Raw genomic sequence first — 144,179 nt, 5'->3', positions numbered from 1 at the left:
CGTCCAGTAAGGAGAGATATGACGTAGGCGATACGAGCTGTGCCCCTGGAGTAAGTGTTGGGCTGGAGAGAAAACACAATATCACACTGGGTGAGGAACGAGCGGCATTCAGTGGGCTCCCCAGAGTAACACGGCGGGTTATTAATTCTGGGCTCCGGAGACTCGGAAGCCCTGGAAGTGGCCGGTGGATCGGGGCGGAGATGGTGAATCTGTTTCGAGAGGTCGGAGACTTGGGTGGCCAGGGTCTCAACGGCATGTCGAGCAGCAGACAATTCCTGTTCGTGTCTGCCTAGCATCGCTCCCTGGATATCGACGGCTGAGTGGAGAGGATCCGAAGTCGCTGGGTCCATTCTTGGTCAGATTCTTCTGTTATGCAGGATGAGTGAGGACCCAAAAGCGGTTTAACAGAAACAGAGTATTTTAATGTCCAAACACAGGGAAGACATAGATCCTCTTCAGATGTATCGATTGACAAAATAGACAACCCGCAGAGAGGGCGACAAATAAATCATAAAGTCCTCTGATCTTTACAGGAGAGTCCCCTTCTAGCAGCAGAGGAGAATAGCAGGGTTAGCGGCAACAGACTGCTGGTCTCTCCGGGTAGGCGCGCATTGTAGAGGACAGAGGTACCTGATCACACGTAGCATCTGATGAAGAGGCAGATTACGACTGGACGGTACAAGGGTGAAGCAAACGAGAATCTGACAAAGACAGAAGCAGAAACAGAGAGAGAAATAGAGACCTAATCAGAGGGAAAAAGGGAACAGGTGGGAGAGGGTAAACGAGGTAGTTAGAGGAGATGAGGAACAGCTGGGGGAAGGAAAGGAAGAGAAGGTAACCTAATACGACCAGCAGGGGGAAACGAAGTGAAGAGAAAGAACAGGAACAAGACATAACATGACAATACATGACACCTATATCGAATCTTCCATTCCTAGAAAGGGCTGTTGCGCAGCAACTCACTGCCTTCCTGAAGACAAACAACATATACAAAATGCTTCAGTCTGGTTTTAGACCCCATCATAGCATTGAGACTGCACTTGTGAAGGTGGTAAATGACCTTTTAATGGCATCAGACCGAGGCTCTGCATCTGTCCTCGTGCTCCTAGACCTTAGTGCTGCTTTTGATACCATCGATCACCACATTCTTTTGGAGAGATTGGAAAACTTCTTGCCTGGTTTAGATCTTATCTGTTGGAAAGATATCAGTTTGTGAATGGCTTGTCCTCTGACAAATCAACTGTAAATTTCTGTCTTCCTCAAGGTTCCGTTTTAGGACCACTATTGTATTATTATTATTATTATTATAAAATATAACGTTTAACTTTCACTGTTATGCGGATGACACACAGCTGTACATTTCAATGAAACATGGTGAAGCCCCAAAATTGCCCTCACTAGAAGCCTGTGTTTCAGACATAAGGAAGTGGATGGCTGCAAACGTTCTACTTTTAAACTCGGACAAAACAGAGATGATTGTTCTAGGTCCCAAGATACAAAGAGATCTTCTGTTGAATCTGACAATTAATCTTAATGGTTGTACAGTCGTCTCAAATAAAACTGTAAAAGACCTCGGCGTTACTCTGGACCCTGATCTCTCTTTTGACGAACATATCAAGACTGTTTCAAGGACAGCTTTTTTCCATCTACGTAACATTGCAAAAATCAGAAACTTTCTGTCCAAAAATGATGCAGAAAAATTAATCCATGCTTTTGTTACTTCTAGGTTAGACTACTGCAATGCTCTACTTTCCGGCTACCCAGATAAAGCACTAAATAAACTTCAGTTAGTGCTAAATACGGCTGCTAGAATCCTGACTAGAACCAAAAAATGTGATCATATTACTCCAGTGCTAGCCTCCCTACACTGGCTTCCTGTCAAGGCAAGGCCTGATGTCAAGCTTTTACTGCTAACCTACAAAGCATTACATGGTCTTGCTCCTACCTATCTCTCTGATTTGGTCCTGCCATACATACCTACACGTACTCTACGGTCACAACACGCAGGCCTCCTAATTGTCCCTCGAATTTCTAAGCAAACAGCTGGAGGCGGGCTTTCTCCTATAGAGCTCCATTTTTATGGAATGGTCTGCCTACCCATGTGAGAGACGCAAACTCGGTCTCAACCTTTAAGTCTTTACTGAAGACTCATCTCATCAGTGGGTCATTTGATTGAGTGTAGTCTGGCCCAGGAGTGTGAAGGTGAACGGAAAGCCTCTGGAGCAACGAACCGCCCTTGCGGTCTCTGCCTGGCCGGTTCCCCTCTCTCCACTGGGATTCTTTGCCTTAAACCCTATTACAGGGACTGAGTCACTGGCTTTACCGGTGCTCTTTCATGCCTTCCCTAGGAGGGGTGCGTCACTTGAGTGGGTTGAGTCTCTGACGTGATCTTCCTGTCTGGGTTGACGCCCCCCTTGGGTTGTGCTGTGGCGGAGATCTTTGTGGGCTATACTCGGCCTTGTCTCAGTAAGTTGGTAAGTTGGTGGTTGAAGATATCCCTATAGTGGTGTGGGGGCTGTGATTTGGCAAAGTGGGTGGGGTTATATCCTTTCTGTTTGGCCCTGTCCGGGGTTATTATCGGATGTGGCCACAGTGTCTCCTGACCCCTCCTGTCTCAGCCTCCAGTATTTATGCTGCAGTAGTTTATGTGTCAGGGGGCTAGGGTCAGTTTGTTATATCTGGAGTACTTCTCCTGTCTTATCCGGTGTCCTGTGTGAATTTAAGTATGCTCTCCCTAATTCTCTCTTTCTTTCTCTCTTTCGGAGGACCTGAGCCCTAGGACCATGCCTCAGGACTACCTGGCATGATGACTCTTTGCTGTCCCCAGTCCATCTGGCCGTGCTGCTGCTCCAGTTTCAACTGTTCTGCCTGCGGCTATGGAATCCTGACCTGTTCACCGGACGTGCTACCAGTCCCAGACCTATTATTTGACCATGCTGGTCATTTATGAACATTTGAACATCTTGGCCATGTTCTGTTACAGCCAGAAGAGGACTAGCCACCCCTCATAGCCTAGTTCCACTCTAGGTTTCTTCCTAGGTTTTTGCCTTTCTAGGTAGTTTTTCCTAGCCAACGTTCTTCAACATTGCTTGCTGTTTGGGGTTTTAGGCTGGGTTTCTGTACAGCATTTTGAGATATCAGCTGATGTACGAAGGGCTATATCAATACATTTGATTTGATCAACTCTACAGTGGAAAGTCTACACATCAGAGTTATTGGATTCACATGGAATTGTTGTTTAATTTAATTGTTTGAATATTAAATTATTTTTGATGGGATGAAATGTGACTTTAGCTTCTAAAATGTAAGATTTGTGTTTGCATAAGATAGGGCTCTGCTCAATCAGTGGCCCGCCCCTGTGAAGGGACTCCTGTTCCGAGAACGAAAGGACGATGTCAGAATGGTTCAGATAATAACTACAGAACGAAGCCAACATCAGCGTGAGCTTTGGTTGTGAATGGTATGAACTTTGAACTCTTATTCACTACAGAAGTGATACCCCCTAGCCGCTGCAAACGAGGGTTAGGAAGGAACAGACAGAGTATCCCGTCTACCACACAAAGACGTTACTACAACGTATTCAATTTACCAGCAGAGACATTCTTCAAAGGACAAAGGACTCGGTTGGTTAACACGGCCTTCCGTCTACCACCAACCTACCGAAGTGTAGCTCAGAGTAAATATTTATTGCATTTTCCTTTTCCAAATGGGCGGTAATTTTGAATGCATAAGATACTGTATTTACGATAGCACAGCTTCGCCCTTTGTTCCTCAGTATTCCCGCTCTTTCATTCTTTTGTGTAACCAGCTGTCATATCCGTTCCGCCCGCAAGGGACATTTTTCTTTATGACGTAATTTGTAATCAAGTTATGATTTAAATATGTGTATGTGTAATTCTGTGTGATTAGTTAGGTATTTAGTAAATAAATAATTAAACCCAATTTTGTATTGCTGATTCAACTTGTTAGCCAGGGTTTGTGCAGATAACTAAGAATTTACAACTTTCAGATGAGACTGAATTAAGAGGACGATTAATAGACTGCTATTGATGTAACACATTACTAGGTCTTTAAGAGTTTATTTGGAAGATAACAGCTCTATAAATATTATTTTGTGGTGCCCAACTCTCTAGTTAATTACATTTACATGATTAGCTCAATGAGGTAATATTAATTACGGAGAAATTATTTTATAGAATAGCATGTCATATCACTAAATCCGGCATAGCCAATGACACGACATTTAGGTTGGAGTCATTAAAACTTGTTTTTCAACCACTCCACAAACTTCTTTTTAACAAACTATAGTTTTGGCAAGTCGGTTAGGACATCTACTTTTTGCAATTGTTTACAGAGATTATTTCACTTACAATTCACTGTATCACAATTCCAGTGGGTCAGAAGTTTACATACACTAAGTTGACTGTACCTTTAAACAGCTTGGAAAATTCCAGAAAATTATGTCATGGCTTTAGAAGCTTCTGATAGGCTAATTGACATAATTTGAGTCAATTGGAGGTGTACCTGTGGATGTATTACAAGGCCTACCTTCAAACTCAGTGCCTCTTTGCTTGACATCATGGGAAAATCAAAAGATATCAGCCAAGACCTTAGAAAAAAAATTGTAGACCTCCACAAGTCTGGTTAATTATTTAGAACAATTTCCAAATGCCTGAAGGTACCATGTTCATCTGTACAAACAATAGTAAGTATAAACACCATGGGACCGCACAACAGTCATACCACTCAGGAATGAGACACGTTGTGTCTCCTAGAGATGAACGTACTTTGGTGCGAAAAGTGCAAATCAATCCCAGAACAACAGCAAAGGACCTTGTGAAGATGCTGGAGGAAACAGGTACAAAAGCATCTATATCCACAGTAAAATGAGTTCTATATTGACATAACCTTAAAGGCTGCTCAGTAAGGAAGAAGCCATTGCTCCAAAACTGCCATAAAAAAAGCCAGACTACGGTTTGCAACTGCACATGGGGACAAAGATCATACTTTTTGGAGAAATGTCCTCTGGTCTGATGAAACAATAATAGAACTGTTTGGCCATAATGACCATCGTTATGTTTGGAGGAAAAAGGGGGAGGCTTGCAAGCCGAAGAACACCATCCCAACCATGAAGCACGGGGGTGGCAGCATCATGTTGTGGGGGTGCTTTGCTGCAGGAGGGACTGGTGCACTTCACAAAATAGATGGCGTCATGAGGAAGTAAAATTATGTGGATATATTGAAGCAACATCTCAAGACACCAGTCAGGAAGTTAAAGCTTGGTCACAAATGAGTCTTCCAAATGGACAATGACCCCAAGCATACTTCCAAAGCTGTGGAAAAATGGCTTAAGGACAACAAAGGCAAGGTATTGGAGTGGTTATCACAAAGCCCTGACCTCAATCCTATAGAAAATGTGTGGGCAGAACTGAAAAAGCGTGGGTGAGCAAGGAGGCCTACAAACCTGACTCAGTTACACCAGCTTTGTCAGCAGGAATGGGCCAAAATTCACCCAACTTATTGTGGGAAGCTTGTAGAAGACTACCCGAAACGTTTGACCCAAGTTAAACAATGTAAAGGCAATGCTACCAAATGCTAATTGAGTGTATGTAAACTTCTGACCCACTGGGAATGTGATGAAAGAAATAAAAGCTGAAATAAATAATTCTCTCTACTATGATTCTGACATTTCACATTCTTAAAATAAAGTGGTGATCCTAACTGGCCTAAGACAGTGGATTTGTACTAGGATTAAATGTCAGGAATTGTGAAAAACTGAGTTTAAATGTAGTTGGCTAAGGTGTAGGTAAACTTCCGACTTCAACTGTATACTGTAGAATACTATAGTAAATACTACAGCATTATCCACACAAAAAACACTGTAGTAAATACTACAGTAATATATACAAAAACACTAATGTCCACAAACACCACGCTTTTTAAACTATAATAAAATCTGCAGTATTTAGTTTTCATATGCCCTACCCAATCTCCTCCCCCAAATCACAGTTTGTTCCACCCATAAGTGAGAAACCTACATGCCAAGTACACACCATTTATTGTGTTCCCTACAGGTTATAGAAAAGAGTAGATCTGAACTATCCATTCAGACCCCAGTCCTACCTACAGGTTATGGAAAATGTGCTCTTTTAGTATTTCTACAGAAGGTTTCCCGAAGGAGAAAGCCTCCACTTCTATGTCAAGGATTAGAAAACAAAAACACTATAGTAAATACTACAGTAATGTCTGCAAAAACACTACAGTAAATACTACAGTATACTACAGTGCTCAAAAACACTACAGTAAATACTACAGTAAACTACAGTCCTCAAAAAACACTACAGTAAACACTACAGTATAGTACAGTCTGCAAAAACACTACACTAATTACTATAGTATATACTACAGTTATTTTACTACATTATTTATAATATAGTTAACTGTAAATACTGCATTATATACTACAGAGGGGTTGGGTGCTATGTGTTAGTTTTAAGCATTTTTTTAGGGACCCCTGAAAACTCGAAATTCTCCTAGACCCCCTGGTTGAGAATCACTATAATCAATTACTGATAGATATTAACTTCATTTCCCATTAGCCCGGCAATTATTTTCCTCAATTTCCGCGTCACGTGGCTCTGAAAGTAAACATATTTTGCTCTTCTGCGTTATTGTAGGACCAGACAAGTTTGAACAGTTAACAGACAATAGTATTTAGAAGTGTGTGAGTATTTTGAGTCACTGTCAAGGGTGTTTAGATTGTAGCCATTTATTTTTAGTGAAGTTATAACTCAGCTCTCTAGCTCAATTTTTACACAGCCAACGCAACGCGGAAAGAACATACAGGTAGTAATGTTATAAAGTGAAGTTTCTAGCTAGCTAATTAAGTTAATGTGGTAACTAATGTTAACTACTTAATTTCTTCGTATGAATTTCTTGCTCTTCTATCAAAAGTATTCGGCTTCCTCCATGTGCATAGAAAAAGCTAACAAATATTTGTATGGTTAACGTGCTAGTTTCCCGGCCAACGCCTTTCTCCCTTCCTTTTTTCTCATGCTCGTCGTCGCACACATTTCGTTTGAAAATGTGTCGTAGTTGACAGAATTCTGCGTCAAGCGCTTGACAGACACAGCAATACATTTTTGTAGAATTAGGGATGACATTCTTTCTTTTTACTGAACACCTTCGTTTTTTCCATTTGGTCGGCTTGTCAAAAGCCAGGTAGATTATAAGAGACATTTTCATAGGTTTTACCTGCTGGGATCAAAATGGGTTGCACACTAAGTGCCGAAGATAAAGCTGCCATGGAGAGGAGTAAAAATATTGATCGGAATCTGAGAGAAGCTGGCGAAAAGGCATCAAGTGAAGTCAAACTGTTGCTTCTAGGTGAGTGTTCATATGTGACTGACATTTGCAGCTAGTATATCAATTATATGAGATCTGAAGAGGGTGTCTGTCTAACTGATCGAATTACTGTTACGGCTCATGACTAGCTTTCGAAAACTCTTCTGTATTTAGGGTTTGAGGTTACATTCGGCCACATTTGGCTCCGTGTGAACTACAATTCCGACCCTATATTTTTTAACATGTTGAAAAGTCAATCATCGGTTTTCGAGACTTACGCTTTACCCCTTATCGTTCATATCAGCGAGAAATACTCTTTTTTTTATGTATAAAAAAGACTCCTCTTGCACACATTTGTTTGAGCTAATTATCGCAGGTTGCCACCTATGGCTTTCATAAACAAGAGATGTAACATGGAGATATAGCCGTGTGGGAACACATTGTTTTAAACTTTTTTTTCCTGTTTTGAAAATGATTTCTCGCTAATTAAAAAAAATATGCTCCTTATGTTTCCAAAAACATACTGCAAGTGTTAATGTTTAGAGCAAGCGTCTCGCTAATTTAAAAAATATGCTCCTTATGTTTCCAAAAACATACCGCAAGTGTTAATGTTTAGAGCAAGCGTCTGGGCTCTTAACAAAACACCCCCAGTCAGAAGATACTATGGTCAATAGGCGCTAAAGCAGTCATGAGCCTACCCTGTTCATAGATGCTACCTGGCAATGGTTATGGTGGATCCTACTTTACTCAAATGAAAGCTGTCGTTACAATTCAGTTTTCCACAGACTGCATTAAAAAAAAACACTTTAGCGTTCATGCTTATGATGTAGCCTGATGTTTCCCCTAGATTCTCAGGGCAGGTGCAAAGACCCCAAAACAGTAGGGGGTTGTAGAACTGTCACAGATGGAATCAGCTGGTTCTGAGCTCTGACTGTGCATGTTTGTTGTTGTATCTCTACACATTTAGTAGAGCTAAGGATTTGAAACTTCTCCTGGTCTTATGTCTGCTTTCTTTGCCTTTAAACATTCCACTTCAAGGTGCTGGAGAGTCTGGGAAAAGCACAATTGTAAAGCAGATGAAGTGAGTACATGTTTCAACCATTTTGTGCACACCCAAAAGAAAATAAGAAACTAGCATTCTGTTTACACCTTTTGACCGATTTAAGAACCCATGTGAAGTGCTGTATCAGCTATGAGCCTTTGCGATATGATGTTATCTATGTCACGAGGCCTAGATTAGATGTTGACCGCAAGCACCAGTAAGATGCGCGTGTTAACCTTCTCTTCCTGCCCCCAGAATTATCCATGAGGACGGGTACACACAGGAGGAGTGCAGCCAGTACAGAGTGGTGGTTTACAGCAACACCATCCAGTCCATCATCGCCATCATCAGAGCTATGGGCAGGCTGGGCATAGACTTTGGGGACACAGCACGATCAGTGAGTCAGCTTGAAGATTATTTTACATTCCAGTGCTCTTAATTAGTTTAGTAGATTATGTTAGACTAATTTACTATTGTTTCCTTGTAAAATGCCATAGTAAGTGTTTCTATTTTTGTTGTTATGACTACAAGGAAGTACATATTTCACAAGAACAGTGTACAGAATGATCTACTGGCTGCAGTGACATTTTGTTCCAAATTGTATTCATCACATGCTTCGTAAAAAAAATCAGGCGTGGACTAACACTGAAATGCTTACTTATACAGGCCCTTCCAAACAATGCAGAGAGAAACAATAGAAAGGAAAACACGTAATAATATATACACAGTGAGTAATGGCTATATAAAATGAGTACCAGTACCGAGTCGATATGCAGGGGTACGAGGTAATCGAAGTAGGTGTGTGTGTGTGTGTGTGTGTGTGTGTATGTACTAGGCATATAATGACAGATGGTAAACAGTAGCAGCAGTGTATGTGATGAGTCAAAAAAATGAGTACAAAAAAGGCTCAATGCCGATTGCCGGCGTAGGTATTTGGCTAACTATTTAGCAGTCTTATGGCTTTGGGGTAGAAGCTTGTCAGGATCCTGTTTGTTCTAAACTTGGGGCATTGGTACCGCTTACCATGCGGTAGCAGAGGACAACAGTCTAGGAACAACATGTATGGTCAGCATGTGAAGTAAGTCACTTGAAACCTGACTGCACCGAACATGTTGATTTGGGAGTAGGGTTGGGCAGTTTACAGTATCCCGGTGTATTTTGAAATATCATCAGTAAAAAAAATGTATATACATTTGAATATTAGTACTTTGTTAAATAAATACCTTCTGTCAACTTGTGTACTAGGTAATGAATAAAGCAGACCGTGTTAATCATTTTGCCTGCTAGATTATTTTTCATTTTTAAGCTTACTGGTACTAGTTTCACAATACATATGTTTGAGCCAGTCACATGTGTTTGTTTACAAAGAAACACAACTAGCAAAATGGGCGCTTCACAAGGGTACTGTCACTCTGGTAGTGCAACTTAAGTGAGGTGATCAAGTTGCAATTGTATGAAATTCACTACTGTTGTTTCCCAGCTATATATCGTATAACTTTTAAGTTAACTATCAAATTGTGCCAAATAAATTCTCCCCAGTTGGGTTTAGCTAAGTGGCTAATGTTAGCTTGCAAGCTCAAGATTCTTGGTAGCTGCAGCAGAGACAATCCCCTCCTGGATTAAGATCCCTGCTGTTTAATATTTATTTTGTGCGTGCTGCAAAATGTTTTGAGAGGCTTTGAGATACTGGGTTTTCTTGGTAGTAAATGTTTCCATGAGCTTGTTAGCATTTACCAAGCATCAACTATGGGGATTCCTTAGTACTTGTTAGCATTCTGGTAAATTATGATTTTTGTGGGGGGGATAGCGCCCCCTGTGTGCACTACCAGTAATACCATATATCCCAGGACAGCGCAGGCACAGTATGGAAAACTGGATTCCGCCCAACCCTATTTGGGATTGACTTTTTTCTATTGTCATACTGTGTTTCCATGATAGACGAGAGTTGTTGTTTCCTGATGGTAACTGTGGTTTTATTTGTTTTGCTGTGTCTCCAGGATGATGCCCGCCAGCTTTTTGCCTTGGCCAGCTCTGCAGAGGAAGGGGTCATGACCCCTGAACTGGCTGGGGTCATCAAGAGGTTATGGCAGGACGGAGGGGTCCAGATCTGCTTTGGCAGGTCTAGAGAATACCAGCTTAACGACTCTGCCTCATAGTAAGAGCATTACAAATCTCTGCTCTAACACAACTTGAATCAAATATTATAACGACTAGAGAATCATTGACTGATTGTAGGAATATTGGTTATCCTCAAACATGAGAAGCGAGACTGTAATCCAAATGACTGTAATTCATCCAATGTTAGGGAAAGCCTGATGATCTGAAAATAATATTTGAGTTCTAGAAAATCATTGTAAATAGGTACAAGTTCGTCACATTTCTCCCTAAGTTCTTATGTCTTATGTGACATGTTAATCAGGAGGCTGCGGCCTGGACTAATTTCGTATACATTGAAAAAAATGTATGTTTTCCACTGCCTCTGTTGGGAGCTTGCTTTTCAATTTTTTTTACTGTACTATCAACAGGCTACAGATTGAGTATTTATTAGATTCCCCATTAGCTGCTGACAAGGCAGCAGCTAATCTTCCTGGGGTCCAAACAGGAATTAAACAATAGCCTACATCATAAATAAAATAGTACATCAAACTAGACATTGCATTATACATACATACATCAAATTTACATTATAAAATGTACAATACAACAATACACTATTACAAGGAATACCTAGGATAGGATAAGTAATCCCTCCCACCCCCCCAACCCCCCCTTTTAAGATTTAGATGCACTATTGTAAAGTGACTGTTCCACTGGATGTCATAAGGTGAATGCACCAATTTGTAAGTCGCTCTGGATAAGAGTGTCTGCTAAATTACTTAAATGTAAATGTAACAATGTGTGGGTGTGTGAAGAGTAAGGCTGGCACAATGACCGTATTATGGATGAAGACCGTAATGAAAAAATAAACGCCAGAACTGTTTAACACTTGAATCGCTGGTGTTAGAATCGAGGCTAACGAGCAGTCATTACAGTGTAATAAATGCATTTAATATACAGTGCATTCCAAAAGTACCCCTGGACTTTTTCCAAATTTTGTTACGTTACGGCCTTATTCTAAGAAAGCCGTTCGGCATGTACTTGGTGTCCACGTCAAACCAAAACTTAATTCCAAACTTGTCTGGTATACTCGCAATGTATTGCGCAAAGCAACAAGCCTTTGTTGTGAACAATTGTTAATCAACAGGGATCTTCTCTCCTGGTTTGCAATGTATTGCGCAAAGCAACAAGCCTTTGTTGTGAACAATTGTTAATCAACAGGGATCTTCTCTCCTGGTTTGCAATGCTGTTCTGTACAAACGTCAGATACCATGGCAAATTTGTCTGTTTTCAGATTTCTCGTTTCTGTGTCATCAAAACGGAGGTAACGCATGATCTCTCTGAAGCGATCATGTTACATGATTTGCTGATGTTTTTGCTTGAGCTGTATGGGCTGCTCTCTGTGACAACATTTTGTGCTGATAATCGGCCCGTAGCTTGTTCTTCCAATGTTGGGAGAATGGGTGGAGGAGGAGGGTTCAATGGGGGGGAAGACCATAAAACAAATTACATGCCCTCCGAAAACTTGTTATAGCTCCAGTTCTGTATGTGATATTATGATTCTAACAATGGCAGTGTGTTATTTAGGAAAAGTGAAGGACGGAGGCTTGACTGAGTGATTTAATTTAATTAATAAGCAATCAATGACTGCTTTAGCAGATCTAGTGTTAAGTATAATTTAGATATTTATTTTTACGAACAGCTGACTGAAAAGAGGGGGGCCGGGCATTCGTGTGGTTGAGTCCGTTTCTGCGGTAACGTGGACTCTAACAACGTGACTAAACTTTGTTGCTCCTTGCTGAAACAAGCAAGATGTAGAACACTAAGGTAACCTGCCTAAATTGTAGAACACTAAGGCAACCCGTAGCACTCATGTCCGTAGCCATGGAGTACTTTGAAAGGCTGGTAATGGCTCACATTAACACCATTATCCCAGAAACCCTAGACCCACTCACTCCAATTTGCATACTTCCCAAACAGATCCACAGATGATGCAATCTCTATTGCACTCCACACTGCCCTTTCCCACCTGGACAAAAGGAACACCTATGTGAGAATACTATTCATTGACTACAGCTCCGTGTTCAACACCATTGTGCTCTCAAAGCTCATCACTAAGTCAAAGATCCTGGGACTAAACGCCAACTGGATCCTGGACTTCCTGACAGACCGCATCTAGGTGGTAAGGGTAGTTAACAACACATCCTTGATTCAAGTTCCTTGGTGTCCACATCACCAACAAGTTCTCTTGATCCAAACACATCACGACAGTTGTGAAGACAAAGGCTATTCCCCCTGAGGAAACTAAAAAGATTTGGCATGGGTCCTCAGATCCTCAAGTTCTACAGCTGCAACATCGAGAGCATCCTGATGGGTTGCATCACTGCCTGGTATGGCAGCAACTGCTTGGCCTCCGACCAGAGGGTAATGCGTACGGCAGGTACATCACTTTGGATAATCTGCCTGCCATCCAGGACCTCTACACCAGATTGTGTCAGAGGAAGGCCCTAAAAATTGTCAAAGACCCCAGCCACCCCAGTCAGACTGTTCTCTCTACTACCGCATGGCAAGCCATACCGGAGCACCAAGTCTAGGACCAAAAAGCTTCTCAACAGCTCTTACCCCCAAGTCATAAGACTCCTGAACTTCTAATAAGATGGCTACCCAGACTATTTGCATTGTCCCCACCCTCTTTACGCTGCTGCTACCCTATGTTTATTATATATGCATAGTCACTTTAACCATACATGCATGTACGTACTACATCAATTAGCCCAACTAACTGGTGACCCCGCACATTGACTACCCAGACTATCTGCATTGTGCCCCACCACCCACCAACCCCTCTTTTACGCTAATGCTACTCTCTGCTCAATTAGCCCGACTAACCGGTGCCTGTATATAGCCTTGCTACTATTATAGCCTCGCTACTGTTATTTTTCCCTCTTTTTACTGTTGTTTTTTTATTTCTTTACTTATCTATTGTTCACCTAATACCTTTTTTATTTTTTACTTAAATGTCATTGTTGGTTAGAGCCTGTAAGTAAGCATTTCACTCTAAGGTCTACTACACCTGTAGAAGGTCAGCATCAGCACATGTAACGGATGTGAAACGCTAGCTTAGTTGGCGGTGGTGCGTGCTAAATAGTGTTTCAATCGGTGACTTCACTTGCTCTGAGACCTTGAAGTAGTAGTTCCCCTTGCTCTGCAAGGGCCGCGGCTTTTGTGGAGCGATGGGTAACGATGCTTCGAGGGTGACTGTTGTTGATGTGTGCAGAGGGTCCCTGGTTTGTGCCCGGGTATGGGCGAGGGGACGGTCTAAAGTTATACTGTTACACACACATAGAAATGATGGCAGCACATGCATATTTTTTTGCTTTTATATACAGTACCAGTCAAAGTTTGGACACTACTCATTCAAGGCTTTTTCTTTTTACTATTTTCAACATTGTAGAGTAATAGTGAAGACATCAACCTTGAACGAACACATATGGTATCATGTAGTAAGCAAAAAAAGTGTTTTGAGATGCTTCTAAGTAGCCACCCTTGGCCTTGATGACAGCTATGCACCCTCTTGGCATTCTCTCAATCAGCTTTTTTGGAACCAAAAATCTCAAATTTGGACTCCTCAGACCAAAGGACAGATTTCCACTGGTCTAATGTCCGTTGTTCATGTTTCTTGGCCCAAACAAATCTCTTCTTCTTATTGGTGTCGTTTAGTAGTTTTCTTTGTTGCAGCAATTCGACCATGAAGGCCTGACTCAACGCAGTCTTGAGCTGTTCTTGCCATAATATGGACTTGGACTATTACCACCCCTACCTTGTCACAAATGTGTTATTTTATAGCGTTGATGTCTTCACTATTCTATAATGTAGAAAATGTGTAAAAAATAAAAACCATTGAATGAGTAGGTGTGTCTAAGCTTTTGACTGGTACTGTGTGTAATATATAGATATACAGTGCCTTGCGAAAGTATTCGGCCCCCTTGAACTATTTAAATAAATAAAAATATCCACCCACATACAATACCTCATGACAAAGCAAAAACAGGTTTCTAGAAATCTCTATTAAAAATTAACAGAGATACCTTATTTACTTAAGTATTCAGACCCTTTTCTGTGAGATTTGACATTGCGCTCAGATGCATCCTGTTTCCATTGATTATCCTTGATGTTTCTACAACTTATATTGATTGGACATGATTTGGAAAGGCACACACCTGTCTATGATAAGGTCCCACAGTTGACCGTGCATGTCGGAACAAAAACCAAGCCATGAGGTCAAAGGAAGTGTCCGTAGAGCTACGAGACAGGATTGTGTCAACGGATCTGGGGAAGCTTACCAAAATATTTCTGCAGGCACCTAAAGGGCTCTGACCATGAGAAACAAGATTCTCTGGTCTGATGAAACCAAGATTGAACTCTTTGGCCTGAATGCCAAGTGTCACGCCTGGAGGAAATCTGGCACCATCCCTACGGTGAAGCATGGTGGTGGCAGCATCATGCTGTGGGGATTTTCTTCAGCAGCAGGGACTGGGATTCTAGTCAGGATCGAGGGAAAGATGAATGGAGCAAAGTACAGATATCCTTGACGAAAACCTGCTCCAGTGCTTAGGACCTCAGACTGGGGTGAAGGTTTACCTTCTAACAGGACAACAACCCTAAGCATACAGCCAAGACAACGCAGGAGAGGCTTCGGGACGTCTCTGAATGTACTTGAGTGGCCCAGCCAGATCCAGGAAATGAACCTGATCGAACATCTCTGGAGAGACTTGAAAATAGCTGTGCAGCACTGCTCCCCATCCAACCTGACAGAGCTTCAGAGGATCTGCAGAGAATAACTGGAGAAACTCTCCAAATACAGGTGTGCCAAGCTTGTAGCATCATACTCAAGGCTGTAATTGCTGAGTAGGGTCTGAAGGGTCTGAATAGTTATGTAAATGTCATATTTCAGTTATTTAATACATTTCAACATTTTTCTAAAAACCTGTTTTTCTTTGTCATTATGTGGTATTGTGTGTAAATTAATGATTTTTATTTATTTAAAAAAATTTTTTTTAGAATAAGGCTGTAATGTAACAGTGGAAATAGTTAAGGGGTCTGAATACTTTTCAAATGCACTGTGTTCGTGTTTTATTTTACAAATGTTAGATTTTTTTTCTTCCACTTTGACATGAGAGTATTTGGTGTAAACAATTTTTAAAAATACAATTAAATTCATTTTCATCCCAGTTTGTAACACAACAAAATGTGGAAAAAGACAAGGGGTGTGAATACTTTCTGAGAGAAACTTTATTTAGAAGTTTTAGGCATGTTGTGCCATTTGCCTGTAGAATCTCATTCAATTTAGAAATGCATCTAAAATACATTAGAACCACACATCCATGTCCTAATACATCAATATTACCTGTAAATTCCTAAATTCCTTTTTTTTAAGTCACATTTTTATGCTGAAGTGACTTGTGAAAATACATGCACGTAATTACAGTTACTTATCCTAAAATAATGGTTTATGCAAGTCATTTGGGATTGACAAATGAAAGTTTGATGTTTTGGAATACTGAATCTCTAATAGAGCTCAGTACAGTTTTTGAATGGTAAACTAGGAAACACTCATTACCCAAACATGCATTCTCCCAAACCTGCTTTTCTGTAATGCACCAATATTAGGACAAATAAAATGTTTTGTAATTTTTGCTTAGTCTGATAGTGTGCCTTTTTGTTATTTTATCCAAATATGTGTACATAAAAAGTTCAAGTAATTATTACCATTTCAACAATATTCAGGAAAGGTTGTGTTATGAGAAATTACTAAGTACATGTTAAGTGTCATGATTAACTCAGGCCTTTTCATTAAGTTAGCGATGTTAAAACTTATTAGAAAGGGATTTGTTTTACCTTTTTGAACCTAATGATTATTCTTGCTACGGTAGTTGTGGTAAAATGCATAATATATGTGCAATAAATATAACAATGATTATGAAATAGATGCATACAGATCCTAATCTTAGTGATCCAAGTGGAATTATGGCGGAAAATATTTTGTCAATTTCTTTTGGGTCAAGTGTCAGTTTTGTGAGAATTGCCCATATGATTACTCTGAGTTTGTTTTGGGAATAGTTTTCTTTGTTTCCTTTGTATTCCTCCCATATTGGCTTAATTTGTTCACTTGCATTGTTGTTCACATCCATGGTTGATCCAAAACCAGAACTTCTATTACATAACTAGTAATGTAATGTATGTAAGTAATTTATGTTAAGTCAGTTTCCTTTTCTTCCTCTTCAGTTACCTGAATGACCTGGACAGGATATCCCAGCAGAACTACGTGCCCACGCAGCAGGATGTCCTGCGCACCAGAGTCAAGACCACCGGCATTGTGGAGACACACTTCACATTCAAGGACCTCTACTTCAAGTCAGTAAGCTGTTAACACAGCACTCCGTGCGCCGACTTACACTAATAATACCTGAGGACCATTGTGATTCACTAATGTAGAAAATCTCAAAGCTGTCTGTACAACACCCTAGTGACTACAATTTACTGTAAAAGTGTTGTCTTTCTCTCTCCCACTCATTCCCTTTTTTATGTCCTCTCTTCTCTCAATTCCTCATGTTATTTATCTCTGTCTGAATCTCCGTGGCTGCAGGATGTTTGATGTGGGGGGTCAGAGGTCCGAGAGGAAGAAGTGGATCCATTGCTTCGAGGGAGTCACAGCCATCATCTTCTGTGTTGCGCTCAGTGACTATGACCTGGTGTTGGCTGAGGATGAGGAGATGGTGAGTGGGACAGGGCATAAACTCTAGATCTATAGTCCTGTGGTAATGACATGATACTCTTTATCAAAAAGTGATTGCCCACACGCTGACCCTAACACTGCTCATCTCTCCACAGAACCGTATGCATGAGAGCATGAAGCTGTTTGACTCCATCTGCAACAACAAGTGGTTCACGGGCACCTCAGTCATCCTCTTTCTCAACAAGAAGGATCTGTTTGAGGACAAGATCCAGAAGAGCCCCCTCACTATCTGCTACCCAGAGTACTCCGGTACATCTTTAACTCTTTACACTCATTGGAATTGGCCTGTATGGATAGGGATACATTTAAATGTTTCTTACAGAAGAAATATGAAAAGCCTATGCACAACCATTTAAACAATTGAAAGGAAACAGTTTGTAGATTATGGAAAAAATATTAGACTAAAGGTGGGGACACAACAGTTCACCTGACACAAGACTGAATTCTAACAAGCCGCTGTTGATTTGATGTGCGTTATACATTTTCTGTACTTTTCGCCACATTTGTGGATAAGAAATCTGAAAATACTCTGGGTACATTCAGTAACATGATAAGAATATTCCTGGAAAATGTGGGGTAGATGCAACACAAAACAAAAATACAATTGTTTGAGTGAGAGGACTAACTGGTATCTCCAAGTGGCCACACAACTCTCCAGAGTGTGCACAGTTAAGTAATTCGAGTTGTGGCTGAAAGACGACATGAATAACATACAGCTGGCGGGTTATACACTGTATCGGCAGGATAGAACCGCAACCTCTAAGGCAGGTGGTGACGGTCTATGTATATTTGTAAACAACAGCTGGTGCATGACATTGTTTGTACAGATGAACTTGGTACCTTTAGGTGTTTGGAAATTGCTCCCAAGGATGAACCAGACTTGTGGAGGTCTACAATTTGTTTTCTGAGATCTTGGCTGATTTTCTTTTGATTTCAAATCAAACTTTATTTGTCACATACACATGGTTAGCAGATGTTAATGCGATTGTAGCGAATTGCTTGTGCTTCTAGTTCCGACAATGCAGTAATAACCAACGAGGTACCTAACAATTCCACAACTACTACCTTATCCACACAAGTGTAAGGGGATAAAGAATATGTTTATAAAGATGTATTTATGAGTGATGGTACAGCACGGCATAGGCAAGATGCAGTAGATGGTATCGAGTACAGTATATACATATGAGATGAGTAATATAGGGTATGTAAACATTTATATTATATTAAGTGGCATTGTTTAAAGTGGCTAGTGATACATTTTGAATTGATACATCAATTCCCTTAAAGTGGCTGGAGTTGAGTCAGTATGTTGGCGGCAGCCACTCGATGTTAGTGGTGGCTGTTTAACAGTCTGATGGCCTTGAGTTAGATGCTGTTTTTCAGTCTCTCAGTCCCTGCATTGATGCACCTGTACTGACCTCGCCTTCTGGATGATAGCGGGGTGAACAAGCAGTGGCTCGGGTGGTTGCTGTCCTTGATGATCTTTATAGCCTTCCTGTGACATCGGGTGGTGTAGGTGTCCTGGAGGGCATGTAGTTTGCCCCTGGTGACGCGTTGTGCAGACCTCACAACCCTCTGGAGAGCCTTACGGTTGTGGGCGGAGCAGTTGCTGTACCAGGCGGTGATACAGCCCGCCAGGATGCTCTCGATTGTGCATCTGTAGACGTTTGTGAGTGCTTTTTGGACAAGCCGAATTTCTTCAGCCTCCTGAGTTTGAAGAGGCGCTGCTGCGCCTTCTTCACGATGCTGTCAGTGTGAGTGGACCAATTCAGTTTGTCTGTGATGTGTACGCCGAGGAACTTAACTTGCTACCCTCTCCACTACTGTTCCATCGATGTGGATAGGGGGGTGTTCCCTCTGCTGTTTCCTGAAGTCCACAATCATCTCCTTAGTTTTGTTGACGTTGAGTGTGAGGTTATTTTCCTGACACCACACTCCGAGGGCCCTCACCACCTCCCTGTAGGCCGTCTCGTCGTTGTTGGTAATCAAGCCTACCACTGTAGTGTTGTCCACAAACTTGATGATTTGATTTGGAGGCGTGCATGGCCACGCAGTCGTGGGTGAACAGGGAGTACAGGAGAGGGCTCAGAACGCACCCTTGTGGGGCCGCAGTGTTGAGGATCAGCAGGGTGGAGATGTTGTTACCTACCCTCACCACCTGGGGGCGGCCCGTCAGGAAGTCCAGTACCCAGTTGCACAGGGCGGGGTCGAGACCCAGGGTCTCGAGCTTGATGACGAGTTTGGAGGGTAATATGGTGTTAAATGCTGACTTGTAGTCGATGAACAGCATTCTCACATAGGTATTCCTCTTGTCCAGATGGGTTAGGGCAGTGTGGTTGCGATGGCATCATCTGTGGACCTATTGGGGCGGTAAGCAAATTGGAGTGGGTCTAGGGTGTCAGGTAGGGTGGAGGTGATATGGTCCTTGACTAGTCTCTCAAAGCACTTCATGATGATGGAAGTGAGTGCTACGGGCGGTAGTAATTTAGCTCAGTTACCTTAGCTTTCTTTGGAACAGGAACAATGGTGGCCCTCTTGAAGCATGTGGGAACAGCAGACTGGGATAAGGATTGATTGAATATGTCCTTAAACACACCAGCCAGCTGGTTTGCGCGTGCTCTGAGGACGTGGCTGCGGATGCCGTCTGAGCCTGCAGCCTTGCGAAGGTTAACACGTTTAAATGTTTTACTCACGTCGGGTTCAGTGAAGGAGAGTCCGCATGTTTTGGTAGCGGGCCATGTCAGTAGCTTCCCCGAAGCGGATCCTGTGTTCTGCCTTCAACCTAGGACAATGGATCAGATCCCAGCCGGCGATCCAAAACATCGACGTCGTAAAAGGGGCAAACGAAGCGGTCTTCTGGTCAGGCCCCGGAGATGGGCACATCGCGCACCTCTCCCTAGCATACTACTCGCCAATGTCCAGTCTCTTGACCACAAGGTTGATGAAATCTGAGCACGGGTAGCATTCTAGAGAGACATCTGAGACTAACGTTCTTTGCTTCACGGAAACATGGCTCACTCGAGAGACCCTATCGGAGTCGGTGCAGCCAGCTGGTTTCTTCACGCATCGCGCCGACAGAAACTAACATCTTTCTGCTATGCCTTATGATTAACGAGACGTGGTGTGATCATAACAATATACAGGAAATCAAGTCCTTCTGTTCACCTGACTTAGAATTCCTCACAATCAAATGTCAACTGCATTATCTACCAAGGGAACATATCCTGAGGCTGCATTCATTGTAGCTTGGGATTTTATCAAGGCTAATCTGAAAACAAGACTCCCTAAATTCTATCAGCATATCGATTGCGCAACCAGAGCTGGTAAAATCCTGGATCATTGTTATTCTAACTTCCGCGACGCATATAAGGCCCTCCCGTGCCCTCCTTTCGGAAAAGCTGACCACGACTCTATTTTGTTGCGTCCAGCCTACAGACAGAGACTAAAACGAGAAGCTCCCGCGCTCAGGTCTGTTCAACGTTGGTCTGACCAATCTGAATCCACGCTTCAAGACTGCTTCGATCACGTGGATTGGGATATGTTCCGCATTGCGTCCAACAACATTGATGAATACGCTGATTCGGTGAGCGAGTTCATTAGAAAGTGCATTGACGATGTTATACCCACAGCAACGATTAAAACATTCTCAAACCAGAAACCGTGGATTGATGGCACTAAAACTGCTTTTAACCAGGGCAAGGTGACCGGAAACATGACCGAATACAAACAGTGTAGCTATTCCCTCCGCAAGGCAATCAAACAAGCTAAGCGTCAGTATAGAGACAAAGTAGAGTCACAATTCAATCAGAGGCACTGAGTTTGAAGGTAGGCCTTGAAATGCATCCACAGGTAGACCTCAAATTATGTCAATTAGCCTATCAGAATCTTCTAAAGCCATGACATAATTTTCTGAAAAGTCAACTTGTATGTGAACTTCTGACCCACTGGAATTGTGATACATTGAAATATAAGTGAAATAATCTGTCTGTAAACAATTGTAGGAAAAATGACGTGTCAATCACAAAGTAGATGTCCTAACCGACTTGCCAAAAACTATAGTTTGTTAACAAGAACTTTGGAGTGGTTGAAAAACGAGTTTTATTGACACCAACCTAAGTGAATGTAAACTTCCGACTTCAACTGTATTACCTCAATTACCCCGACTAACTGGTGCCCCCGCACATTGACTCTGTACCGGTTCCCCCTTTATATAGCCTCGCTATTGCTATTTTACTGCTGCTCATTAAATATTTTATACTTCTTTTTACTTATCTATTTTTTTTACTTACCACGCATTTTTCTTAAGTACATTGTTGGTTAAAGGCTTGTAAGTAAGAATTTCACTGTAAGGTCTACACTTGTTGTATTCGGTGCATGTGACAAGTAACATTTGATTTTCAAAATAACTTTTATGACTCAAAGAAGAGTCTTCAACTAAGGTGTTTTCTTTTTAGATATCCTAGCTATGCAGTTGAGGAACTAGAGCAAGCACACTTGTAGTTTTTATTTGGAACTCATCCCTGCATCCCCGCCATCACACAATTACTGTTGTTTATGCAACCCAAAAACGGTCCATTATGAATCACAACGGTGCTCAAGTTCACAACAGCTGTCAGTCAAAACCTATACAGCACTGTGAAACACAGTCTGAGTTCTGACGTCATGTTTAGCCTGTTACTGTGCAGCCACTGCGTTACCAATTTTAAGGCACTTATCAGTACCAAATCTTCCATTTTCCATTTGTGTACGAGTGTAAAGGGCTACTAATACAGTCTTTGACATTTCAGAGATATACAGGTGGATATTTAGGAATCGGCATCCTATAAATCAGCACAAAGCACAATTTCCTGTGGGATTGTTATAGTAACCGCAGTGCATTTGCACACAGTGGATTCTTGTTTGGGATGTCTGAGTAATGAGTTATACCTCTATTATGAAATATTAGCTTGTGCAATATGGGAGGAGCTTAATGGCACACTTTGCTGAAGCAGGATATTTGAGTTTAGCAAGTTTAGTCTATAGTAGGAAATGACTAGTTTGCTCAAAGCAATGTATTAATTAAGTCACACATATATTGCATGTCCTTGTGAGAATAATTGCATAAATTATATTGAAAACATATTCCCCTCTGCTCTAGGTTCAAACGTATTCAATGAGGCGTCAACCTACATTCAGTGTCAGTTTGAGGACTTGAACAAGCGTAAGGATACAAAGGAGATCTACACCCATTTCACTTGTGCTACTGACACTAAGAACGTGCAGTTTGTCTTTGACTCTGTCACTGACGTCATCATTAAAGCCAACCTGAAGGAGGTCGGCTTGTACTGAGACTCCTGCACCATCATCTGTCTTGTCATCATCGGGGCTGGAGTGTTTAGGAATCACACATTTACAGGTGTAAATCAATCATTGCCTTATTGACAGTTAGACCATATACAGGATGGGTTTTTAGACCATAAACTGTTGCCATAATGTATGAATCCTTGGATATTTCAAAACAAGATTACATGGAGCACTTATGTGGTTTTGGTTTTCTATCTTTTTTGCTGTTATGGATTCCTTAGCTATGGACTGATTTTTCTGTAAAATCTCTTTAAAACATTCTGCACTTTTTAGGCTTTCAGCATTCACTGTAAAGGGTTCAAATGTATTAATTACATTGTAAATGTTGAATAAGGGATCACAACTATTATGCATTTTCTGAGTTTTGACAACTTATCTTTATAACTGTATACACTGAGGGTACAAAACATTAGGAGCACCTTCCTAATATTGAGTTGCACCCACTTTTGCCCTCGGAATAGCCTCAATTTGTTGGCGTATGGACTCTACAAGGTGTTCCACATGGATGCTGGCCCATGTTGACACCAATACTTCCATAATTGTGTCAAGTTGGCTGGATGTCCTTTAAGTGATGGACCATTCTTGATACACACGGGAAACTGTTGAGTGTGAAAAACCCAGCAGTGTTGCAGTTCTTGGCACACTACTACCATACCCTGTTCAAAGGCACTTAAATATTTTGTCTTGCCCATTCACCCTCTGAATGACACACACACACAATCCATTTCTCAATTGTCTCAAGGCTTAAAAATCCTTCTTTAACCTGTCTCCTCCCCTTCATCTAGACTGATTTGAAGTGGATTAAACAAGTGATCAATAAGCGATCATAGCATTCACCTGGTCAGTCTGTCATGGAAAGAGTGGATGTTCCTAGTGTTTTGTACACTTAGTGTAAATGGTCATTGCTCAACCTAAATTGTTGTTATGGAATTGTGTCCACAAGTGTTAATCAGTATTCTCGTGGGGATTTTAATGTGCTGAATTCTGATTTGTTTTAATATATCACCATTCAGATCGTTACATAACACTGAAGTATTATACTAGCTCTTAGCGGACTGTAAGACATCACTTGATGTTTTAAAACCACTTTGAAAGAAAAAGCGTTTTTTAATGGTTGCCTTAACTTGTATTATCTTATTTTGAATATAACTATTTTGTATAAAGATTATGGCCTTTCGCTGAAGATAATGGCCTTAATATAAGCTAAAAGTATTTGCCTGGAAGCCATTTTAAATGCTCCTCCTTTTGAAAACATGCTTTTTTTTTTTTTTTACCAGGTGAGTTGACTGAAAATATCATCTTATTTATAGCAAAGGCCTGGGGAAAGTTATAGAAGTCCAGAGGACATATGAATATTTAAAAAAATCCCTCATGTCGATCACAAGTTGTTTTGTTGAGATCACGAGAAACTATATAAATAGGAGTAGACGTATTGATTAACAGTATGACTGGGGTGGCAGAGCCCACGGTGGATCAGTGAATATGTTTTTATTGATTGCTACACTAAGGGATGGTACATTTAATACTAACCTCATGCTTTCATTTGTGTTTTGAGCTCATTATCCGTTTATAAGTTAGCTTGATAACATTCCATGTTACCTTGAGCTAAAAGCTCATGTGGCAGCTAAGCCCTCATGGTGCGTTTAAGCCCTGAACGATGCCTGACGGGCACCTCTGTCTCCCAGGCTGTATGCCACATCAAAGACCACAGCCAATCGCATGCAAGCAACAACGCAGCTAACTTGGCTAGTCTTGTGAGTGAGTTAGCTAGGTAGTCTTGTTATCTATGCTGGTTGTTAGCTTGCATAACTGATATGTGTATTGTAAGGGGCACTTTGTTTTATGGATAATATTTACATTTACAAAGTGGGTGAGCTCTAATCCTGACAGGCTGATCAGATTCAGGCTGATCAGATTCAATTTCAGCCTTTGAATCTGATCAGCCTATCAGGAATGGACATCACTCACTGTAAATGTTATATTAATTTACCTTTTTATAATTATACACATCAGTTATGTAATATAACAAGTTAGCTAGGTAGTCATGTTAGCTAGCGAGCTCACAAGACTAGCCTAGTGAGTTGCGTTGTTCCTTGCATGAGATTGGCTGTGGTCTTCGCGGTGGCACGCAGCCTGGGAGACGACGCCGCTGCCTGTCAGGCAGCATTCAGGGCTTAAATGCCCCGCATTACCTTCAACGCAGCCACAGGGCTCTTTGATAAGGTGGCTATCGTGCATCTGCACATATGAATGGATGATGTGTGCTACTTTTGGTGATCTCGACAAAACAACTTTTGTTATGTAGAAATCATGAGATAAATACATAAGTCATGATCTCTGCATAAGGAGGGAATTGTATTTTTATTCATATGTCCTCTGGGCTTCTGTAGAAAGTTACAAAAAACATTAATAAAAATACATAGTTAACCTACAAAATATATAAGCAAGCAAAAAAACAATTGCTATTTGGACATTTGAACAGTCTAAATTGAACACACTGAATGTTCCTTCTTGCATTAAAATGGAATGTGGCCCAAACTTGTCTTTTTAATTATTCAATAGTGTCAATTACAATCATAAGATTGTAAAAGACTTGACTTATTATACCAGTAATTATCATATAGTGTCATAGAAATGTTTGTTTGCATTGTATATCTCTCCACAAGGTTATATGAGTCAGTGGTTGACAACACCACCGGCAATGGGGGTTATGTCATACAACACACATTTAAATCTTGGGCCTAACAAAGTTAATTTATTGTTTAATGGATGCCCCGTTTCACATTTCATCCCCAAACATTTTTTTTGACGGGACAATTGGGCTCCCGAGTGGTGCAGCGGTCTAAGGCACTGTATCTCAGTGCTAAACTCGTCACTACAGTCCCTGGTTCGAATCCAGGCTGTATCACATCCGGCCGTAATTGGGAGTCCCATAGGGTGGCGCACAATTAGCCCAGCGTCGTCCGGGTTTGTCCGGGGTAGGGGAGGGTTTGGCCGGGGTAGGCCGTCGTTGTAAATAATTTCTTCACTGACTTGCCTAGTTAAATACATTTAAAATTGTGATTCGTATGAATTTAATATTTTAAATTATTCACTTTGCCCTTGTAGTATTCGGTTCGGTTGAATTCGGTTGAAGCGTGGTTAATCAAAGTAATCATTTGTAAATCTCAAACAGTAATTTTAGGAAAAAAGATGACCTGTAACCTTCCTTTTGGATTATGTGCTCAACTTGGACAGGAGCTCACCGGAGCTGAGCTGAGTACCAGCACCTCAAATGTTCTAATGCTTGAGCTCTTGTTCGTCTTTATAGCATTTTAGTTCAATAGTATTGTAGGTATCCTGCACCTAAATGGTAACAGTCCAAGTCGAGCATTCATTATGTGGCTACAAAACTTAACATCAATGTAGTTCATTAGAGGGGGACCCTAACCAGGACTCAAACTGTGGTCCCTGTGAGTGTGAATTTCAAAACCATTATACAAAAAGGCAAAAATGTCTTGGTAAGGTGTTTACATTAATAATGTTTCGTTTTTTTTACAAGGGGTTGAAATTTTATTTTACATGTTCATATTTTTATTTGCTCGCTCACCTCACATTTAAAAAAAAAAAAGTATTCCTTTAAAACAGTAAATCAACTTTGTATGACCTAAAGGTCACATCACATATCTTTGTAAAAAAAAATACAAAGAATGATGACATGCAGAAATGGCAGTTGCTATGTATACATTTTTATTTTGAATGTTTATCTTTCACAAGACCGGTCAGTTACAGGTTCATTTGTCAGTAGTCAAAATGGAATATACATGCACATCACTAAACATGTCACTGATGTTGAACGTTGTCATAACGTATTTGAATATTAATGTTTAAGGTCCCCTATTTACAAAATACATTGCTAACTTGTTTTGATGGTACTTTTTTCTTAAATTTCAGCTATTTGAACTGGCTGATTTGAAATTAGCTGAATAACTTTTTACTGTGTTACATCTGGTGCGAAACAGTAAGCATATCCAAACAGAACTAGATATAAACATTACAAATCATTGGGCAAGAACAGTGTAATTGGAAAGGACTTCACTCTGACCATGTTGAGTAAGATGGATCACTTCAAAATGTATCTTTTCATAAGTTTATCAATTGGATTCCATGAGCAGCTTTCTACACTTTCTTCAACACAAACCATTTAAGAGCCAGAAATAACCCCAGAATATCTAATAAAGTACCTATATCAAACGTGTTCATTCGGTTGTTCTTCTGACTTCTTATCCACATTTCCATCTAAAGGACATCATCCACATTGTCTCCGTTTTCTTAGTATTTGCCTTCATTACCCATAATTTAGGGTGTTGGGAGTTAGGAATGAAGGGATAGTGTAGAATTGAAGAGTCTTATGACATTACAAAGCCTTCTGTTGTGCCTTCTGTTCCTACTGCTCAACTTCAACATGAATCCAAGTGAAGGGAAGAGGGGAAAAATACAATCTGTGAGGAAGAAAGTTTTTTTTTTAATTAGGCAAAAAAAAGAACATAAAAGAATAAGATGCTGAATTCCAAATGTAACCTGTAACCTTGAGGCACTTTACATCTGAAAAGATTGGATGGGTGTATCCATCATGGTGAAAATTTCACCTTGTCTGAGGCAAGTTTATTATCTGATTTGTCCAAATCTAGTAGAAGTGTCTGTACAGGCTCGGCGTCGATTTGGAATTCAAGAACCAAAGCAATAACTACTGTACCTCTTTGTGTATCTGCTTAGAACAGACCGCAAGATTTTAGGTTCTCTTTGATAATGATGTCTGTCACGGCTCCGAACACAATCTCCACGTTCTTTGTGTCCGTGGCGCAGGTCAAGTGGGAATAGATTTCTTTGACACCCTTCTTCATGTTCAGCTCCTCAAACTGCTTCTTGATGTAGTCACTGGCATCATCATATGTGTTGGGGCCTAGTGGTAGAGAAAGCAGGCAGCTTATAAAGTGGTTCTCATTTGTTTAAAATTGTAGTTGATGAAATTGATAGTACCTATTCTGTTTATCTTGCTGCTACATCATATTGCAGAAGAAGAGACAGAACTTTTCCATCATTCCTGCTCGTGAGAAATCGTACTATGCTGTTTTTACTTGTGGTTACTCTTACCATCGTAGTCTGGGAAGCAGATACTGAGGTGGACCTTTTTGATCTTCTCTTCAAAAAGATCCTTCTTGTTGAGGAAGAGCACAATGGAGGTGGTGGCGAAGAACCTGTGGTTGCAGATACTGTTGAACAAGTGGAGAGACTCATGCATACGGTTCTGTGGAGAAGTGTACGAAAGTTAGGTTAAGTGCCAACAATCTCTGTTTCATCAATCCTCCCTCAGGCTGGATTAGTATAATACCTACTCTAAACCAAAGATATGATCTTGCTTCCCATTTTTTTGCCTTTGACTATCACACAAACACAGCTCTACATGTCTTCTGTCCTTGAACTGGGGTGGTGGTATCAGGCATAGGACTGTGACGCAATCATAATGTTTAGTCATCTGAGCTCTGTCCTTAGGGACTTTAACATGTGATGGGATAGTAGAGTTATGTAACCTTGTGACTGAATAATCCATTGTTTACTTCAAAGTCAGACTGGAGAAAATACTCTTCATTTAGAATCAGAAATCATGATGCTCCTTCAATCTTACCAAATGGATCACAGCATAAAAAAGAGAACTGAAAGTAAACAGTACAAAAGTACAGAATTTGGGCATAAAAGGCCACAACTGTTATAAACTAATGGACCTTTCAGAGGTCAACTGTAGAACCAAACCCACCACTTCATCGTCCTCTACGAGCACCATGTCATAAGCACTGAGGGCTCCGCAGAAGATGATGCAGGTTACACCCTCGAAACAATGGATCCACTTCTTTCTCTCCGACCGCTGGCCGCCCACATCAAACATCCTGTCAGAAGAGAGGTTAAAGAAGTGAGATGTTAACATCTGACTGTACAGACTTAACCAGTGATTGTGCAAAATCAAACCCAAGATCAAAGGGAATTAACACGCTACAAGGATGTATGGGAGATCCACTATTGGCCGCCTGTGGTCTCCCATGCTTGGCAAACATTCCCTCACCTGAAATGCAGCTCTTTGCAGGAGAACTGCTCCTCGATAATACCGGTTGTCTTGACTCGAGAACGCAGCACGTCCTGCTCATTGGGCAGGTAATCAGACTTTGTGATTCTGTCCAATTCTCCAAGGTAGCTGTTTAGCAAGATTTCAGTTTAGCATACATCCACACCCCCAGACCCACATAATCACTCTCACACGTACCAGCAAAGATATGACTGTCATAACAGACTATAACAGTTGCTGTGACACTCACTAGCCAGCAGAGTCATTGAGCTGATACTCGGCTGCTCTCTCGAAGGAGGCCTGGACACCACTGTCACTCCACAGCCTCTTGATGACATCAGCCAGCTCAGGGGGCATTGAGCCCTCTTCAATGGAGTCTGACAGGTTGGACAGCTTCTGCCCGTCTTCCTGCACCATGAAGTCAAATGGTGAGTTTTACCGCTACTAAAACTTCCATTTCCTTCCATTCTAAAGTAGCTAATTCGCTAAGCTAACAATGTATTGTTGTTCTTTCTATTGGAATAACGTGCAATTACCAAAACTTCTGCTGGTGTGTCAATGTCTATCAGTGTGTGTCATTGTCTGTTTGGAGGATCAGAAGAGGTTAAAGATGCAGAGTGGGACTCACACTTCCTTTTGGTGATCCAAAGTCAATGGCCAGCATCTCCATGCCTCTGATGATGGCCAGAGCAGACTGCAGGATGTTACCATAGATGATCGCCCTGAACTCCAATTGTTCTTCTTTGGTATAACCACCTTGATGGAGAATTCTACCCAACATAAGAGGAAGAAAACAGTTGGGTTGTAATTACAGTTTCAAATACAACTGACATTATGCACTCTCCTACATATTTATTTGGACAGTGAAGATAACTTTTCATTTGGCTCTACTCCAGCATTTTGGATTTGACATCAAATGTTTTATATGAGGTGACAGTACAGAATGTCACTTTTTAATTGAGAGTATATTCATACATATCTGGTTTACAGTAAAGAAATGAAAGCATGTTATGTATCTAGTCCTCCAATTTGATGACATTTGGACAAATTCACTCATATTGACCACATGAAACTTGTGACCTTACAAACTTGTTGGATACATTTGCAGTTTGTTTTGGTTGTGTTTTGGATTGTTGTGCCCAAAAGTAATGAATGGTAAATAATGTATTGTGTCATTTTGGAGTCACTTTTATTGTAAATAAGAATATAATATGTTTCTAAACACTTCTACATTAATGTGGATGCTACTATGATTACGCACAATCATGAATGATGAGTGAAAAAGAAGCATAAATATTATTCCCCACCAGAAATATGAACCTTCCCTGTTATTGGTAATGGCGAGAGGTATGTTTTGGTGGCATGATCTTTGTGCATCTGTAACTCTGACACACAACCAAAACAAACTGCAAATTCAAGTTTGTAGTCACAAGCTTAATGTAGTCATTGCGTGCTAGGAATATGGGACCAAATGCTAAACTTTTGACTAAATGCGATACACTATAAGTGAATTTGTTCAAATACACTACATGACCAAAGCTGGTCAAACATCTCATTCCAAAATCATGGGCATTAATATGGAGTTGGTCCTCCTCCCCTTTGCTGCCACAACAGCATCCACTCTTCTGGGAAGGTTTTTCCACTAGACGTTGGAACATTGCTGCGGGGACTTCAATTCAGCCACAAGAGCATTAGTGAGGTCAGTCACTGATATGGGGGGATTAGGCCTGGCTTGCAGTTGGCATTCCAATTCATCCCAAAGGTGTTCAATGAGGTTGAGGTCAGGGCTCTGTGAAGGCCAGTCAAGTTTTTCCACGCCGATCTTGACAAACCATTTCTGTATGGACCTCGCCTTGTGCACAGGGGCATTGTCATGCTGAAAGAGGAAAGGGCCTTCCCCAAATGTTGCCTCAAAGTTGGAAGTACAGAATCGTCTAGAATGTCATTGTATGCTACAGCGTTAAGATTTCCTTCACTGGAACTAAAGGGCCTACCCCAAACCATAAAAAACAGCCTCAGACCATTATTCCTCCTCCACCAAACTTTACAGTTGGCACTATGCATTCGGGCAGGTAGCGTTCTCCTGACATCTGCCAAACCAAGATCTGTTTGTCGGACTGCAAGATGGTGACGCGGGATTCATCACTTCAGAGAACGCGTATCCACTGCTCCAGAGTCCAATGGCGGCAAGATTTACACCACTCCAGCCGACGCTTAGCATTGCGCATTGGGATCTTAGACTTGTATCCGCCTGCTTGGCCATGGAAACCCATTTCATTAAGCTCCCGACGGACAGTTCTTGTGCTAACGTTGCGTCGAGAGGCAGTTTGGAACTCTGTAGTGAGTGTTGCAGATGATTTTTACACGCTTCAGCACTCTGCAGTCCCGTTCTGTGAGCTTTTGTGGCCTACCACTTCGCGGCTGAGCCGTTGTTGCTCCTAGACATTTCCACTTCACAATAACAGCACTTACAGTTGACCATGTCAGCTCTACATTTTACGAACTGTCTTGTTGGAATGGTGGCATTCTATGACGGAGCCGTGTTGAAAGTAACTGAGCTCTTCAGCAAGGCCATTCTACTTCCAATGTTTTCTATGGAGATTGCATGACTGTGTGCTTGATTTTATACACATGTCAGCAACCGGTGTGGCTGAAATAGTCAAATTCAGTCATTTGAAGGGGTGTCCATATACTTTTGTGTGTATATATAGTGTACTTATGAAACCTTCAAATGTGGGGACTCGATACATAAAGTGCATTCATTTCTAAAAAGGTATGAAAATACCTTAAAATAGAAGGTGAAATCCTGTACTGCCGCCTCATATATTCAAAATTCTGGAGTATAGAGCCAAATTAAACGTTTATCTTCACTGTCCAAATAAATACACTGCTCAAAAAAATAAAGGGAACACTTAAACAACACAATGTAACTCCAAGTCAATCACACTTCTGTGAAATCAAACTGTCCACTTAGGAAGCAACACTGATTGACAATAAATTTCACATGCTGTTGTGCAAATGGAACAGGTGGAAATTATAGTCATTTAGCAAGACACCCCCAATAAAGGAGTGGTTCTGCAAGTGCTGACCAGACCACTTCTCAGTTCCTATGCTTCCTGGCTGATGTTTTGGTCACTTTTGAATGCTGGCGGTGCTTTCACTCTAGTGGTAGCATGAGACGGAGTCTACAACCCACACAAGTGGCTCAGGTAGTGCAGCTCATCCAGGATGGCACATCAATGCGAGTTGTGGCAAGAAGGTTTGCTGTGTGTCAGTGTAGTGTCCAGAGCATGGAGGCGCTACCAGGAGACAGGCCAGTCCATCAGGAGATGTGGAGGAGGCCGTAGGAGGGCAACAACCCAGCAGCAGGACAGCTACCTCCGCCTTTGTGCAAGGAGGAGCAGGAGGAGCACTGCCAGAGCCCTGCAAAATGACCTCCAGCAGGCCACAAATGTGCATGTGTCTGCTCAAACGGTCAGAAACAGGCTCCATGAGGGTGGTATGAGGGCCCGACGTCCACAGGTGGGGGTTGTGCTTACAGCCCAACACCGTGCAGGAAGTTTGGGATTTGCCAGAGAACACAAAGATTGGCAAATTCGCCACTGGCGCCCTGTGCTCTTCACAGATGAAAACAGGTTCACACTGAGCACGTGACAGACGTGACAGAGTCTGGAGATGCCGTGGAGAACGTTCTGCTGCCTGCAATATCCTCCAGCATGACCAGTTTGGCGGTGGGTCAGTCATGGTGTGGGGTGGCATTTCTTTGGGGGGCCGCACAGCCCTCCATGTGCTCGCCAGAGGTAGCCTGACTGCCATTAGGTACCGAGATGAGATCCTCAGACCCCTTGTGAGACCATATGCTGGTGCGGTTGGCCCTGGGTTCCTCCTAATGCAAGACAATGCTAGACCTCATGTGGCTGGAGTGTGTCAGCAGTTCCTGCAAGAGGAGGGCATTGATGCTATGGACTGGCCCGCCCGTTCCCCAGACCTGAATCCAATTGAGCACATCTGGGACATCATCTCTTGCACCATCTACCAACAGACTGTCCAGGAGTTGGCGGATGCTTTAGTCCGGGTCTGGAAGGAGATCCCTCAGGAGACCATCCGCCACGTCATCAGGAGCATGCCCAGGCGTTGTAGGGAGGTCATGCAGGCACGTGAAGGCCACACACACTACTGAGCCTCATTTTGACTTGTTTTAATGACATTACATCAAAGTTGGATCAGACTGTAGTGTGGTTTTCCACTTTAATTTGGAGTGTGACTCCAAATCCAGACCTCCATGGGTTGATAAATTTGATTTCCATTGAGAATTTTTGTGTGATTTTGTTGTCAGCACATTCAACTATGTAAAGAAAAAAGTAATTAATAAGAATATTTAATTCATTCAGATCTAGGATGTGTTGTTTTAGTGTTCCCTTTATTTTTTGAGCAGTGTACATACCAACAATCACTAGTGGCAAGAACTGGTACTTGTTGCATGTTGCAGCAAGTGTTTTGTTCTGTAAGGGTACATGTCAATTGCAGCCACCACAATCTATTATATTATGGTTAATTCTGTTGTGATTATGAGCTATTAACTTAGTCCATCTTGTTGAACACCCAGTTTACACCTTTTAGAGTGATGTTACAGTATTTGGACAAGGTTGCCTGCATGTGAGTGAGGAGGAATGAGAGATACAATGCATTTGTTTTGTTATACTCACTTCATCTGCTTAACAATTGTGCTCTTCCCAGACTCACCAGCACCTGGTGAAACAAATTAAGAAGTATATATGTTACAAGGGCTTTCCCATGTTGGGGCGGCAGGGTAGCCTTGTGGTTAGAGCGTTGGACTAGTAACCGGAAGGTTGCAAGTTCAAACCCCCAAGCACAATCTGTTGTTCTGCCCCTGAACAGGCAGTTAACCCACTGTTCTTAGGCCGTCATTGAAAATAAGAATTTGTTCTTAACTGACTTGCCTAGTTAAATAAAGGTTAAAAAAAATGTTAAATGTACAAACACATCATCATCCACCCTGTAGTTGGTTAAAGGGAACCCAAAGGCCGAAACATAGCATGAGCAAAGAGATTCATAATGATGGCACATAGTGAAAGAGGAACGTCAGCAGTTGCCACTCCCCTCCACTGCCACAGATCCAGTGCTTTTAGACACACGACATGACAAGCATTCAGTGGTGTTGCAAAAGTGACAGTTACAGTTCTTTCACATCCGTTCTATCATGATCTTCTGTTTTGTGTTTAGCTTTGTTTCTGCATGTTGTTGTTGCATTTGTACCATTGCATATCCTATAGGACATTCCCCATCACACACTACACAGCTTAGCCCATTTCTCTGCATGAACTGTAACAAAACTCTTAGTTGGGGGGGGAATAGGAACAGAGTAAACAAGTTCTGGGCCGTAGGGCAGACTTAGATGAGCAGTGAATTTTATTGTAATAATACCAGTAAGCAAATTTCACTCTGGGTTTATATCAAACGAGATTGTCACCACGAGCTGATTTGTTGTTCCACACGCCACCTCAAGGGGGCCATCTAAGATTCCTGACTATTTTGAATTGGGCGTATGAAAGGGTTTATGGCTAATGTGATTGACATCTGTCCCAATGGTTTAGCAGAGGCCAGTGACCTTATTAGCTCAGGCCTAAATGGAGGGATTTGAGAGGCCTTGGGTAAGGAGGCCTGAGGTTGAAAAGCCTCTCAGAGGATTGTCCGATAAGCGAAGACGTCACTGCTCTGTCTTCTTGATCTCATGTCAGTTATCACAACTGTTTAATTTCTGCAGGATGGTTGGTTTTCCTCTACACTCTGTTGCTAATTCTTCTCTTACTTATGTGTAGGTAAAGGTTTAAGGTATTAACCAGAAGTCTCCCAGCAGGCAAAATTATGTTGAAAAGATGTATTCTCCAGATGTTGAAGTTCGGTACATTTTATGTTCTGAACAAAGGATATGCAACTTTGATGGGGGTGGGGGACGCCAGGAAAACTCCTCATGAGGAGCCGAAGTGGCGCGCGGGTCTGTGTACCAGCATTCATACCCACACATGCAGTCAGAGCCAGCCCTGTAGCCTTTTGGGGGCACTAAGTGGAATTTTGTTGACCTCTCCACCTTGTGAGCAAAACATTTTAGTGGACCCCCCTTGACAGTGTAGGGACAAAATTGAGTTAATTTCCTGCCATTCTACACATTTTGCCATGGGGCATTGAACATGTTACAATTTTAAAGCAAGTTTGCTGCAATTCTACACAGTTTTCCATGGGGCGGAGATATATTTTTGCAGTTTTACAACATTTATTTTGCAATTATACACGTTGCCATAGGGTGGAGAGACATTTTTCCATTAAAAAAAATATTATATCTGAGTGAAAGTGACTAACAAAATCAATGAGTCCCCGCCGGTCGGTAATTCGACCATGATTACTACGTTTAGATAGCCGGCTAGACTAAAATGTTTAGTTAACTGAGTGACTCTCGGTGACTGATATAACAATAGGAAAACTCTGATGCACAACCAAATTTCGAAATTGCATCTGTATTCTACTATTAGGGCGGCAGGTAGCCTAGCGGTTAGAGAGTTGGGACAGTAACAGAAAGGTCGCTGGTTTGAATACGAGAGGTGAAAAATCTATGTGCCTTTGAGCAAGGCTCCCGGGGTGCAGTACTACTATGGCTGACCCTTTAAAACAACGCATTTTACTGCACCTATCCAATATATGTGACAATAAATAAAAGGTGAAAATATGTTTTTTCCTGACGTTGAAATCAGGTACATTTTCGGTTCTGAATGAAAGTTGAAAAGTTTAGACACACCGACTCATTCCAGGGTTTTTCTTTATTTGTACTATTTTCTACATTGTAGAATAATAGTGAAGACATTAAAACTATGAAATAACACATATGGAATCATGTGGTAACCAAAAAAGTGTTAAACAAATAAAAATATATCTTATATTTGAGAGTCTTCAAAGTAGCCACCCTTTGCCTTGATGACAGCTTTGCAACAGTCTTGGAATTCTCTCAACCAGCTTCGTGAGGTAGTCACTTGGAATGCATTTCAATTAACAGGTGTGCCTTGTTGAAATTTAATTTGTGGAATTTCTTTCTTTCTTATTGCATTTGAGCCAATCAGTTGTGTTGTGCCAATGTAGGGGTGGTATATGGAAGATAGCCCTATTTGGTAAAAGACCAAGTCCATATTATGGCAAGAACAGCTCAAAATAATCAAAGAGAAACAACAGACCATCATTACTTTAAAACTTGAAGGTCAGTCAATCCGGAAAATGTCCAAAACTTTGCAGTTGCAAAAACCATAAAGTGCTGTGATGAAACTGGATCTCATGAGGACCACCACAGGAAAGGAAGACCCAGAGGTACCTCTGCTGCAAAGGATAAGTTCATTAGAGTTACCAGCCTCAGAAATTGCAGACCAAATAAATGTTTCACAGAGTTCAAGTAACAGACACATCTCAACATCAACTGTTCAGAGGAGACCGTGTGAATCAGGCCTTCATGGTCGAATTGCTGCAATGAAACCACTACTAAAGGGCAATGGACATTAAACCGGTGGAAATCTGTCCTTTTGGTCTGATGAGTCCAAATGTGAGATTTTTGGTTCCAACCGCCGTGTCTTTGTGAGACGCAGAGTCGGTGAACGGATGATCTCCACATGTGTGGTTCCCACTGTGAAGCATGGAGGAAGAGGTGTGATGGTGTGGAGGTTCTTTTCTGGGGACACTGTCTGTAATGTGTTTAGAATTCAAGGCACACTTAACCACCATGGCTACCACAGCATTCTGCTGCGATACGCCATGCCATCTGGTTTACACTTATTGGGACAATCATTTATTTTTCAACAGGACAGTGACCCAACACACTCCTCCAGGCTGTGTAAGGGCTATTTGACCAAGAAGGAGAGTGATGGAGTGCTGCATCAGATGACCTGGCCTCCACAATCACCATACCTCAATCCAATTGAGATGGTTTGGTATGAATTGGACCGCAGAGTGAAGGAACAAGTGCTCACCATAGGTGGGCACTCCTTCAAGACGGTTGGAAAAGCATTCCTCATGAAGCTGGTTGAGAGAATGCCAATAATGTGCAAAGCTGTCATCAAGCCAAAGGGTGGCTACTTTGAAGAATCTAAAATCTAAAATATATTTTGATTTGTTGAACACTTTTTTGGTTACTACATGAATGTTATTCCATAGTTTTGATGTATTCACTATTATTTACAATGTAGGAAATTTACAATGACAAATTTCCACTGCACAATGAAGTCAGCATTATATCACAATAATTATTTTAAAATCAATAAAGGAAAGAGGAACCAACTGAAGATCAAAAGCTTTAAAACTGGCAACGACGATGTTCAAAGTTAGTCTGGCTAAGACCTAACTCTCAAGTCCTCCTGAATGGCTCTTTTGATGTTGTCAGCACAATGTGTCGATAATGAAAGGTGGCTGTGCTTTGTGTCTTTCTCACAAACACCCACAGTCACACACTGCCCCTGAGCTCCACCCCCTTCTATTACAACAGTTGGATTTTCAACAAAAAAATAAAACATTTGAGAGAACCAATCAAACCCGTCACAGATTTTCTGAACAAATATTGCATTAACAAATGTTAATGTGTGTCACAACTCTTCCTGCGCTGTGAGTGACATGGGTCAAGTCAGCCGGGCTAGTTCAAAGTAGTCCAACCTATGGAATTATCCAACAGACCACTTCAACTACAATAACATTCTTAGCAACAGTTACAGATCTTTTTTTGTTGTCGCTATGATTGTGATATGTTGTTGTTTATCTACCTTGGTTGAATGCACTCTGCATAAGAACATCTGCTGAATGGCCAAAATGTAAAAACAAACACTTGCAGACCTTGCTGGGTATTATTCTAATAAACTCTGCACCCAAACAAATACAAATCTGAAATCTGGACAGATAGATGTTTAGGTTATGTTTCAGAAGCTTGAACAGCCCAGTACAGCAAAGTAGCGTACAGTATGGTACAGGACAGTAGTTTTATTCAGTAGAGTACGGTAAAGTAGGGCACAATGCAGTACAGTTTAATTCAGTAGAGTACAGTTTAGTTCAGTAGAGTACATTAGAGTAGAGCGCATTATACTGTACTTTGCTGTTCGGAACTTTACTGTACTTCACTCTACTGTGCTCTTCTGTACTGTACTGAACTTTTATTTTCTGTTCTGTAATGTACTGTGCTCTGCTGTGCTCTATTGTACTGTACACTATACTTAGATGTTATCTATTGTACTGTAATGTACTGTGCTCTACTGTACTGTGTTGTCCAAACTTGTGAAATTTGGTCAAGATTCAGTCCAGTCCGACGTTAAAATCAAGGCTGTTCGGACCACACAAAGTAAAAGACCGCCGGTCCGGACAGGACCAAAACAAGATGTCCAAAAAACGTGTCGGTCCGTGCTTAGGGGCTGTCTCTGCAACACGTCTCCACTAATCCATGCTTTATTTGTGACAAATGGCTGTAAGCAATTGCCTCTCTGATTTCATAGTTGTTTTGATGGTCTCTTGAGGTTCCATGTTTCCCAAAAAGCCAAATATATTTTCATCCTGTAAAAACACTTCACCACCAATTTCGTTTTAAAACTGCTTTAGATAAACAGAGACCTAGTATAAACTCATACCTAACTCTTGAATCCCTACCTCCCGATGAAAGAAAAGACTATAATGGGCTGACACAGAAATAAACTGTTGGCCTAATAATACTGTAAATAATAATCTGTCATTGATACCTGAAGTATCTCTCAACTTCAGCTTAGAACCAGGAGATGGCACCGTGTATCAGATAAAGTGGCTCACCCATGAAGCTACAGGAAATGTCCTTCTGCCAAGGCAATGGTCAATTGCTTATTTCTTTTTAAGCAAGAGTTGAGTAGTCACTGTTCTTGCACCCAATACACACATCATACACTAAGCTCTGACAGCAAATGTTGTTGAATATGACAAAAGTAATACAGATGTTTCACATTTCATTCAAAATACAGAACAACTCTGTGTTAGTAATTGTTACTCCATAGTTCTGCCAGAGAGTTGGCTGTGTTGCATCTGTGTTGTGTTCTGCAGGAGCAACAGGAGACATGAGGTTTGATGGCATTAAACTGCTGTTTTTCGTCCACAGAGCCTCAACTCACAATGTTATGGTTGCAGTACTGCCAACTGGATTGTGGGTCAGTCATTTCACAGGACTTCACTTTTGCAATGTGTCAATATTTGACCAATTGCTACAGCTGCCACTGTATCTCATTTGTTTAGTTTAAAATGTGGACCTTGGCCCCTATTTACTGTTAGTGAGGGGTGTAGACAGGGGTTATGGTGTATAGGATGTAACATCTGCATCTTTGATCTGTTGTAAACTCAGGTGGATGTTCTGGCTCCATTATTGTAAATGCGTGATCGATGGCCCAGATAGTAATTGGCTCTTGTAATTTATCCTAATGAGCTTTGTTGCTGCTAGCTCTGGTTACTCTGATGGTTGACCCAACTGAGTTTTTCTGGTAGTCCTCTGTTGACTCTATAGTCTGCAACCTTTTAGTGGCTTGGTACTTGTTGTATTTGGCTCCTCAGAATTGCAGTATTGATCTATTTGGCCCTTGTCAATTAGCTTGGCCCTTACTTTTTTGTCTCTGTGATATTATTAATTAGCATTTGATGATGCATTTTGCAAGGTGGGGCCATGTTGTAACCCAGTGCTAGAGAAATTATTACAGGGAGTCTAAGTGGCAGGAAAGAAAGCATAATTGGGTTACCATGATCCTATGAGAAAAGCTTACTAAATCCTGCCCCTGAACTCTCACAAAGCTATTTATAACCAGAGCTCATGACACGTATCTACGGCTCATTGTTTTAAATACTCTATTGACAAAATGCATCTGATATGTCAACATTCATAACCATGGCCACGTATACAGAAATATATAAATATAGAATTCTGGTTTCATAACCTATAAAGACAACATAGGGCTCTTCCAATCCTTTCAGAACCAAACATTAACACTAATCTGATTCCCTGCTAAGTAGTGCTCCATATTTGACACTTTCCAGACCTTTCTCAGAATCAAAATGTATTTTGATGTCACTAATATAGAAATAGACTTACAACTTCCCTTCTAGTAGCCTAGTTATGAATCAACACGTTCCATTTCAGGGGAACTTACTCACCTATGAACTTTATTGCTGCTGAGAAACATGAAATGATCCCATACACCCTATACTACAGTAAAGAGAACTTGTTGTTTCGGTCAATAGAAATGGCATTGCCTTTTACTATGTTGTTTTTTTACACCTCTGACCTCACAAGCCCATGATTTCTCATCTCAGTCTTGAGGTAACAGCAGCAGCCACTCTGGGCTTATCTGATTTAATGTAAGCTACTTTCAGCTTGACATGTTTATCTGTTTGCATCCATTATAGTGACATGGGTCACGTTGAATGTGCAAATATAGTTAATGTGCAAAGACAGAACACCAATACAGTATATAACAGATTATGAACTACTTTAATAACTTTGACTCTTTTCATATATACCGGAGACTTAGATACAATGTTAGGATCAACGCTAGAGTCCTGATTGAATAGCCCATTTTTGAATGTACCATTTCAGCATTGGCAAGTTTCCACAAGTCTGGAAGTGTTACACAAATGGAAAAGTGTATTACATTTATCCAAATTCTGATCATTTCAGAGGTGCTTCCACAAGAGCCTCTATTTAGCTACTGAAAATGCTCCAGAATGACCTTGAGAAAAGAACTCCACCGATCAAGTGACCATATCAAAGTGTTAAAGACTTCACAACAACTATGTCAACTTCACCAGTGAATATTCACAACTGTTGTCATTAGTGTAACCTACCAATGTAAATCTTATATTATGCTTATGCTCATAAAGGTTTGCTATGGCTGATGCTTAAGCTCATACAGGTTGGTATGGCTGCCTCATCACAACAACTCAAATGTTTACATAATGTAAACTTAAACTATTTGTAACTTTTATTGCTGTGAAATGTCCAATACAATGCCCCCCCCACTCCGACAAGAAAAGCGGTGACTATTTCTCCAAAAACAGGGCACATACTGTAGTTGCATACTTTCTCATCTCCAACCAATATCTTTTTTCCCCCATTTTTTAAAAGAAGATTATGCTTATCCTAAGTGTTTGCATCAGACACTGTTCAGGTTTATATGCTAACAGACCATACGCCAGTTGAGTGTTCCATTCTACTTTTCTGCACTTTCAGAAGAAGCCCCACAAGCACAACAGCTCCTTACCAAGCAGCAGAAGCTTGACTGTCTTGGATTCTTTGTCTGCATCCTCCGCCAGCTGCTTTTCCAGCTCCTTGGACTTTGCGGCTAATGCCTTGTCTTCGACACTTCCTCCGGCTCCCATTTTTTAATTTTTTTATCACTCTTTCAAGCCAAGATCCTGAGTGGTACGGAAATGTGGCCGGCCGCTCCCGGCGTCTGAGGGGTGCACTGGGAGACCGGGACAGAGGGAGGCAGAGGTGGGGGCTGGGAACAGGGGATCCTGGCCTCAGTCCGTGGTTGGTGACTGGAGGAAGAGGGCACCGGAGATGTATACTGACACACAGTCAGACAATCACTGCTTGGGGACTAAGGGAAGCTGTCCTCTCTGGTGTTAGCCCTCCCTAATTCCCCTACGCTAAACCTGACATCTTGCCGTCAGGTTGGGATTGGGTAGGGCTTTTTCTGGCGTTCCCATGGGAACCGTTAGATCCTATTAGGATGAAGCAGAGGGCAAAAGTGAAGGTTAAAAATGGCAAACTCCATTGGATTTAGAAAGAGATGGGTGGATTAGAAATAGAGAACATATGGATGTTCCAAGTTGACTTCCTCTTGCACAATTTAGCTCGCCCAGCTTCTGTCAAGTATGACTCAAAAATAGATGGTGTCAGGTGTTCTTTTTGTTCCATGGCCAGTGACAATTGGCATGCAAATCTGAGCCATGAAAATATGTTATTTGTCACTTTGTGATTTGACTGTGAAGGCCATGTGATCATAAGGCATTTCTACAACGTAAGACCTTAGCTTTGTGACTATGCTGGTGAAGGATGGAGAGTTTAACAGTCATCAGGTCTCGTTTCCTGGCACGGGTTGAGTGATCCGTTGAGGATAGAACGCATTAAACAACAGTGTTGCCTTTCTGGTCAAGCTCTACCACTTACAATACATCATACGTCACTGGCCTTTTGCACTCAGATGAGGAGAGAGACAATTTGAACAGAGGGAGATTTCACTCATCTCAGAAATCTGTGTCATGGGTCAGCACAGAGATTTACTGTACTCAGCAGTGTGCCTTCTGTGCACAGTGCCTTCTGTGCTTGCATGTGCCTAATTGATAGAGCTGTTCTTTATAGATCTATTTTGTCAGGAATTGTCATCTCCAATAACTTTGCATGTAGTGAACTCTAAAGTGGATTACCTCTGCGACAAAACAAAAGAGCCATGAACAGCTAGCCACTGTTTGACTGGGCTTGGTTGTAAACAGAGTAACAAAGGCCATTCTAATGTAAAAATGCTTCATACACCTGATATAGCGTTTCATACTTTATGTGAACAAACTCAAATGGAGTGGCGCTGTAGTTGTGGTTAACCAACTAGGTAGGTGGCTCTAACTGTGCTGAATGAAGACAAAAAGCCAGACATTGGCCCTTCCACCTGCAGATACTATGAGATTGCTCAACGTGCAGTGAAAGAGAGAAAAGGAAAGAAAGAGAGATTGGTCTCATGGCTAGAACCGGGTTGCTAATTAGGGCATCCTCCAATTCCGTTGTCCCTTTCTAATTCTGACCCTTCGATCTTTGACTATATGCTACCTACTTTATCATGGGATTGGCCTGGTGTAGCTGATCTGTTGACAAGATTATCCAGAGGCCCCTGTTAAATCTTGGGCCACAGCTTAGGCCAGCAGATGGCCACTTACTGTGAGAGGGGCGCTGGTTGAGAGATGCTGGGTTGTGCAGTGCAGTGCTGGTGGTAGGGTAGCAGGGAACAAGTGTAATGATACTAGTCCACCCCTCTTTCAGAATAGCTCTTCCCTCTCTGCTCACCTGAGTGACTAGTCGGCCAGTCAGACCCTTGAAAGTAAGTAGGAAGTAAGAGGGTGATTGGATAAATGCACATCCAACTGTCCCCAGAACACTGTTAAGTATGAACTACTTGAGTTAATCTGAGAGTGACTGAGGTTGACACTCTAGACAAGTTTTAAATATGTTCATTCACATCTCATCCAACTCTTGGATGAAAAAAGTGTGTCACTATGTGCAGGCTACAACATATATAGACTATAAATAGACAATATTTTGTGTGTGTCTTTCTGCCCTACTTGTCTGAGTAGGAGAAATGCCTGGGAAAGTATTACAGAGCCTTTAAGTGAGTGAGGAAGAGTGGATGAATAAACTTTCTTACTATTCTAGCCTCAGGATTCTGGCCTCATTCTGTGCAATATGAATTACTGTTCATCTGAGGGCGTTTGAGGTGGATTGAGGTGCAGCGATGTCATCCATTGGCAGCTTTATATCTGGCACACCTGACTCGTGGTTGTGTATTCTACATCACTATGACCTTTTTTTTCTTCTCGTAAGTTTTTCTTCTTATTTATTATGATAATTTTTTACCCCATTGTCTCCCCAATTTCGTGGTATCCAATTGGTAGTTACAGTCTTGTCTCATTGCTGCATCTCCTGTACAGACTCGTGAGAGGAGAAGGTTGAGTGCCTTGCGTCCTCCGAAACGCAACCCAACCAAGAAGCACTGCTTCTTGACACAATGCCCACTTAACCAGGAAGCCAGCCACACCTGTCATGCAGGTGAAAGAGGACCCAAAAGCGACTTGGCGAAAACAGAGTCTTTAATCCAGTAAAGTAAATACAAACAAAAAACACAACTTTCACTCGAAATGACGAGGACAAACTGGAGACTCGATCTTGAACAGCAGGTGAACAGCAGGTTGCCTCGGGAAGGCACTTGAACCAGACAGACTCAGACACCTGCTCACCACGCAGCATCTGAGGAAAACACGACACGACAGGGCGATACACAAACACACACGGTGAATTCTAGACAAGGAACCGACAGGACAGGAACGGAACACAAAGGAAGAAATAGGGACTCTAATCAGGGAAAGGATCGGGAACAGGTGTGGGAAGACTAAATGATTGATTAGGGAATAGGAACAGCTGGGAGCAGGAACGGAACGATAGAGAGAAGAGAGAGCGAGAGAGTGAGAGAGGGAGGGGGAGAGAGAGGGATAGAAAGAGGGAAAGAACCTAATAAGACCAGCAGAGGGAAACGAATAGAATGGGAAGCACAGGGACAAGACAAGATAATAAATGACAAAACATGACAGTACCCCCACTCACCGGCGCCTCCTGGCGCACTCGAGGAGGAATCCTGGCGGCAACGGAGGAAATCATCAATGAGTGAACGGTCCAGCACGTCCCGAGACGGAACCCAACTCCTCTCCTCAGGACCGTAACCCTCCCAATCCACTAAGTATTGGTGACCCCGTCCCCGAGAACGCATGTCCATGATCTTATGTACCTTGTAAATAGGTGCGCTCTCGACAAGGACGGGAGGGGGGAGGGAAGACGAACGGGGGTGCGAAGAAAGGGCTTAACACAGGAGACATGGAAGACAGGATGGACGCGACGAAGATGTCGCGGAAGAAGCAGTCGCACAGCGACAGGATTGACGACCTGGGAGACACGGAACGGACCAATGAACCGCGGAGTCAACTTACGAGAAGCTGTCGTAAGAGGAAGGTTGCGAGTGGAAAGCCACACTCTCTGGCCGCAACAATACCTTGGACTCTTAATCCTGCGTTTATTGGCGGCTCTCACAGTCTGTGCCCTGTAACGGCAAAGTGCAGACCTCACCCTCCTCCAGGTGCGCTCACAACGTTGGACAAACGCTTGAGCGGAGGGAACGCTGGACTCGGCAAGCTGGGATGAGAACAGAGGAGGCTGGTAACCCAGACTACTCTGAAACGGAGATAACCCGGTAGCAGACGAAGGAAGCGAATTGTGAGCGTATTCTGCCCAGGGGAGCTGTTCTGCCCAAGACGCAGGGTTTCTGAAAGAAAGGCTGCGTAGTATGCGACCAATCGTCTGATTGGCCCTCTCTGCTTGACCGTTAGACTGGGGATGAAACCCGGAAGAGAGACTGACGGACGCACCAATCAAACGACAGAACTCCCTCCAAAACTGTGACGTGAATTGCGGGCCTCTGTCTGAAACGGCGTCTAACGGGAGGCCATGAATTCTGAATACATTCTCGATAATGATTTGTGCCGTCTCCTTAGCGGAAGGAAGTTTAGCGAGGGGAATGAAATGTGCCGCCTTAGAGAACCTATCGACAACCGTAAGAATCACAGTCTTCCCCGCAGACAAAGGCAGACCGGTAATGAAGTCTAGGGCGATGTGAGACCATGGTCGAGAAGGAATGGGGAGCGGTCTGAGACGACCCGGCAGGAGGAGAGTTACCCGACTTAGTCTGCGCGCAGTCCGAACAAGCAGCCACGAAACGGCGCGTGTCACGCTCCTGAGTCGGCCACCAAAAGCGCTGGCGAATAGACGCAAGAGTGCCTCGAACACCGGGATGACCAGCTAACTTGGCAGAGTGAGCCCACTGAAGAACAGCCAGACGAGTGGAAACAGGAACGAAAAGGAGGTTACTAGGACAAGCGCGCGGCGACGCAGTGTGCGTGAGTGCTTGCTTAACCTGTCTTTCAATTCCCCAGACTGTTAACCCGACAACACGCCCATAAGGAAGAATCCCCTCGGGATCAGTAGAAGCCACAGAAGAACTAAACAGACGGGATAAGGCATCAGGCTTGGTGTTCTTGCTACCCGGACGGTAAGAAATCACAAACTCGAAACGAGCGAAAAACAACGCCCAACGAGCTTGACGGGCATTAAGTCGTTTGGCAGAACGGATGTACTCAAGGTTCTTATGGTCTGTCCAAACGACAAAAGGAACGGTCGCCCCCTCCAACCACTGTCGCCATTCGCCTAGGGCTAAGCGGATGGCGAGCAGTTCACGGTTACCCACATCATAGTTGCGCTCAGATGGCGACAGGCGATGAGAAAAATAAGCGCAAGGATGAACCTTATCGTCAGACTGGAAGCGCTGGGATAGAATGGCTCCCACGCCTACCTCTGAAGCGTCAACCTCGACAATGAATTGTCTAGTGACGTCAGGAGTAACGAGGATAGGAGCGGACGTAAAACGTTCTTTTAGAAGATCAAAAGCTCCCTGGGCGGAACCGGACCACTTAAAACACGTCTTGACAGAAGTAAGAGCTGTGAGAGGGGCAGCAACTTGACCGAAATTACGAATGAAACGCCGATAGAAATTAGCGAAACCTAAAAAGCGCTGCAACTCGACACGTGACCTTGGAACGGGCCAATCACTGACAGCTTGGACCTTAGCGGAATCCATCTGAATGCCTTCAGCGGAAATAACGGAACCGAGAAAAGTAACGGAGGAGACATGAAAAGAGCACTTCTCAGACTTTACGTAGAGACAATTCTCTAAAAGGCGCTGTAGAACACGTCGAACGTGCTGAACATGAATCTCGAGTGACGGAGAAAAAATCAGGATATCGTCAAGATAGACAAAAACAAAGATGTTCAGCATGTCTCTCAGAACATCATTAACTAATGCCTGAAAAACAGCTGGCGCATTGGCGAGACCAAACGGCAGAACCCGGTACTCAAAATGCCCTAACGGAGTGTTAAACGCCGTTTTCCACTCGTCCCCCTCTCTGATGCGCACGAGATGGTAAGCGTTACGAAGGTCCAACTTAGTAAAGCACCTGGCTCCCTGCAGAATCTCGAAGGCTGATGACATAAGGGGAAGCGGATAACGATTCTTAACCGTTATGTCATTCAGCCCTCGATAATCCACGCAGGGGCGCAGAGTACCGTCCTTCTTCTTAACAAAAAGAACCCCGCCCGGCCGGAGAGGAAGAAGGCACTATGGTACCGGCGTCAAGAGACACAGACAAATAATCCTCGAGAGCCTTACGTTCGGGAGCCGACAGAGAGTATAGTCTACCCCGAGGAGGAGTGGTCCCCGGAAGGAGATCAATACTACAATCATACGACCGGTGAGGAGGAAGGGAGTTGGCTCGGGACCGACTGAAGACCGTGCGCAGATCATGATATTCCTCCGGCACTCCTGTCAAATCGCCAGGTTCCTCCTGAGAAGTAGGGACAGAAGAAACGGGAGGGATGGCAGACATTAAACACTTCACATGACAAGAAACGTTCCAGGATAGGATAGAATTACTAGACCAATTAATAGAAGGATTATGACATACTAGCCAGGGATGACCCAAAACAACAGGTGTAAACGGTGAACGAAAAATCAAAAAAGAAATAGTCTCACTGTGGTTACCAGATACTGTGAGGGTTAAAGGTAGTGTCTCAAATCTGATACTGGGAAGATGACTACCATCTAAGGCGAACATGGGCGTAGGCTTCTCTAACTCTCTGAAAGGAATGTCATGTTTCCGAACCCATGCTTCGTCCATGAAACAACCCTCAGCCCCAGAGTCTATCAAGGCACTACATGTAGCACCCGAACCGGTCCAGCGTAGATGGACCGACAAAGTAGTACAGGATCTTGATGGAGAGACTTGAGTAGTTGCGCTCACCTGTAGCCCTCCGCTTACAGATGAGCTCTGGCTTTACTGGACATGAATTAACAAAATGTCCAGCAACTCCGCAATAGAGGCACAGGCGGTTGGTGATCCTCCGTTCCCTCTCCTTAGTCGAGATGCGAATCCCTCCCAGCTGCATGGGCTCAGACTCTGAGCCAGAGGAGGGAGATGGTTGCGATGCGGAGCAGGGAAACACCGTTGATGCGAGCTCTCTTCCACGAGCCCGGTGACGAAGATCTACCCGTCGTTCTATGCGGATGGCGAGAGCAATCAAAGAGTCCACATCTGAAGGAACCTCCCGGGAGAGAATCTCATCCTTAACCACTGCGTGGAGTCCCTCCAGAAAACGAGCGAGCAGCGCCGGCTCGTTCCACTCACTAGAGGCAGCAAGAGTGCGAAACTCAATAGAATAATCCGTTATGGACCGTTCACCTTGGCATAAGGAAGCCAGGGCCCTAGAAGCCTCCCTACCTCCCGGGTTTTTGACTGAACGGTCAAAAACCCGAATCATCTCCTCTTTAAAGTTCTGGAACTTGTTAGAGCAATCAGCCCTTGCCTCCCAGATAGCTGTGCCCCATTCTCGAGCCCGGCCAGTAAGGAGTGAAATGACGTAAGCAACCCGAGCTCTCTCTCTAGAGTATGTGTTGGGTTGGAGAGAGAACACAATCTCACACTGCGTGAGAAAGGAGCGGCACTCAGTGGGCTGCCCGGAGTAGCAAGGTGGGTTATTAACCCTAGGTTCTGGAGGCTCGGCAGGCCAGGAAGTAACAGGTGGCACGAGACGTAGACTCTGGAACTGTCCAGAGAGGTCGGAAACCTGAGCGGCCAGGTTCTCCACGGCATGGCGAGCAGCAGACAATTCCTGCTCGTGTCTGCCGAGCATGGCTCCTTGGATCTCGACGGCAGTGTAACGAGCGTCTGAAGTCGCTGGGTCCATTCCTTGGTCGGTTCCTTCTGTCATGCAGGTGAAAGAGGACCCAAAAGCGACTTGGCGAAAACAGAGTCTTTAATCCAGTAAAGTAAATACAAACAAAAAACACAACTTTCACTCGAAATGACGAGGACAAACTGGAGACTCGATCTTGAACAGCAGGTGAACAGCAGGTTGCCTCGGGAAGGCACTTGAACCAGACAGACTCAGACACCTGCTCACCACGCAGCATCTGAGGAAAACACGACACGACAGGGCGATACACAAACACAGCACGGTGAATTCTAGACAAGGAACCGACAGGACAGGAACGGAACACAAAGGAAGAAATAGGGACTCTAATCAGGGGAAAGGATCGGGAACAGGTGTGGGAAGACTAAATGATTGATTAGGGGAATAGGAACAGCTGGGAGCAGGAACGGAACGATAGAGAGAAGAGAGAGCGAGAGAGTGAGAGAGGGAGGGGGAGAGAGAGGGATAGAAAGAGGGAAAGAACCTAATAAGACCAGCAGAGGGAAACGAATAGAATGGGAAGCACAGGGACAAGACAAGATAATAAATGACAAAACATGACAACACCAATGTGTCGGAGGAAACACCGTACACCTGGCGACCGTGTCAGCGTGCACTGCACCTGGCCCGCCACAGGAATCGCTAGTGCGCGATGGGACAAGAACATCTATGCCGGCCAAACCCTCCCCTAACCCGGACGACGCTGGGTTAATTGTGCGCAGCCCCATGGGTCTCCCGGTCGCGGCCGGGTGCGACAGAGTCTGGACTCAAACCCAGAATCTCTAGTGGCACAGCTAGCACTGTGATGCAGTGCCTTAGACCACTGTGCCACTCGGGAGGCCCACTATGAACATTTTAAGATATTTTGGGGCATACTGCAATTATATTTTATCCAGGTATGGTCATGCGAAATTGTCCAAGACCCCATTGAAGTGTTTGGCAGGCATATTGGGAAAGTCTTCTGTGGGTTAATGAGTGAATTCTGTGAAGACCCTGTATCTACAATTTTTTTTAAAGCCCTGTTCTAGCTGTTTGTGTGAAATCTGGTGCCTCTATCATCAAAGTTACAATCCAAAAACAGCTGCCCCATGACATGGAATGTTATGGCTAAGCTTCCAACATTCTAATGTCAATGGCACAATATGGATAATTTTTAAACAATAGTAGTAGCTGATGCTTTGAAAATTGGTTATACATTTGGAAAGTATTCAAACCACTTCACTTTTTCCACATGTTGTTACATTACAGCCTTATTATTATTATTATTATTATTATTATTACCCCTTTTCTCTCCAATTTCGATCTTGTCTCATCGCTGCAACTACTCAAAGGCCTCAGGATGCGAAGGTTGAGTTATTCGATATGAGACATGACCCGCAAAACCGCGCTTCTTAACACCTGCCCGCTTAACCCGGAAGCTAGCGGTACCAATATGTTGTAGGAAACACTGTTCAACTTACAACACAGGTCAGCCTGCAGGCGCCCGGCCCACCACAAGCAGTCGCTAGAGCACGATGATCCAAGTAAAGCCTCCCCGGCAAATGCAGGAGTGGCTTCGGGACAAGTCTCTGAATGTCCTTGAGTGGCCCAGCCAGAGTCCGGATTTGAACCCGATCAAACATCTCTGGAGAGACCTGACAGAGCTTGAGAGGATCTGCAGAGAACAATGGGAGAAACCCCCCAAATACAGGTGTGCCAAGCGGGTAGCCTCATACCCAAGAAGACTCATGGGTGTAATCGCTGCCAAAGGTGCTTCAACAAAGTACTGAGTAAAGAGTCGGAATACTTATGTAAATGTGATATTTCCTTTTTTATTTTCTTTATATAAATTGAGGGAAAACGATGTAATCTATTTTAGAATAAGGCTGTAATTTAACAAAATGTGGAAAAGGTATAGGTGTCTGAATACTTTCTGAATGCACTGCATTATATATAACATGAAAGCTAATGTCATAACCTTTCAGAAGCACTTGTCAAACAAAGTTTAAAATGTATCAGCATTTTTGTTTTAAAGCCACGGACTACTAGTAGGACTATTTGACTTCTGACCTGTGCACAACTAATTAACACGACCCCTTTAAAACTTTCTCCACTTTTTTCTGTATGTGATTTATTTTATTTTATTTTACGTGACGTCAGAACCGCTAATACATTTCCCCGTCAAAAGTGCAGCCAAGTGGAAATGTGTGCAGTCTTCAGTCACACACGAAACAAACAAAAACACACATCTTTATTGTTTGGTTAACATAGCTATCTGATATGAGATATACATTCGGTGGGGGAAATATATTTACTCAAGAAAAGAGATGTGTCTATAGCTAGACAATAAATTCACATTTCTGGATATTTCCACATTCTCTTATGACTGGTCAGTTGGAGCTAACAAAACTAGCTCGCTAGCAAGCTAAGTTAGTTACCAGTGAGAAGTTGTTAGAAGGCTGTACTCCGGACGTCTGAGATAAACAACAACTGTCAGCTACAGTAAGGTTACCAGTTGTTTCCTAGGGCAAGGCAAGCTACAGCGACTTTCTGTATCACCTCTTCGAGCTAAGACTGGGGTCGCAACAATGGCAGGTGGTAATTAGATAGCTAGCTAGCTAGCTAAACCAGTGTTTTTCTAACCACGTGTTGATGTCAGAACTTTCATGACCAATCCTCTTGAGTTATCTGGTATGTGATTTAATGTAGTGTGGCTAGCTAAACAATGTAAAATACACAGTTCGTTATTTTCACGAGTACAGTAGTAGCTAAGTTAGCTTATAAATGTAAAAGATCTAGAGAGGCACATTGGACAGAACAGAAGCTGTTAACATTATTTGTAAATCAATTGTGTGGCACACTTAGCTACCTGGACAGCGCAGGTCAGTTGGTTTATTACATGATTGTAGCATTTCTATACTGTCAGTATTTGACTTCAGCAGTACCTAGCCATCACATATTGAAGTTGCATTGTTTCAGTAAAAGCGTTACTGCAGTGCACCCATATCAGTAATTGAGGATTTTTATGAGAGTTGATTTTCTTGTAGTGACTAGATTGTTATGCATGGATATGTACACTGATACACAATGACAGTAGTAACTCATATTGAACGTTTGGCTACAAACGCTGGTGTAACAGTGGAAAAACACGGCCGACTTTGCACTCAGTCAGTCTGTCTATCATCTCTAGGCCTCAGTGTTATGTCACTGGTACAAGGGAGGTGAAAGTAACTTATTTTCAGGAAAAGGGGGGCTGTAATTTTACATGACTAACTCAGGGTGAGGAGGATCATTTTCGGGGAGGAGTGATTGAAGGGTGAGGGGGTGTGCTGTTCTGCAAACAAATCTGCAATACCCTGAGCTTTGCAGAAAAAGAAACAAGAAGAGCCAACAGTCTGGTCTCATTTTTACTACTAGGGTGTCCAGGAAGGAAGCCTGACAGGCAGAGCCTGAAACAAAAGCACAGATGAATGAGTAAGAACCTGAGGAATTTCCCAACAACAATCCTCCCATTCTTGGGGTAAGGGCTGTAAGATTGCGTTGCCATCATTTGTCTTGGTTGCCTGTCATAGACTTGGGGCTTTTTGGTAAAGTTTTTTTTTTCCTGGGGAAAAAAATGTAGGCCTCAATTTTTAGTGGTGTAGCTGCACCACAGGGAGGGCGAGAAGTCAGTCCTTAAACTTCTTATGGCTGGAGGCAGTATTGAGTAGCTTGGATGAATAAGGTGCCCAGAGGTGCCCAGAGTAAACTGCCTGCTACTCAGGTCAGAAGTCAGAAGGTCAGAAGTAATATGGTAGGCAAAAACCTGAGAAAAAAATCCAACCTGGAAGTGGGAAGGAATTCTCCGGTTGGAACATTATTGAAGATTTATGTTAAAAACATCCTAAAGATTGATTCTATACATCGTTTGACATGATTGATTCTATACATCGTTTGACATGTTTCTACGGACTGTAACGGAACTTTTTGACATTTCGTCTGCTCCTAGTGAACGCACTTGGTGAGTTTGGATTTGTTTAGGGTTAGGGTTAGGGTTACACAATACATGTATTGGGTTAGGGTTAGGGTTAGGGTTAGGGTTACATGTCATGTTACACAATACATGTATTGTGTAACATGAAGTCCTATGAGTGTCATCTGATGAAGATCATCTAAGGTTAGTGGTTCATTTTATCTCTATTTCTGATTTTTGTGACTCCTCTCTTTGGCTGGAAAAATGGCTGTGTTTTTCTGTGACTTGGCTCTGACCTAACATAATAGTTTGTGGTGCTTTCGACCGTAAAGCCTGTTTGAGATCGGACACTGGTGGGATTAACAAGAAGTGTATCTTCGATGTTTGAGGAATTTTAATTTTGGATTTCTGTTGTTCTGAATTTGGCACCCTGCACTTTCACTGGCTGTTGTCATATCAATCCCGGTAGCGGGAGCTCAGCCCTAAGAAGTAAAACTGTTTTTATAAATGGGTCAGATTTATTGGAATTTTGCAGACAGCCTGCAGTATTTGTTTTTGTCTTCCACTGAAACCACCCTTTTACTGTGCTGGCAGTTGCCACACAGTCTGAATGATATTTTTATATATATTTTACAGTTGTATTGACAAGTGACTGTAAAATTATAGATTGTCACATACATTTATACAAATTGTGTGTATTAGTTTAGGTGTCAGCAATTGCGTGTCAAGTCCAAAATGTCTCAGAGGTAAACCTTGCATTAAAGTTGGTGAAGATGTGGGATACTGATCTTCACTGAAGAACGTTATGTCCTTTGATGTAGTTGTCTTCATACCACTAGATGGTGGTCTTTACTTAGTATTCCCTCTCTCATTACCTCAGTTCCAGTGAAATGCTTACCTACGGTCCTTTTCCAACAATGCAGATTTAAAGATAAAGATAAAATATATAAATAAATGGTGACACGAGGAATAAATACTCAGGCTGTCAAACAATTAAAATAATGAAGATTTAATGGCATGGCTGACCTTGTAAGACAACACATTTCACTGCACCTATCCGGTGTATGTGACAGTAAAACATGATTATTAATCCCCCCAAAATAGTTGCTCAAATGTTGCCCTAAAGAAAGATTTTTCAATATAAAAAGCAGTACATTGAGTTACAGGTATATTATGCCTTGACTGTAAGGGCCAGAAACACAAAATGATTTACATCAGAATGTTTTAATAGCATTTTCACCATAAACAACACAAAAGTCACTATAACATACAGCTGTAAATGCTCCTAATGTTTAAGTAGGCATACTCTCTCAAAGTTCTTAAGATTAACACTTGTACACACACACACACACACACACACACACACACACACACACACACACACACACACACACACACACACACACACACACACACACACACACACACACACACACACACACACACACACACACACACACACACACACACACACACACACACACACACACATGTTTATGAATTATATAACAAAGTATTGAGGTAAACTTTTGTTATTGACCAAATACTTTTGTTATTGAGGTAAACTTTTGTTATTGACCAAATACTTATTTTCCACCATAATTTGCAAATAAATTCATCAAAAATCCTACAATGTGATTTTCTGGATTTTTTTCCCTCTCATTTTGTCTGTCATAGTTGAAGTGTACCTATGATGACAATTACAGGCCTCTCTCATCGTTTTAAGTGGGAGAACTTGCACAATTGGTGGCTGACTAAATACTTTTTTTGCCCCACTGTATGGCCCTGCTGACAGCTGGTGATTTATGATCTTGTGTTGAAGGGGAGAAAGGCTGATAAGATCTCAACTGGGGATTTGGCTGACTGAGGGCCCATTTGACATAGAAACATCAGATTTATGTTTATGAATTATGAAAAATATTAATAACCTTCCACCTATGAGGCCACTAGAGGGTACTTTTGGTCACTGACTGCAGGAAAATCCATGGTCGTGCACGAGCAATGAGGATGATTTCAATTGGTATTTATGGTGTGCTTTTTCCGCAAAGTAAAAATAAAATCTGACACAGCGTTTGCATTAAGGAGAAGTCTCTTTAATTCTGTGAATAACACTTGTTTCTTTTATCAGTGTTTATTATGAGGATTTCTGTAAATTTATGTGGCTCTCTGCAAAATCACTGGATGTTTTGGAAGAAAAACATTACTGAACATAACGCGCCAATGTAAACTGAGATTTTTGGATATAAATATGCACTTTATCGAACAAAACATACATGTATTGTGTAACATGATGTCCTTTGAGTGTCATCTGATGAATATCATAAAAGGTTAGTGATTAATTTTATCTATATTTCTGCTTTTTGTGACTCCTCTCTTTTTCTGGAGAAATGGCTGTGTATGTTTTTGTGACCTGGCTCTGACCTAACATAATCATGTTGTGCTTTCGCTGTAAAGCATTTTTTAAATCGGACACGATGGGTAGATTAACAAGAAGTGTATTTTTCATTTGGTGTATTGCACTTGTTAATGTGTGAAAGTTACATATTTCTAAAAAATATTTTTGAATTTTGCGCGCTGCCTTTTCAGTGGAATGTTGTCGAGGGGTGCAGCTAGCGGAACCCCTAGCCATAAGAAGTTATTAACAGGTCAACATTCACAAAGCCATGGGGCCAGACGGATTACCAGGATGTGTACTCAAAGCATGCGTGGACCAACTGGCAAATGTATTTCTCAAAACCTTTGGCCACAACTGTATATACAGTGTATGTGGATACCCCTTCAAATGAGTGGATTTGGCTATTTTGCTGACAGATGTATACAATTGAGCACATGCAATCTCCATAGACAAATATTGGCAGTAGAATGGCCTTACTGAAGAGCTCAGTTACTTTCAATGTGGCACTTCCATAGAATGCCAACTTTCCAACAAGTCAGTTTGTAAAATTTCTTCCCAAATTTTTGCAACTGAAAGTGCTGTTATTGTGAAGTGGAAAAGTTTAGGAGCAACAACGGCTCAGCCGCGAAGTGGTAGGCCACACAAGCTTACAGAACTGAACAGCAGAGTGCTGAAGCCTGTAGTGCGTAAAAATCATCTGTCCTTGGTTGCAGCACTACTGAGTTCCAAACTGCCTCTGGAAGCAACGTCAGCAGAAGATCTGTTCATCCGGAGCTTCATGAAATGGGTTTCCATTTTTTATTTTTTATTTTACATTTATTTTACTAGGCAAGTCAGTTTTAAGAACAAATTCTTATTTTCAATGATGGCCTAGGAACAGTGGGTTAACTGCCTGTTCAGGGGCAGAACGACAGATTTGTACCTTGTGAGCTCGGGGATTCGAACTTGCAACCTTTCGGTTACTAGTCGAACGCTCTAACCACTATGCTACCCTGCCACCCCATGCCTGAGCAGCTGCACACAAGCCTAAGATCACCATACCAAATGCCAAGTGTAGGCTGGCACCGTTGGACTCTGGAGCAGTGGAAACGCATTCTCTGGAGTGACGAATGTGACGACCCTCCCACTCTGTCTGCCGTATTCTCTCTTTGTTCTTGTTTCCTTATTAGGATGCCGGTGGGCGGGGTTGGGAGGGTCGTCAGCTACATGGGAAACACCTGGGCCCGTTGTGTCCCAGGATAAATACACCACTTCCCCATTCATGGAAGATACTCTATCCATGCAGACAGCTTTATTGATTTTGTTGTGTATCTTGGTGGTTTTTGGTTGTTTGCTTTGGCACCGTTCCACACCCTGCATTATCACATTCATGCATGCAAAACACTCACTTACACTACTGATTACACACACACACACACACACCATTGTATATTGTACTTAGTTTACTTTATTTAATAAATATATGTTTTGTGACTCCTTATCTCCACGTTGTCTCCCTTTTGTTGTCTCCCTTTTGTTACGGGCTTTGAGTCGGTTCGTGACAAGTGGGGGCTCATCCGGGATCTTTGAACGTATTGGTTTGGGAGAATGTTGAGGTAATGTTAAATTCTGTACGTGTTTGGTTTGCATATTTTGTTTGTTTGAGTTTGATAGGCCCAGTATTGATTGCCTTTTGGTTTATGTGCTGCATTGGAGAGAGTATAATGGTTAGTTTCCAGGCCCTGCACAGCCTGGAAACTCTTGTTCTACTTGCTGTTGGGACATTGGTCTGAGGATGTGAGTAAGTCGGCTGTGTACCTTGGTGGGAGATTTGGGTAGGGTAGTAGAACTTGCTACCCAGAGCTATAGCCTTTTCCCCCTGATAGGCTTAAGCGACGTGTTTCATTTTTGGAATACAGTGGGGAGAACAAGTATTTGATACACTGTCGATTCTGCAGGTTTTCCTACTTATAAAGCATGTAGAGGTCTGTAATTTTTTTATCATAGGTACATTTCAACTGTGAGAGACGGCATCTAAAACAAAAATCCAGAAAATCACATTGTATGATTTTTAAGTAATTAATTTGCATTTTATTGCAAGACATAAGTATTTGATCGCCTACCAACCAGTAACAATTCCGGCTCTCACAGACCTGTTAGTTTTTCTTTAAGAAGCCCTCCTGTTCTCCACTCATTACCTGCATTAACTGCATTTGTGACTATGTGACTATGAATCGTTGGGAGTTGTTGTAAAAATTAAGAAGGACCCTGATGTTCTTTTCGTTGGAGTTTGTAGCTGATGCGGTCTCTTTTGTGCCCTGTTCCTGAATGTTTACATGACTGACCATTGTTTGGTGTTGTCATGTTCTATCTTTCCTGTCTGTTCCCTCCTACACTACTGATTACTGATTATACACACACCATTGTATATTGCACTTAGTTTACTTAATTTAATAAATATATGTTTTGCTACTCCTTATCTCCACGCTGTCTCCCTTTTGTTACGGTCTTTGAGCCGGTTCGTGACATCAAATCAAATGTATTTATATAGCCCTTCGTACATCAGCTGATATCTCAAAGTGCTGTACAGAAACCCAGCCTAAAACCACAAACAGCAAGCAATGCAGGTGTAGAAGCACGGTGGCTAGGAAAAACTCCCTAGAAAGGCCAAAACCTAGGAAGAAACCTAGAAAGGAACCAGGCTATATGGGGTGGCCAGTCCTCTTCTGGCTGTGCCGGGTGGAGATTATAACAGAACATGGCCAAGATGTTAAAATGTTCATAAATGACCAGCATGGTCGAATAATAAGGCAGAACAGTTGAAACTGGAGCAGCAGCACGGCCAGGTGGACTGGGGAAAGCAAGGAGTCATCATGTCAGGTAGTCCTGGGGCATGGTCCTAGGGCTCAGGTCCTCCGAGAGAGAGAAAGAAAGAGAGAATTAGAGAACGCACACTTAGATTCACACAGGACACCGAATAGGACAGGAGAAGTACTCCAGATATAACAAACTGACCCTAGCCCCCCGACACATAAACTACTGCAGCATAAATACTGGAGGCTGAGACAGGATGGGTCAGGAGACACTGTGGCCCCATCCGAGGACACCCCCGGACAGGGCCAAACAGGAAGGATATAACCCCACCCACTTTGCCAAAGCACAGCCCCCACACCACTAAGAGGGATATCTTCAACCACCAACTTACCATCCTGAGACAAGGCTGAGTATAGCCCACAAAGATCTCCGCCATGGCACAACCCAAGGGGGGGTTGGATGACCACATCAGTGAATCAACCCACTCAGGTGACGCACCCCTTCCAGGGACGGCATGAGAGAGCCCCAATAAGCCAGTGACTCAGCCCCTGTAATAGGGTTAGAGGCAGAGAATCCCAGTGGAAAGAGAGGAACCGGCCAGGCAGAGACAGCAAGGGCGGTTCGTTGCTCCAGAGCCTTTCTGTTCACCTTCCCACTCCTGGGCCAGACTACACTCAATCATATGACCAACTGAAGAGATGTGTAGGAGCAAGCAGGAGAGATAGGTAGGAGCAAGCCCATGTAAAGTTACATTTTGTCATCTAAAGTCTTTGGGTGTGAAAAAAACAGTGAAGGAAAGTTTCATAGGTGAAGGTGGTAAGCTATACAATGACACTTAAAGGTTGAGACCGAGTTTGCGTCTCTGACATGGGCAGGCAGACCGTTCCATAAAAATGGAGCTCTATAGGAGAAAGCCCTGCCTCCAGCTGTTTGCTTAGAAATTCTAGGGACAATTAGGAGGCCTGTGTCTTGTGACCGTAGCGTACGTGTAGGTATGTACGGCAGGACCAAATCAGAGAGATAGGTAGGAGCAAGCCCATGTAATGCTTTGTAGGTTAGCAGTAAAACCTTGAAATCAGCCCTCGCTTTGACAGGAAGCCAGTGTAGAGGGGCTAGCACTGGAGTAATATGATCAAATTTTTTCAAATCACTCTTCTCCATCTGGCAGTTCGACGGACGAATAATGGTCTGGGGCTGTTTTTCATAGTTCGGGCTAGACCACTTAGTTCCAGTGAAGGGAAATCTTAACACTACAGCATACAATGACATTCTAGACTATTCTGTGCTTCCAACTTTTTGGCAACAGTTTGAGGAAGACCCTTCCCTGTTTCTGCAAGACAATGCCCCCGTGCACAAAGCGAGGTCCATACAGAAATAGTTTGTCTAGATCGGTGTGGAAGAACTTGACTGGCCTGCACAGATTCCTGACCTCAACTCCATTGAACACCTTTGGCATGAAATGGAACACCGACTGCGAGTCAGGCCAATCGCCGAACATCAGTGCCCGACCTCACTAATGCTTATGTGGTTGAATGTAAGCATGTCCCCGCAGCAATGCACTGACATGGAAAAATTCTGTTCCCAAAGTAAACAGCCTATTTCTCAGGACCAGATGCTAGAATACGCATATAATTGACAGATTAGGATAGAAAACATCTAAAGTTTCCAAAACTGTCAAAATATTGTCTGTGAGTATAACATAACTGATATTGCAGGCAAAACCCTGTGGAAAATCCAATCAGGAAGTGCCTCTTATTTTGAAACCCTTCTGTTCCTATGCACGCCTATCCTCCATTTAAAGGGATGTCAACCATATTCATTTTTCTACGCCTTCCCTAAGGTGTCAACAGTCTTTAGACATAGTTTCAGGCTTTTATTTTGAAAAATGAGCGTGAAAGATCACATTGCGTAAGTGGATAGGTGGGGGCTCTCAGAGTGAGTTTTTGCGCTACAGAGTAAAGCGGCCATTGTTCCTCCCGCTGTTATTGGAAAAACCTACACACTCGGTTGATATATTATCGAATATATATTTTAAAAACTACCTGAGGAATGATTATAAAAAAAGTTTGACATGTTTCTGTGGACATTATGGAGACTATTTGGAATTTCCGTCTGCGTTGTCGTGACCGCTCTTTCCTGTGGATTTCTGAACATAACGCGACAAACAAACAGAGGTATTTTGGGTTTTAAAATAATCTTTATGGAACAAAAGGAACATTTGTTGTGTAACTGGGAGTCTCGTGAGTGAAAACATCCAAAGATCATCAAAGGTAAACGGTTAATTTGATTGCTTTTCTGATTTTCGTGACCAAGCTTCCTAATGCTAAGTGTACATAATGCTATGCTAGGCTATCGATAAACTTACACAAACGCTTGGATTGCTTTCGCTGTAAAGCATCATTTGAAAATCTGAGACGACAGGTGGATTAACAAAAAGCTAAGCTGTGTTTTGCAATATTGCACTTGTGATTTCAAGAATATGAATATTTTTTTGTCATATTATTTGACTGTTGCGCTATTCAGCGGTTTCTGATGAAAATGATCCCCGCGACAGGGATGGGTAGCGTCAAGAAGTTAAAGATGTGTGGGTTTTTGGTAACGGAATTACAAGGCACAAGGCAATATTTTTTAAATGTACAGAAGGAATATAATTTGATATTATTGGCACCTGTCTTTTCTTCAACGTTATAGTTTTTTAATGTATTTCTAATACCTTTTAAGATTTTTTTCTGGTAGATGTCTAAGATTCCTTTTCTATCTGTTTGACCAGAAATCAAAGCCTTTGTTTATTCCTCATTTTTAGGATATAAAATGATTGAAAGATTTATATTCAGTACCAGTCAAAAGTTTGGATTTATCTACTCATTCCAGGGGTTTTCTTTATTTTTTTACTCTTTTCTACATTGTAGAATAATAGTGAAGACATCAAAACTATGAAATAACACATTAATCCTGTGTTAATCAAATCAAAATAATATTTTATATTTGAAATTCTTCAAAGTAGCCACCCTTTGCCTTGACGACATATTTGCACACTCTTGGCATTCTCTCAACCATCTTCACCTGGAATTATTTTCCAACAGTCTTGAAGGAGTTCCCACATATGCTGAGCTCTTGTTGGCTGCTTTCCCTTCACTCTGCGGTCCAACTCATCCTAAACCATCTCAATTGGGTTGAGGTCGGGTGATTGTGGAGGCAGGTCATCTGATGCAACACTCCATCACTCTCAATCTTGGTCAAATAGGCCTTACACAGTCTGGAGGTGTGTTGGGTAATTGTCCTGTTGAAAAACAAATGACAGTCCCATGCGCAAACCAGATGGGTTGGCGGATCGCTGTGGTAACCATACTGGTTATATGTGCCTTGAATTCTAAATAAATCACAGTGTCACCAGCAAAGCACCATCACACCTTCTCCTCCATGCTTCACGGTGGGAACCACACATGCAGAGATCATCTGTTCACCTACTCTACATCTCACAAAGACACAGCGGTTGGAACCAAAAATCTCAAATTTGGACTCACCGGACCGAAGGACAGATTTCCACTGGTCTAATGTCCATTGTTCTTGACCCAAGCAAGTCTCTTTTTCTTATTGGTGTCATTTAGTAGTGGTTTCTTTACATCAGTTCGACCATGAAGTCCTGACTCACGCAGTCTCTTCTGAACAGTTGATGTTGAGATATGTCTGTGACTTGAACTCTGTGAAGCATTTATTTGGGCTGCAATTTCTGAGGCTCGTAACTCAATGAACTTATCCTCTGCAGCAGAGGTAACTCTGGGTCTTCCTTTCCTGTGGTGGTCCTCATGAGAGCCAGTTTCATCATAGCGCTTGATGCGACTGCACTTTAAGAAACTTTCAAAGTCCTTGAAATGTTCCGTATTGACTGACCTTGATGCCTTAAAATAATGATGGACTGTCATTACTCTTTGTTTATTTGAGCTGTTCTTTCCATAATATGGACTTTGTCTTTTACCAAATAGGGCTATCTTCTGTATACCACCCCTACCTTGTCACAACACAACTGATTGGATCAAACGCATGAAGAAGGAAAGAAATGCTAAAAATGAACTTTTAACAAGGCACACCTGTTAATTGAAATTCATTCCAGGTAACTACCTCATGAAGCTGGTTGAGATAATGCCAAGCGTGTGCAAAGTTGTCATTAAGGCAAAGGTTGGCTACTTTGATTTGTTTAACACTTTTTTTGTTTCTACGTGATTCCATATGTGTTATTTCATAGTTTTGATGTCTTCACTGTTATTTTACAATGTAGAAAATAAAAAAAAATAAAAATAAATAAATAAGAAAAACCCAGGAATGAGTAGGTGTGCCCAAGCCTTTAACTGGTACTGTATATTCAGTTTGTCACCCAATTTGATGTGCCCCTATTAATTTCACATGTTGGTGGTCATGGGTTCTTTTAGGTGCAAATGTTCTCATGCGTACTGTATTTCACTTGAATCGCAGTGCAGCCTTGATAACCTACCACTCTATTTTAAGGATTTGCTATTTTGCTTGTCTTTTATGGTTTTATTATACCTTTTCTAGGGCAGGCGTTCCGCTAGCGGAACCCCTCCACAACATTCCGCTGAAAAGGCACCGCGCAAAATTCAGAAATATTTTTCAGAAAAATGTAACTTTCACACATTAACAAATGCAATAGAGCAAATTAAAGATAAACATCTTGTTAATCTACCCATCGTGTCCGATTTCAAAAATGCTTTACAGCGAAAGCACAACATATGATTAGGTTTAGAAATTACACCATAAATATTCACTTACCTTTGATGATCTTCATCAGAAGGCACTCCCAGGAATCCCAGTTGACAATAAATTACTGATTTGTTAAATAAAGTCCATCATTTATGTCCAAATAGCCAGCTATTGTTAGCGTGTTCAGCCCAGTAATCCATCTTCATGAGGCGCAGGCACTTCGTCCAGACAAAAAATCTAAAAGTTCCGTTACAGACCTTTAGAAACTACTAGAGACCTTTGTCAAACTATGTATGGAATCAATCTTTAGGATGTTTTTAACATAAAACATCAATAATGTTCCAAGAAAAGCACTGGAACGAGAGGTAACTCTGTCGGGGGCGCGCGTCATGAGACCAAGGCACTCTGCCAGACCACTGACTCAAAGAGGTCTCATGAGCCCCACCTTTATAGTAGAATCCTCATTCAAGTTTTTAAAGACGGTTGACATCTAGTGGAAGCCGTAGGAAGTGCAACTTGATCCATATCTCAATGTGTATTCGGTAGGCCAAGCTTTGAAAAACTACAAACCTCAGATGTCCCACTTCCTGGTTGGATTTTTCTCAGGTTTTCGCCTGCCTTATGAGTTCTGTTATACTCACAGACATCATTCAAACAGTTTTAGAAACTTCAGAGTGTTTTCTATCCAATACTAAGAATAATATGAACATATATTAGCATCTGGGACAGAGTAGGAGGCAGTTCACTCTGGGCCCCTATCCCAAAAGAGTTTACCATGTAGGCCAGTTGAGAATATGTTCTCATATACAACTGCAACCTGGCCAAGATAAAGCAAAGAAGTGCGACACGAACAACACAGAGTTACACATGGGATAAACAAATGTACAGTCAATAACACAATAGACAAATCTACATACAGTGTGTGCAAATGTAGTAAGATTAGGGAGGTACAGTAAGGCAATAAATAGGCCATTGTGGCAAAATAATTACAATTTAGCATTAAGACTGGAGTGATAGATGTGTAAATAGAGATACTGGGGTGCAAAGGAGCAAAACGATAAATAATTATATGGGGATGAGGTAGTTGGGTGGGCTATTTACACATGGGTTGTGTACAGATGCAATGATTGGTAAGCTGCTCTGACAGCTGATGCTTGAAGTTAGTGAGGGAGATACGTCTCCAACTTCAGTGATTTTTGCAATTCGTTCCAGTCATTGGCAGCAGAGAACTGGAAGGAAAGGCGGCAAAATTAGGAGTTGGCTTTGGGGATGACCATTGAAATATACCTGCTGGAGCACGTGCCACGGGTGGGTATTGCTATGTTGACCAGTGAGCTGAGATAAGGTGGGGCTTTACCTAGCAAAGGCTTATAGATTACCCTGAACCAGTGGGTTTGGTGACGAATATGAAGCGAGGGCCAGCCAACGAGAGCATACAGGTCGCAGTGGTGGGTAGTATATGGGGCTTTGGTGACAAAACGGATGGCACTGTGATAGACTACATCCAGTGTTGGAGGCTATTTTATAAATGACATCGCCGAACTCAAGGAGGGGTAGGATAGTCAGTTTTACGAGGGTATGTTTGGCAGCATGAGTGAAGGATGCTTTGTTGCGAAATATGAAGCTGATTCTAGATTCCATTTTGGATTGGAGATGCTTAATATGAGTCTGGAAGGAGGGGTTACAGTCTAACCAGACACCTACTGATTTGTAGTTGAGTTGTGTGAATTCAGACACGTAGGTATTTGTATCTGTCTTGTGTATCTTATTGCTGATAGTTATTTGGTTACAATATTGGTTGATGTTGACATCAACATTTTCTGTAAACTACATTACATTATCCATTTTTCTCTGGCACTGGAATGAGGTAATACGTCTTTCATTGCTTGCACGTCTCAGTAGCTTGCAGGACACGGGACATGTGGGTGATTTGGTACTAGATCACAGTTTGTTGACATGGCAGGAAGTTTGGAGAATGTCATGGACTGCTTAGATGGCCTGCCTGCCTGGGAAATGTATCTGGCTTCTGCTCTGTTTTCACAGGATATTTATAATCCATAATTTGAGGCATGCAGAATTTTCCAGGAAAGCAGCTTGTGAGCCCACTAGTCTGCTTATAAGCACTCTGTGAAGGATGCTTCTACATCACCTTTAATGATCTAATTTGTCTTCCAGCTATGATTTGTTAACAACTGATCTACAGTGCTTGACTTGGGATGAAAGAAGTGCAGCAGTTGTCTTTTTCCAAGTCTGTCCATTAGACTATGTTCACCGAAATTCATGAATGACATTATTCTTTAAAGACTAGGGCTGGTCGGAATTACAAATTTTATAATATACTGGTATTGATGCACGGACCAGTTTGGGTTTTTACTTTATCTTCTGTAACAGTATTTGAATGTTTGGTTTGTTGAATGTGATATGCCGTCTGTAATGTCAATTTTTATAGTTTCATTTTGTGTTTCTTACGTCTGCAAACAGCTAGTTTTTCTTTTCTTAGGGTGTAAATTGGGCGTAAATCTTGTTAGCCGCTAATTGTTAGCTGTTGGTGCTAATCACTAATGAGGCTGCAATGAAAGCTAATGGGACTGTAGCAACTGTGTTGGAATCAAAATCTGGGGTGTGAATTACATTCTATTCAAGCGTTGATTGACATGGTAATGGCCCGATAGTATTGGAAAAAAGTTGAAAACATGGATTCTGTTAAATTGTGACGTGTCATGACGTAACGTACAGTACGCATAGTGCAACTCATTCTGTGTCATACAGCCTTTCTCCACCAGGTGTGGACTTCTCTCACAGATTATAAACAAGAAAGGGACAGGGTAAGGGGGGATATCTAGTCAATTGTACAACTGAATGCATTCATCACTGCAAGCCATCATGACTGTCAAAAGCCGTGACAGCCGCTGTTTACTTTTGAAGATAACTTTAGCTCCGCCCTAAAAAACTGATTTCAAATTCAACGCAAACCTTCAAATAGGTATGTAATGACACATTATATAAACTCTATATAGTGTTTTAAAAAAAACATTTTATAGGTGACAAGTTGGACAGGTCGGGTGAAAAAATCCGTTTCCCACATGGTTTATCTCCCCTTTCTCTATCACGCAGTAGGTTTTGCTTCCCCACCCGCCATTTTTAAAAAGCCCAGATGGAGCTCATTGCCTTCTTGACTCATGCAGAGACGGGCTGCATGAAGGTCTCGTCATTGATTTTGCTGGAAAGGGGAGAAATTGTGCTTTACAATCAGAGGTTGACCAATTAATCGGAATGGCCGATTAATTAGGACCGGTTTCAAGTTTTCATAACAATCGGAAATCTGTATTTTTGGACACCGATTTGGCCGATTAAAAAAAAAACTTTTTTTTTACACCTTTATTTATCCTTTATTTAACCTGGCAAGTCAGCTAAGAACACATTCTTATTTTCAATGACGGCCTAGGAACGGGGTTAACTGCCTTGTTCAGGGGCAGAATGACAGATGTTTACCTTGTCAGCTTGGGGATTCAATCTTGCAACCTTACAGTTAACTTTTCCAACGCTCTAACCACCTGATTACATTGCACTCCACGAGGAGACTACCTGTTACGCGAATGCAGTAAGCCAAGGTAAGTTGCTAGCTAGCATTAAACTTATCTTATAAAAAACAATCAATCAATCATAATCATTAGTTAACTACACATGGTTGATGATATTACTAGTTTATATGCAACGCATGTCCTGCGTTTCATATAATCGATGCAGTGCATATTCTCGATAAAGGACTGTCTTGCTCCAATGTGTACCTAACCATAAACATCAATGCCTTTCTTAAAATCAATACACAGAAGTATATATTTTTAAAACTGCATATTTTGCTAAAAGAAATCCATATTAGCAGGCAATATAAACCAGGTGAAATTGTGTCACTTCTCTTGCGTTCATTGCATGCAGAATCAGTGAGTGTATATGCAACAGTTTGGGCCGCCTAATTTGCCAGAACTTTACGTAATTATGACATAACATTGAAGGTTGTGCAATGTAACAGGAATATTTAGACTTATGGATGCCACCCGTTAAATAAAATACGGAAAGGTTCCGTATTTCACTGAAAGAATAAACGTCTTGTTTTCGAAATGATAGTTTCCGGATTCGACCATATTAATGACCTAAGGCTCGTATTTACGTGTGTTATGTTATAACTAAGTCTATGATTTGATAGAGCAGTCTGACTGAGCAATGGTAGGCACCAGCAGGCTCGTAAAGCATTCATTCAAATAGCACTTTCATGCGTTTTGCCAGCAGCTCTTCGCTGTGCTTCAAGTTTATGACTTCAAGCCTATCAACTCCCGAGATTAGGCTGGTGTAACCAATGTGAAATGGCTAGCTAACAGGGTGCACACTAATAGCGTTTCAAACGTCTCTCGCTCTGAGACTTGGAGTGGTTGTTCCCCTTGCTCTGCAAGGGCCGTGGCTCTTGTGGAGCGATGGGTAACGCTGCTTCGAGGGTGGCCTGGTTTGAGCCCAGGTAGGGCCGAGGAGAGGGACGGAAGCTATACTGTGCCTATAAGAACATCCAATAGTCAAAGGTATATGAAATACAAATCGTATAGATAGAAATTGTCCTATAATTCCTATAATAACTACACCCTAAAACTTCTTACCTGGGAATATTGAAGACTCATGTTAAAAGGAACCACCAGCTTACATATGTTGTCATGTTCTGAGCAAGGAACTTAAACGTTATCTTTTTTACATGGCACATATTTCACTTTTACTTTCTTCTCCAACACTTTGTTTTTGCATTATTTAAACCAAATTGAAAATGTATTTGAGGCTAAATTGATTTTATTGATGTATTATATTAAGTTAAAATAAGTGTTCATTCAGTATTGTTGTAATTGCCATTATTACAAATATATAGTTTTTTATCGGCCGATTAATCGGTATCGGATTTGTTTTTGGCCCTCCGATAATCGGTATCGGCGTTGAAAAATCATAATCGGTCAACCTCTATTTACAATGGTATTCATATTACAGTTGACCTGGAAATATTACGTTTTTTGGGCGCTAACATAAGGTCAATTGTATGTTACAGCGCAATGTACAAAAGTGCATTAGCTAACTATAGCTAGCTAATAAATGTACTGAGTCAGAGCAAACGTAATTAGCTATACAGCTTGATAATACCAGTGATGGTGTAGACCTAAATCAGTATGTTGTTCGTGCAATAGTATCTTCTAAATCAGTATGTGAACCAAGAATATGTTAGCTACATGAAGAAGTTAAGAAAACATTCAATGTAGCCAAAGATTATAGGGTCGCCTAGGAAACCGTTATCAACACTTTGGTTTTTACACTGCCACAATAACTCCTCCCTGGCATTTTTATTCACTGTCATGTCAAACAACAATGTATTCAAAGTGCCCACTATTATATTCTAACTATAGAATTAGAATAATAATTATATTTCCATGATTCCAACAGTTCACCCAAGTGTTTTGCTCTAAATCGCAAGTCAAATCGCAATTGCAACAGTTGGTTAAAAATAAGGCCTAGATTATTTGCCCATATCGTGCAGCCCAATGTGGAAGTGTGGAAATGATCTGAAATGAGTGCAGGAAATGCAGAAATGTATAAAAATACTGAAAATGATTTTGGGTTGAATTGAACAATATAAAATTCAGAATGGAGAAAGACCAGTTGAAATCACTTAGAATGTACAGTGCATTAGGAAAGTATTCAGAGTCCTTAAATTTTTTCCACGTGTTGTTACTTTACAGCCTTATTCAAAAAATGTATAATTGTTTTTTTCCCTCATCAATCTACACACAATACTCAATGGTGATATATTACATTTACATATGTATGCAGACCCTTCACACAGTACTTTGTTGAAGCACCTTTGGTAGCGATTTCCGCCTCGAATCTTCTTCGGTATGGCTCTACAAGCTTGGCACACCTGTATTTGGGGAGTTTCTCCGATTCTTTTCTGCAGATCCTCTCAAGCTCTGCAAGGTTTGATGGGGAGCGTTGCTGTACAGCCATTTTCAGGTCTCCAGAAATGTTTGATCTGGTTCAAGTCCAGGCTCTGGCTGGGCCACTCAAGGACATTCAGAGACTTGTCCCAAAACCACTCCTGCGTTGTCTTGGCTGTATGCTTATGGTCGTTGTCCTGTTGGAAGGTGAACCTTCCCCCCCAGTCTGAGGTCCTGAGCACTCTGGAACAGGTTTTCATCAAGGATCTATCTATACTTTGTACTGTTCATCTTTCCCTTGATTCTAACTAGTCTCCCAGTCCCTGTCGCTGAAAAACGTCCCCACAACATGATGCTGCCAACACCATGCTTCACCGTAGGGATGGTGCCAGGTTCTCTGTGACACTTGGCATTCAGGCCAAAAAGTCCTTTAGGTGCCTTTTGGCCAACTCCAAGCGGGCTGTCATGTATCTTTTACTGAGAAGTGGCTTGCGTCTGGCCACTCTACCATACATGCCTGATTGGTGGAGTGCTGCAGAGATGGTTGTCCTTCTGGAAAGTTCTCCCATCTCCCCAGAGGATCTCTGGAGCTCTGTCAGAGTGACCATCGGGTCCTTGGTCACCTCCCTGACCAAGGCCCTTCTCCCCCGATTGCTCAGTTTGGGCTGGCGGCAAATTCTAGGAAGAGTTTAAGAATGATGGAGGCCACTGTGTTCTTGGGGACTTTCAATGCGGCAGACATTTTTTGGTACCCTTCCCCAGATCTGTGCCTCGACACAATCCTGTCTCAGAGCTCTATGGACAAGTTTTGTCTACCTCATGACTTCTTGGTTTTTGCTCTGACGTGCACTGTCAACTGTGGGACCTTATATAAACAGGTGTGTGCCTTTCCAAATCTAATCTAATCTAAACTAATCGGATACCACGAAAAAGGGGGTAAAAAAATTATATAATAATTTACTATAAATATTTTTGTTGTTGAAAATGATCAGGTCTTGTTTGCTTAATATAATTTTTAATTGTTTATACTTGTACTTTTACTTTTGAAACTTAATTATATTTTAGCAATAACATTTACTTATGATATATTTAAAACCAAATGCTTTTAGACTTTTTCTCAAGTAGAATTTTCCTGGGTGACTTTCACTTTTACTTTAGTCATTTTCTATTAAGGTATATTTACTTTTGCTCATGACAGTTGGGTACTTTTTCCACCACTGCTCGCAAGTTTTATTTTGAATTGGTGTTTTGAGTTCGTCTGTCTGTCATTATCTTATACCTGCTGCTGAAATGTCATGCTCTCTCTCCTCAGGCAACGGCCCACTGGCACACACGCAGCACACACAGACACACAAGTGTCATTCCGATGATGGCTGATATGTAGATTTTTAAGTGATTGATAATATTTAAGTGTGCCTTCATGAATTACATTGACAAAAATATGAAACTAATTTCCATAACTTTTCATGACCTTTACAAACCCTCACTTGATAACTTGGAACAGCGCATCATGCTTATTCAGGCTGATGAATGTCCACTCTTTATTGCTATTCAATGCAGATGCCGCCTTCATTCCGCTTTGATCAAACTTTATTACCTTGGTGTGTGAAATCTAGGACAGCGATAGGCTACTTTGTTTTATAGATGAGTCAGTACACAATTCCCCAAAAATTAGAAGTGCCTGAACTTAGAAGACCGGAAAAACGTTCTGTCGTGTGCTCTCGTTGGTGCTGCTGTACTGTACTATGTTTGCTGTGGTGTAGTTGTGTGTCTCACTCAGGGCCTGCTGCCTATCACACTTACTGCGCTGAAAACTTAACTGCAATGCCCTCCTCCACCATTGTATTTCTCCGCATTGGCTCTCGGCAGCTCGTTCCACGGTTGCTGGGGCAACCTAGGAGGATGCGGCGCAGCGTGGCAGGACGAAGCCTTGGGCTGCGTTGTGTCCGGGCCCCGTGTTGCCTGACCTGGGGCTAGGTGGGGGGAGGAGCCAGCCCTGCAGATGGGTTTCCACAGGCCCTGCATGGGCCTTGCCGTCCAGCTGCAACAAAAGCCCCCCCCTATTGTTAAAGCTAACGCCAGCGTCACAGCTGCGCCTCTCTGCCTCTGCCGGCTGTTCTGCTGCTCTGCCTCACTCTGCTTTGGCTGTCACAGGAGCACAGGCAGCAAGATGTCATCCTCCTCCAGCGAGGGCCAAGGGAAGCCCAAATCCCCACTGCGCAAGAGGGGGAGTCTGCAGAGCACCACCAGCCCTGGTGAGTGGAGGGGTGAGGGTGCAGTGTGGTCCCAGAGAGGGGAGTAAGGGAAAGCGGGGGTTAAACGGGAGGAGTTGGAGGTGTGGATTCGCATTTGGAGTCGAACGGACACATATGCTAGTGCAGTGGTGTGAAGGCACTCAATGTTATTACAGTAGAATGGTAAAGAAAAACTGTGGAAATATGAATTTTCCTTCTCTGGTAGTCCAGTTTTTGGGGGGATTAATTTGTTGATTAGGCCTATTATCTAATGGGAGTTTTGCATGCACTTTCAATTGTCCTTTATTTCACTGACTGTGTGAAGAGGATGTTGGACTGTAAAAGGGATTTTTTTCTTTCTACATTTTTCTCCGATTGGAAAGCAACCATGCTTAGTAAATGCATGGTTAATCATGGAATATGGTTTGTTTGATTGTTTCTAATAGTCCAATCAAGGTTGTTAATTCACCAACAGCTAATCATTTTGATCTACAGCAGGAGGTCAACAACATTTTCTTTTATCAGAGCTTTAAAGCCAGAATCCTTATTGGTGAAACTGCCATGCAATATTACAACAACAAAGAAGTTACTGCAAACGACAAACTCTGTTTTTCCCCCCTCAGACATCATTGCTTGCGCTATCGAACAACAGAAAATGTACTGCACGGTGGAAGTGGAGGCTGCTGAGGGGAGAATGGCTCATAATAATGGCTAGAACGGAGTGAATGGAATGGCATCAAACACATGTATTTGATACCATTCCACTAATTCCGTTCCAGCCATTACCACAAGCCCGTTCTCCCTAATTAAGGAGCCACTAACATCCTGTGGTACTGCCATTTTTTTTACCATGAAGCTCCTCACCTCTACTTCAACAAAACAAAAACAATATATTTGAGATATTCGACAAGCATGTGTCCATATGCTTTTGATCGTATAGTGTATTTTCCCCATTTCAGTTTTGGCCTTTGGAACTGTGAAAGATAGTATCAGCTGAGAACGTTTGAGGAGCACGTTTGAGGCCCATTTATTTATTATGGCCAAGCCATTCTATGTCACACACACACAGGGGAATATTTATGTAGAAGAACTGAGAAGCTCAGACATTCTAATCCAAAATGAATGGAAAATATAGCTGCAAGCAGCCATGCTGAGCTTCAAGCTTTGGCCCCATAGCGCCACCATCAGGACAAATTCCACACATTTCCCTAGGATGAGCTACTTCTGTACTACTTGCCATGCTTGCCAAATATCAGAACTCCACATCGAACAGATCATGCAATATGCTTTTAATGTATTTTGGACCAATCTTGACAGTGTTTGGAACATGTGTACCAAGTAGGGTTTGGTGATATTACGATAGTATTGGATATCGAAGATGATTGGTAGCCATCGTCGATGGTGACGACATCGTGATGTGACAGACAATGTATAGTCTATTTCAACCTGCCTGGCACATTGCAGTAAAGAGCTGACTGGGCATCCCACAGCAGGGCCATGCCAAGTGGCCTATTCCTTTGCTTTAGCCTACATAACCTATTTCAATACATATGTTGTAACCAATTTGAAGAATGTGTGACAATGTACAGAGAGCTAAGATTTTCACCAAAGAAGTGCAAAATATCCAGTGAGGAAATATGTTCGATTCTCCAATGTCAAAATAATCTGGGCCATATAGCCAAGTCCCATTTAGATTTTTTTTAGACCGGACACTCCGGTGTCTAATTATTTTTAAAAACACATTTTGTATTTTCTCTCCATTTTATATGAATACGACTTCAGTTTTTATACATGCTGGCTTTCTCCCACCGCACTACTTCCTGATCAAACAATGAATTCATCTAACAGAGTTCTCAGAATGTTTTAAGTTGTTTGTGAATAACCTAAAAACATGATAGGCCTAAGGTAATAATGACAAACGTAGAACAAACAATAGCAAGATATGAAAATATAACGAGTAGTGAGATGTTAGCTTTCAAAGTTTGCATTTTCAATCACTTGTTATTGCGCCACCATATGGCCAATTGGCATGGCATTGGATGAAAGGGTGTGGCCACAGAGTTTCTAAACCGAGAGGGGCAACATCGCAAGACTTCCAGGAACGCTTGCGAAACAGACCAAGCAGACCAGTTTGGGGTTTGAGAAGTCAATGAGAGAAGTGAAAATAATTCCTTAGTTGTTCATTTTCTCAGAATTTGAAGGAACAACCTAGATTCAAACCAATGTCTTAAGTAGTTGAACATGTTAAAGTGTTCTTTGTGAAAGTGACAAACTGACACATTTTCGTCAAAAACAACATTATGTCGAATGAGTGCCTTTGATGGCCTACACATGTGCAGTTCGGAGCAAGACGTCTGTTAGACCTGATGACCATGAGCTTACGGGTGTGATTGGGGATTTCTATTGGAGAAGTGGTTTCTCCCTATCTTCATACTGTACTGTCTTTGGTGTGGCCCTTGCACCCTCCTACGCCTTACCATCTCATTGGAATTTGCATATAAAAAAGAACATTGGCGGAACCGGAATAATAATAACCAATGCCAACAAATACATAGATGGGAACCAATATACACAGGCAGTTAGGAAAGGAACTCGCCCAAACCTCTCCCATTTAATATAATAATAATAATATATGCCATTTAGCAGACGCTTTTATCCAAAGCGACTTACAGTCATGTGTGCATACATTCTACGTATGGGTGGTCCCGGGGATCGAACCCACTACCCTGGCGTTACAAGCGCCATGCTCTACCAACTGAGCTACAGAAGGACCATATCTCCTTCACCAAAATCCAGATAGCTGCTGTTCTGAAAGAGTAGCAAAATCTGAACCACTACAAATCAGCTGGGCTAGACAATCTGGACCCTCTCTTTCTAAAAGTATCCTCCGCAATTGTTGCAACCCCTATTACTATCCTGTTCAACCTCTTTCGTATCGTCTGAGATCCCCAAAGATTGGAAAGCTGCCACGGTCATCCCCCTCTTCAAAGGGAGAGACACTCTAGACCCACACTGCTACAGACCTATATCTATCCTACCCTGCCTTTCTAAGGTCTTCGAAAGGCAAGTTAACAAACCGATCACCGACCATTTAGAATCCCCCTGTACCTTCTCCGCTATGCAATCTGGTTTCCAAGCTGGTCATGGGTGCACCTCAGCCACGATCAACCCTCATACCCTCGTAAAACTGACTATCCAACCGATCCTTGACTTTGGCGATGTCATTTACAATATAGCCTCCAACACTCTAGTCAGCAAATTGGATGCAGTCTATCCATTTTGTCACCAAAGCCCCATATAGTACCCATCACTGCGACCTGTATGCTCTCGTTGGCTGGCCCTCGCTTCATATTCGCCGCCAAACCCACTGGCTCCAGGTCATCTATAAGTCTTTGCTAGGCCTTATCTCAGCTCACTGGTCACCATAGCAGCACCCACCCGTGGCACTCGCTCCAGCAGGTATATTTCACTGGTCACCCCCAAAGCCTATTCCTCCTTTGGCTGCCTTTCCTTCCAGTTCTCTGTTGCCAATGACTGGAACGAATTGCAAAAATCACTGAAGCTGGAGACTCATATCTCCCTCGCTAACTTTAAGCATCAGCTGTCAGAGCAGCTCACAGATCACTGCACCTGTACTTAGCACATCTTTAAATAGCCCATCCAACTACCTCATCCCCATATTGTTATTATAAAAAAACTTTCTTCTCCTTTGCACCCCAGTATCTCTAGTTGCACATTCCTCTTCTGCACATATTTCACTCCAGTGTTAAATAGCTAAATCGTAATTACTTCGCCACTACGGCCTATTTATTGCCTTACCTCCCTAAACTTAACTCATTTGCACACACTGTATATAGATTTTTTCTATTTTTTTCTACTGTACGTTTATTTATTCCATGTGTAACTCTGTGTTGCTGTGTGTGTCGCACTGCTTTGCTTTATCTTGGCCAGGTCGCAGTTGTAAATGAGAACTTGTTCTCAACTGGCCTACCTGGTTAAATAAAGGTGAAAAAAATACAATAAAAAATACAATAGGTTTTCACCCAGCTTTGCTGCTTGAACCTCTAATAAAATTAAGCTGGCGCCATCTAAAATTTAATTTTCACCTCCAGAAATGAGCTTAATGACATATTGGTCAAATTATTTCTAAAATGTATTTTAACATATTGGACCATGCATATAGCCTATGCATGGTCCATATTATCAGGTACACTATTATCAATAAGCATTCTCACCTGTAGCCCACCTGATGCAGCATAGTCGCTATAAATAAATACACTGAAGCATGGGGTTGTCCATTTGCATGTAGCCTATTGGGCTAATCATTATCTAGATCCCAAATGTGATCTTTTAACTAGTGAGCATCCTATTGGTACATTTTATGTCCACCAAAAATTGCATAAATTGCACAGTGAATATAATGTTGGCCTAACTGTTAGGGTAACTTGGGGTAAACCGCCACCTGGGTAACACATTTCCCCCCAACATGTTGGTTGCCACTAATCTTCCTCAACTAAAAATATCCAAGAAATGTAAGTCACTACCCCAAAAAATTCTGAAGTATGGTTGTGTTTTAACATAAGTTACCCTACAATTGACGTGTTAGATTTATCTCCACTCTCCGCTAGGCACTCACAGTGAATTGCAAAGTGGTAAAGTAACCATGCCACTGGTAAAAACTCAGGGTTTGAAAATCGTGCAGTTTACGCATATTTAGGAATAAATAATGGAAAACTGGGATCCCCCCTTTTTAACTAAGACCATTAAAACAGCTGTTGTCCCCATGAATGCAATAATTTATTTGCATGAACTGCTTGTCAGAATGCATGTTTCCCTCCCTATGGCACTCTTTACTTGAATGCGCTTCGAGAGGAATATGTTAGATAAAGTATTCTACTATGGGGTTGTCTGATTTTTCTAGTCATTACCTGTTTTGTCTGCAGAGGAAAAGTAAATGTGGACTGTTGTAGCATCTTGAAAATGTGCCTCGGTTGAAATATTTGTTAATGTTCCATATTGTGGGTGCGTGGCGGCAAGAATTTGTTCTTAACTGACTTGCCTAGTTACTATACCGGAGTATGCAGTGTACACAAGGGGTGCTATTTTTTCAACAACAAAAAAAATGATTTAAAAAAAGTTTAATATGTAGAAGGGTTCTTGATCCAGGAGGGGATCGATTGTCTCTGCTGTAACCAAGAAGCTTAATGTTAAAAGCTATCGACTTAGTTAGCAAGTAATCAAACCAAATGCATTGCTGGAGCCCTGAGCTGGAGATAATTTATTTGGCACATCACAGATAGTTAACTAATCTAAGATAAGTTAGCTTTAAGTCGCCCCAAACTAAAAATGTATAGTTTTATTTTTTGTTGTTGACAGTATTGAAAATCATACTGTTGGTAATTCAAAATTCACCAGGATACAGTATATGTTATACCGCCTAAGCCTACAGACACCAACTTCATTGTTATTGAGTTAAATTTCATATGTTAAGTTTCAAATTGATCAGTACTTGATAGGCAGTTTAAAGCAGTGAAGCATGGTTATCTACACACAACATAAAGAGTGAAGTCAGCACTAAGCCAGCACTTACAGTAGCCTACACAGAAACTCTGTGCCAAGAACCCTGGCCAGTTAAACAATTAACAACTCATACTGCTGTGTGTGTGCTGTTGTCACCAGAGCATCTATTTTCCCCAGCCTCTGAATGTACCATCCCATTAGCCAGCATGAATGTTGGATGGCTGGAGAGATGCAGCCAGGTCAGTGGATCACAGAGGCAGTAACTCACAAGGAAACCCAGGCTGTGGTGTGTGCGCACTGTGCTGAGGTAGCCTGTCTCTGCTGCAGTAATAAATAACTTAGAGCTCTCTCCTCCAGCGCAGTCATTTAAGTCCCCTTGATTAGCCGCTTGGCTGACCCCTTTCCCACCCTCTGCCATAGGAGGCACATTCACCCATTTTAGAGCTTCACACATCAAATAACTGTCATGGTGAAGGGAGGTACACACAGTATCTAGTTAGGGAGATCTTAACTGCCAAATTACTACAATAAAGGATGCACACATGCAGTTGGACCTTAAACAGTTTTAGATGCCAATTGATTGTTGTGGAAAACACACAGAATGTTACTTTATAGGCCACACTCTGGCCCCCCTATTATGCTTTGCAAGATGTCATTATTTAAGTGCTTTTTTGTTTGATACAAATATTCACAGGTGTACTCATGTTTTTTTTGTAGCTAGGCCAAAATTATTGGATAAGATTTGTTCTGATGGTAAAGCCCTTCTGCTGTTTACATGTAGTAGTTTTTCTGTCTCATAAATCCCTAGCCTACATACTGCCTGATTGCAGCTGCCTTCCACTGGGGCCGCATCAGACCACTGCAGCACATGACGCCAGCAGATTTCTGCATTCAACCAATAAATATACTGTATGAAGTGATTTACAGTGCATTCAGAGAGTATTCAGACCCTTTGACTTTTTCCACATATTGTTACGTTATAGCCTTATTCTAAAATTGACTAAATTGCTTTTTTCCCTTAGCAATCTACACACAGTACCCCATAATGACAATGCAAATACAGGTTTTTAGAGATTATTGCAAATGTATTAAAAAATTAAACTGATATCACATTTACACATTTACATTTGCTCTGTTCATCTTTCCCTTGATCCTGAGTAGTCTCCCAGTCCCTGCCACTGAAAAACATCCCCACAGCATGATGCTGCCAACACCATGCTTCACCATAGGGATGGGGCCAGGTTTCCTCACAATCCTGCGTTGCTGTACAGCTATTTTCGTGTCTCTCCAGAAATGTTTGATCTGGTTCAAGTCCAGGCTCTGGCTGGGCCACTCAAGGACATTCAGAGACTTGTCCCAAAGCCACTCCTGCATTGTCTTGGCTGTGTGCTTATGGTCGTTGTCCTGTTGGAAGGTGAACCTTCCCCCCAGTCTGAGGTCCTGAGCACTCTGGAACAGGTTTTCATCAAGGATCTATCTGTACTTTTCACTGTTCATCTTTCCCTGGATTCAAACTAGTCTCCCAGTCCCTGCCGCTGAAAAACATCCCCACAACATGATGCTGCCAACACCATGCTTCACCGTAGGGTTGGTGCCAGGTTTTCTCTAGACGTGACGCTTGGCATTCAGGCCAAAAAGTCCTTTAGGTGCCTTTTGGCAAACTCCAAGCGGGCTGTCATGTATCTTTTACTGAGAAGTGGCTTGTGTCTGGCCACTCTACCATAAATGCCTGATTGGTGGAGTGCTGCAGAGATGGTTGTCCTTCTGGAAAGTTCTCCCATCTCCCCAGAGGAACTCCGGAGCTCAGAGTGACCATCGGGTCCTTGGTCACCTCCCTGACCAAGGCCCTTCTACCCCGATTGCTCCGTTTGGGCTGGCGGCAAATTCTAGGAAGAGTTTTGGTGGTTCCAGACCTCTTCCATTTAAGAATGATGGAGGCCACTGTGTTCTTGGGGACCTTCAGTGCTGCATAAATGTTTTGGTACCCTTCCCCAGATCTGTGCCTCAACACAATCCTGTCCCGGAGTTCTACGGACAATTACTTTGAACTCATGGCTTGGTTTTTGCTCTGACATGCACTGTCAACTATAGGACCTTATATAGACAGGTGTGTGCTTTTACAAATAATGTACAATCAATTGAATTTACCACAGGTAGACTCCAATCAAGTTGTAGAAACTTCTCAAAGATGATCAATGGAAACAGGATGTATCTGAGCTCAATTTTGAGTCTCATAGCAAAGGATCTGAATACTTGTGTAAATAAGGTAATACATTTGCAAAGATTTCTAAAAACCTATTTTGTCATTATGGGGTATTGTGTGCAGATTGATGAGGAATAATAAGGCTGTAACGTAACAAAATGTAGAAAATTGGAAGGGGTCTGAATACTTTCCGAATGCGCTGTATATAATGTCCTACAGTATTTCCCCAGGGGGCTGGGGGAAAAACACTCCAGCATATCATTACTCTCCCCATGTTGTCATACACTTCCAGCTTTTTAAAAGCAGCTGTGGGATCGAATTAGGATTTTTAGTTGGATGGTTTTTGCTTTTGTCATCTCCGGTTCCATTGTTTTAATGTTCACATTAAAAACACACTAGCCTAATTCTCATCGTACTATGGTTTTAAATATTCAAATCTGTTGTTGTTATATATCGTCCCAACACCTCATTTTTGTTAGGCTTATAGTGATGACCAGTTTATGGTATGTTTTTAATGATTAGTGTTAGCCTAACTAACCATCACTAAGCAAACCCTTGGTTATCAGTAGAGCTGTTGGTGTCCTCTCCCTGGCCCTCTGGTCTCCATACTGTAGTGGACCGTACAGTATAACAGCTTGTTTATCACCCCATGGACTTTGACCTACTACAAGGATGTGCCCCTCTCTCCTGTCTCAGTAAGAAAGGAAGGATAGAAATGTGATTGGAGAATCAGGGAGTGACTCCCACTTTGAACTCCTCTGCATATATGCCAGTGTGTGTTTGTGTGACTGCACGCGTGTGTTTTCCACTGTTGAAAAGTGACATAGTAAGTGACAGTTTTTTATTGCCATGGAGAGGCACTGTAGCGCAGTCTTCATTGTGACTTAACAGTTTAGTTTGTGCAGTTTCTTACCCTAGCTATCGAGAACTTTCTGCCTCTCACGATTGGAGCAGTGCTGTTGTGACAAAGGGTCTTCCACAAAGAGATAAGGTAGGACAAACATTATTATATATTTTTCCTAACAAAGCAACACATAGACTATCTATGATACGTTAATTTATGATGGAATCTTGAACTGTAATATAGTTTGCCCTGGCTTGACATCATCAATGTGTTTGCTGTCATGGGACTGATCCTTTGTGCATGTTCAAATAATCTATAAGTGGCTTTGTTAAGCTTCACAATCACTTGTATATACTTATGGATGATGTGCGAAAAATGCTTATCGGTCCAATGACTTGAATGGTATTGTGGCACAAATATGAATGAACCCCTTGAGTGATTGGTTGAGCCTTCTTTAGTGTGTGACGTCGCTCTGAGCCCTTACCAAAACACAAAACATGGCTGACAATTTCTCTCGCCTAGTCGGATCTGAAACCCCCTTTTGCCCTCAGAACAGCCTCAATTCGTCAGGGCATGGACTCTACAAGGTGTCGAAAGCGCTCCACAGGGATGCTGGCCCATGTTAACACACAATACTTCCCACTGTTGTGTCAAGTTGTCTGGATATCCTTTGGGTGGTGGACCATTCTTGATCACACAGGAAACTGTTGAGCGTGAAAAACCCAGCAGCAATGCAGTTCTTGACACAAACCGGTGTGCCTGGCACCTACTACCATACCCCGTTTAAAGGCACATGAGTATTTTATCTTGCCCAGTCACCCTCTGAATGGGACATATACACAATCCATGTCTCAATTATCTCAAGGCTTAAAAATCATTCTTTAACCTGTCTCCTCCCTTTCATCTACACTGATTGAAGTGGATTAAACAAGTGACATCAATAAGGGGACATAACTTTCACCTGGAATCACCTGGTCAGTCTATGTCATGGAAAGAGCAGGTGTCGATAATGTTTTGTCATCTTTAGAAATTTCTTTGTCCAAACAACAAAATAACTAGATCTTTACAATTATGGTGAAACTTCAAGGATTTATTTGAATAAGTGTCACGGTCGTCCTCCTCTTCATCTGAAGAGGAGAGGCGAGATGGATCGGAGGACCAAAATGCGGCGTGGTATGTGTTCATCATTAATTTTAATAAAGAAAACACTGAACACTGAAACCCTATACAAAAACAATAAACGAAATAACAACCGTGAAGCTAATGCTGAAACAAGCAATCAACATAGTCAATCACCCACAAACAAACAGTGCAACCCAGGCTACCTAAGTATGATTCTCAATCAGAGACAACTAATGACACCTGCCTCTGATTGAGAACCATACTAGGCCGAAACATAGAAATCCCCAAATCATAGAAAAACAAACATAGACTGCCCACCCCAACTCACGCCCTGACCATACTAAATAATGACAAAACAAAGGAAATAAAGGTCAGAACGTGACAATAAGTTGGTTGAAATCTTCCTAGAGTTGACACAGTGTTGACGAAATGCTGAATTTTGGCACTTTAGCAAGCCTTTATTTATATTTAAAAAATCAGATTTATTGAATTATTGATGTGGTACAAATTAAAAGGCACTTAATTTAATTCAAATTCAATATTGGTGCATAATTTCTACTTAAAATATCAAAGGGACACAAAAGACACCCTTTTCGTGGAATGACCCATTTACCCCCTCACAATAGGAGTTTACAATAGAATTGGGACATGTGTTAACTTACAATGTCCTGTACATCAACTCACTTACTCAATCACTTTTCCACCTATTCACTCACTCTTGCACACTGACTCACACAGGGGTGGGATATCACGTTTACTGCTCCTCACTCAGCTCACTGAGTAAACTGAACATTCCTGCAAGCCAAGGGCAGTTGTGGTCAGGGTCATATATCAGATACCCACTGTGTGGAGAGTCAGATTCTCTATAATACAGGTCAGGACTCTCTGAATGTGTATATTTACGGTACATGAGTGACAATTAAAAGCATAGGTGTTGTTTCCTGTTTGTGTCGCCTTCCAATGTGTGTTTGTGTCCCTATACTGCTGTACTGTGCTATCTGCCAACAGCACAGCCTCTAAATCAGTGCCCAGCCAGTGCTGCCAAGACTGAGCTGCCTCATAAACACCATCCATCATTGGAGAGGCTCTGAAAGACCGCAGATGAGTGAGTTGGGGGGTTAGAAGGGGGTCAAGGGACACCTCTCTTAGCGCTCCTAGTCGAGATAAGGAGTTGTTTACAGCCCCTCTCTCTGATCTCAGACACACTCAGGAATGACCCTGCCGCCAGCTCAAGGTGGCCAGCTGAGCTGAATGGTTTAATATCCTGAGTTAAGAGCTATGGCGCAGTGTACGTTATGTGTAATGCGACACTGGGCTGGGCTCTCTCTTTGCTATATTCAGATGCTGTGAGAGCTGGGCTAATTAGCAGAGTGGCTGGTGAGTGTTGGAGTGAGGGCTGGATCATAAAAGATGGGAGGGACTCTTGGGTAGCCTGGGACAGTAAGCGTGTGATTTTAGGGTAAGCGTAGACGGTAGGGGTGTAACGGTTCACCAAACCCATGGTTTGCTATGTATTGCGGTTTTGGGTTCACAGTTCGGTTTCGGTACAGCGGGAAAATTAAATGCCATTCCAATGTTCAGCATTCACAATGTTCAGCATTGACTTTTGTAACCGGATTCTTATATTGGGGCTCTCAAGTTTCCCCTCTAATGCTGCGTTTGTAACCATGTGGGAGGTGGGAATTTACCGGTTGTGAAGTCGTAAATACCAGTTCAAATGAAATTTTATTGGTCACATTTAGAGGATTATGATTATGATTTTTAACACCGATACCGATTATTGGAGGACCAAAAAAGGCCGATACCGTTTAATTGCCCAATTAAAAATGTATTTTATTTTATTTTATTTGTAATAATGACCATTACAACAATACTGAATGAACACTTATTTTAACTTAATATAATACATCAATAAAATCTATTTAGCCTCAAATAAATAATGAAACATGTTCAATTTGGTTTAACTAATGCAAAAACAAAGTGTTGGAGAAGAAAGTAAAAGTTCCTTGCTCAGAACATGAGAACATATGAAAGCTGGTGGTTCCTTTTAACATGAGTCTTCAATATTCTCAGGTAAGAAGTTTTAGGTTGTAGTTATTATAGGAATTATAGGACTATTTCTCTCTATACCATTTGTATTTCATTAACTTTTGACTATTGGATGTTCTTATAGGCACTTTAGTATTGCCAGTGTAACAGTATAGGTTCCGTCCCTCTCCTCGCTCCTCCTCATAATCGGTCGACCTTTAATTCTTAATATAATCTTGTCTTTACATATACTAAATAATGTGTTAAATTTGTTTTGATTTAGAATAGACCATTATCATGCACCTGTCTCGAAACGGGGGAAAAAATATATGTCATCTACACTTCCGGCGCCGACTGAGATGGCCGCCTCGCTTCGCGTTCCTAGGAAACTATGCAGTTTTTTGTTTTTTTACGTGTTATTTCTTACATTAGTACCCCAGGTCATCTTAGGTTTCATTACATACAGTCGAGAAGAACTACTGAATATAAGATCAGCGTCAACTCACCATCAGTACGACCAAGAATATGTTTTCCGCGACGCGGATCCTGTGTTCTGCCTTACAAACAGGACAACGGAATGGATCGCATGCAGCGACCCAAGGAAATGACTCCAAAAAGAGGGAAACGCGGCGGTGTTCTGGTCAGACTCCGAAAAAGGGCACATCGCGCACCACTTCCCAGTATTCTTCTTGCCAATGTCCAGTCTCTCGACAACAAGGTTGATGAAATCCGAGCAAGGGTGGCATTCCAGAGGGACATCAGAGACTGCAACGTTCTTTGCTTTACGGAGACATGGCTTACTGGGAAAACGCTATCCAGGGCGGTGCAGCCAACGGGTTTCTCCACGCATCGCGCGGACAGAAACAAACATCTCTCTGGTAAGAAGAGTGGCGGGGGCGTATGCCTCATGACTAACGGGACATGGTGTGATGAAGGAAACATACAGGAACTCAAATCCTTCTGTTCACCTGATTTAGAATTCCTCACAATCAAATGTAGACCGCATTATCTTCCAAGAGAATTCTCTTCGATTATAATCACAGCCGTATATATCCCCCCCAAGCAGACACATCGATGGCTCTGAACGAACTTTATTTAACTCTTTGCAAACTGGAAAACATTTATCCGGAGGCTGCATTCATTGTAGCTGGGGATTTTAACAAAGCCAATCTGAAAACAAGACTCCCTAAATTTTATCAGCATATCGATTGCGCAACCAGGGGTGGTAAAACCTTGGATCATTGTTACTCTAACTTCCGCGACGCATATAAGGCCCTGCCCCGCCCCCTTTCGGAAAAGCTGACCACGACTCCATTTTGCTGATCCCTGCCTACAGGCAGAAATTAAAACAAGAGGCTCCCACGCTGAGGTCTGTCCAACGCTGGTCAGACCAAGCTGACTCTACACTCCAAGACTGCTTCCATCACGTGGACTGGGACATGTTTCGTATTGCGTCAGATGGGAATATTGACAAATACGCTGATTCGGTGTGCGAGTTCATTAGAACGTGCGTCGAAGATGTCGTTCCCATAGCAACGATAAAAACATTCCCTAACCAGAAACCGTGGATTGATGGCAGCATTCGCGTGAAACTGAAAGCGCGAACCACTGCTTTTAATCAGGGCAAGGTGTCTGGCAACATGACTGAATACAAACAGTGCAGCTATTCCCTCCGCAAGGCTATTAAACAAGCTAAGCATCAGTACAGAGACAAAGTGGAATCTCAATTCAATGGCTCAGACACAAGAGGCATGTGGCAGGGTCTACAGTCAATCACGGACTACAAGATGAAATCCAGCCCAGTCACGGACCAGGATGTCTTGCTCCCAGGCAGACTAAATAACTTTTTGCCCGCTTTGAGGACAATACAGTGCCACTGACACGGCCTGCAACGGAAACATGCGGTCTCTCCTTCACTGCAGCCGAGGTGAGTAAGACATTTAAACGTGTTAACCCTCGCAAGGCTGCAGGCCCAGACGGCATCCCCAGCCGCACCCTCAGAGCATGCGCAGACCAGCTGGCCGGTGTGTTTACGGACATATTCAATCAATCCCTATACCAGTCTGCTGTTCCCACATGCTTCAAGAGGGCCACCATTGTTCCTGTTCCCAAGAAAGCTAAGGTAACTGAGCTAAACGACTACCGCCCCGTAGCACTCACTTCCGTCATCATGAAGTGCTTTGAGAGACTAGTCAAGGACCATATCACCTCCACCCTACCTGACACCCTAGACCCACTCCAATTTGCTTACCGCCCAAATAGGTCCACAGACGATGCAATCTCAACCACACTGCACACTGCCCTAACCCACCTGGACAAGAGGAATACCTATGTGAGAATGCTGTTCATCGACTACAGCTCGGCATTCAACACCATAGTACCCTCCAAGCTCGTCATCAAGCTCGAGACCCTGGGTCTCGACCCCGCCCTGTGCAACTGGGTACTGGACTTCCTGACGGGCCGCCCCCAGGTGGTGAGGGTAGGCAACAACATCTCCTCCCCGCTGATCCTCAACACGGGGCCCCACAAGGGTGCGTTCTGAGCCCTCTCCTGTACTCCCTGTTCACCCACGACTGCGTGGCCACGCACGCCTCCAACTCAATCATCAAGTTTGCGGACGACACAACAGTGGTAGGCTTGATTACCAACAACGACGAGACGGCCTACAGGGAGGAGGTGAGGGCCCTCGGAGTGTGGTGTCAGGAAAATAACCTCACACTCAACGTCAACAAAACTAAGGAGATGATTGTGGACTTCAGGAAACAGCAGAGGGAACACCCCGCTATCCACATCGATGGAACAGTAGTGGAGAGGGTAGCTAGTTTTAAGTTCCTCGGCATACACATCACAGACAAACTGAATTGGTCCACTCACACTGACAGCGTCGTGAAGAAGGCGCAGCAGCGCCTATTCAACCTCAGGAGGCTGAAGAAATTCGGCTTGTCACCAAAAGCACTCACAAACTTCTACAGATGCACAATCGAGAGCATCCTGGCGGGCTGTATCACCGCCTGGTACGGCAACTGCTCCGCCCTCAACCGTAAGGCTCTCCAGAGGGTAGTGAGGACTGCACAACGCATCACCGGGGGCAAACTACCTGCCCTCCAGGACACCTACACCACCCGTTGTTACAGGAAGGCCATAAAGATCATCAAGGACATCAACCACCCGAACCACTGCCTGTTCACCCCGCTATCATCCAGAAGGCGAGGTCAGTACAGGTGCATCAAAGCTGGGACCGAGAGACTGAAAAACAGCTTCTATCTCAAGGTCATCAGACTGTTAAACAGCCACCACTAACACTGAGTGGCTGCTGCCAACACACTGTCATTGACACTGACCCAACTCCAGCCATTTTAATAATGGGAATTGATGGGAAATGATGTAAATATATCACTAGCCACTTTAAACAATGCTACCTTATATAATGTTACTTACCCTACATTATTCATCTCATATGCATATGTATATACTGTACTCTACATCATCGACTGCATCCTTATGTAACACATGTATCACTAGCCACTTTAACTATGCCACTTTGTTTACTTTGTCTACACACTCATCTCATATGTATATACTGTACTCGATACCATCTACTGTATGCTACTCTGTACCATCACTCATTCATATATTCTTATGTACATGTTCCTTATCCCCTTACACTGTGTATAAGACAGTAGTTTTGGAATTGTTAGTTAGATTACTTGTTGGTTATCACTGCATTGTCGGAACTAGAAGCACAAGCATTTCGCTACACTCGCATTAACATCTGCTAACCATGTGTATGTGACAAATAAAATTTGATTTGATTTGATTTGCACTGAAATAGCAAATGGAGGACGCTTTTCCTGTGGTTCATTTTCGTGCCAGCCAGGTAAGCTATACTCCTGTTGTAATGCGAAGCAATGTGCTTAATATTAGGAAAGTTGAGATATAAATATAATAGGCCTAGCCTATAGAAAGCTGATAGGATCCTCCTCTTTTTAATAGAAGCCAACACTCTGTTTTCTCACTCAATTGCATAGCCTATAGAAATGTTGCGCAACATGAGCTCATGGCTCTCATTAAGTGTTTGATTTGATTTTCAATTACATTTGCATTGATGTCAGAGTGATTAGAGGGACAATAGAGTGCAGAGTACCAGGCAGTTAGCAAATTTGGCCTATCTGAAGCATCAGAGCTTGCTGTTGTACAAGCCATTTCCATAATAAGGGATGTCAGAGGTCACCATGTGGGAGAAGTGGGTGCTCAGGATGAGAGACGAGTTTCCCACTAGTAATTACAAGTAAAAGTAAAAGTTTTTTTTAAAAGGCCTAAAAGTAATATATTTTTAATATCCATTTTTTCAGAGGTTTGGACAATTCACAATATATATTAAAGTTAGTGAGGGAGATTACATACACTTAGGTTGGAGTCATTAAAACTTGTTTTTCAACCACTCCACAAATTTCTTGTTAACAAACAATAGTTTTGGTAAGTTGGTTAGGACATCTACTTCCTGCATGACACAAGTCATTTTTCCAACAATTGTTTACAGACAGATTATTTCACTTATAATTCACTGTATCATGGCTGTTGACCGGGGTGTGGGTAGCCAGGTGGAAAGCATGGCTAGCCATTCCTAACTGCCTCTGTATATTGGTTCCTAACTTCCCTGAAAAGTTTCATATCGCGGGGGCTATTCGATGCTAATGCAGTGCTCCACAGGATGTTTTTGTGCTGGTGAAGGGCAGTCAGGTCTGGAGTGAACCAAGGGCTATATCTGTTCCTGTTTCAAATGTTTTTTTAACGGGGCATGCTTATTTAAGATGGGGAGCAAAGCACTTTTAAAGAATAACCAGGCATCCTCTCCTGACAGAATGATAAGTCTGTAACGTAACAAAATGTGATGAATATTCTTTCGACCGCACTGTACGCAAAAACCGGAATGCATGATTTGCCATCAGTACTTGAAAACTTGTGAATAAAACAGTAAATACATTATGCTCCGTACATGCATACGATATGCTACAATAGAAACGACAACACAATATATAGAAAATAAGGCACTTAATAGGAATGCACAAGTTAATATTTGTCAGGAGAACAATAATGAAGGCAATGCGAGCGCCAGCCAGAAAATGTGGCAGGGAGAAAAAGTTTGTGCAAGAGTGTGCAAATGTCTATATACTTGATGTCATGTTTTGTCATTTATTATCTTGTCTTGTCCCTGTGCTTCCCATTCTATTCGTTTCCCTCTGCTGGTCTTATTAGGTTCTTTCCCTCTTTCTATCCCTCTCTCTCCCCCTCCCTCTCTCACTCTCTCGCTCTCTCTTCTCTCTATCGTTCCGTTCCTGCTCCCAGCTGTTCCTATTCCCCTAATCAATCATTTAGTCTTCCCACACCTGTTCCCGATCCTTTCCCCTGATTAGAGTCCCTATTTCTTCCTTTGTGTTCCGTTCCTGTCCTGTCGGTTCCTTGTCTAGAATTCACCGTGCTGTGTTTGTGTATCGCCCTGTCGTGTCGTGTTTTCCTCAGATGCTGCGTGGTGAGCAGGTGTCTGAGTCTGTCTGGTTCAAGTGCCTTCCCGAGGCAACCTGCTGTTCACCTGCTGTTCAAGATCGAGTCTCCAGTTTGTCCTCGTCATTTCGAGTGAAAGTTGTGTTTTTTGTTTGTATTTACTTTACTGGATTAAAGACTCTGTTTTCGCCAAGTCGCTTTTGGGTCCTCTTTCACCTGCATGACAGAAGGAACCGACCAAGGAATGGACCCAGCGACTTCAGACGCTCGTTACACTGCCGTCGAGATCCAAGGAGCCATGCTCGGCAGACACGAGCAGGAATTGTCTGCTGCTCGCCATGCCGTGGAGAACCTGGCCGCTCAGGTTTCCGACCTCTCTGGACAGTTCCAGAGTCTACGTCTCGTGCCACCTGTTACTTCCTGGCCTGCCGAGCCTCCAGAACCTAGGGTTAATAACCCACCTTGCTACTCCGGGCAGCCCACTGAGTGCCGCTCCTTTCTCACGCAGTGTGAGATTGTGTTCTCTCTCCAACCCAACACATACTCTAGAGAGAGAGCTCGGGTTGCTTACGTCATTTCACTCCTTACTGGCCGGGCTCGAGAATGGGGCACAGCTATCTGGGAGGCAAGGGCTGATTGCTCTAACAAGTTCCAGAACTTTAAAGAGGAGATGATTCGGGTTTTTGACCGTTCAGTTTTTGGTAGGGAGGCTTCTAGGGCCCTGGCTTCCTTATGCCAAGGTGAACGGTCCATAACGGATTATTCTATTGAGTTTCGCACTCTTGCTGCCTCTAGTGAGTGGAACGAGCCGGCGCTGCTCGCTCGTTTTCTGGAGGGACTCCACGCAGTGGTTAAGGATGAGATTCTCTCCCGGGAGGTTCCTTCAGATGTGGACTCTTTGATTGCTCTCGCCATCCGCATAGAACGACGGGTAGATCTTCGTCACCGGGCTCGTGGAAGAGAGCTCGCATCAACGGTGTTTCCCTGCTCCGCATCGCAACCATCTCCCTCCTCTGGCTCAGAGTCTGAGCCCATGCAGCTGGGAGGGATTCGCATCTCGACTAAGGAGAGGGAACGGAGGATCACCAACCGCCTGTGCCTCTATTGCGGAGTTGCTGGACATTTTGTTAATTCATGTCCAGTAAAAGCCAGAGCTCATCTGTAAGCGGAGGGCTACAGGTGAGCGCAACTACTCAAGTCTCTCCATCAAGATCCTGTACTACTTTGTCGGTCCATCTACGCTGGACCGGTTCGGGTGCTACATGTAGTGCCTTGATAGACTCTGGGGCTGAGGGTTGTTTCATGGACGAAGCATGGGTTCGGAAACATGACATTCCTTTCAGAGAGTTAGAGAAGCCTACGCCCATGTTCGCCTTAGATGGTAGTCATCTTCCCAGTATCAGATTTGAGACACTACCTTTAACCCTCACAGTATCTGGTAACCACAGTGAGACTATTTCTTTTTTGATTTTTCGTTCACCGTTTACACCTGTTGTTTTGGGTCATCCCTGGCTAGTATGTCATAATCCTTCTATTAATTGGTCTAGTAATTCTATCCTATCCTGGAACGTTTCTTGTCATGTGAAGTGTTTAATGTCTGCCATCCCTCCCGTTTCTTCTGTCCCTACTTCTCAGGAGGAACCTGGCGATTTGACAGGAGTGCCGGAGGAATATCATGATCTGCGCACGGTCTTCAGTCGGTCCCGAGCCAACTCCCTTCCTCCTCACCGGTCGTATGATTGTAGTATTGATCTCCTTCCGGGGACCACTCCTCCTCGGGGTAGACTATACTCTCTGTCGGCTCCCGAACGTAAGGCTCTCGAGGATTATTTGTCTGTGTCTCTTGACGCCGGTACCATAGTGCCTTCTTCCTCTCCGGCCGGGGCGGGGTTCTTTTTGTTAAGAAGAAGGACGGTACTCTGCGCCCCTGCGTGGATTATCGAGGGCTGAATGACATAACGGTTAAGAATCGTTATCCGCTTCCCCTTATGTCATCAGCCTTCGAGATTCTGCAGGGAGCCAGGTGCTTTACTAAGTTGGACCTTCGTAACGCTTACCATCTCGTGCGCATCAGAGAGGGGGACGAGTGGAAAACGGCGTTTAACACTCCGTTAGGGCATTTTGAGTACCGGGTTCTGCCGTTTGGTCTCGCCAATGCGCCAGCTGTTTTTCAGGCATTAGTTAATGATGTTCTGAGACATGCTGAACATCTTTGTTTTTGTCTATCTTGACGATATCCTGATTTTTTCTCCGTCACTCGAGATTCATGTTCAGCACGTTCGACGTGTTCTACAGCGCCTTTTAGAGAATTGTCTCTACGTAAAGTCTGAGAAGTGCTCCTTTCATGTCTCCTCCGTTACTTTTCTCGGTTCCGTTATTTCCGCTGAAGGCATTCAGATGGATTCCGCTAAGGTCCAAGCTGTCAGTGATTGGCCCGTTCCAAGGTCACGTGTCGAGTTGCAGCGCTTTTTAGGTTTCGCTAATTTCTATCGGCGTTTCATTCGTAATTTCGGTCAAGTTGCTGCCCCTCTCACAGCTCTTACTTCTGTCAAGACGTGTTTTAAGTGGTCCGGTTCCGCCCAGGGAGCTTTTGATCTTCTAAAAGAACGTTTTACGTCCGCTCCTATCCTCGTTACTCCTGACGTCACTAGACAATTCATTGTCGAGGTTGACGCTTCAGAGGTAGGCGTGGGAGCCATTCTATCCCAGCGCTTCCAGTCTGACGATAAGGTTCATCCTTGCGCTTATTTTTCTCATCGCCTGTCGCCATCTGAGCGCAACTATGATGTGGGTAACCGTGAACTGCTCGCCATCCGCTTAGCCCTAGGCGAATGGCGACAGTGGTTGGAGGGGGCGACCGTTCCTTTTGTCGTTTGGACAGACCATAAGAACCTTGAGTACATCCGTTCTGCCAAACGACTTAATGCCCGTCAAGCTCGTTGGGCGTTGTTTTTCGCTCGTTTCGAGTTTGTGATTTCTTACCGTCCGGGTAGCAAGAACACCAAGCCTGATGCCTTATCCCGTCTGTTTAGTTCTTCTGTGGCTTCTACTGATCCCGAGGGGATTCTTCCTTATGGGCGTGTTGTCGGGTTAACAGTCTGGGGAATTGAAAGACAGGTTAAGCAAGCACTCACGCACACTGCGTCGCCGCGCGCTTGTCCTAGTAACCTCCTTTTCGTTCCTGTTTCCACTCGTCTGGCTGTTCTTCAGTGGGCTCACTCTGCCAAGTTAGCTGGTCATCCCGGTGTTCGAGGCACTCTTGCGTCTATTCGCCAGCGCTTTTGGTGGCCGACTCAGGAGCGTGACACGCGCCGTTTCGTGGCTGCTTGTTCGGACTGCGCGCAGACTAAGTCGGGTAACTCTCCTCCTGCCGGTCGTCTCAGACCGCTCCCCATTCCTTCTCGACCATGGTCTCACATCGCCCTAGACTTCATTACCGGTCTGCCTTTGTCTGCGGGGAAGACTGTGATTCTTACGGTTGTCGATAGGTTCTCTAAGGCGGCACATTTCATTCCCCTCGCTAAACTTCCTTCCGCTAAGGAGACGGCACAAATCATTATCGAGAATGTATTCAGAATTCATGGCCTCCCGTTAGACGCCGTTTCAGACAGAGGCCCGCAATTCACGTCACAGTTTTGGAGGGAGTTCTGTCGTTTGATTGGTGCGTCCGTCAGTCTCTCTTCCGGGTTTCATCCCCAGTCTAACGGTCAAGCAGAGGGCCAATCAGACGATTGGTCGCATACTACGCAGCCTTTCTTTCAGAAACCCTGCGTCTTGGGCAGAACAGCTCCCCTGGGCAGAATACGCTCACACCCGCTTCCTTCGTCTGCTACCGGGTTATCTCCGTTTCAGAGTAGTCTGGGTTACCAGCCTCCTCTGTTCTCATCCCAGCTTGCCGAGTCCAGCGTTCCCTCCGCTCAAGCGTTTGTCCAACGTTGTGAGCGCACCTGGAGGAGGGTGAGGTCTGCACTTTGCCGTTACAGGGCACAGACTGTGAGAGCCGCCAATAAACGCAGGATTAAGAGTCCAAGGTATTGTTGCGGCCAGAGAGTGTGGCTTTCCACTCGCAACCTTCCTCTTACGACAGCTTCTCGTAAGTTGACTCCGCGGTTCATTGGTCCGTTCCGTGTCTCCCAGGTCGTCAATCCTGTCGCTGTGCGACTGCTTCTTCCGCGACATCTTCGTCGCGTCCATCCTGTCTTCCATGTCTCCTGTGTTAAGCCCTTTCTTCGCACCCCCGTTCGTCTTCCCTCCCCCTCCCGTCCTTGTCGAGAGCGCACCTATTTACAAGGTACATAAGATCATGGACATGCGTTCTCGGGGACGGGGTCACCAATACTTAGTGGATTGGGAGGGTTACGGTCCTGAGGAGAGGAGTTGGGTTCCGTCTCGGGACGTGCTGGACCGTTCACTCATTGATGATTTCCTCCGTTGCCGCCAGGATTCCTCCTCGAGTGCGCCAGGAGGCGCTCGGTGAGTGGGGGGTACTGTCATGTTTTGTCATTTATTATCTTGTCTTGTCCCTGTGCTTCCCATTCTATTCGTTTCCCTCTGCTGGTCTTATTAGGTTCTTTCCCTCTTTCTATCCCTCTCTCTCCCCCTCCCTCTCTCACTCTCTCGCTCTCTCTTCTCTCTATCGTTCCGTTCCTGCTCCCAGCTGTTCCTATTCCCCTAATCAATCATTTAGTCTTCCCACACCTGTTCCCGATCCTTTCCCCTGATTAGAGTCCCTATTTCTTCCTTTGTGTTCCGTTCCTGTCCTGTCGGTTCCTTGTCTAGAATTCACCGTGCTGTGTTTGTGTATCGCCCTGTCGTGTCGTGTTTTCCTCAGATGCTGCGTGGTGAGCAGGTGTCTGAGTCTGTCTGGTTCAAGTGCCTTCCCGAGGCAACCTGCTGTTCACCTGCTGTTCAAGATCGAGTCTCCAGTTTGTCCTCGTCATTTCGAGTGAAAGTTGTGTTTTTTGTTTGTATTTACTTTACTGGATTAAAGACTCTGTTTTCGCCAAGTCGCTTTTGGGTCCTCTTTCACCTGCATGACACTTGATCTGGGGAAACACTGGGGGGGGGGGTCCTATATCAGCTTGAAAGTATATGGCAAGACTTGAAAATGGCTGTCTAGTAATGATCACCAACCAACTTGACAGATCTTGAAGAATTGTATATATTATACAATCCATGTGTGCAAAACTCTTAGACTTACCCAGAAAGACTCACAGCTATAATCGCTGCCAATGGTGATTCTGACATGTATCGACTCAGGCGGCTGATACTTATCTAATCAAGACATAGTGTTTTATTTTTATGAATTTTGTACAAAATGTTCTTCCACTTAAATCAATTAAATTCATTTTAAATGACACTTTGTAACACAACAAAATGAAGAAAAAGATCAAGGGTTGTGAATACTTTCTGAAGGCAAAAGTATGTGGACACTTGCTAGTCGAACATCTCATTCCAAAGTCATGTGCATGAATATGGAGTTGGTCCCCCCCTTTGCTGCTATAACAGCCTCCACTCTTCTAGGAAGGCTTTCCACTAGATAGATGTTGGAACATTGCTGCGGGGAGTTGCTTCCATTCAACCACAAGAGTATTAGTGAGGTCAGGCACTAATGTTGGGGAGCGATTAGGCCTGACTCACAGTCAGCGTTCCAATTCATCCCAAAGACGTTCAATGAGGTTGAGGTCAGGGCTCTGCAGACCAGTCAAGTTCTTCCACACTGATCCCGACAAACCATTTTCCTTGCTTTCTCGCCTTGTGCACGAGGGAATTGTCATGCTGAAACAGCGAAGGGCCTTTCCCAAACTGTTTCCACAAAGTTGGAAGGACAGAATAGTCTAGAATGTCATTGTATTCTCTAGCATTTAGATTTCCCAAATTGGAATTTAGGGGCCTAGCCCAAACCATGAAAAACAGCCCCAGACCATTAATTCCTCCACACAAATTTACTCTTGGCACTTTGCATTTGGGTAGGTAGCGTTCTCCTGGCATCCGCCAGACCCAGATTCGTCCATCGGCCTGCCAGATGGTGAAGCGCGATTCATCATTCCAGAGAATGCGTTTCCACTGCTCCATAGTCCAATGGCGGCGAGCTTTACACCACTCCAGCTGACGCTTTGCATTGCACATTGTGATCTTAGGCTTGTGTGCTGCTGCTCGGCCATGGAAACCCATTTCATGAAGCTCCCAATGAACAGTTCCTGTGCTGACATTGCTTCCAGAGGTAGTTTGGAGTGTTGCAACTGAGGACAGACCATTTTTTTGTGCTACGCACTTCAGCATTCGATGATCCCGTTCTGTGAGCTTGTGTGGCCTACCACTACGAGGCTGAGTCGTTGTTGTTCCTAGAAGTTTCCAATTCACAATAACAGCACTTACAGTTGACCAGGGCAGCTCTAGCAGGGCAGAAATTTGACGAACGGACTTGTTTGAAAGGTGGCATCCTATGACGGTGCCACATTAAAAGTCACTGAGCTCTTCCGTGAGGCCATTCTACTGTCAGTGTTTGTCTATAGAGATTGCATGAATGTGTGCTAGATTATATACACCTGTCAGCAACGGGTGTGGCTTAAGCCAAATCCACTCATTTGAAGGGGTGTCCACATACTTTTTGTGTGTATATACAGTAACAGTCAAAATTTTGGACACACCTACTCATTCAAGGGTTTTTCTTTATTTTTACTATTTTCGACATTGTAGAATAATAGTGACGACATCAAAACTATGAAATAACACATATGGAATCATGTAGTAAGCTAAAATATATTAAACAAATCAATATATACAGTTGAAGTCGGAAGTTTCCATACACTTTTGCCAAATACAGTTAAACTCAGTTTTTCACAATTCCTGACATTTAATCCTAGTAAAAATTCCCTGTTTTAGGTCAATTAGGAATGGAATCATGTAGTCACCAAAAAAGTGTTAAACATATTTTAGATTCTTCAAAGTAATCACCCTTTGCCTCGGTGACAGCTTTGCACACTCTTGGTAATTCTCTCAACCAGCTTCATGAGGAATGCTTTTCCAACAGTCTTGAAGGTGTTCCCACATATGCTGAGCACTCGTTGGCTGTCTTTCCTTCACTCTGGGGTCCAGGTCATTTGATGCAGTACTCCATCACTCTTCTTCTTGGTCAAATAACCCTTACACAGCCTCAAGGTGTGTGTTGGTTCATTGTCCTGTTGAATAATAAATTATAGTCTCACTAAGTGCAAACCAGATGGAATGGCGTATCGATGCAGAATGCTGTGATAACCAGCATGGCTAAGTGTGCCTTGAATTCTAAATAAATCCCAGACAGTGTCACCAGCAAAGCACCATCACACCTCCTCCTCAATTCTTCACGGTGGGAACCACACATGCGGAGATCATCCGTTCACCTACTCTGTGTCTCACAAAGACACGGCGGTTGGAACCAAAAATCTAAAATTTGAACTCATCAGACCAAAGGACAGTTTTCCACCGGTCTAATGTCCATTGTTCATGTTTCTTGGCCCAAGCAAGTCTTTTCTTATTTTTTTTGTCCTTTAGTAGTGGTTTCTTTGCAGCACTTCAACCATGAAGGCCTGATTCATGCAGTCTTCTCTGAACAGTTGATGTATCTGTGACTTGAACTCTATGAAGCATTTGGACTTATGTAGCAACATTTGAAATGTTGTTTTTTACATTGGATAGATGTAGATACTTAGATCTACAAAATGGAATATTATACACTGCATTTTTGAGGAACAATGGGAAAGTAAATTCTGATTTGGAAGTTGATAAACTTGTAAAATCAAATATTGAGAAAATAGCCTTTGAATGTTTTGCTATCTAGTGAAGAGCTCCTCTTTGTCTACACCCATTCAGCATCATTCACAACCTCTTAAGCTTTAGCCCCACCCATCTCGTTTTGAGCGCACACTTGACGCTCTGGCCGATGATTTACTTACCTTTGGATAACATGCTCTGCTGGCAACAATTTCATTGCACTTTTTTGCCGATGTTTACTGACTCTGGCTATATTCAACGGGTGTTGTACACTAGCTTAAGACATGTAGCTAGCTAGATAGGTAAACAATTAACCTAGCTAGGTAAACAACGTGTAAGGTCACCCACGTCAGGTAACGTTAGTTAAAGAGCCAGCCAGCTAACGTTAGCTAGTTAAACAACAATGAACAGTACCAAATCATGTCGTTACTACCCTGCATGAATCTGCTGGGAGCTAACCAACCAGATTCAATGTTAGCTAGCTAACATTAGGCTCTAACTAGCAATGCAAACGGCTCTGGGATATGAATAATAATGTCATACACGTAACGTTATCCAGGGAGCCAGCGAGCTAATGTTAGCTAGCTAGCTAACAATACACTTTAGCTTGAAATGAAATCACTTTCTTTCAAAATTAGAAATGTGTAATATCTGAAAATGTAGCTAGCTAGACTATCTTACGTTTATACGTCATCATGCTTGATGGACGCAGCTCCCTGTTACAGATGCCATGCCACGGTTGTCCTTAGTTTAAAGATGTAATCCAGAGACAGATGTTTTCTCCATCTCTTTAGCTATCATACTCTAATTCCACTGATTTCAAAACTCGATCCTCCAGAAAGTGGAGAGTAACACTTATGCAGCTCCACTACACGATACATTAAAAAAACTGCATTCGACAGGATTACCAACACAGTCTGACCAGCTCAAATAGTCAGAAGCCGTCTATATGGCAGATCAATCCAAACTCCTCTCTCGGCATGTCCAGCCCATCCATTATTTCAGCCAAACATGTCTAGTGGAAACGTTGCAGAAACATTTTCTGAGGCTAAACCAACTAGGCTTGTAATTTAACAATTTGTGTTGTATTTACAGACAATAACAAATGTGTATGCTAAGGCACATGAAAGTTGACATGTTCCAGAAGTAATTTCTGCCAAAAAACACATTTTGATGCAAAACATTTTTATGTACAAATACCTCTCCTGTGAAGTAGTGACGCACAACATACAGTGCCTTGCAAAAGTATTCGGCCCCCTTGAACTTTGCGACCTTTTGCCACATTTCAGGCTTCAAACATAAAGATATAAAACTGTATTTTTTTTGTGAAGAATCAACAACAAGTGGGACACAATCATGAAGTGGAACAACATTTATTGGATATTTCAAACTTTTTTAACAAATCAAAAACTGAAACATTGGGCGTGCTAAATTATTCAGCCCCCTTAAGTTAATACTTTGTAGCGCCACCTTTTGCTGCGATTACAGCTGTAAGTCGCTTGGGGTATGTCTCTATCAGTTTTGCACATCGAGAGACTGACATTTTTTCCCATTCCCCCTTGCAAAACAGCTCGAGCTCAGTGAGGTTGGATGGAGAGCATTTGTGAACAGCAGTTTTCAGTTCTTTCCACAGATTCTCGATTGGATTCAGGTCTGGACTTTGACTTGGCCATTCTAACACCTGGATAGGTTTATTTTTGAACCATTCCATTGTAGATTTTGCTTTATGTTTTGGATCATTGTCTTGTTGGAAGACAAATCTCCGTCCCAGTCTCAGGTCTTTTGCAGACTCCATCAGGTTTTCTTCCAGAATGGTCCTGTATTTAGCTCCATCCATCTTCCCATCAATTTCAACCATCTTCCCTGTCCCTGCTGAAGAAAAGCAGGCCCAAACCATGATGCTGCCACCACCATGTTTGACAGTGGGGATGCATCCATCTTCCCATCAATTTCAACCATCTTCCCTGTCCCTGCTGAAGAAAAGCAGGCCCAAACCATGATGCTGCCACCACCATGTTTGACAGTGGGGATGGTGTGTTCAGGGTGATGAGCTGTGTTGCTTTTACGCCAAACATAACGTTTTGCATTGTTGCCAAAAAGTTCATTTTGGTTTCATCTGACCAGAGCCCCTTCTTCCACATGTTTGGTGTGTCTCCCAGGTGGCTTGTGGCAAACTTTAAACGACACTTTTTATGGATATCTTTAAGAAATGGCTTTCTTCTTGCCACTCTTCCATAAAGGCCAGATTTGTGCAATATACGACTGATTGTTGTCCTATGGACAGAGTCTCCCACCTCAGCTGTAGATCTCTGCAGTTCATCCAGAGTGATCATGGGCCTCTTGGCTGCATCTCTGATCAGTCTTCTCCTTGTATGAGCTGAAAGTTTAGAGGGACGGCCAGGTCTTGGTAGATTTGCAGTGGTCTGATACTCCTTCCATTTCAATATTATCGCTTGCACAGTGCTCCTTGGGATGTTTAAAGCTTGGGAAATCTTTTTGGATCCAAATCCGGCATTAAACTTCTTCACAACAGTATCTCGGACCTGCCTGGTGTGTTCCTTGTTCTTCATGATGCTCTCTGCGCTTTTAACGGACCTCTGAGACTATCACAGTGCAGGTGCATTTATACAGAGACTTGATTACACACAGGTGGATTGTATGTATCATCATTAGTCATTTAGGTCAACATTGGATCATTCAGAGATCCTCACTGAACTTCTGGAGAGAGTTTGCTGCACTGAAAGTAAAGGGGCTGAATAATTTTGCACGCCCAATTTTTCAGTTTTTGATTTGTTAAAAATGTTTGAAATATCCAATAAATGTCGTTCCACTTCATGATTGTATCCCACTTGTTGTTGATTCTTCACAAAAAAATACAGTTTTATATCTTTATGTTTGAAGCCTGAAATGTGGCAAAAGGTCGCAAAGTTCAAGGGGGCCGAATACTTTCGCAAGGCACTGTATGCCTAGTTTCCTGAAACGAGTCACAAATATGATCACATGAACAGCATGTGGGGTGGAAGGTATCCTAGTGGTTAGAGCGTTGGGCCAGTAACTGAAGGGCTGCTGGATCGTAATCCCCGAGCTGACAATGCAAAAAAAATATGTCGTTCTGCCCCTGAACAAGGCAGTTAACTCTACAGGATTGGTTGGTCCCCTACGGGACGGTTGAGCTAATATAGGCTAATGCGATTAGCATGAGGTTGTAAGTGACAGAACATTTCCTAGGACATAGACATATCTGATATTGGCAGAAAGCTTAAATTCTTGATAATCTAACGGCTCTGTCCAATTTACAGTAGCTATTACAGTAAAATAATACAATGCTATTGTTTGAGGGGAATGCACAGTTATGAACTTGACAAGTTATTAATAAACCAATTAGGCACATTTTGGTAGTCTTGATACAAAATGTTGAACATAAATGCAATGGTTCATTGGATCAGTCCAACACTTTGCATATACCCAGCTGCCATCTAGACCTGACCTAAAATAAATAATGGATTTATTGTGATGTTGTATATTCAATTAATTTAGACTTTTTAAAAATGTAGATGTTTCAAAGGCGCGCATCAGCGGCTTGTATATGTGGAGGCCTGGAGATGCTAAACGTGTTTATGTAAATTGCAGTCTATTATTGTGAGACTGACAATCTTTTGCATGACAATAACTGGCTGTCAAAATGTCATGATCGCCACAGCCCTACTCACGACTTGCTTTAATTTCAGGTTTGATCATAGAAGCATTGGTAGTAACAGTTTTATATATTTTATGATGCCTCTTGCACTGAGATGCAGTGTCATAGACCACTCCTGCCACTCGGGAGCCCACAGTTGGATGCTACTATTAAATGTTTTGAAATCCTGTCTTCGAAAAAGCTGAAGGATCTTGACAGGCACACCTTGGCAAGGAGTCATTTCAATATTTCATGTGTAGAACAAAAGTGAAGAGTTTCTGTCAGGCAAGCCCTCCGTCATTTCTTTGTTGCGGAAGCCCCCATCCCCCCTGTCCATACTGATTGGCTCATCAATAAGTGAACAAGCCCCAGAGCAGGAGGTTTTCTCCTCTGTATCTCACTCTTCCTTTCTTTCATTTCACTCACTCTCTTTCCATTTTTCTTAATGATATTGCCTTTGCTATCCTCCTCACTGTTATTTTTGCTTTTTCTCTCTTTGTACTCTGTTCCTTGTCTCTGCCTCTCTCTTTTGAGTTATTACTCTCAGTAATGTGACATTATGTAGGCCTATTGTCAACAGTGACAGTAAAACTAACAACTAACATGCCCTGTGTATACTATCTTCATGAAATCCAGCCACTAAAGGCCTGCCCTATCACTCAACCATCATGAAGCTACTTTCTTTGAGCATGTTTATTTTCAGTGAGATGAGATGGGATGCTTTGCTTGCTAGTGCTTACTCTCTTTTTGCGTAAATACTGTGTTTCCTTCTGCTATGGCGCATTTTCTGCACCAATAATTAACATGGATTTCTGGAGATGTGGTTTTGTTGGCCCAGCTCTATTGCATCACAAGCTACGCCCTCTAACCACACAGCGAGAGGGGCGTATTGTATCCCCATATCCTGTGGGCTCCCTATGTCACGTGCCGAGGATGTACGTCATGGGAAAGTTTGGAAGACCAGTACTGTGTGTGTGTGTGTGTGTGTGTGTGTGTGTGTGTGTGTGTGTGTGTGTGTGTGTGTGTGTGTGTGTGTGTGTGTGTGTGTGTGTGTGTGTGTGTGTGTGTGTGTGTGTGTGTGTGTGTGTGTGTGTGTGTGTGTGTGTGTGTGTGTGTGTGTGTGTGTGTGTGTGTGTGTGTCGGAAAGTTTGAAGAAAGGCATATCTAGGTCAGCTTTCTTTTTCAGTTAACATCTGGTGCATTCTGGAGTAGGGATTTCAGTGGAGGTTTGTGAAGGGGTTGGGTGAAGAATCCTGTTTTAGTTTAGAAAAAGGACTATTTCTAGTATTGTCAACTTTGTCAGATCTTCACACAGATGACAATCATCAAGCCCTCAATTTCCTATCTCGTGGTGTGTCATAGCTCATAAAATGGGTTTCTCAGACAATGTTTTTCTCTTGTATCTTGTATCAAGAGTAATTCAATAAAATTGAGTAATCGGTTGACTTAGCAACCAGTGTGAAACCAATCTCCCAGTAATCAGATTTATATTGCATTACATAACACAAGCCAGATTAGGGTCACCCTACCTGTGTTACCCCCAGAAGAACTGAAAAAACAGTACCTTGTAATGCTATGATTTCACTTGGAAAGGCCCATCACTGCCTTTTAGGGATGTCGTTTTACGACGACATGATTCAGTGCTTCAGTGTGTGTCAGTGTGACATAGACCTGGAGGAAACGGTAAGAGTTTGGGTTCTGGCAGGACAGAACATGACTCAAGCCAGTTACTGTAGGTTAGCTCAATTTTTGTTTAATTATATGTATTTATACTTGCAGGTTTTGCACAAAAAACAGGAACTGTCCAGAACCCCAGACCCTTGTCTAGACGTGTTGTTTGTCTGGTCTGTGCCTGTGTCTCTCTGCTTAGGTCTATATGCTTATCTGTGGGGAATGTATGTGTGTAGGGCAGGGGGGTCAAACTCATTCCCTGGAGGGCATAGTGTCTGCAGGTTTTCTATTCAATTAAGCCCTAGACAACCAGGTGTGGGGAGTTCCTTACTAATTAGTGACCTTAATTCATCAATCAAGTACAAGGGAGGAGCAAAAACCTGCAGACACTCATTCCTCTTTGGAATGAGCTTGACACACGTGGATTAGGGGGCCCACCCACGGTGCTCAGAATGACAGGAATCACATTTAGATTGTGATAATGCATCTTAACAGAACATGTAACTCATGTAATGAAGCAGCCAATAAAACTTCATTTTCAAACATTTGCCAAAATGCAATACCTGGGAAAACACCATTCAAAACAGCGCACCTGATAGTGGTTCCATATGTGGCAGAGATGAAAATCTCTGGTAGAAACTTAGAAAGAAGGGAATCTAAAGATGCGACAACTATTATCGGTTTCAAATGGATGTTTTCAGAATGGATACTGCCTCCTGCTCACATTGTAAAGTGGTGGGTGACACACTGATAGCCTGTTGCCTGCACTTGAATAGGAAATAGGAAGTGAGCTTCAATTACCAGTTGAGAAAAAAAAATAGCAGCTCTTTTCAATCGTGCACCAAAACAGTTAACATTTCGAATTCTTATGAATAGGCTTATAAAAGCATGTTTTAGTCCAGCAGCAACCAGCTGAGGAGCTGCAGGACAACTCCTGATCAAAATTGTCTATGCATGCTGTGCGCGTGTGATAGTTGTGTTGGATAAATAAGATACATGGTGACTAATGAAAATACACACAGGCCATTTTAATTTCACTAAATTCAGCCAATTAACCTATAGACCGATTAGCATGACGGTCAGATATATTTACATCGACTGGTATTTCCATCAATGGATAAAAAGCATTCTTTTGCGATCAGATTTTGGCCTGCTACAGTTTTATTTATTGGCTTTTCATTTTTTAATCGGCCAAAAGACGTTAAATAGAAACCCTGGTGTGTGTGTGTGACCTTGTGTCTTCCTTCTCAGCTATGAGTGGAATTTCCCTCTGTTGTCATTTTCCCGTCACTTAGTCCTTAGCTTCTCATTCTAACAAGATTCACTACATGCTTATACTCTTAGCCTTGCCTAAAGACAGGTCAGATAATAAAGGGGTGCGAATAGAAAGACTCCTACAGAGTTCCAGCATTGTTCTAGGGAGGGATGACCCAGCCTGAAACAGGCTTCCCTTTAACAGCAGTCATGTGAGGAAGGAAGCAAGAAATACCCACTTCCCCCTGCCTGCTGGCCTGCCTGGCTCCTTACAGGCTGCATTAGAGTAGAGGGCTGTCTGCTGTCATGGATGACAGGTTACATACTGGTGTACTAGTGTACTCACTCCTATCCCATTATATATACTGTAGACCACCTACTCATTCAAGGGTTTTTCTTTTTTTGTACTATTTTTGACATTGTAGAATAATAGTGACGACATCAAAACTATGAAATACCACATATGGAATCATGTAGTAACCAAAAATATGTTAAACAACTCAATATATATATTAGATTTTAGATTCTTCTAAGTAGCCACCCTTTGCCTTGATGACAGTTTTGCACACTCTTTGCATTCTCTCAGCCAGCTTCATGATGAATGCTTTTCCAACCGTCTTGAATGAGTTCCCACCTATGCTGAGCAGTTGTTGGCTGCTTTTCCTTCACTCTGCAGTCCAACTCATCCCAAACCATCTCATTTGGGTTGAGGTCAGGTGATTGTAGAGGCCAGGTCATCTGATGCATCACTCTCCTTGGTCAAATAGCCCTTACACACCCTGGAGTTGTGTTTTGGGTCATTATCCTGATTAAAATAAATGATAGTCCCACTAAACACAAACCAGGTGGGATGGCGTATCGCTGCAGAATGCTTTGGTAGCCATGCTGGTTAAGTGTGCCTTGAATTCTAAATACATCATTGACAGTGTCACCATCACACCTCCTCCTCCTCCATGCTTCACGGTGGGAACCACATATGCAGAGATAATCTGTTCACTTACTCTGCGTCTCAGAAAGACACGGCGGACTCAGACATTTGGACTCATCAGACCAAAGGATATATTTCCACCGGTCTAATGTCCATTGTTCGTGTTTCATGGCCCGAGCAAGGCTCTTCATCTTATTGGTGTCCTTTAGTAGTGGTTTCTTTTTAGCAATTCGACCATAAAGTCCTGTTTCACGCAGTCTCCTCTGAACAGTTGATGTTGAGATGTGTCTGTTACTTGAACTCATTTATTGAAGCATTTATTTGGGCTGCAATCTGAGGTGCATTTAACTCTAATGAACTTATCCTCTGCAGCAGAGGTAACTCTGGGTCTTCCTTTCCTGTGGTGGTCGTTGTGAGAGCCAGTTTCATCATAGCGCTTGATGGAAGAAACTTTCAAAGTTCTTCAAATGTTCCATATTGACTGACCTTCATGTCTTAAGGTAATGATGGTCTGTCTTTTCTCTTTGCTTATTTGAGCTGTTCTTGCCATAATATAGACTTTTACCAAAGAGATCTTCTGTATACCGCCTCTACCTTGTCACAGCACATCTAATTGGCTCAAACGCATTCAGATGGAAAAAAAGCTGTCATCAAGGCAAAGGGTCGCTACTTTGACGAATATAAAACATATTTTGATTTGGTTAACACTTTTTTGGTTACCACATGATTCCATGTGTGCTATTTCATAGTGTAGATATCTTTACTATTATTCTGCAATGTAGAAAATAGTAAAAAAGAAAGAAAACCCTTGAATTAGTAGGTGTGTCCAAACTTTTGACTGGTACTGTATATATAAATTCTAAAAGGTGTTCACTGTTCACATTTGCAGAATCTTAAATATAAGCTATGTACACATTCCGGCACTATAGGCTACTTTCTATTCATGCAGACTAAATCAAATACTCATGAATGTAAAGAACACAAAGAAACAAACTACTTTCATATAATTTAGGCTACATATGAACACACAGCATGCGGTAATACTGTGATGAATATGGGGAGGGAGATAAACTGAGGAGGAGGAGAGAAGGAGTGGTGAGAGAAACCCATCCTTCTCCATTTTACAGCACAATGAAGTGGTGCAGCCCGTCTCCCACCCCTTTACGCCACGTGGTACGATCCAGACCAGTGTCGGAGGTATTTAAATCCTGGAGCCTGAAGCTTGTGCTGTTCGTGTACAGAAAACCGGCCTAATCCAGGAAGCAGCACAGACACAGAGACAGAGAGGAGGGGGGAAGCAGAGGAAAAACATACTCAGTGCAAAACGTGACCGAGTGGGAAAAAGAGACCGTGATAAGAGGATCAGAGAGCGAGAGAAGACACGGTGAATCCCGCTGCTGCAGCATATGTGAGGGTGAGGGCACCCTGTCGCTCTCTGTCATCACTCTCTCTCCACGTCTTCTGTGTCGGCGGGGGAGGGAGCAGCAGCCGTCCTGTCCCGGGCCTGGTGGCATGTCCCAGCATCCCACAGGAGCTCACGCAAGCCCACCACACACACCTCCACCACGACCGTGAGGTACTGTAACCGCAACCACACCAAGAGAGATGATTCTTGTGTTTATGTTCCCTCAGAGTGATGATGTAGCCAGCAATCTTATCCTTAGTGGATAACATGGCCATGTTGTTAGTGTCCTAGTTGTGTGGTGGAGTCAGTTTCTATATAGTACCTTGCTCCACTACTACTGAGACAGGAGCGGGATATACACACATACACATTGAAAACACAACACACATGGAAGCACCATCAGTCGATAGAGCAGGAAACTGCCCGGCCGGTCTGTCGCTAGTATTGCCGGTCTCAGTCTCTCGACTGGGGTGACGCTGTGTGTGACTCCACAGGGCTGTATGTGTTTTGGTGAGGGGGTAGATCTCCTAAGAGATCATTTTGCCTGTGTGTGATGACAGCTGATATTCGTGACGTGAGTAAAGTTGCAATGACCTTTCAAAAGCCCCCCATTCATGTAACGCTTGTCGTTGGTGGAAGGAAGAGTGGACCAAAGCGCAGCGTGGAAAGTGTTCATGATATTTATTTTCAAGAAACACTCAAACAAAAATAACAAATCAGATTTTCCCACCCGAGTCACACCCTGACCTAACCAAACATAGAGAATACATAAGGTTCTCTAAGGTTAGGGCGTGACAGTACCCCACCCAAAGGTGCGGACTCCGGCCACAAATCTGAACCTATGGTGGGCATCTACTCTCGGTGGAGGCTCCGGTGCGGGACGCAGACCCCGCTCCTCTTTAGGCTCCCCCCACTTCGGTGGGGCCTCCGGTGCAGGGACCGTAGACCGTCGCTGCGTGCTCCGGACCGGGAACCGTCACTGTAGGCGATGGATACCCACTTTAGCTCGGTGAGTGTGGAGAGCTGGCACAGGTCGCACTGGGCTATGAAGGCACACTGTAGGCATAGTGCGTAGAGCTGGCGCAGGATATACTGGGCCATGGAGGCGCACGGGAGGTCTGGAGCATAGAGCTGGCACAACGCGTCCTGGCTGAATACCCCCTGTAGCACGGCAAGTGCGGAGAGCTGGCACAGGCCGCACTGGGTTGTGCTGGCGAACTGGGGATACCGTGCGTAGACCTGGCGCAGGATATCCTGGGCCGAGGAGACACACCGGAGACCAGGACCGCTGAGCCGGCACAATCTGTCCTGGCTGGATTCCCACTCTAGCGCGGCAAATGCGGGGAGCTGGAACAGAGCGCACCGGGCTATGAATGCGCACTGGAGACACCGTGCGCATCACTGCATAACACTGTGCCTGACCAGTCACATGCTCCCCAAGGTAAGCACGGGGAGTTGGCTCAGGTCTAAACCCTACCTCCGCCAATGTGTAAAATATTTTGGGGCTGCCTCTCATGATTCCGTCGTTGAGCTAACTCTTCGTATTGTAGCCGTTCCGCTCTCGCTGCCTCTATCTGCTCCCTTGGATGGCGATACTCCCCAGCTCGTGTCCAGGGTCCTTCTCCCTCCAGGATTTCCTCCCATGTCCAGTCCTCCTGGCCACGCTGTTTGGTTTCTTTGGTGGGGTGTTCTGTAACGCTCGTCATCGGTGGAAGGAAGAGTGGACCAAAGCGCAGCGTGGAAAGTGTTCATTAGAGGTCGACCGATTATAATTTTTCAACACCAATACCGATTATTTGAGGACCCCAAAAAACCGATACCGATTAATCGGCCGATTTTCTTAAAGTGTATTTGTAATAATGACAATTACAACAATACTGAATGAACACTTATTTTAACATAATATAATACATCAATAAAATCAATTTAGCCTCAAATAAAATGAAACATGTTCAATTTGGTTTAAATGCAAAAACAAAAGTGTTGGAGAAGAAAGTAAAGGTGCAATATGTGCCATGTAAAAAAGCTAACGTTTAAAGTTCCTTGCTCAGAACATGAGAACATATGAAAGCTGGTGGTAGCTTTTAACAGGAGTCTTCAATATTCCCAGGTAATACATTTTAGGTTGTAGTTATTATAGGAATTATAGGACAATTTCTCTCTATACGATTTGTTTTTCATCAACCTTTGACTATTGGATGTTCTTATAGGCACTTTAGTATTGCCAGTGTAACAGTATAGCTTCCGTCCGTCTCCTCGCCCCTACCTGGGCACGAACCAGGAACACATCGACAACAGCCACCCTCGAAGCAGCGTTACCCATCGCTCTACAAGAGCCGCGGCCCTTGCAGAGCAAGGGGAATAACCACTCCAGGTCTCAGAGCAAGTGACATTTGAAACGCTATTAGCGCGCACCCTGCTAGCTAGCCATTTTACATCGGTTATGATGAGAACTACATTGATTTGATGAGAACTACATTGATTTGGGGTTCACTTATATTGGGAGTTGTGCCTTTCCTCAGCCACAGTGTGTTACATGTGCAAAAGTACTATCTCACAACTTGATGAAACCTTCACTCTTGCACATACAGTACATTTAGAAACTAAACATGCCAATTTGAAAAATAAGCCACGGGAGTTTTTTGAGCGAGAATTAAGATGACTTACGAGTAGTAAGACACGTTTAAAAGCAACAGATACCATTAATATGAAGGGGCTAGAAGAGTCTTATATGGTGAGCTACCGAGTGGCTAGGACAGGCAATTATGTGGATATGTTGAAGCAACATCTTAACTAATCAGTCAGAAAGTTAAAGCTTGGTCACAAATGGGTCTTCCAAATGGACAATGACCCCAAGTTTACTCCATGTGTAACTCAGTGTTGTCTGCTCACACTGCTATGCTTTATCTTGGCCAGGTCGCAGTTGCAAATGAGAACTTGTTCTCAACTAGCCTACCTGGTTAAATAAAGGTGAAATAAAAAATAAATAAAAAAGTGGCAAAATGGCTTAAGGACAACAAAGTCAAGGTATTGAAGTGGCCATCACACAGCACTGACCTCAATCATATAGAACATTTGTGGGCAGAACTGAAAAGCGTGTGCGAGCAAAGAGGCTTACAAACCTGACTCAGTTACACCAGCTCTGTCAGGAGGAATGGGCCAAAATTCACCCAACTTATTGTGGGAAGCTTGTGGAAGGCTACTCAAAATGTTTGACCCAAGTTAAACAATTTAAAGCCAATGCTGCCAAATAATAATTGAGTGTATGTAAACTTCTGACCGACTGGGAATGTGATGAAAGAAAATAAAGTGGTGATCCTAACTGACCTAAAACAGGGAATATTTACTCAGATTAAATGTCAGGAATTGTGAAAAACTTCCGACTTCAACTGTATATCAAGTGGTTGTTTTCTTTCACTCATGCTTTAAACTGTGGAATATCAACAGTTACAGCAAACTCTACAAGTAGATCTGGGAAATATTAGGGAGTGGGTTTTCAGGAACAAACTTGTTTTGAATGCCAAGACAATCAAGCTGTTCCACCAGGAAAAGGCCAACACAGCATGGGGATGCAATTAAGTATGGGGGGAGTACAAATTGAGGAAGTGGCAGAAACCAAACTACTTGGGGTTACACCTATAACTCATCTATGTAAAAAATAAATTAAAAAATATGAAATGCATGCATGATTAGAAGGATAGCTAAATATTTACCAGGAAAGCATTAATTGCGAGTCAGGGGAAATACTGTTCTGTGGTCTGGGGACATGCAAGGGAAATTAGGAGGCTGCAGATTGCACAGACCAAAGCAGCAATGATTGTTTTAAGGTGATGTGATTATTATGTTGTAGTCATGCACACTGCTCTTAGTTGGTCATCATTCAACAAGACAATTGAAAAAAATATGCTTATTTTATTTCACAATTGTAACGGCTTTCTTGTGGAGAAGGAGAGTCGGACCAAAATGCAGCGTGTAGATTGCGATCCATGTTTTAATAAACAAACGTAACACGAATCTAAATACAAACACTACAAAAAAACTATAAACGTAACGAAAACCGAAAACAGCCTATACTTGTGTACACTAACACATAGACAGGAACAAGGACACTAAGGACAATCACCCACGAAAAACTCAAAGAATATGGCTGCCTAAATATGGTTCCCAATCAGAGACAACGATAAACACCTGCCTCTGATTGAGAACCACTCCAGACAGCCATAGACTTTGCTAGATACCCCACTAAGCTACAATCCCAATACCAACACCAAAACCCCAAGACAAAACACACCACAATACAAAAACCCCATGCATGCCACACCCTGGTCTGACCCAATACATAAAGATAAACACAAAATACTTCGTCCAGGGCGTGACAGAACCCCCCCCCCCCTAAGGTGCGGACTCCCGAACACACCTCAAAACAATAGGGAGGGTCCGGGTGGGCGTCTGTCCATGGTGGCGGCTCCGGCGCGGGACGTGGACCCCACTCAGTCAATGTCTTAGTTCCCTCTCCTCGCGTCCCTGGATAGTCCACCCTCGCCACCGACCATGGCCTAGTAGTCCTCACCCAGAACCCCACTGGACTGAGGAGCAGATCGGGAATGAAGGATAGCTCGGGACTGAGGCAGCTCGGAACTGAGGGGAAGCTCGGGAGTGAGAGGAAGCTCGGGAGTGAGAGGAAGCTCGGGAGTGAGAGGAAGCTCGGGAGTGAGAGGAAGCTCGGGAGTGAGAGGAAGCTCGGGAGTGAGAGGAAGCTCGGGAGTGAGAGGAAGCTCGGGAGTGAGAGGAAGCTCGGGAGTGAGAGGAAGCTCAGGCAGGTAGATAGATCTTCCAGATCCTGGCTGGCTGGTGGTCTCAGCAGATCCTGGCTGACTGGCAGATCCTGGCTGACTGGCGGATCTGGAGGATCCCGGCCGACTGGCGGATCCTGGCCGACTGGCGGATCCTGGCCGACTGGCAGATCTGGAAGAGTCTGGCTGACTGTCGGATGACTGGCGGATCTTGAAGAGTCTGGCTGACTGGCGGATCTTGAAGAGTCTGGCTGACTGGCGGATCTGGAAGAGGCTGGCTGACTGGCGGATCCTGGCAGACTGAAAATATCTGGCTGCTCCATGCGGACTGGCGGCTCTGGCTGCTCCACGCTGACTGGCGGCTCTGGCTGCTCCATGTAGGCTGACGGCTCTGGCGGCTTCTTACAGACTAGCAGCTCTGGTGGCTCCATGCAGACTGACAGCTCCTTGCAGACTGGCAGCTCCTTGCAGACTGGCAGCTCCTTGCAGACTGACAGCTCTGGCTGCTTCATGCAGACTGACAGCTCTGGCTGCTTCATGCAGACTGACATCTCTGGCTGCTTCATGCAGACTGACAGCTCTGGCTGCTCCATGCAGGCTGACAGCTCTGGCTGCTCCATGCAGGCTGACAGCTCTGGCTGCTCCATGCAGGCTGACAGCTCTGGCTGCTCCATGCAGAGTGACAGCTCTGGCTGCTCTATGCAGACTGACAGCTCTGGCTGCTCCATGCAGACTGGCAGCTCTGGCTGCGCTGAACAGGCAGGAGACTCCAGCAGCGCTGTAGAGGAGAAAGGCTCCGACAGCGCTGGAGAGGCGAGGCGCACTGTAGGCTTGATGCGTGGTGCTGGTACTGGTGGTACTGGACCGAGGACACGCACAGGAAGCCTGGTGCGGGGAGCTGCTACCGGAGGGCTGGTGTGTGGAGGTGGCACAGGATGGGCTAGACCGTGAAGGCGTACAGGAGATCTTGAGAGCAGTGCTGGCACAGGACGTGCAAGGCTAGGGATGTGCACAGGAGGCCTGATGCGTGAGGCTTGGCACCAACTTCATCAGCCGACAAACACACACCTCAGGACGAGTATGGAGCGCTGACCCAGGTGCCATCAAATCCCGACACGTTCCGTCGGGCGAATTCCATGCAAAAAGCACCAACACAGCAACTCCCTCATTTCTCTCTCCTCCAATTTCCCCATTAACTCCTTCAATCTCTGCTTCGCTCACCTCCAACACTGGCTCTGGTTCTGGTCTCCTCCTTGGCTCCTCACGATAAACAGGGAGAGTTGGCTCAGGTCTGACTCCTGACTCTGCCACACTACCCCCCCCCCCCCCTCCAATACATTTTTGGGGCTGACTCTCAGGCTTCCTTCCGAGTCGCCGTGCTGCCTCCTCATACCGGCGCCTCTCCGCTCTCAACGCATCCAGTTTTTCCTTGGGGCGGCAATATTCTCCAGGCTGAGCCCAGGGTCCTTTACCGTCCAGTTCGTCCTCCTCTTTGGGCTGCTCCTGTTGCCTCTTCTCCTGCTGCACCTTTGGGCAGCTTCACTCCCCTGGTTTAGCCCAGGGTCCTCTCCCGTCGAGGATTTCCTCCCATGTCCAGAAATCTCCTCTTTGGGCTGCTCCTGCCTGTTGACACGCTGCTTGGTCCGTTTAGGGTGGGTGATTCTGTAACGGCTTTCTTGTGGAGAAGGAGAGTCGGACCAAAATGCAGCGTGTAGATTGCGATCCATGTTTTAATTAACAAACGTTAACTAAGCTACAATCCCAATACCAACACCAAAATCCCAAGACAAAACACACCACAATACAAAAACCTCATGCCACACCCTGGCCTGATCCATTTACATTTACATTTAGGTCATTTAGCAGACGCTCTTATCCAGAGCGACTTACAAATTGGTGCATTCACCTTATGACATCCAGTGGAAGTCACTTTACAATAGTGCATCTAAATCTTAAAGGGGGGGGGAGTGAGAGGGAATACTTATCCTATCCTAGGTATTCCTTAAAGAGGTGGGGTTTCAGGTGTCTCCGGAAGGTGGTGATTGACTCCGCTGTCCTGGCGTCGTGAGGGAGTTTGTTCCACCATTGGGGGGCGAGAGCAGCGAACAGTTTTGACTGGGCTGAGCGGGAGCTGTACTTCCTCAGTGGTAGGGAGGCGAGCAGGCCAGAGGTGGATGAACGCAGTGCCCTTGTTAGGGTGTAGGGCCTGATCAGAGCCTGGAGGTACTGAGGTGCCGTTCCCCTCACAGCTCCGTAGGCAAGTACCATGGTCTTGTAGAGCGGATGCGAGCTTCAACTGGAAGCCAGTGGAGAGAACGGAGGAGCGGGGTGACGTGAGAGAACTTGGGAAGGTTGAACACCAGACGGGCTGCGGCGTTCTGGATGAGTTGAAGGGGTTTAATGGCACAGGCAGGGAGCCCAGCCAACAGCGAGTTGCAGTAATCCAGACGGGAGATGACAAGTGCCTGGATTAGGACCTGCGCCGCTTCCTGTGTGAGGCAGGGTCGTACTCTGCGGATGTTGTAGAGCATGAACCTACAGGAACGGGCCACCGCCTTGATGTTGGTTGAGAACGACAGGGTGTTGTCCAGGATCACGCCAAGGTTCTTAGAGCTCTGGGAGGAGGACACAATGGAGTTGTCAACCGTGATGGCGAGATCATGGAACGGGCAGTCCTTCCCCGGGAGGAAGAGCAGCTCCGTCTTGCCGAGGTTCAGCTTGAGGTGGTGATCCGTCATCCACACTGATATGTCTGCCTGACATGCAGAGATGCGATTCGCCACCTGGTCATCAGAAGGGGGAAAGGAGAAGATTAGTTGTGTGTCGTCTGCATAGCAATGATAGGAGAGGCCATGTGAGGTTATGACAGAGCCAAGTGACTTGGTGTATAGCGAGAATAGGAGAGGGCCTAGAACAGAGCCCTGGGGGACACCAGTGGTGAGAGCGCGTGGTGAGGAGACAGATTCTCGCCACGCCACCTGGTAGGAGTGACCTGTCAGGTAGGACGCAATCCAAGCGTGGGCCGCGCCGGAGATGCCCAACTCGGAGAGGGTGGAGAGGAGGATCTGATGGTTCACAGTATCGAAGGCAGCCGATAGATCTAGAAGGATGAGAGGAGAGAGAGTTAGCTTTAGCAGTGCGGAGCGCCTCCGTGATACAGAGGAGAGCAGTCTCAGTTGAATGACTAGTCTTGAAACCTGACTGATTTGGATCAAGAAGGTCATTCAGAGAGAGATAGCGGGAGAGCTGGCCAAGGACGGCACGTTCAAGAGTTTTGGAGAGAAAAGAAAGAAGGGATACTGGTCTGTAATTGTTGACATCGGAGGGATCGAGTGTAGGTTTTTTCAGAAGGGGTGCAACTCTCGCTCTCTTGAAGACTGAAGGGACGTAGCCAGCGGTCAGGGATGAGTTGATGAGCGGGGTGAGGTAAGGGAGAAGGTCTCCGGAAATGGTCTGGAGAAGAGGGGAGGGGATAGGGTCAAGCGGGCAGGTTGTTGGGCGGCCGGCCGTCACAAGACGTGAGATTTCATCTGGAGAGAGAGGGGGAGAAAGAGGTCAGAGCACAGGGTAGGGCAGTGTGAGCAGAACCAGCGGTGTCGTTTAACTTAGCAAACGAGGATCGGATGTCGTCGACCTTCTTTTCAAAGTGGTTGACGAAGTCGTCTGCAGAGAGGGAGGAGGGGGGGGGTGGGGGAGGAGGATTCAGGAGGGAGGAGAAGGTGGCAAAGAGCTTCCTAGGGTTAGAGGCAGATGCTTGGAATTTAGCGTGGTAGAAAGTGGCTTTAGCAGCAGAGACAGAGGAGGAAAATGTAGAGAGGAGGGAGTGAAAGGATGCCAGGTCCGCAGGGAGGCGAGTTTTCCTCCATTTCCGCTCGGCTGCCCGGAGCCCTGTTCTGTGAGCTCGCAATGAGTCGTCGAGCCACGGAGCGGGAGGGGAGGACCGAGCCGGCCTGGAGGATAGGGGACATAGAGAGTCAAAGGATGCAGAGAGGGTGGAGAGGAGGGTTGAGGAGGCAGAATCAGGAGATAGGTTGGAGAAGGTTTGAGCGGAGGGAAGAGATGATAGGATGGAAGAGGAGAGAGTAGCGGGGAGAGAGAGCGAAGGTTGGGACGGCGCGATACCATCCGAGTAGGGGCAGTGTGGGAGGTGTTGGATGAGAGCGAGAGGGAAAAGGATACAAGGTAGTGGTCGGAGACTTGGAGGGGAGTTGCAATGAGGTTAGTGGAAGAACAGCATCTAGTAAAGATGAGGTCGAGCGTATTGCCTGCCTTGTGAGTAGGGGGAAGGTGAGAGGGTGAGGTCAAAAGAGGAGAGGAGTGGAAAGAAGGAGGCAGAGAGGAATGAGTCAAAGGTAGACGTGGGGAGGTTAAAGTCGCCCAGAACTGTGAGAGGTGAGCCGTCCTCAGGAAAGGAGCTTATCAAGGCATCAAGCTCATTGATGAACTCTCCGAGGGAACCTGGAGGGCGATAAATGATAAGGATGTTAAGCTTGAAAGGGCTGGTAACTGTGACAGCATGGAATTCAAAGGAGGCGATAGACAGATGGGTAAGGGGAGAAATAGAGAATGACCACTTGGGAGAGATGAGGATCCCGGTGCCACCACCCCGCTGACCAGAAGCTCTCGGGGTGTGCGAGAACACGTGGGCGGACGAAGAGAGAGCAGTAGGAGTAGCAGTGTTGTCTGTGGTGATCCATGTTTCCGTTAGTGCCAAGAAGTCGAGGGACTGGAGGGAGGTATAGGCTGAGATGAACTCTGCCTTGTTGACCGCAGATCGGCAGTTCCAGAGGCTACCGGAGACCTGGAACTCCACGTGGGTCGTGCGCGCTGGGACCACCAGATTAGGGTGGCCGCGGCCACGCAGTGTGGAGCGTTTGTATGGTCTGTGCAGAGAGGAGAGAACAGGGATAAACAGACACATAGTTGACAGGCTACAGAAGAGGCTATGCTAATGCAAAGGAGATTGGAATGACAAGTGGACTACACGTCTCGAATGTTCAGAAAGTTAAGCTACGTAGCAAGAATCTTATTGACTAAAATGATTAAAATGATACAGTACTGCTGAAGTAGGCTAGCTGGCAGTGGGTGCGTTGTTGACACTACACTAATCAAGTCGTTCCGTTGAGTGTAATAGTTTCTGCAGTGCTGCTATTCGGGGGCTAGCTGGCTAGCTAGTAGTGTTGTTTACGTTACGTTGCGTTAAAAGAACGACAATAGCTGGCTAGCTAACCTAGAAAATCGCTCTAGACTACACAATTATCTTTGATACAAAGACGGCTATGTAGCTAGCTAGCTACGATCAAACAAATCAAACCGTTGTACTGTAATGAAATGAAATGAAAATGTGATACTACCTGTGAATGCGACCGGGTTGTTGCGTTCTATTCAGTAGACGTTGGCTAGCGTTGGCTAGCTGTTGGCTAGCTAGCAGAGTCTCCTACGTTAAGGACGGCAAATAGCTGGCTAGCTAACCTCGGTAAATTAATATAATCACTCTAAGACTACACACTCTAAACCTAAACAACACAATTATCTTGGAACGAAGATACGAAGACAGCAAAGACAACTATGTAGCTAGCTAACACTACACTAATCAAGTCGTTCAGTTGAGTGTAATAGTTTTTCCAGTGCAGCTAATCAGTGGACGTTAGCTAGCTGGCTAGTGAAGACTACGTTAGGACGGCGAAATACGATAATTACGCAATTATCTTTGATACAAAGACGGCTATGTAGCTAGCTGAGAAGAAATTGCTAAGATTAGACAAATCAAACCGTTGTGCTATAATGAAATATAATGAAATGTAATGAAAAAGTTATACTACCTGCGGGAGCGAAGTGCGACCCAATACATAAAGATAAACACAAAATACTTCGACCAGGGCGTGACAACAATGTACACCATTTAAAACGGCTTAACTCCATTCACATCAGTATTCAGTTGGTAAGAGACAGACATCCAGTCAATACTAGGAATAGATTGTTCACCATCTGTGTTATCCCAGCAGAAAAGAGAAATAGGCCAAATAACATTTTGATTCAGAGCAATAAAGAAATATAATCATTTTTCTGAGCAAACCAGAAACCTTTCAATATATACATTCAATCAATACTTTAGAACCTTTTAAATATATAAAAAAATGGGAGGTTGTGCAGGACTATGGCAGATGAAGGAAGCAAACTATCATTTCAGATTGTTAAAGTATTTATCTGGTCAATATGTCAGTGTATTATGCCTGTTGTGTGTAACAGTGTTATATGTGATTTGTATTATACATTGGATTTTAATGTTTATGGACATTTGGAAGATTAGGCCAAATGAGGACTAAAAGAGATCCTAATAAAATAAAATCCTCTTGCGTTGTGAATGAATTAGATGAGGGTATCTGAATTTACAGTCATATCACTGTTTATTCTGTGCATCATACTTTTTACTAGGCCTATATCGTAGTTTGCATTAAGCACAGTAGTCTATTTTTCTACTTTCTGAGATCACTATAGCTCCTTTAAAACTAGCCCCTCTCTGTTCTTACCACTAACTAGGCTTTAAGCTGCTGTATAGTGTTGTGTGTTCTAAATCAGGGTCACCCATATTACAACTCCTATCCTCTGGGCCACTGTGTCTGCAGTCTGCACTAGTTTTATTACACCATTACTTTGTAGTAGCCCACCACTTTTTCCACATTTTGTTACATTATAGCTGTCACGAGTTACTAAAAGTGGAAGGTAGGAGTCAGGCGCAGAGAGCAGAGGGTTCAATAATAGATTATTTATTTATCCGGCACAAAAAAGGGTCACGCCAAACACAGGGCGCAGAAACACTGACCAGCCCAAACACACAGGGCAAAACGATCCAGAGAAAAAATACATCCACAACCGACAGCGAACACAAAATAATCACCCACAAACCTAAGCGGGCCTAACAGGCTTAAATAGACCAGAAATCAAGAAACACAAAAACAGGTGCAACTAATAAGACTTAACCAACAGACAAGGGAAAAGAGATTGGTGGCGGCTAGTAGACCGGCGACGACAACTGCCGAGCGCCGCCCGAACTGGCAGGGGAGCCACCTTCGGCGGGAGTCGTGACAACAGCCTTATGCTAAAATGGATAAAAGAAAAGAAAAAATCCCGATCTACACGCAATACCCCATAATGACGAAGCGAAAATAAGTTGAGATTTTTTTGCAAATGTAATTTAAAAATTATAATAAGTGTATATATATAATAATATACAGTTGAAGTCAGAAGTTTACATACACCTTAGCCAAATACATTTAAACTCAGTTTTCACAATTCCTAACATTTAATCTGAGTAAATATTCCCTGTCTTAGGTCAGTTAGGATCACCACTTTATTTTAAGAATGTGAAATGTCAGAATAATAGTAGAGAGAATGATTTATTTCAGATTTGATTTCTTTCATCACGTTCCCAGTGGGTCAGAAGTTTACATACATAATTTTTCTTAATATAATAATAATAATATATGCCATTTAGCAGACGCTTTTATCCAAAGCGACTTACAGTCATGTGTGCATACATTCTACGTATGGGTGGTCCCGGGGATCGAACCCACTACCCTGGCGTTACAAGCGCCATGCTCTACCAACTGAGCTACAGAAGGACTCATCATGCATTCTATTTTGTGTAGTGCACCAGTCCCTCCTGCAGCAAAGCACCCCCACAACATGATGCTGCCACCCCCGTACGATCTTTGTCCCCATGTGCAGTTGCAAACAGTAGTCTGGCTTTTTTATGGCGGTTTTGGAGCAGTGGCTTCTCTCTTGCTGAGCGGCCTTTCAGGTTATGTCGATATAGGACTCGTTTTACTGTGTATATAGATAATTTTGTATCTATTTCCTCCAGCATCTTCACAAGGTCCTTTGCTGTTGTTCTGGGATTGATTTGCCCTTTCACACCAAAGCACGTTCATCTCTAGGAGACAGAATGCGTCTCCTTCCTGAGCGGTATGGCGGCTGCGTGGTCCCATGGTGTTTATACTTGCGTAATATTGTTTGTACAGATGAACGTGTTACCTTCGGTCGTTTGGAAATTGCTCCCAAGGATGAACCAGACTTGTGGAGGTCTACAATTATTTTTCTGAGGTCTTGGCTAATTTCTTTAGATTTTCTCATGATGTCAAGCAAAGAGGCACTGAGTTTGAAGGTAGGCCTTGAAATACATCCATAGGTACACCTCCAATTGATTCAAATGATGTCAATTAGCCTATCAGAAGCTTTTAAAGCCATGGCATGATTTTCTGGAATTTTCCAAGCTGGTTAAAGGCACAGTCAACTTAGTGTATTTAAACTTCTGACCCACTGGAATTGTGATACAGTGAATTATAAGTGACATAATCTGTCTGTAAACAATTGTTGGAAAAAGTTACTTGTCATGCACAAAGTAGATGTCCTAACCGACGTTCCAAAACTAGTTTGTTAACGAGAAATTTGTGGAGTTGTTGAAAAACAAGTTTTAATGACTCCAACCTAAGTGTATGTAAACTTCCGACTTCAACTGTATATATACCTTATTTACATAAGTATTCAGACCCTTTGCTATGAGACTCGAAATGTAGCTTAAGTGCATCTTGTTTCCGTTGATCATCCTTGAGATGGTTCTACAACTTGAGTCCACCTGCGGCTCACACCTTTCTAAATGAGGTCCCACAGTTGACAGTGCATGTCAGAGCAGCAACTAAGCCATGAGATCGAATAAATTGTCTGTAGAGCTCTGAGACAGGATTGTGTAGAGGCACAGATCTGGGGAAGGGTACCAAAAATTGTCTGCAGCATTGAAGATCCCAAAGAACACAGTGGCCTCCATAATTCTTTAATGGACGAGGTTTGGAACCATCTATTGTCTTCCCAGAGCTGGCCAGCTGGCCAAACTGAGCAATCGGGGGAGAAGGGCCTTGGTCACGGATGTGACCGAGAATCCGATGTTCACTCTGACAGCGTTCCAGAGTTTCTCTGCGGAGATGGAAGAACCTTCCAGAAGGTCAACCATCTCTGCAGCACTCCACCAATCAGGCTTTTATGGTAGAGTGGCCTGATGGAAGCCACTCCTCAGTTAAAGGCACATGACAGAAAAAAAATAAGTTAAAATATATAATAATAACATGACAGTGTTTGTGATGAGTCCAGTTGCTCTAGCATCTTTCATGGGGTGATTAGGCGTAGCAGAGCATGCTGTGGGACACACTCATTTACAGGGCTTGTCTGTCTTAAAATGTAACCCTCTGCATCTCAGGAGTCCCCTCCAGTATAAAGACCTTATGGGATGATCATGCCAAAGCAGCATTCTCTGAAAACACACACACACAGTTTAGCAAACTATCACGTGGCTCTTGAGCTCATCGCTCATCTTTTGGTTACTAATCCCCCATCTCTCTCTCTCTCTGTTTTCAATGGAACATACACAGTGGGGTCTTTGTTCTCTGCCTGCCTGCCTGCCTGCCAGTGTAGTGTGTACTCTCTCACCCAGCAGCGTCCGTCTCAGGGGAAGGTTCTGTTATTGTGCTCCTCCCCTCAACCTCTCCTCCCCTCTCTCCAGACCAGGTCTCCATGGCAACGGGTGTCTGGCATCTGACAACGTTTAACTTGTTATTGAGCATCCATCTGAATGACCCTTAGGGTGGGCTATATACCACAGAGACTACTGCCACACACACAGACACCACTCCTGCTGCTGCCTGACACACAATGCAGTGGGCAGCCAACAGAGACACAGCTCAAAGGGCCAGCAGTGCTGTGGAGAGACTAACACCCCACTGAAGCTGTCATACTGTAAGGAAGCTCCTCCGTGCTGAATGCAGAGCACAACATTGCTGCTGAGAGACGAGGCTGTAGTTGAGAGAGAAGAGGGCCGGAGTGTAGTATACTGGTGTAGTCCCATGTTGGAGGTGATGGCACAAGAGTTGTGGCTGTGAAATATCAGACAGTGTTTAAATGTTGCAAATCCATGCAATAACAACTCACTCCGTCTGCCTCTCCCTCCCTGTTGTTTAACTTTGTTTTTTTTTTTGTTGTCTTTTTTGGAATGTTTATTATTTGTTGTTTAACACTGCCTCTCTCTCTCTATCTTCCTCTCCACCCCTCCATCTAGATCTGCGTGGTGTAGCAGGGCAGGCCAAGCCCCTGAATCCTCAGCGCTCCCTCCCTGGGACACCCATCAGTCACACACTCAAACACTTCCCCATCAACCTGCGTACATCCATGGACGGAAAGTACAAGGAGATCGCTGAGGTGAGAGCACAGTGACACAGTGTTGTCAACAGTGGTGTAAAGTACTTCAGTAAAAATACTTTTAAGTACTATTTAAGTACTTTTTTGGTGTATCTGTACTTTACTTTAGTATTTACAGTGGGGCAAAAAAGTATTTAGTCAGCCACCAATTGTGCAAGTTCTCCCACTTAAAAAGATGAGAGAGGCCTGTAATTTTCATCATAGGTACACTTTAACTATGACAGGCAAAATAAGAAAAAAATCACGTTGTAGGATTTTTAATCAATTGATTTGCAAATTATGGTGGAAAATATGTATTTGGTCAATAACTAAAGTTTACAAAAGTCCTTTGAGAGCTCTTTGGTCTTGGCCATAGTGGAGTTTGGAGTGTGACTGTTGGAGGTTGTGGACAGGTGTCTTTTATACTGATAACAAGTTCAAACAGGTGCCATTAATACAGGTAACAAGTGGAGGACAGAGGAGCCTCTTAAAGAAGAAGTTACAGGTCTGTGAGAGCCAGAAATCTTACTTGTTTGTAGGTGACCAAATACTTATTTTCCACCATAATTTGCAAATAAATTCATAAAAAATCCTACAATGTGATTTTCTGGATTTTTTTCTCTCTCATTTTGTCTGTCATAGTTGAAGTGTACCTATGATGAAAATTACAGGCCTCTCTCATCTTTTTAAGTGGGAGAACTTGCACAATTGGTGGCTGACTAAATACTTTTTTGCCCCACTGTATATTTTTGACAACGTTTACTTAACTACATTCCTAAAGAAAATGATGTACTTTTTACTCCATACATTTTCCCTGACACCCAAAGGTATTCATTACATTTTGAATGCTTAGCAGGACAGGAAAATGGTGCAATTCACACACTTATCAAGAGAACATCCCGTGTCATCCCTACTGGCTCTGATCTGGCGGACTTACTAAACGTTCGTAAATTATGTCTGAGTGTTGGAGTGTGCCGCTGGCTATCCGTGATTTTGAAAAACAAGAAAATGGTGCTGTCTGGTTTGAATTTGAAGTTATTTGTACTTTTACTATTACATTTCCTTTTGATACTTAAGTATATTTAAAACCGAATACTTTTATAATTTTACTCAAGTAGAGTTTTACTGGGTGTCATTTACTTTTACTTGAGTCATTTTCTATTAAGGTATCTTTCCTTTTACTAAAGTATGACAATTGAGTACTTTTTCCACCACTGTCAAGCACTTTCCAAATGTGTGTGTGTGTGTGTGTGTGACTGCATGTGTTGGATGTTTGTGTCGGTGTTAAATGTTCATGTAAGTTTGTGTATTGTAATGTTAAGTAAACTCTTCCTGTGTGTGTGTTCTAATGTTTATTTGACTCTCTGTGTATCTCTCAGGAGCTGTTCACTCGTAGCCTGACGGAGAGTGAGATGCGCACCGCTCCTTATGAGTTCCCTGAGGACAGCCCCATCGAGCAGCTGGAGGAGAGACGCCAACGCCTGGAGAGGCAGATCAGCCAGGACATCAAGTAGGGACACACACAGCAGCAGACATGCACACTCACATACACACCAACACAACTCCCCCGTACACACCCAAACACCCTCCATATACCCACAGGCACACAAGCACCCTCAACAGCTTCCATCATGTTGCTTTTAAGCGGGCCAGGTGACGAACATAAGTAAACAGCTAATGGAGTCAGTCAGTAGCATTCACATCCTGGTGTTCCAGCCTGTTCCACACACAGGGGGGGGGGGTTCTGTCTGGGTTGATGGGGTGTGATGGCCTGTTCCACTGAGCCATTCTCAGGGGGGATCTGACACACTTAGGAATCCTTGCTCTACTCACCGCAGCAGGGTCATGTGACCAAGGTATACTGTCTGTTCCACTGCTAACTGATCATGTTTCTCTGTTTGTCCCATTTCATCTGATCACCCTTCACACCCTGATCCCCTTTGTGTGTGTCATGTGCGTTACTGTTGTTCTCTTGTGTGTTTTGTTTGTGTAACTGTATTTGCATCCTCTCTGTCTTTCTTTCTGTGCTTGTGTGTTTAAATGTGTGTGTGTGCCCCCCCCCCCCCCCTCTCCCCCTTCCTTGTGCTTTGTCTTACCTGTACCCCTCTGACCTGGCCTTGCCGCCATGCACTCTGCACTATGCCAGGCTTGAGCCAGAGATCCTGCTCCGCATCAAACAGGAGTTCATGAAAATTGACAGCGCTGACGACCTAGGGTGAGTGAGCTATACTTTCAGTTCGTCTCTCTCTCTCTCTCTATCTTTTGCATTTTCCTAACAATCATGTGAATGCATAAGGTCAAGTTTTTACCTGTACGTATGTACAGTCCTTGGCGCTCATTTGCTGAAGAGTTTAATTTTAAATGTATCATTTTGTTAAATATTGAGAATGTTCCACTCCAACTCCATTAGCAAAATATGAGTTCCCTGTGTGCTGCCCCCTACTGATGATGTATAGTCATCACATGTGATGTTGAGTCATTTTTATTTGACTAGGCAAGTCAGTTTAGAACAAATTCTTATTTACAATGACGGCCTATCCCGGACGAGGCTGTGCCAATTGTTCGCCGCCCTATGGGACTCCCAATCAAGGCTGGATGTGATGCAGCCTGGATTCAAACCAGGTACTGTAGCGACACCTCTTGCACTGAGATGCAGTGTCATAGAGGTGCAGGGCTGATATTCAGTCCAAAAAGATCATGAAACAACTTATTTCTTCAATAACATCTCAGTAGTCTGTTACACTTTAATAAAGTACTGCAAATTACTTTAGAAGGTAATCTTTCAAAATTCTATTGAGTGATGCCGCGTAAAACAATTGGTGAATTAGCCGCCTCCTGTAAGGCTGTATCTGTATAGCAAACGTAGCCTATCTGACAAGGATGTCGGTGTTGTAGCATGGCAACAGCATATCTCCTTCTCTCTCTCTCTGGTGCTAGGCCAAAGGTTATCTTCCTTTATACAGTACCATTCAAATGTTTGGACACACCTACTCATTCAAGGGTTTTTCTTTATTTTACTATTTTCTACATTGTTGAATAATAGTGAAGACATCAAAACTATGAAGTATCACATATGGAATTATGTAGTAATCAAAAAAGTGTTAAATATATTTTTGATTTTAGATTCTTCAAAGTAGCCACCCTTTGCCTTGATGACAGCTTTGCACACTATTGGCACTCTTTCAACCAGCTTCATAAGGAATACTTTTCCAACAGTCTTGAAGGAGTTCCCACATATGCTGAGCACTTGTTGGCTGCTTTTTCTACACTCTGCGGTCTAGCTCATCCCATACCATCTAAATTAGGTTGAGGTCAGGTGATTGTGGAGACCAGGTCATCTGATGCAGCACTCCATCACTCTCTTTCTTGGTCAAATAGCCCTTACACATCTTGGAGGTGTGTTAGGTCATTGGGGTGGCAGGCAGCCTAGTGGTTAGAGCTTTGGACTAGTAGACGAAAGGTTGCAAGATCGAATCTCCAAGCTGTCGTTCTGCCCCTGAACAACGCAGTTAACCCACTGTTCCTAGGCTATCATTGAAAATATCTGACTTGCCTAGTTAAATAAATATTTACATTTTCTTTTTGAATTGTCCTGTTGAAAAACAAATGATAATCCCACTAAGCGCAAACCAGATGGGATGGTGTATTGCTGCAGAATGCTTTGGTAGCCATGCTGGTTAAGTGTGCCTTGAATTCTAAATATATCACAGACAGTGTCACCAGTCACTGTGGGAACCACACATGCATAGATCATCTAGGATTTTCACCTACTCTGTGTCTCACAAAGACATTGGTTACATTTGGACTCAAGGACAGATTTTCACCGGTCTAATGTCCATTGCTCGTGTTTCTTGGCCCAAGCAAGTCTCTTCTTATTGGTGTCCTTTAGTAGTGGTTTCTTTGCAGCATTTTGACCATGAAGTCCTGATTCATGCAGTCTCCTCTGAACAGTTAATGTTGAGATGTGTCTGTTACTTGAACCCTTTGAAGCAATTATTTGGGTTGCAATCTGAGGTGCAGTTAATTCTGATGAATTTATCCTCTGCAGCAGAGGTAACTCTGGATCTTCATTTTCTATGGCGATCCTCGTGAGAGCTAGTTACATCATAGCACTTGATGGTTTTTGCGACTGCATTTGAAGAAACTTTCAAAGTTCTTGACATTTTCCGGATTGACTGACCTTCATGTCTTAAAGTAATGATGGACTGTCGTTTCTCTTTGCTTATTTGAGCTGTTCTTGCCATAATATCGACTAGGTCTTTTACCAAATAGGGCTGTCTTCTGAATACCAAACCTGCCTTGACACAACACAATTGGCTCAAAAGTTTTCAGAAGGAAAGAAATTCCACAAATGAACTTTTAACAAGGCACATCTGTATATTGAAATGCATTCCAGGTGACAACCTCATGAAGCTGGTTGAGAGAATGCCAAGAGTATGCAAAGCTGTCATCAAGGCAAAGGGTGGCTACTTTGAAGAATCTCAAATGCAAAATATGTTTTGATTTGTTTAACACTTTTTTGATTCCAAATGTGTTATTTCATAGTTTTGATGTCTTCACTATTATTCTACAATTATTCTCTAACCCGGAAGCTTATAACAAATCCCGCCATGCCTGCCGACAAACCATCAAACAGGTAAAGCGTCAATACAGGACTAAGATTGAATTGTACTACACCGGCTCCAATGCTCATCGGATGTGGCAGAGCTTACAAACTAGTACAAACTACAAAGGGAAGCACAGCCGCGAGCTCCCCAGTGACACGAGCCTACCAGACAAGCTAAATTACTTCTGTACTCGCTTCGAGGCAAGTAACACTGAACCATGCATGAGAGCATCAGCTGTTCCGGACGACGGTGTGATCACACTCTCCTTAGCCGATGTGAGTAAGACCTTTAAACAGGTCAACATGGATTACCAGGACGTGTAGTCCGAGCATGCTCTGACGAACTGGCAAGTGTCTCACTGACATTTTTAACCTGTCTATACCTGAGTCTGTAATACCAACATATTTCAAGCAGACCAACATAGTCCCTGTGCCCAAAAATACTAAGGTAACCTTCTCAATGACTACCGACCCGTAACACTCTGTAGCCATGAAGTGCTTTGAAAGGCTGGTCATGGCTCACATGAACACCATTATCCAAGAAATCCAAGGCCCACTCCAATTTGCATACAGATCCACAGATGAATCCATCTCTATTGCACTCAATACTGCCCTTTCCACCTGGACGAAAGGAACACCTATGTGAGAATGCTATTCTTTGACTACATCTCAGTGTTCAACACCATAGTGCCCTCAAAGCTCATCACTAAGCTAAGGACCTTAGGAATAAAACACTTCGCTCTGCAATTGGATCCTGGACTTCCTGGCAGGCTGCCCCCAGGTGGTAAGGGTAGGTAACAACACATCCGCCACGCTGATCACTAACAACAATGAGACAGCCTATAGGGAGGAGGTCAGAGACCTGGCCGTGTGGTGCCAGGACAACAACCTCTCCCTCTATGTGATCAAGAAAAAGGAGATGATTGTGGACTACAGGAAAAGGAGGACCAAGCACGCCCCCATTCTCATCGACGGGGCTGCAGTGGAGCAGGTTGAGAGCTTCAAGTTCCTTGGCATCCACATCACCAACAAACTATCATGGTCCAAACACACTAAGACAGTAGTGAAGAGGGCACGACAAAGCCTATTCCCACTCAGGAGACTGAAAAGATTTGGCATGGGTCCTCAGATCCTCAAAAGGTTCTACAGCTGCACCATCGTGAGCATCCTGACTGGTTGCATCACGGCCATGTATGGCAACTGCTTGGCCACTTCAGAGGGTAGTGCGTACAGCCCAGTACATCACTGGGGCCAAGCTCCCTGCCATCCAGGACCTCTATACCATGCTGTGTCAGAGAAAGGCCCTAAAAATTGTCAAAGACTCCAGCCACCCTAGTCATGGACTGTTCTCTCTGCAACCTCACGGCAAGCAGTACCGGAGTGCCAAGTCTAGGTCCAAGAGGCTTCTTAACAGGGCTACCTAGACTCCTCTTTTACGCTGCTGCTACTTTCTGTTTATTATCTATTCATAGTCACTTTAACTCTACCTCCATGTGTATATTACCTCAATTACCTCAACTAACCGGTGTCCCCACACATTGACTCGGTACCTCCTGTATATAGCCTTGCTATTGTTATTTTACAGCTGCTGTTTAATTCTTTGTTAGTTTTGTTTTCTCTTTTTCTCTGAACTTCTTAAAGCATTGTTGGTTAAGGGCTTGTAAGTAAGCATTTCACTGTAACCTGTTGTATTTGGCGCATGTGACACATTTGATTTGATTTGACAATGTACAAAATATTAAAAATAAAGAAAACTCTTGAGTAAGTGAGAAAAAATGAGTAAGTGAGAAAAAATGAGTAAGTGAGAAAATGAGTAAGTGAGTCCAAACCTTTGACTGGTACTCTGTATATTTGTTATATTAATACCATGCAGTGGACACCTACCCCTGTAGGTCTATGCATGCAATGCCCTTATGCATTCAGTGCTCAAATCTCTGACAGCTGAACTGTGGGGAGGACAATTATTGTTTTTGGAAATTAAAAACCAATAGGCTATAAATGGAAACACAAGGAATAGTGTTTTTATCATTTGTTATAGGCTGTTTTTAAGGAATGAAAATGTGGCTCATTTGGCCAATATCCCTGGTTTATTGATGGCGCTAGCTGTGTGGGTGGAAGCCTTATTAGGTTACGCACCCAATGCAAATGGATGACCAGAACATTTCTCAAATGTCAGATAAATTAAAATATTTCGTCTTACTTGTCCAGCGCCTGATTTTCCTAATGGAAATCCTGCACCACGGTTCCACTACATTGGTACAGCCCTGGTCTTTTAATGTTCATCTTAAATATCTTAAAAACAAATCTTAGACATGCCTTGGTATTCATGACCGAAATAATCCTTCCGTCTAACTGCAAATATTCAACAGCTGAGGCGCAATTCACAGAGAGACATAAAGACAGTGAGACTAGAGGTCGACGGGTTGTGATTTTTCAACTCCGATACCGATTTATTGGAGGACCAAAAAAAGACGACACCGATTTTTATAATATATATTTGTAATAATGACAATTACAACAATACTGAATGAACAATGAACATTTTTATTTTAACTTAATATAATACATCAATAACATCAATTTAGTCTCAAATAAATAATGAAACATGTTCAATTTGGTTTAAATAATGCAAAAACAAAGTGTTGGAGAAGAAAGTAAAAGTGCAATATGTGCCATGTAAAAAAGCTAACATTTAAGTTCCTTGCTCAGAATATGAGAACAAATGAAAGCTGGTGGTCCTTTTAACATGAGTCTTCAATATTCCCAGTTAAGAAATTTTAGGTTGTAGTTATTATAGGACTATTTCTCTCTATACCATTTGTATTTCATATACCTTTGACTACCTTTTAAGTTCTAATAGGCACTATAGTATTGCTAGCCTAATCTCGGGAGTTGATAGGCTTAAAGTCATAAACAGCGCAATGCTTCAAGCAAAGCGACGAGCTCCTGGCAAACGCAGTGAAGTGCTGTTTGAATGAATGCTTACGAGCCTGCTGCTGCCTACCACCGCTCAGTCAGACTGCTCTATCAAATCATAGATTTAACTATAATATAATAACACACAGAAATACGAGCCTTAGGTCATTAATATGGTCAAATCCGGAAACTATAATTTTGAAAACAAAACATTTATTCTTTCAGTGAAATACGGAACGGTTCCGTATTTTATCTAATGGGTGGCATCCATATGTCTATTGCTGTTACATTGCACAACGTTCAATGTTATGTCATAATTACGTAAAATTCTGGCAAATTAGTTCGCAATGAGCCACGCGGCCCAAACTGTTGCATATACCCTGACTCTGCGTGCAATGAACGCAAGAGAAGTGACACAATTTCCCTAGTTTTATATTGCCTGCTAACATTTAATTTAACTAAATATGCAGGTTAAAAAATAAAATAAATTTTGTGTACTAATTTTAAGAAGGGCATTGATGTTTATGGTTAGGTACATTCGTGCAACGATTGTGCTTTTTTCGCAAATGCGCTTTTGTTAAATCATCCCCCGTTTGGCGAAGTTGGCTGTCTTTGTTAGGAAGAAATAGTCTTCACACAGTTCTCAACGAGCCAGGCGGCCCAAACTGCTGCATATACCCTGACTCTGTTGCACAGAACGCAAGAGAAGTGACACCTTTTCCCTAGTTAAAAGAAATTCATGTTAGCAGGCAATATTAACTAAATATGCAGGTTTAAAAAATATATACTTGTGTATTGATTTTAAGAAAAGCATTGATGTTTATGGTTAGGTACACATTGGTGCAACGACAGTGCTTTTTTTTGCGAATGCACTTGTTAAATCACCGGTTTTGCGAAGTAGGCTGTGATTCAATTATAAAATTAGCAGGCACTGCATCGATTATATGCAATGCAGGACAAGCTAGATAAACGAGTAATATCATCAACCATGTGTAGTTAACTATTGATTATGTTAAGATTGATTGTTTTTTATAAGATACGTTTAATGCTAGCTAGCAACTTACCTTGGCTCCTTGCTGCACTCCTTCCTGTAATGTAATCGGCCATGATCGGGGTGTCCAAAAATTCAGATTACCGATTGTTATGAAAACTTGAAATCGGCCCTAATTAATCGGTCGACCTCTAAGTGAGACATATGTCCAATTAAACCTGCCAATAAAGTATTGATTCATATATTTTCATAGGTGCTTTGCAAAACTATTTACATGAGATTTCTATTTCCCTACGTCATACCTAAACCCCATGCTCTCTCCTATCCTAATCTTTTCTTTACCCCTTCTCTCTCCCTGTAGGTTTATGAATGAGCTGGGTGGTGTGGACAGGACGGATGATGGCTGGATGAAGGAGAGAGTATTACCGATGGAGCGAGAGTACCAGCGTGTCTCAATATCCGGGGAGGAGAAGTGTGGGGTGAGAGCCGCTGACTAAACAACTTGATAGAATAAATCCAGTCACAGTCCATCCTGATCAGTGTTTTATCATGCAGTTGTTTCTCATTCCAAGTACTAGTTGGTTGGTCTATCAGTTTGCCACATGCTTACTGTGAAAGGTAAACCAATTCAGTCAACAAGTCTATTGAGGTGGGTTTGGTAGTGCTTGGACTTATTTATTTAGACAGTTGGATATACAGAGGAAGTAGTTCAGAAATGAGAGCCTGGACCGGGTAGTGAACCCCGGTCTCCAGTGGGGACAGCATGTTGTCTAGAATTGTGAAATTGTTACCCACTCAGCCACACTCTTAATCACTGTAGACTATGCCTGACTTGTACCGTTCTGCTCTGACCAGGTGCCCTTCACAGACCTGGTGGATGCAGCTAAATGTGTGGTAAAGGCCCTGTTCATCAGGGAGAAGTACATTGCTCTGTCCATTCAGAACTTCTGTAAGACCACTGCCCGCGAGCTGGGAGAGCTGGGAGAGAAGCCCCTGGACCTACGCATCTATGAGGAAATCCCTGAGACCCCCGTTGATGCAGGTATGACATACTCACACACCTGACACATTTGGTATGACACAAACTGAGACACACAGGGCATAGCTGTAGGGTTTCTGCCCCTTTCTTCTTTAGCAAATTAGTTACTTTGTGAAATTGTGAATGAAAATTAAGTTGTGATGTATAATAGTATGGTGAACTTTTCTCCCTTCCCCTCTGTCTCCCACAGATGCTCCAGTCCACCCCCCTGTCTCAGAGACTCACCCCTATGAAAACCAGGACACCAAGAACATGCCTGCAGACTCAGGGTACAGCTGTAAGATGGTGGATGGGGTCATGCATGTCTACACCAAGAAGAGCCCCATGGAGAAGTGGGTTTGTGTTTGAGTCTGCTTGTTTTCAGTTTTTGGTGTAAAGTGTGTGATGGGCTAGTCTGCTTCTACATGTGTGTAAGAGAGAGTGTGTAACCGAAATTCTCCATCCTCATTTCCAGGAGTACAGAGTTGGACCTGCCTTACCCAGACCTGAAGGAGTACATCGCTGACATGAATGTCATGATGGCTCTCATCATTAACGGACCAGTGTGAGTGTTACTGGTTACTGGCCTTACAGTTAACATTAGTCACATCTGTTGTCTCATTAGTACTCTGTGTATGTCAAAACTGTGCAAATTATGTGTACACATGTCAAGAGTGAGGCGTGTGTGTGTGTGTGTGTGTGTGTGTGTGTGTGTGTGTGTGTGTGTGTGTGTGTGTGTGTGTGTGTGTGTGTGTGTGTGTGTGTGTGTGTGTGTGTGTGTGTGTGTGTGTGTGTGTGTGTGTGTGTGTGTGTGTGTGTGTGTGTGTGTGTGTGTGTGTGTTGCAGAAAGTCGTTCTGCTACCGCCGGCTGCAATACCTGAGCTCTAAGTTCCAGATGCACATCCTGCTGAACGAGATGAAGGAGCTGGCAGCCCAGAAGAAGGTTCCTCACCGCGACTTCTACAACATCCGCAAGGTGACACACAACAACACTGACACAACAACCGTTCACAACACTACAGCATCCAACAGCTTCTTGATCTACAACATCTCTATAAAACCTGCAAAGTGTTCAATATCAGTTAGTCACTCCACATTGTTGGAGTGAAATATATCTGGAAGTAGTCTCCCACTTTTTCCTTGGTGTAGTAACCAATGAAGATACACCACTGCTAAGTGCTAACTAACTCAGGCTTTCTGTTTTGTCTTTCTGGTATCCATCCTCAACATCTCATTGTTGTTGACCCTGTCTCTCCCTTTGCCCCCAGGTGGACACCCACATCCATGCCTCATCTTGTATGAACCAGAAGCACCTGCTGCGCTTTATCAAGCGAGCCATGAAGAAGTACCCTGGGGAGATAGTCCACATGGAGCGTGGGCGGGGACAGACCCTCATGGAGGTGTTTGAGACCATGAACCTGACTGCCTTTGACCTGAGTGTGGACACACTGGACATGCACGCGGTGAGGAGCAGGGGGAGAGGGGAGGGGAAAAGATAATTGTTAGAGAGGGAGGGGTAGGAGAATTGTTTAAAGAGGGAGGGGTAGGAGAATTGGGGGAAGAAGAGTGGCATCGTAAGTGTCCCCTGTCTATTCTCAGGACCGCAACACGTTCCATCGCTTCGACAAGTTCAATGCCAAATACAACCCCATCGGAGAATCCATCCTGAGAGAGATCTTCATCAAGACAGACAACCACATCGAGGGCAAATACTTTGGCCACATGATCAAGGTCTGAAACCATCCCGTGCTACCTTAAACAGCCATACAAACAGTGGTGTTTGTGTTAGTTCACCCCACATAGTTATGCACATTGATCTTAAGAGAAAATGTGGCCTTGAAGTCTTAATTCTCAGACATTAATACAATGATATTGATGTCTCTAATGCGTTGTTGGTGTTCCATCAGGAGGTGATGGCTGACCTAGAGGAGAGTAAGTACCAGAATGTGGAGCTGCGTCTGTCCATCTACGGCCGCTCCCGGGACGAATGGGACAAGCTGGCCCAATGGGCCGTCAAACACCAAGTCTACTCTGACAACGTGCGCTGGCTCATCCAAGTGCCCCGCCTATTGTGAGTAGTACCTCTACCTACAGCATTTACATTTACATTTAAGTCATTTAGCAGACGCTCTTATCCAGAGCGACTTACAAATTGGTGCATTCACCTTATGACATCCAGTGGAACAGTCACTTTACAATAGTGCATCTAAATCTTAAGGGGGGTGAGAGGGATTACTTATCCTATCCTAGGCATCAACAAAGCAGTTATACACATCTACCATTTATCAGCTTTTCTTGGATGTAAACCTCTCCTTGTATTTGTGACAAGTATTATCTTTGAATGGATACTATGAATGAATGTGAATGATAATAATCTTCCATATGATTAACCCTCCTCTGACTGCAGTGATGTGTACCGCACCAAGAAGCAGCTGGCTAACTTCCAGGAGATGATGGAGAACATCTTCATGCCTCTGTTTGAGGTCACCATTAACCCCCGCAGCCACCCTGAACTGCACCTCTTCCTCCAGCATGTGAGTCACTCACACAGCACTACAGTCAACAAAGGATTCTCCCTTTCCCTACACCTAACATATCCAGACACTTGAGATGCATTTTCTTCCGGTCAGAAATAACTTAGGGCCCCACCTCATTCATACACTCCAGGTACTGTTTTACCGTAACTTATTGTTGTATAACTGTATGTTGTCAGGTGGTGGGCTTTGACAGTGTGGATGACGAGTCCAAGCCGGAGCACCACATCTTCAACATGGACAGCCCCCTGCCAGCCGACTGGACAGAGGAGGACAATCCTCCCTACTCCTACTACCTCTACTACACCTACGCCAACATGGCCGTGCTCAACCACCTGCGCAGGTACCAGGCTGCTTAACGAACCTCAGCACAAAGACGGCTATAAAAAATAAATAAAGGCCATGTGCAGTCAAACTAGATTTTCATGTGTTTTATATATACACTACCGTTCAAAAGTTTGGGATCACTTAGAAATGTCCTTGTTTTGTCAATTAAAATAACATCTAATTGATCAGAAATACAGTGTAGATGTTGTTAATGTTGTAAATGACTATTGTAGCTGGAAATGGCATACAGAGGCCCATTATCAGCAACCATCACTCCTGTGTTCCAATGGCACGTTGTGTTAGCTAATCCAAGGATGCTGGCCTTGTAGGCAGAGTTGCAAAGAAAAAGCCATATCTCAGACTGGCCAGACAAAAATAAAAGATTAAGATGGGCAAAAGAGGAACTCTGCCTAGAAGGCCAGCATCCCGGATTCGCCACTTCACTGTTGATGTTGAGACTGATGTTTTGCGAGTACTATTTAATGAAGCTGCCAGTTGAGGACTTGTGAGCCTTCTGTTTCTTAAACTAGACACTAATGTACTTGTCCTCTTGCTCAGTTGTGCACCGGGTCCTCCGTTGTACCAGATCTTCAGTTTCTTGGCAATTTCTCGCATGGAATAGCCTTCATTTCTCAGAACAAGAACAGACTGACGAGTTTCAGAAGAAAGGTCTCTGTTTCTGGCCATTTTGAGCCTGTAATCAAACCCACAAATGCTGATGCTCCAGATACTCAACTAGTCTAAAGGCCAGTTTTATTGCTTCTTTAATGAGGACAACAGTTTTCAGCTGTGCTAACATAATTGCAAAAGGGTTTTCTAATGATCAAATCAAATCTAATTTCTAATGATCAATAAGCCTTTTAAAATGATAAACTTGGATTAGCTAACACAACGTGCCATTGGAACACAGGAGTGATGGATGTTCAAATCAAATGTATTTGTCACTACCTTATACACACAAGTGTAAAGGGATAAAGAATATGTACATAAAGATATATGAATGAGTGATGGTACAGAATGGCATAGGCAAGATGCAATAGATGGTATCGAGTACAGTATATACATATGAGATGAGTAATGTAGGGTATGTAAACAAAGTGGCATAGTTTAAAGTGGCTAGTGATACATGTATTACATAAAGATGCAGTAGATGATATAGGGTACAGTATATACATATACATGTGAGATGAGAATTGTAGGGTATGTAAACATTATATTAAGTAGCATTGTTTAAAGTAGCTAGTGATATATTTTACATCAATTTCCATCAATTCCCATTTTTAAAGTGGCTGGAGTTGAGTCAGTGTGTTGGCAGCAGCCACTCAATGTTAGTGGTGGCTGTTTAACAGTCTGATGGCCTTGAGATAGAAGCTCTTTTTCAGTCTCTCGGTCCCTGCTTTGATGCACCTGTACTGACCTCGCCTTCTGGATGATAGCGGGGTGAACAGGCAGTGGCTTGGGTGGTTGTTGTCTTTGATGATCTTTATGGCCTTCTTGTGACATTGGGTGGTGTAGGTGTCCTGGAGGGCAGGTAGTTTGCCCCTGGTGACGCGTTGTGCAGACCTCACTACCCTCTGGAGAGCTTTATGGTTGTGGGCGGAGCAGTTGCCGAACCAGGTGGTGATACAGCCCGACAGGATGCTCTCGATTGTGCATCTGTAGAAGTTTGTGAGCGCTTTTGGTGACAAGCCAAATTTCTTCAGCCTCCTGAGGTTGAAGAGGCGCTTGCTTGAGCCTTCTTCACGACGCTGTCTGTGTGGGTGGACCAATTCAGTTTGTCCGTGATGTGTACGCCGAGGAACTTAAAACTTACTACCCTCTCCACTACTGTCCCATCGATGTGGATAGGGGGGTGTTCCCTCTGCTGTTTCCTGAAGTTCACAATCATCTCCTTTGTTTTGTTGACGTTGAGTGTAAGGTTATTTTCCTGACACCACATTCCGAGGGCCCTCACCTCCTCCCTGTAGGCCATCTCGTCGTTGTTGGTAATCAAGCCTACCACTGTAGTGTCGTCCGCAAACTTGATGATTGAGTTGGAGGCGTGCATGGCCACGTAGTCATGGGTGAACAGGGAGTACAGGAGAGGGCTCAGAACGCACCCTTGTGGGGCCCCAGTGTTGAGGATCAGCGGGGTGGAGATGTTGTTACCTACCCTCACCACCTGGGGGCGGCCCATCAGGAAGTCCAGTGCCCAGTTGCACAGGGCGGGGTCGAGACCCAGGGTCTCGAGCTTGATGACGAGTTTGGAGGGTACTATGGTGTTAAATGCTGAGCTGTAGTCGATGAACAGCATTCTCACATAGGTATTCCTCTTGTCCAGATGGGTTAGGGCAGTGTGCAGTGTGGTTTAGATTGCATCGTCTGTGGACCTATTTGGGCGGTAAGCAAATTGGAGTGGGTCTAGAGTGTCAGGTAGGGTGGAGGTGATATGGTCCTTGACTAGTCTCTCAAAGCACTACATGATGACGGAAGTGAGTGCTACGGGGCGTTAGTTGTTTAGCTCAGTTACCTTAGCTTTCTTGGGAACAGGGACAATGGTGGCCCTCTTGAAGCATGTGGGAACAGCAGACTGGGATAAGGATTGATTGAATATGTCCGTAAACACACCAGCCAGCTGGTCTGCGCATGCTCTGAGGACACGGCTGGGGATGCCGTCTGGGCCTGCAGCCTTGCGAGGGTTAACACGTTTAAATGTTTTCCTCACGTCGGTTGCAGTGAAGGAGAGTCCGCAGGTTTTGGTTGCGGGCCGTGTCAGTGGCACTGTATTGTTTTCAAAGCAGGCAAAAAAGTTATTTAGTCTGCCTGGGAGCAAGACATCCTGGTCCGTGACGGGACTGGATTTATTTTTGTAATCCATGATTGACTGTAGACCCTGCCACATACCTCTTGTGTCTGAGCCGTTGAATTGTGACTCTACTTTGTCTCTATACTGACGCTTAGCTTGTTTGATTGCCTTGCGGAGGGAATAGCTACACTGTCTGTATTCGGTCATGTTTCCGGTCACCTTTCCCTGGTTAACAGCAGTAGTTCGCGCATTCAGTTTCACACGAATGCTGCCATCAATCCACGGTGTTGTTAATCATAAGGCATGAGCCCCCGCCCCTCTTCTTAACAGAAATGTTTGTTTCTGTCAGCTTTCAAAACAAGGACATTTCTAAGTGACCCCAAACTTTTGAACGGTAGTGTATACTGAACAAAAATTTAAACATGTATAAAGTGTTGGTCCCATGGTTCATGAGCTGAAACAAAAGATCCCAGAAATGTTCCATATGCACAAAAAGCTTATTTCTCTCAAATTTTGTGCACAAAATTGGTTATATCCCTGTTAGTGAGATTTTCTCCTTTGCCAAGATAATCCATCTACCTGACAGGTGTGGCATATCAATAAGCTGAACAAACAGCGTAATCATTACACAGGTGCACATTGTGCTGGGGACAATAAAAGGCCACTCTAAAATGTGCAGCTTTGTCACACAACACAATGCCACAGATATCTAAAGTTTTTAGGGAGCGTGCAATTGGCATGCTGACTGCAGGAATGTCCACCAGAGCTTTAGCCAGAGAATTTAATGTTCATTTCCCTACCATAAGCCGCCCAGTCATGTGAAATCCATAGATTAGGGCCTAATTAATTAATTTCAATTGACTGATTATGAACTGTAACTCAGTAAAATCATAAAAATTGTTACATGTTGCGTTTATATTTTTGTTCAGTATATGTACACGCTATGAGGTTGGAATAATACTGTACAATTGTGGAAATCATGATAATGCCCTTTTATTGTAAGAGCTGCATGAAATTTCAACTTGTTTGATGTGATGGAGTTTTGATCTGCCTGGTGACATCAGGCATTAATTAATAGACCAACAAGAAACAGAGTTCCTAACCTCTCTGCCAATAACAATAACAGCTAGCTTTCAGTGTTCTTCTCCCCACTCCCAGACAGCCTTAGCAAGATTCTTGCTTGAGAAATTGCTCTTTGCTAAAAAGCTATTTTGGTTTCTTTTTTACCATGAAAATAATCACAGTGAGGTTCTTAATTGTTACCCAGAAATTATTTGATATTGAGATAAAAACGGCTGCATTGGACCTTTAATAACATAAATGATGAATGAATCGCATGAAAACATTAAGGATTGTTAATGAATATACTTTATGAAGCTAATATTTGTTTGCTTGTGACATGCAGGAGGCGTGGCTTCCACACGCTTGTGCTGCGCCCTCACTGCGGGGAGGCGGGGCCTGTCCACCACCTGGTGTCGGGTTTCATGCTTTCAGAGAACATCTCCCACGGGCTGCTGCTCAGGAAGGTCAGTCAGCACACACGTCGTTTCCCATAGCGATGCCACACTACCATGGCAACAACACGACAGACAGATAGTAGAGTTCAGTTTATAGGTGACCTCTGAAGGTTTGATTGATTGATTTATTAAATTATGTCTTGGTTTTGGGACTTTGCTCACCAGGTTACTTCAGCAAATTTAAGAGAATTCAGAAGAACAATCAGACACTTTCCCCTTGAATACTGCAGTTGTGCATTTAACAAGATTGACTATATCATATGGCATCTCTTTCCTCCTCATGTCCCCAGGCACCAGTGCTGCAGTACCTGTACTACCTGGCTCAGATTGGCATTGCCATGTCCCCCCTGAGCAACAACAGCCTGTTCCTCAGCTACCACCGCAACCCCCTGCCTGAGTATCTGTCCAGAGGCCTCATGGTCTCTCTGTCCACTGACGACCCCCTACAGTTCCACTTCACGAAGGTCAGTGCACAGGGGAGTGGTGTCAAGACACACACATACACAAACACACACAGAGGCAAAACAATTCACACTACAACTGCAATGGTGAGTCAGTACAGTCAATCAGTACAATTCATTGAATGTTTGTTTGTCTTTTGTGTGTGTTTGTCCTCAGGAGCCTCTGATGGAGGAGTACAGCATCGCCACACAGGTGTGGAAGCTCAGCTCCTGTGACATGTGTGAGCTGGCCAGGAACAGCGTCCTTATGAGCGGCTTCTCCCACAAGGTATCTGCTTCCTCTCATCCACAGCCATTTTGTGCCAAGTGCTCTGCTCTGATGTTCTTTCTTGTCTCCAGGCAAAGAGCTACTGGCTTGGGCCCAAATACAGCAAAGAGGGCCCGGAGAGCAACGACATCCGTCGCACCAACGTCCCGGACATCCGCGTGGCATACCGCAGTGAGACCCTGCTGGAGGAGCTCAACCTCATCACCCACGCTGTTCGCAACAAGGAGCTGGACAACATCGACGAGGAGGACACCCTCTCGATGGCTCCCATCGGGGCAGAAGGACGCTAAATCAACAACTCCTCTCTATTGCTCCCTGGATAGGTTTTATTTCATATTGGAGGAGATTTTCTGATCTTCGATCTGTTCCTGGGTCACTTCCTCTGTCACTTTTATCTCCTGACCCTCCATACATTCACACCCCAAGTGATTTCCTTTGTCATGTGACCCTGCATGGGAAGGAAGATCCCACAGTTTGCCTGTGATTTAATGACATGTTTGTAACCATCACTGATATATCACACACACACACACACACACACACACACACACACACACACACACACACACACACACACACACACACACACACACACACACACACACACACACACACACACACACACTTATTGCAGTTTTCCTGTCCTAAAAGCTGCTTATCTTCCATCACACAGTGATGCTGCTTTAACCTTAACATCTAGTGTAATATTATCATCTAGTGTAATATTATCATCTAGTGTAATATTATCATCTAGTGTAATATTATCATCTAGACATCTAGTGTAATATTAATATCTAGTGCAATATTAACATCTAGTGTAATATGAACATCTAGTGTAATATTATCATCTAGACATCTAGTGCAATATTAACATCTAGTGCAATATTAACATCTAGTGCAATATTAACATCTAGTGTAATATTAACATCTAGTGTAATATTATCATCTAGACATCTAGTGTAATATTAACATCTAGTGTAATATTATCATCTAGACATCTAGTGTAATATTAACATCTAGTGTAATATTATCATCTAGACATCTAGTGTAATATTAACATCAAGTGTAATATTAACATCTAGTGTAATATTATCATCTAGACATCTAGTGTAATATTAACATCTAGTGTAATATTAACATCAAGTGTAATATTAACATCTAGTGTAATATTATCATCTAGACATCTAGTGTAATATTAACATCTAGTGTAATATTATCATCTAGACATCAAGTGTAATATTAACATCAAGTGTAATATTATCATCTAGACATCTAGTGTAATATTAACATCTAGTGTAATATTAACATCTAGTGTAATATTTATCATCTCGTGTAGTATTAACATCTAGTGTAATATTATCATCTAGACATCTAGTGTTATATTAACATCAAGTGTAATATTAACATTAGTGTAATATTAACATCTAGTGTAATATTATCATCTAGACATCTAGTGTAATATTAACATCTAGTGTAATATTATCATCTAGACATCTAGTGTAATATTAACATCTAGTGTAATATTATCATCTAGTGTAATATTAACATCTAGTGTAATATTATCATCTAGACATCTAGTGTAATATTAACATCTAGTGTAATATTATCATCTAGACATCTAGTGTAATATTAACATCTAGTGTAATATTATCATCTAGACATCTAGTGTAATATTAACATCTAGTGTAATATTATCATCTAGTGTAATATTATCATCTAGTGTAATATTATCATCTAGACATCTAGTGTAATATTAACATCAAGTGTAATATTAACATCTAGTGTAATATTAACATCTAGTGTAATATTATCATCTAGTGTAATATTATCATCTAGACATCTAGTGTAATATTAACATCTAGTGTAATATTAACATCTAGTGTAATATTATCATCTAGACATCAAGTGTAATATTAACATCAAGTGTAATATTATCATCTAGACATCTAGTGTAATATTAACATCTAGTGTAATATTATCATCTAGACATCTAGTGTAATATTAACATCTAGTGTAATATTATCATCTAGACATCTAGTGTAATATTAACATCTAGTGTAATATTATCATCTAGACATCTAGTGTAATATTATCATCTAGTGTAATATTATCATCTAGACATCTAGTGTAATATTAACATCAAGTGTAATATTAACATCTAGTGTAATATTATCATCTAGACATCTAGTGTAATATTAAATCAAGTGTATATTAACATCTAGTGTAATATTAACATCTAGTGTAATATTAACATCTAGTGTAATATTAACATCTAGTGTAATATTATCATCTAGACATCTAGTGTAATATTAACATCTAGTGTAATATTAACATCTAGTGTAATATTAACATCTAGTGTAATATTATCATCTAGTGTAATATCATCTAGACATCTAGTGTAATATTAACATCTAGTGTAATATTATCATCTAGACATCATCTAGTGTAATATTAACATCAAGTGTAATATTAACATCTAGACATCTAGTGTAATATTAACATCTAGTGTAATATTATCATCTAGTGTAATATTATCATCTAGACATCTAGTGTAATATTATCATCTAGTGTAATATTATCATCTAGACATCTAGTGTAATATTATCATCTAGTGTAATATTATCATCTAGACATCTAGTGTAATATTAACATCTAGTGTAATATTAACATCTAGTGTAATATTAACATCCAGTGTAATATTATCATCTAGACATCTAGTGTAATATTAACATCTAGTGTAATATTATCATCTAGACATCTAGTGTAATATTAACATCTAGTGTAATATTAACATCTAGTGTAATATTAACATCTAGTGTAATATTATCATCATCTAGTGTAATATTAACATCTAGTGTAATATTATCATCTAGACATCTAGTGTAATATTATCATCTAGTGTAATATTATCATCTAGTGTAATATTAACATCTAGTGTAATATTATCATCTAGACATCTAGTGTAATATTAACATCTAGTGTAATATTATCATCTAGACATCTAGTGTAATATTAACATCTAGTGTAATATTATCATCTAGACATCTAGTGTAATATTAACATCTAGTGTAATATTATCATCTAGACATCTAGTGTAATATTAACATCTAGTGTAATATTAACATCTAAACATCTAGTGTAATATTAACATCTAGTGTAATATTATCATCTAGACATCTAGTGTAATATTAACATCTAAACATCTAGTGTAATATTAACATCTAGTGTAATATTATCATCTAGACATCTAGTGTAATATTAACATCTAGTGTAATATTAACATCTAGTGTAATATTAACATCTAAACATCTAGTGTAATATTAACATCTAGTGTAATATTATCATCTAGACATCTAGTGTAATATTAACATCTAGTGTAATATTAACATCTAGACATCTAGTGTAATATTAACATCTAGTGTAATATTAACATCTAGTGTAATATTATCATCTAGACATCTAGTGTAATATTAACATCTAGTGTAATATTAACATCTAGTGTAATATTATCATCTAGACATCTAGTGTAATATTAACATCTAGTGTAATATTATCATCTAGACATCTAGTGTAATATTAACATCTAGTGTAATATTATCATCTAGACATCTAGTGTAATATTAACATCTAGTGTAATATTATCATCTAGACATCTAGTGTAATATTAACATCTAGTGTAATATTAACATCTAGTGTAATATTATCATCTAGTGTAATATTAACATCTAGTGTAATATTATCATCTAGACATCTAGTGTAATATTAACATCTAGTGTAATATTAACATCTAGTGTAATATTATCAATTAGTGTAATATTATCATCTCGTGTAATATTATCATCTAGTGTAATATTAACATCTAGTGTAATATTATCATCTCGTGTAGTATTAACATCTAGTGTAATATTAACAATTAGTGTAATATTATCATCTCGTGTAGTATTAACATCTAGTGTAATATTAACATCTAAACATCTAGTGTAATATTAACATCTAGTGTAATATTAACATCTATCTAGTGTAATATTAACATCTAGTGTAATATTATCATCTAGTGTAATATTAACATCTAGTGTAATATTAACATCTAGTGTAATATTATCATCTAGTGTAATATTAACATCTAGTGTAATATTATCATCTAGACATCTAGTGTAATATTAACATCTAGTGTAATATTATAATCTAGACATCTAGTGTAATATTAACATCTAGTGTAATATTATAATCTTGTCATCTAGTGTAATATTATCATCTCGTGTAGTATTAACATCTAGTGTAATATTTTCATAATGGTTATAACTTTTGAAGTAGGAAAACAGATACAACTTAGCAGCAATATTATGAGTGTATTATCCATGGGTCATCTTACCTCACTACACAATACATAGGTTCCACACTACATTGTTCCAACAACACCTGTTCCGCACTGAGAGAAACAGTTGCATGTAACTTAGAGATGCATGGAAACCATGGTAACACTTTTCTAAAGTACGGAAGTACTGAGTTTAAAAAACAAACAAAGGACCAAATCTGCTTGGTCTAGAAGAAGAATTTGTGCACAATTCCAATTTGTGTGTGCTGCTGGGTATCTACTGGCTTTCATCTGTTTCTGGCTTCGGGAAGTTTCTATTGCTTAAATAGCTAAAGGAGTCCTTTCAGCTAGTCTCCGTGATCTAAATCAGCTCTAACTAAAAAGCAAGCAGGACATCCAGCAGCCCTCAGGACATGGAGCTGTGCTGTGACTGTGGTCTACTGCAAACATTCCATTCAATTAACTTTAAGATAGATGTTATTTTCACATTAGTTATAGAATATGCAGCCAAAAAGAGTAGATGTATACTATTCCAGTACAGATGCATGATGTTTACAGGGTATATATATATATATATATATTACATTTACATTACATTTAAGTCATTTAGCAGACGCTCTTATCCAGAGCGACTTACAAATTGGTGCATTCACCTTTTGACATCCAGTGGAACAGTCACTTTACAATAGTGCATCTAAATCTTAAGGGGGGTGAGAGGGATTACTTATCCTATCCTAGGTATTCCTTAAAGAGGTGGGGTTTCAGGTGTATATAAATATATATATACAGTGGGGCAAAAAAGTATTTAGTCAGCCACCAATTGTGCAAGTTCTCCCACTTAAAAAGATGAGAGAGGCATGTAATTGTCATCATAGGTACACTTCAACTATGACAGACAAAATGAGAGAAAAAAAAAGAGAGCAGGGGATAGAAAATCACATTGTAAGATTTTTATGACAGACAAAATGAGAGAGAAAAAAAAACAGAAAATCACATTGTAAGATTTTTAATGAATTTATTTGCAAATTATGGTGGAAAATAAGTATTTGGTCAATAACAAAAGTTTATCTCCATACTTTGTTATATACCCTTTGTTGGCAATGACAGAGGTCAAACGTTTTCTGTAAGTCTTCACAAGGTTTTCACACACTGTTGCTGGTATTTTGGCCCATTCCTCAATGCATATCTCCTCTAGAGCAGTGATGTTTTGGGGCTGTTGCTGGGCAACACAGACTTTCAACTCCCTCCAGATCTGGAGACTGGCTAGGCCACTCCAGGACCTTGAAATGCTTCTTACGGAGCCACTCTTTCGTTGCCTGGGCGGTGTGTTTGGGATCATTGTCATGCTGAAAGACCCAGCCACGTTTCATCTTCAATGCCCTTGCTGATGGTAGGCTTTGTTACTTTGGTCCCAGCTCTCTGCGGGTCATTCACTAGGTACCCCCGTGTGGTTCTGGGATTTTTGCTCATCGTTCTTGTGATCATTTTGACCCCGCGGTGTGAGATCTTGCGTGGAGCCCCAGATCGAGGGAGATTATCAGTGGTCTTGTATGTCTTCCATTTCCTAATAATTGCTCCCACAGTTGATTTCTTCAAACCAAGCTGCTTACCTATTGCAGATTCAGTCTTCCCAGCCTGGTGCTGGTCTACAATTTTGTTTCTGGTGTCCTTTGACAGCTCTTTGGTCTTGGCCATAGTGGAGTTTGGTGTGTGACTGTTTGAGGTTGTGGACAGGTGTCTTTTATACTGATAACAAGTTCAAACAGGTGCCATTAATACAGGTAACGAGTGGAGGACAGAGGAGCCTCTTAAAGAAGAAGTTACAAGTCTGTGAGAGCCATAAATCTTGCTTGTTTGTAGGTGACCAAATACTTATTTTCCACCATAATTTGCAAATAAATTCATTAAAAAACCTACAATGTGATTTTCTGTTTTTTTTCCCTCATTTTGTCTGTCATAGTTGAAGTGTACCTATGAGGAAAATTACAGGCCTCTCTCATATTTTTAAGTGGGAGAACTTGCACAATTGGTGGCTGATTAAATAATTGTTTTGCCCGACTGTGTATATATATATATATATATATATAAGGATATATATGTCTGTGGTAGAGTGGATGCTGAGAGATGTGAATGATGGAGCCAATCAACCACAACTTGTTTTCCAAGCACAAGTCAAGAAGAATGAATACAGCATCTCCAAGCCAGGGGGGCTCCCACCCCCCCCCTACCATTACCTCAACAGTCACCATGTTCTTGGATATGGATCCTCCAAACCCCATTGTGTGTGTATTTCCACTTCCACCCCTCACACACCTCTTGGTCCTCTAAAGAGACCAGAACAGACCCCAGGGACTGGCCTCTGGACCCACTATGTTTGTTATTAGTTCATTGTATGCAGTGCCCTGTATGCTCCATACCAGACTTACCAGTGCCTTTTGATTTTAGGCACTAGCTATCCTGTCACAGTCCAAGCTGTTCTCATGTTCTGCTGCAACGCCTCAGTCCTCATCACCAACAACAACAACAACAACCGCAGCATCTGTTCTCTTCATGCATTAGCATTTTTGCTGAACTAACATCAAGATGATGCCATTGGGACTGAAACCATGCAGCATGTTACCTTCTCTCTTACCTACCCAGACCTTCCAGTGAAGTGGAAGAAACCGTTTTACCAATGCTCTGCTTTGGCTGCATTTCCACCGTGCATCTTATGTTGTGAATGCCTGCATGGAGCCCTGCAACAGGAGTGGCTGAAAATCTGTTTAAAGTGAAATGTAACGATGAAAAAGCAACACATGAGAATCCAAGTAAGCTGAACGACTGTCATGTATGAATGATTGTTGTTAGTTTGAGTTCTGCAAAACAAACTAATTCAGCTTGTCATCCCTATGGCAATTCTCAAACCGTGCAGGGACATGTTTGCATGGTTGTCATCGGGAACAAATGAGCTCATCCCCCACCACCATGGTTGTCATGGTCACCAAAACAAGTACACACCTATCCCCATTATCTTTCCCAAAGACAAAGGGCCTCTTCTATGTCCGATTCAAACTGTGGGCATTCATCTTGGATATTGTTATAACTGTTCTAATTGTACACTCCTATTAGATGCCA

General features: G+C 42.8%; 3 protein-coding genes across 5 annotated transcripts; 2 read left to right on the top strand and 1 right to left on the bottom strand.

Moving 5' to 3' along the window:
• The first annotated feature begins 6,637 nt into the window (after window positions 1-6,637).
• LOC124004229 (guanine nucleotide-binding protein G(i) subunit alpha-3-like) lies at window positions 6,638-23,145 on the top strand. 2 transcript variants are annotated; one of them, XM_046312995.1, is made up of 9 exons: window positions 6,638-6,846; window positions 7,222-7,386; window positions 8,383-8,425; window positions 8,642-8,783; window positions 10,384-10,541; window positions 16,769-16,897; window positions 17,130-17,259; window positions 17,375-17,528; window positions 22,417-23,145. In XM_046312995.1, the coding sequence occupies exons 2-9, from the start codon at window positions 7,269-7,271 to the stop codon at window positions 22,605-22,607; spliced, it is 1,065 nt and encodes a 354-aa protein (XP_046168951.1). In that variant the 5' UTR covers window positions 6,638-6,846; window positions 7,222-7,268; the 3' UTR covers window positions 22,608-23,145. The 2 variants fall into 2 exon arrangements, with proteins under 2 accessions (XP_046168951.1, XP_046168950.1); XM_046312994.1 differs by having other exon boundaries at window positions 7,218-7,386.
• Window positions 23,146-26,334: 3,189 nt separating this feature from the next.
• Window positions 26,335-41,388, bottom strand: LOC124004228 (guanine nucleotide-binding protein G(t) subunit alpha-2-like). Its single transcript, XM_046312993.1, has 9 exons — window positions 41,019-41,388; window positions 33,426-33,468; window positions 29,348-29,489; window positions 28,970-29,127; window positions 28,720-28,848; window positions 28,417-28,546; window positions 27,756-27,909; window positions 27,358-27,564; window positions 26,335-27,103 (listed from the first exon to the last, which is right to left on the bottom strand). Exons 1-8 carry the CDS (start codon window positions 41,134-41,136, stop codon window positions 27,374-27,376), a joined length of 1,065 nt encoding a protein of 354 aa, XP_046168949.1. The 5' UTR covers window positions 41,137-41,388; the 3' UTR covers window positions 26,335-27,103; window positions 27,358-27,373.
• Window positions 41,389-50,744: 9,356 nt separating this feature from the next.
• On the top strand, window positions 50,745-137,793 carry LOC124003867 (AMP deaminase 2-like). 2 transcript variants are annotated; one of them, XM_046312489.1, is made up of 18 exons: window positions 50,745-51,875; window positions 119,209-119,348; window positions 120,707-120,837; window positions 121,474-121,542; window positions 128,202-128,319; window positions 128,696-128,882; window positions 129,070-129,211; window positions 129,334-129,423; window positions 129,705-129,834; window positions 130,127-130,321; window positions 130,458-130,589; window positions 130,766-130,929; window positions 131,266-131,392; window positions 131,572-131,735; window positions 135,910-136,030; window positions 136,312-136,485; window positions 136,640-136,750; window positions 136,822-137,793. In XM_046312489.1, exons 2-18 carry the CDS (start codon window positions 119,319-119,321, stop codon window positions 137,038-137,040), a joined length of 2,304 nt encoding a protein of 767 aa, XP_046168445.1. In that variant the 5' UTR covers window positions 50,745-51,875; window positions 119,209-119,318; the 3' UTR covers window positions 137,041-137,793. The 2 variants fall into 2 exon arrangements, with proteins under 2 accessions (XP_046168445.1, XP_046168446.1); XM_046312490.1 differs by lacking the exon at window positions 50,745-51,875 and adding an exon at window positions 104,126-104,481.
• The last annotated feature ends 6,386 nt before the right edge of the window (window positions 137,794-144,179 follow it).

Source organism: Oncorhynchus gorbuscha, linkage group LG18 (assembly GCF_021184085.1).
Source record: "Oncorhynchus gorbuscha isolate QuinsamMale2020 ecotype Even-year linkage group LG18, OgorEven_v1.0, whole genome shotgun sequence".
NCBI classification, from domain to species: Eukaryota; Metazoa; Chordata; class Actinopteri; order Salmoniformes; family Salmonidae; genus Oncorhynchus; species Oncorhynchus gorbuscha.
The sequence above is the reverse complement of the archived record's forward strand: the minus strand, read 5'-3'. Positions and strand labels throughout refer to the sequence as shown.

Excerpts from the sequence above, each read along its gene's own strand:
- LOC124003867 (XM_046312489.1), top strand. The coding sequence starts at position 119,319 with ATGGACGGAAAGTACAAGGAGATCGCTGAG. Across the intron at positions 129,212-129,333 it reads AAGAAGAGCCCCATGGAGAA|GAGTACAGAGTTGGACCTGC; the intron begins GTGGGTTTGTGT and ends CCTCATTTCCAG. Across the intron at positions 130,590-130,765 it reads ACTTTGGCCACATGATCAAG|GAGGTGATGGCTGACCTAGA; the intron begins GTCTGAAACCAT and ends GTGTTCCATCAG.
- LOC124004229 (XM_046312995.1), top strand. The coding sequence starts at position 7,269 with ATGGGTTGCACACTAAGTGCCGAAGATAAAGCTGCCATGGAGAGGAGT. Across the intron at positions 7,387-8,382 it reads AGTCAAACTGTTGCTTCTAG|GTGCTGGAGAGTCTGGGAAA; the intron begins GTGAGTGTTCAT and ends TTCCACTTCAAG. Across the intron at positions 16,898-17,129 it reads TTCAAGGACCTCTACTTCAA|GATGTTTGATGTGGGGGGTC; the intron begins GTCAGTAAGCTG and ends CCGTGGCTGCAG.
- LOC124004228 (XM_046312993.1), bottom strand. The coding sequence starts at position 41,136 with ATGGGAGCCGGAGGAAGTGTCGAAGACAAGGCATTAGCCGCAAAGTCC. Across the intron at positions 29,490-33,425 it reads ACAATTGTTAAGCAGATGAA|AATTCTCCATCAAGGTGGTT; the intron begins GTGAGTATAACA and ends TATGTTGGGTAG. Across the intron at positions 27,910-28,416 it reads TCGTAGAGGACGATGAAGTG|AACCGTATGCATGAGTCTCT; the intron begins GTGGGTTTGGTT and ends ACTTCTCCACAG.